The 128,047-nt window shown below is 38.9% G+C and overlaps 12 protein-coding genes across 21 annotated transcripts in view; 9 read left to right on the top strand and 3 right to left on the bottom strand.

Annotated features, from left to right (window-relative positions):
• The first annotated feature begins 9,469 nt into the window (after positions 1–9,469).
• cnn1b (calponin 1, basic, smooth muscle, b) lies at positions 9,470–19,797 on the top strand. The gene is made up of 7 exons (XM_020937708.2): positions 9,470–9,705; positions 15,882–16,003; positions 16,113–16,179; positions 16,841–16,978; positions 17,173–17,289; positions 17,544–17,690; positions 18,392–19,797. The coding sequence occupies exons 1-7, from the start codon at positions 9,646–9,648 to the stop codon at positions 18,635–18,637; spliced, it is 897 nt and encodes a 298-aa protein (XP_020793367.1). The 5' UTR covers positions 9,470–9,645; the 3' UTR covers positions 18,638–19,797.
• Positions 19,798–19,806: 9 nt separating this feature from the next.
• elof1 (elongation factor 1) lies at positions 19,807–23,459 on the bottom strand. The gene is made up of 4 exons (XM_020938734.2): positions 23,357–23,459; positions 22,526–22,642; positions 22,391–22,461; positions 19,807–21,795 (listed from the first exon to the last, which is right to left on the bottom strand). Exons 2-4 carry the CDS (start codon positions 22,639–22,641, stop codon positions 21,731–21,733), a joined length of 252 nt encoding a protein of 83 aa, XP_020794393.1. The 5' UTR covers position 22,642; positions 23,357–23,459; the 3' UTR covers positions 19,807–21,730.
• A 1,141-nt stretch (positions 23,460–24,600) lies between these two features.
• tmem205 (transmembrane protein 205) lies at positions 24,601–28,412 on the top strand. 4 transcript variants are annotated; one of them, XM_020938047.2, is made up of 5 exons: positions 24,615–24,718; positions 25,159–25,266; positions 25,556–25,660; positions 25,737–25,900; positions 27,545–28,412. In XM_020938047.2, exons 2-5 carry the CDS (start codon positions 25,233–25,235, stop codon positions 27,845–27,847), a joined length of 606 nt encoding a protein of 201 aa, XP_020793706.2. In that variant the 5' UTR covers positions 24,615–24,718; positions 25,159–25,232; the 3' UTR covers positions 27,848–28,412. The 4 variants fall into 4 exon arrangements, with proteins under 4 accessions (XP_020793714.2, XP_055008937.1, XP_020793706.2 ...); XM_055152961.1 differs by having other exon boundaries at positions 25,544–25,660; XM_020938055.2 differs by lacking the exon at positions 25,159–25,266 and having other exon boundaries at positions 24,601–24,718.
• Positions 28,413–35,060: 6,648 nt separating this feature from the next.
• Positions 35,061–51,681, top strand: rab3db (RAB3D, member RAS oncogene family, b). Its single transcript, XM_020936638.2, has 5 exons — positions 35,061–35,293; positions 41,438–41,674; positions 47,858–47,976; positions 48,490–48,614; positions 49,678–51,681. Exons 2-5 carry the CDS (start codon positions 41,438–41,440, stop codon positions 49,863–49,865), a joined length of 669 nt encoding a protein of 222 aa, XP_020792297.1. The 5' UTR covers positions 35,061–35,293; the 3' UTR covers positions 49,866–51,681.
• Positions 51,682–53,676: 1,995 nt separating this feature from the next.
• Positions 53,677–57,675, top strand: epor (erythropoietin receptor). 3 transcript variants are annotated; one of them, XM_020937983.2, is made up of 9 exons: positions 53,677–53,959; positions 54,044–54,164; positions 54,493–54,625; positions 54,764–54,930; positions 55,008–55,159; positions 55,234–55,390; positions 55,470–55,557; positions 55,638–55,725; positions 55,881–57,675. In XM_020937983.2, the coding sequence occupies exons 2-9, from the start codon at positions 54,140–54,142 to the stop codon at positions 56,559–56,561; spliced, it is 1,491 nt and encodes a 496-aa protein (XP_020793642.1). In that variant the 5' UTR covers positions 53,677–53,959; positions 54,044–54,139; the 3' UTR covers positions 56,562–57,675. The 3 variants fall into 3 exon arrangements, with proteins under 3 accessions (XP_020793642.1, XP_020793634.1, XP_055008681.1); XM_020937975.2 differs by lacking the exon at positions 54,044–54,164 and having other exon boundaries at positions 53,678–53,959; XM_055152706.1 differs by lacking the exon at positions 53,677–53,959 and having other exon boundaries at positions 53,966–54,164.
• Positions 57,676–57,843: 168 nt separating this feature from the next.
• Positions 57,844–59,722, bottom strand: swsap1 (SWIM-type zinc finger 7 associated protein 1). Its single transcript, XM_020937030.2, has 2 exons — positions 59,426–59,722; positions 57,844–58,575 (listed from the first exon to the last, which is right to left on the bottom strand). The coding sequence occupies exons 1-2, from the start codon at positions 59,720–59,722 to the stop codon at positions 57,994–57,996; spliced, it is 879 nt and encodes a 292-aa protein (XP_020792689.2). The 3' UTR covers positions 57,844–57,993.
• A 132-nt stretch (positions 59,723–59,854) lies between these two features.
• Positions 59,855–65,590, top strand: znf653 (zinc finger protein 653). 3 transcript variants are annotated; one of them, XR_008632048.1, is made up of 11 exons: positions 59,855–60,376; positions 60,462–60,505; positions 60,727–61,047; positions 61,906–62,312; positions 62,552–62,729; positions 62,938–63,016; positions 63,165–63,273; positions 63,360–63,474; positions 63,648–63,753; positions 63,841–63,940; positions 64,698–64,713. XR_008632048.1 is itself a non-coding variant. In XM_055152704.1 (10 exons), the coding sequence occupies exons 1-10, from the start codon at positions 60,081–60,083 to the stop codon at positions 64,873–64,875; spliced, it is 1,827 nt and encodes a 608-aa protein (XP_055008679.1). In that variant the 5' UTR covers positions 59,855–60,080; the 3' UTR covers positions 64,876–65,590. The 3 variants fall into 3 exon arrangements, 2 of the variants coding, with proteins under 2 accessions (XP_055008679.1, XP_055008680.1); XM_055152704.1 differs by lacking the exon at positions 63,648–63,753 and having other exon boundaries at positions 64,698–65,590; XM_055152705.1 differs by lacking the exons at positions 63,841–63,940; positions 64,698–64,713 and having other exon boundaries at positions 63,592–63,700.
• A 587-nt stretch (positions 65,591–66,177) lies between these two features.
• Positions 66,178–71,263, top strand: tspan34b (tetraspanin 34b). Of its 2 annotated transcripts, XM_020938248.2 has the most exons (9): positions 66,178–66,290; positions 66,397–66,441; positions 68,513–68,590; positions 69,615–69,830; positions 69,920–69,994; positions 70,082–70,189; positions 70,264–70,389; positions 70,705–70,797; positions 70,919–71,263. In XM_020938248.2, exons 3-9 carry the CDS (start codon positions 68,534–68,536, stop codon positions 70,970–70,972), a joined length of 729 nt encoding a protein of 242 aa, XP_020793907.1. In that variant the 5' UTR covers positions 66,178–66,290; positions 66,397–66,441; positions 68,513–68,533; the 3' UTR covers positions 70,973–71,263. The 2 variants fall into 2 exon arrangements, with proteins under 2 accessions (XP_020793907.1, XP_020793900.1); XM_020938241.2 differs by having other exon boundaries at positions 66,283–66,441.
• A 543-nt stretch (positions 71,264–71,806) lies between these two features.
• On the top strand, positions 71,807–80,141 carry zgc:158403 (tetratricopeptide repeat protein 39A). Of its 2 annotated transcripts, none has more exons than XM_055152886.1 (18): positions 71,807–72,042; positions 72,778–72,882; positions 73,706–73,837; positions 74,738–74,793; positions 75,119–75,186; positions 75,310–75,374; positions 75,838–75,937; positions 76,019–76,084; positions 76,156–76,264; positions 76,338–76,405; positions 77,310–77,369; positions 77,454–77,615; positions 77,791–77,882; positions 78,146–78,266; positions 78,360–78,471; positions 78,557–78,671; positions 78,842–78,958; positions 79,289–80,141. In XM_055152886.1, the coding sequence occupies exons 1-18, from the start codon at positions 72,008–72,010 to the stop codon at positions 79,395–79,397; spliced, it is 1,692 nt and encodes a 563-aa protein (XP_055008861.1). In that variant the 5' UTR covers positions 71,807–72,007; the 3' UTR covers positions 79,398–80,141. The 2 variants fall into 2 exon arrangements, with proteins under 2 accessions (XP_055008861.1, XP_020793378.1); XM_020937719.2 differs by having other exon boundaries at positions 72,775–72,882.
• Positions 80,142–80,255: 114 nt separating this feature from the next.
• gadd45gip1 (growth arrest and DNA-damage-inducible, gamma interacting protein 1) lies at positions 80,256–81,996 on the bottom strand. Its single transcript, XM_020938540.2, has 2 exons — positions 81,591–81,996; positions 80,256–80,717 (listed from the first exon to the last, which is right to left on the bottom strand). The coding sequence occupies exons 1-2, from the start codon at positions 81,968–81,970 to the stop codon at positions 80,426–80,428; spliced, it is 672 nt and encodes a 223-aa protein (XP_020794199.1). The 5' UTR covers positions 81,971–81,996; the 3' UTR covers positions 80,256–80,425.
• Positions 81,997–83,912: 1,916 nt separating this feature from the next.
• On the top strand, positions 83,913–110,631 carry LOC129408717 (uncharacterized). Its single transcript, XM_055153077.1, has 4 exons — positions 83,913–83,968; positions 87,262–87,304; positions 89,967–90,060; positions 110,090–110,631. Exons 1-4 carry the CDS (start codon positions 83,913–83,915, stop codon positions 110,629–110,631), a joined length of 735 nt encoding a protein of 244 aa, XP_055009052.1.
• A 16,153-nt stretch (positions 110,632–126,784) lies between these two features.
• Positions 126,785–128,047, top strand: part of nfixb (nuclear factor I/Xb) — a 126,609-nt gene continuing 125,346 nt past the window's right edge. The window contains exon 1 of the mRNA XM_055152583.1: positions 126,785–127,117. Within this exon, the coding sequence (XP_055008558.1) occupies positions 127,115–127,117 (3 nt within the window). The 5' untranslated portion in view covers positions 126,785–127,114. The remainder of the gene's footprint in view (positions 127,118–128,047) is intronic.

Raw genomic sequence — 128,047 nt, 5'->3', positions numbered from 1 at the left:
CTGGAGATGTTGTTTTGTCTGGATTGTTTCACAGTGTGGCATTAAACATAATCCTTCTCACGTTTACTCAATAACATGGGTTTTTATTGACCTTAAAACTTGTATTATTACTGTGAATGGGCTTGCCTCTCCACAGATCTGACATGCAACTCGACCTTATGGCGTCACCTGCTGTCTCCGTAGAGATAAAAAAAAAAAAAAAAAAGGATAATGCCATACTGTGATCTTGAGAAGCTGGTGACGGAACATCTACAAGAAAAGTTACACAGTGCACCTTTAACTATTATAATTTACTCGCTTTACCTTCAAATCACTGGCCTGTTTACGATCATTTTTCTTTTCATTCTTGTATGACATTTCAATTTGATGACGCCATGTCTGTTTCCCCCTCTTCTAGTTTACTATAAAAACATTAAATATAAAGGAATTTCTATATCAGAGCTTTCCAAGACCCAAGGGAATCAAAACATGCAAATCAACATTCCAGACACCGGGGTTATGGGTTACGGCAATAGCCTATACACATTTTACAAGAGCTGATCAGAATCACTTGTTACACATTTAGCTAATAAACAGAACTGTCAGCACCGGGCTTAAACTCATGAGTCTGTGATGGTGAGTAAGAGACAGTCCACATATGCAGCAGTATTATAATGACAGATAATGACATGGTTACAATGCGAACGTGAGCCAAAAGAGACTGTTGTTAAATTGTGTCAACAAGCTGGTAATAGCTGGTGAAATGTGATTTGTTCTCTTCTTACACACATGCACATACACAGGCTTTATATTTAGAGCAGTAGGCTACTTTTGAGGATCAATGGGACCAAGCAGGTTAATAAACAACTAAAACTACTGGGACAAAATGTCCCTTCAACATGAATAATATAGAATGATTAATTTCTCCGAGCCAGAGGTGGGACCAAGTCGTTGTTTTACAAGTCTCACGTAAGTCTCAAGTCTCTGACCTCAAGTCCAAATCAAGGCCCAAGTCAAAGACAGGCAAGTCCAAGTCGAGCCTCGAGTCACTGGCCCATAACTTCAAATCAAGTCCAAGTCCTCTGCTTTGAGCTTCAAGTCATTTCATGTCTTCAAACCAAAGCTTAGATTTTTGCAATTTATCTGCTTTTTAAACTAAGTTGTACTTAAAAAATCATGGTATATTTATATATGAGTATTTATATAAGAGTTGTAGAAATGCTACTTTTTCCTTTTTTTAAATGTCTTAACAAGATCTTAGTGTGAATCCTTAGGGTCAGAATAGAAATAATTCAGATTTAAAACACTTATTTTGTCATGAAGGATCATGTTCTCTGCAGTTCCCTCTGTTTTACTGTACTGCACAGTATATTACTGTTTTGTACTGTATATTACTGTGTATTACTGTATAGTACTGTGTATTACTGTAGTACATTTGAGGATACCACATCACAGTACTTCAGCTACATCCAAAGTGACAAAAAGAGAAGCTGGAGGGACATGTTCCAGTTTGTTCCTGTAGTATTAGTGTCCTGTAGTATCCTGTAGTAAAGTATTTTCTAAAAACATATATTTTTTTAGGAGAAGCATCAAGTCTTCTCAAGTCACAGGTCTTACTCCATTTTATCAAGTAAAATTTCAAGTCCTAAAATAGTGACTCAAGTTGGACTCGAGTGAGTCCAAGTCACGACCCACAAGTTCCCACCTCTGCTCCAAGGTGTTGAACTAGAATGTTCCACAGTATGTTCGATCATATTCAATTAGTACATGTGTTATTATTGCTAAAAAAAAAAAAAAAAAAAGTCCTTGCACAAAACATGCATTCCAAAGAGAGGACCACATTTGGATTGGGACAGCACAAACATCATTTGGACAGAAGCAAACAAACATTGTTTCTGGATTAAGGAGGCAGTGGAAATGTGTAAACACGGGACTATAAACTTGGACTGTTTTACTCTCACACACCTGGGAATCCCCGGCTGGGATAGTGTCCTGAAGATGACACGTCACAGCAACATGATGTGACCGCCCTGAGGAAGAACACTAGTGAGCAGTCGAAACTCAATCAGCTATGAAAACAAACTAAACTGACCTGACTTGACCTGGTGGTGAACCTGCATGTCCGCTGCTCTACGTTTATGGTACTGTGGAACATTCCAGACAAAGCAATGATTTTGTGTAGTTGAGTCTTCAGAATGTCATCATCAAACCAATTAGCCTTGTCAGAACATCAGCTAGTATCTTAAAACCACAGTAAAAATGTCAGCTCTCTGAGTCTTTAAGTTTTATGGAGTCACTCTTGTACAATATATAGCCACAGAACACAAACCATTAGACATTTATACAGCGTCAGACGGTGTCAGAGTGTTTAAGTGCCTTGTGATGTGCACACCAAACATACGTGAATATATTGTATTGCATTGTCATAATTTCTGTTCCTGTTCCATAGGTGCTCGGGGAGCTTCGCTGGATGACATCAGAACTCCAACCTGAGATCCCAGTTCTTCTCTCTACCATAAATAGGCAGATACCACAGGACAAGGAGCTAGGATCAAGAGCAAAAGATCTATGTGTTCCTTTATAAAGCTTCTAATCTCTCCAAATGTCTCTTATCTGCGGCTATCTCGACCACCCCCATCTGCGCCTCTCTCATCAAGTTCTTAATGTAGTGTTCAAAGTCATTATTAGTGATGGATCTTCTATCATTTTGTGATAAAAGATTGTTTGTTGTAGCTATTTCCTCCCACTAGAAAGTGGTGAGTTTCACCGGTGAGATATAACTTTGAAATTTTAATATTATATTTTAATATTAATACAGTTTTTAATATCAGGTGTTTGATTGAACAATGAATCTTCAAACAACTTCAAATTCAACTGTAATAACAGTATTATGTTTTTCCACATCCTACGTGTCTGAGAGAGCTGGAGTAGAAGACTGAAGACCATTTTTTTCTTTTCATTTAGGCACTCACATACTGGCAGTTCACTGTGTAAAGTTTTTATTTGCTAAGCACATATTGGTGTTTGTGTTGTGCATCTGAAAATGACCAAAATGGTTGTATGGATGTGCTTTTAGAGGACAAATAAGGCATGATGAATGAATGAATCAGGCCAAAGCCATGGTATGTGAATAATGGAAACTAATAAAACTGAAATTATAGTTAAAGGGACAGTCTGTAAATGTGTATTTATACATCTCATAAACTGTGTCCCCAGAGATGGATCCATGGCTCTTATTGGCAACAATCATCCATCAATCATCCACTTATCTGTGGTCAGGTCATAGGGGCACCAGTCTAAGCAGAGACTTCCAGACTTCCCTCACCCCAGACACTTCCTCCAGCTCCATCAGGAGACCCCAAGGCATTCCCAGGCCAGCCGAGAGACACAGTCCCTCCTGTGTCCTGGGTCTTACCCAGAGCCTTCCAGTGGGACGTGCCCCCATGCCCCGTCTCCCCAGGGAGACGTTCAGGAGAGACGCCCAAGAGATCTGCACTGCAGTCGAAGGGGGGGGCCTTGACGACCGGATCTCCAGACACAGGAAGTGTCTCTGGGTAACAATTGTAATGCTGATTTATTCTTGATTACAAAATCATTGGACATGATGGGCAAGTTGTTTATGTTATAATTTGGTGCTGTGGTTCTCAAGACAATTATCCAATCAAGAAGCAGAATGAGGCGCACATAAGTTTCTCATTTGGGTTGCCAGTGTCAGTGCTGAAATTGAGTTGGTTGAAACCTAGAATGACTCTCTCTGGTCTGAATCTTCACCACTTAAACCTCAGCACCTGCAGCCAGTCATGAGTCAGTGCTAGTGCAGCCTCTGCAGCCCACTGAGGGAATCTGAAGCTTCTGAGCTCTTACATGAGGTGTTTGATTGCAAAAAAAAATTGTATTCCTCAGTTATTTGATTCTGAAACTGAACAATCTAGGCATTTTTTTTCTTTGAGTCTTTGAGAGAGTTTTATTGTCCATCTTCAACTTTATAGTCCCTCATAATGAAACGTGCAGAGTAACACCGTGGCACGCAGCTCTCACCACAGCTGACATCTCCGGCAGATTTACAGTCTGTACTTCACCCCTTTTAATCAAACTCTTAACAGCCCCATTTCCATCCATTCACCGGCCAGTAGCATTAGCCACAGTAGCATTATTCGCTAACATAGCCTTTAGTCAGAGCCAATGTAAACAATGACGTGGGCGGCACTCTGCACTCCACAGTTCGCTCTCTGGTATTTTTAGCGTGAGGGATTTCTCTCTCATAGAACATCACTCCATCTGCCTCATGCCCAAATAAAGAGAGCACATTCCGACAAAGCTCCACTCAGATGTTTAGAAGACCCTGGTCCACTGACACTGAGAAGTCCATCAGTCACATTCTGGACACGTCTCATTGGCCTATCAGCTCAATCACTTTTACTCAGTGTGAAATGTTTGTTGGATTGGTATGTTGGAATAAAGGATTACATGTTTTACTATGTCTAAATAAACTGCATAGCTGACTTCACTGCAAGGTCAATACATTGTCCCCTTGGAATCTTACCCCTTGGAGTGTGTGCTGAAATTGAATTATTTTCTTGTTCTTTCAAATCTTTTAAACATTTTTGTCAAGATTTTGTATTGTTTGGCTCATTTTTGTAGGTTTATATGAGCAAAAGCCTATTTCCTCGTTCCACTGTGCTCTATGAGTGGTCAGAACTTTAAAGGCCCCGTATTATGATATTTTCTGATCTGTGTTAGAATGTTGTTTCCTCATCACAAACATAGCTGAAGTTTTGATTTGTTTCATTCACACTGACATATTAACACACAAATCCTGCACATTTTGGATTAGTTCTTCCCTCAAACAGAAAACACATTATAATAACACCGGAAGTGCTCCATTGTGTTTTTAAGCTCCATAAACCTTCATTAGAATCATTTGGATGATTTCAGTCCTGTAATTGTCAATCTCTACTGAACTAAAGGTAAAAGGTAGCTTTAGCTGTTGAAAATTTGAAAACTACTACTACATGACATCACAAGGTGGAACAGAGCATTTTGAGCTTTGGAGATTAATAATAAAGGATTATTCAAACATCCATCCATTTTCTTCCGCTTACCCAGGGCCAGGTCGCGGGGACAGCAGTCTAAGCAATGTCTCCTAGACTTCTTTCACCACGGACACTTCCTCGAGCTCCTCGGCGGGGGACCACAAGGCATTCCTAGGCCAGCTGAGAGACATAGTTCCTCCAGCGTGTCCTGGGTCTTCCCTGAGGCCTCTTCCCGGTGGGACATGCCCGGAACACCTCCTGAGGGAGGCATCCACGAGGCATCCAGGAAAGATGCCCCAGCCACTTGAGCTGGCTCCTCTCGACGTGGAGGAGTAGCAGCTCTACTCTAAGCCCTGTCCGTGTGGCTGAGCTCCTCACCCTATCTCTAAGGGAGTGCCCAGCCACCCTGCAAAAGAAACTCATTCCGGTCACTAGTATCCATGATCTTGTTCATAGGTGTTCATGACCATAGGTGATGGTAGAAACTTCGACTAAATTGAGAGCTTTGCCTTTTGGCTCAGCTCCCTCTTCACCACAACAGTTGGATACAGCGACCGCATCACTGCTGACGCTGCACCAATCCACCTGTCAATCTCACGCTCCATCCTCCCCTCACCATGAACAAGATCTGAGCTTGTGCACAGACTTCCCACCCACCTGGAGAGGGCAAGCCACCTTTTTCTGGTCGAAAACCATGGCCTCGGATTTGTATGGAGGAGCTGATTTCCATCCCAGCCACTTCACACTCGGCTGCAAACCACCCCAGTGCATGCTGCAGGTCCTGGTTTGATGAAGCTAACAGGACAACATCATCTGCAGACAACAGAGACGAGATCTGGTGGTCCCCAAACTGGACCCCCTCCGGCCCCTGACTGCACCTAGAAATTCTGTCCATAAATACAATGAACAGACCCGGTGACAAAGGGCAGCCCTGACAGAGTCCAACATTGTTTACTCAAACATTGAAGATGTAACAACATTTTAGCATGACTTAAAGCTCACAAGAGTCAATTTTGTGTAATATAGGACCTTTAAGTAAAACTCTTTGTCATTTTGCAGAGACAAATATAATGCAGAATTCCTTGAGAGCTAACAGAGACGCTGGACCAGTTCCACTATTGCTCTAGACCCACTGTTGTTTACACTTTACGTTCAATAGATTTACAGTTACAAATGTTACATAAGGACTTTTCAAACTTGTAGCATATTTTGTCTCCATCAGCTCATTTTAAGCTTTGTTTGACATAGAAGTATCATTCTATATTTATGTTCCCTCCAAAAGCTCCCAGTCTCCCTGACAACGCAAGTTATAGGTGTCATGTGTCATATGTGCACAGTGGATAATATCTGCACATTCCATTTCACTTATTGCATGTCTCCTTTGTGTTACTGTCAGAATGTTAACATATAGGGTTTAAAGTACTACAGAGAAGGGCTGGATATTCTATTATTATTATTATTATTATTTACAATTCTAATAGTGTAGTGACATTACTGACATATTTGTGGCCACACTGTCTTGTCAAAGCCCAATCTGATCTGATATATAAAAGCTTGGGCCTGGTTAGTACTTGGATGGGAGACTATTGGGGATCCTAGGGGACACAGTGGGTCAGCAGTGTTGTCATTGTGTCCTTAGGCAAAACACTTCCCTCACATTTTATTTGGAGTGCGTGTGTGTGTGTGTGTATATGTGAGTGATTGATGGTGAGGCTGATCGTGTATTTACAAATTTTGCTTCTGTCAGTCTGACCCAGGGCATCTGTGCCTATAATAGTATCTTACCACTGCTGAGTTTGGAGTGAATAATGCACTAAATCGTTAAGTGACTTTGAGTGTCTGGAAAAGCGCTATAACAAGACTAATGCATTTTTATTTGGAAGTCTGACATTCCGCCTAACCTTTAAAGTGGGACTAAACATCTAATCTCCCCTCACAATCACAGAGCAAATAGAGCCGCTGAACTTGGGATGAGGGGAGAGGACGGGGCAGTGTCTGAAGATATAAGGAACACTGTGATTGGTCGAACAGGTATCCACACTTCAAACTCCGCCCCTGCAGCCAGTTTTTGTCATCAGAAACACGAGACTGTAATCAGGGCAGTCCGGCGTGATGTCACATAGTACTTGAAATTGCAGAGGCCACAGGAGGCAGCACACACTCAGGGCTGCAAATTTACCAAGTTTACACTAAAATCAAACCAAAAAAAAAAAAAAAAAAAAAGGACAGTAGACATCAAAAGAAGATATCAAAACCGTTTTAGTACACAGTTGAGTAGCAAAAAACATTTGATTTAATTGTTAGTTCCACCTAAAACAAAATAACTATGAACTACAACGAATGTTTTGTAATTTGTGGAAATAGGTTAAAGGTGCACTGTGTAACTTTTCAGCTGGAGGGCCTGCTACATTCTTGTATTGATGGATTGATGGAGATGTCATTGCTGTTCCTGGAATATTCTACCGTATAGAATTAAACTTGTATATCTCCATGGAGACAAAGAGATTACACAATCAAGTTACACTTCCTCACCATGTTACAGGTCAAACAGAGTGGGAGGGGACCCCATTCCTCTAATTTTATCTGTAATTAATTAGTACACCTATTTGAATAAATGAAAGAGATACGTTTAATGCAGGGGTGTCCAAACTTTTTTCATCAAGGGCCACGTATCTAAACACAGACTAAGCAGGGGGCCGATTGAGGGCCGTAGACTGGTGCTCAATACAGTGAATAATTGAAATATGTGCATGTTTAACATGTTAGAATGAGCCATTAGTCCTTTATTCATGCTAAGATCCTTAAAACCACACACTAAACCACACACTAAATATTAAATTATATAGATTTTCAAAAAACTTCCAGTAAAAAGTTCATTTTTAATTGATGCAAGGTAATTTGGGCCAATTCACCTGGAAGCCTGAGGGCCAAGAAAAATTTGTTTGAGGGCCACATTTGGCCCAGGGGCCATAGTTTGGACATGCCTGGTTTAATGCATACTGTGGAGCATTTCAGGCAAAGCAATTACATCTCTAGGAAGACAAGCAGGCGATGGATCCCGCTTTGGAAAAGTTGCAAAATGCATCTTTAAAATGACATTGTTTACAAGATCACAGGAAGCACTCTAATGTCAAATGTATGTGATTTAATTTAATCTTTTAATGAACCCGCTCATTATGATATTTGACTGAGCATGGTTTAGCCTTTCCAATTCCTGTTCTCTGTTGCCGTGGTGATCAGAGCCATGTTTACTCTCTCCGTTTGACTCCTAATGTAGCATCACGTTAATAGCGTCGGGTCGTGGCTCTGCTCACTGAAGGTCTCCGCTGCAGAACATTGCGCCACACTAATTATTCTCATCTGTGATTGGACCACGGCCTTGTGCTTTGTTGCCAGGAAACAGCCTGTGTCCAGTCATGTGACATTTGTGCCCTTTTATTGTCCACCGTATTCACCAGCTCCATCTATCTCCAACTAATCCATGGACTTTTCCAGATTGTTCCGACACATGGCCTGCTGGATCAAACCCTCCAGTGTGCAGTGTGACTCATGCTAATGCAGTGTCCCCAGTGACTCGGGTGCATTCTTGTACATGTCACAGACAGAGCAGAGACCGAGGCACAACGAGTAAAAGTGGAAAACGACCTCATCTGGCCCACTGTGACGTCAGCGTGTGTCGTTTACTGATACCGCAAGTGCTGTTGTTACTAGGGCCCAACAGATTTTAGTAACCAAACACTCATGTTATGTATTTTTGAGAAAAGATGAGAAACTGTGATTAACTAAAACAACTGTATTAACAAAATAACATTATAATGAAATGACATGATCCTAAACACTGTTAGCACTACAGTACATAAATCATGGCCTGCCTTATTCAGTATTGCCTCAAAGACCAGTATGACTTAGAATGTATGCTAGTATTTATTCTGGATCCCTATTAGTTATTACCACAAAAATTACTATTCTTCCTGGGGTCTATGAGTCTAACATCTGTAGGCCATGATGACCCACTTTTACTGTTATATGATTTTTCTTTTTCTTTTTTTAGCCTACAAAAGATAAAACTATAGTACAGAGATTTAAAAACATCTATAGATAAAAATTAACACAGGCATTCTTCTATTATTATTATTTTTATTTTATTTTTTTAGGTTAATCTAGGCTTGGTGTCTGGATGATAAATCAGCCTGTGAGGATTGTTGGACTTTTGCCCGCACTTAGTAGACCTGCTCTTAATAAGGAATTGATGTGAACTTGATTATGACATAACTCCAGTCCCTCGCATCCTGGCTCCCCTCAGAGCATCCTTTTCTCTCGCCTGAAGCTGGAAAAACTGACACCCATTAAAGCCCTGATGCCGCAGCGGTGACATCACTCCCAGATGAGGGCGCTGCGTCCTGATTGGAGCGCGTCCTCAGCCAACCAGAGCGCGCACGCGTAGGAAGACTTTAAAACATTTCGGAAAAGTGTCGTAAAGTGATCAGAACGAGTGATACGCACGCCACGGTGGACTGTTCAGGACTTTGGAGCGCGTTAGCCCGGTTTGGACTGATAGCTGCCGTAATCTGCCGTTTCCAAGGCCTCCTCCGTCAGCTCAGCTCCTCACTGCACAGACAGAGACCGCAGCAGCATGTCTACACACTTCAGGAGCGGCCCATCCTTCGGCCTGTCCGCGGAGGTCAAGAGCAAGGTACGAGGGGACACTGTGACTGTCAGGAGGAGCACATGTTCACTCTGATGCTCTGTGTGTGTTCTTGGGGACCGAGGACAGTTCATTTGGCTGGTACAGTGTGTGCACCAAAACAAAACAAATGTTTAGATATTTAATTATATCATTTAAATATATTGAAACTTGCACAGAAATGATGATGTAACTAAGCCTGTGGTATTAGACTTGAGAGAGACCGTAAATCCTGAATGAATCCTTTTCCTTTTGGCCCAGATAAAAATATAGACCTTAAATAAATAGCCTAATTGTATTACATAATGGTCTAAGAAAAGAATTTTGGTCTGACAGAATACAGTAGGTATGAAATTTAAAGGGGCATTATGTAACTTTTTGTTCCACAATATTATCTCCATCTCCATGGAGACAAGCAGGTGATGCTACCAGGCCAAGTCAGATCTGTGGAGAGGCAACCCCACTCACAGCACATATGCAAATAGTTTTTGAGCAATAAGGTTTAATTAGCAATTAAATGAAGTAAAGGCTGTAAATTAAGAAAACAGTGAAAGTATCAATATCCAGATACTGAGAATAAAACTAGTACCAACACTTGATACTTATTTTAACAAATATTGATACTGAATTAAATTCTTAAATATTAAATTGGGTATCAGAACTTGCGTAAGACCACCTGGTAATTAAAAAAAATATATATATAATTATTCTAAATTAGTTAAAAGTCATGTTCTATTGTATCACTGTCTTATTGTGGGATAAAAATTTCATTTTGTGTATTGTGTCTTTTCTTGGGTATCAAAATAGAGTTTTATTTTTCAGTATAGTGACAGCTCTAGTGGGTATCGTAACTAATGTTTGAAGTAAAGCTGCAGAACATTCCAGGCAAAGCAATAACTTCCACTGAGACAAATGAACTGATAAACCACGCAGTGCACTTAACATGTGTGTGAAAAGTCCAACTCCAGTTCATTTGCTTAGTCATTAGTTATGTCACTGTATATTCCACTTGTATTTCAGAGATCAGACAGGACTGTTCCAGCAGCTCTTTGATTCCGCTTGTGTTTTGGTGTCTTCTCTGAATAGCAGTATCCATCAGCGCTGCTTTAATCACACTGTATAGATGCACTTTTCTGTCATTGGCCCCATTTAGCTCTCAGTGGGCTCTTAATCACCCGTGCCCTGGCCCAGGTCTGGGGCTTATTGTGTGCCGCTTGATTACGTAAACAAGAGAAAATACGCCATGGTACCAGAATAATGACTGATTTCCAGGTAGAGAGGACTGAATCTGAACTAAAGCTTAGTGAATAATAGGGCCATAGCCTACATATAATGGCCTACTGTACTAGTGGAGGTGGTGGAAGTCTGTAGAATCAATGAAGAGTGGTAGAATGGGTGAAAAATCTGGATGTTAGTGATGGCACTGGAACACTTTCATTGTTCCTCTAATTGTAAGTAAGCAAAGTAACATTACAACAATTATTTAGTGTCAAATATTTGAACATCATTGGATTTACTTTTTTTAGTAGTTGGCTTTTGTGTTCTTCAAGTGCTTTTGAATCTTACTCACAGTTCTGGTATTTCTAAACCATTTAGGGTATTTGTGGTAAAAGCCTAAAGATGTGAAGAACTTACTAGAATACTCAAGCCAGACTTGGGGAAAGGAAGCCAAATATCTCAGTAGAAAAGCTACACCTTGGAACACTTCATTGAAAATATAACTGAATTCAATTTCCCACCATAGATCTGGAGTAAATGATTTTCTGTGCCAGCTCCAATGGACACACAGCTGGTCTTCGGAAAAGGACTAGACTGGTCTAAATCCAAGTGTTGTTCATTTGTAGTGTGAAACAGACTGAAAATAAACAACTGCAAATTGTTTCAAAATGATCTCTCAAAATGTAACTGTAAACATTCCAGTTACACTTACAGTGAGGGCCTTTATAATGATTTTTATAGCCTACTCAATCTGGCGGAATAGGAAATTAACACATGACTGACTGGCTCTCTTCTTTTGCCACACTGACACATGTAAGGACTTGCATTGCCGGCATGTTCACACATTATTTAATATCCTAATAGTAAGTAGAGGTTTGCCGTGCATTCCAGGAGGGTGACTTAAAGCAGCAGGGATGCACCAGGCCACTGTCAGGTACGTGAGCCCAGTCCCCTGCCTTTTAAGGACGCAGCAGACTCCCGTCAGCGCGCCGCTCTCTAAACAGTTTACATGGACGTCAGGGAGGACAAAACACTGTCCTGACACAAAGCAGACACACGGGACACTGATGCTCCAGCTGTGCCAACGCAGCAATCCAAATAATATCCACACCAGCATTGTGCCATCTCAGTAATCTGCCTTTTATGGTTAGCTTTAGTATGCAGATGGTTACCGTTAAACAGCAGTGTGCAGATGGTTAGTTTTAAACAGCAGTATGCAGATGGTTAGCTTTAAACTATGCAGGTCGACCTATTGTGCTCATGTGTGAAATGTGACAAACGTTCTTTACATTTTACATATGGTTATGAACAAGGCAATATTATTTACAGCTTCATGTTTTTCCAAGTTACTTAAAGGTGAACTCCATAAATCTCTGGTGAAGGATCTGCCACCTGCTTGTCTCCGTGGATATGTGATAGATTTGTCTGAATTGTTTCACAGTATGGCATTAAACATGTCTCTGTCTCCATGTCATTGCGTCTTGATCCTATCAGACATAAGCATGTTTCTCAAGGTAAATGCAGAAGTGATAGAAGCACCTGCAAGGAAGATTCCAGGCAGTGCATTAACATCTCTATTAGGGCTGGGTATCATTAAGAAGTTGCCGATACGATACATACCTTGATACACAGGCCACGATACGATACATATCTCGATACAGTGCACTTTCGATTTGATATGATATATTTCAAATCGATTCGATACGGTTCAATAAAAAATAAAGTCTAAATCATGGCTGTGATACTAAAGTCTTTGTTAAACCACTTCTTGTGCAAAGTTCATAAGAAACACAAACATTTTAATCATCAATACAGTGAAAATGTCAAATGTGTTGCATAAATGAGTTTCCTTTCACTCCACAAGCCACAAAACTGTAGCACTGTAACAAAATAATTTAGTAAAACACACGTAAAAATACTCTTGCTGAAATATCAATACAGTAGCCCACGATATCGATACTGTATCATCACATTAAACGATACGATATATCGATATTCCAATATTTTTGCACAGCCCTAATCTCTATGGAGTCAAGCAGGTAGTAAACCCACTACTAGTAAAGTTACACAGAACAGCTTTAAGTTAGTTTGGTATAATTTTATTTTAAGACACGCATAACACAAAATCTGATTTTAGACCACTTGTGTCCAGAGATCGACCAATATGCATTGTGCCGATATATTTTTGGGCCGATATATCAGTTGATCTCTTGTCCAGACAGAATCATGGCTCTATCTTCAGCTACTTAACTTCTTTTAAAAATATTCTTTCAAATGATATTAATTAAAACATGCAGCTGTGTTTTAGTATTTCTGTATTCTACTTCAACCAGGCAGCCATGCGAAACCAAACTGAACTGCAATTTGAGTTGGTGCACTGATCTCCTCACTAGGGGTGTGCAAAAATATGGAAATATCGATATATTGTATCGTTTAATGTGATGATACAGTATCAATATCGTGGGCTGCTGTATCGATATATTTCCAAGAGTATTTTTTGGCATGTTTTACCAAATTATTTTGTTACAGCGCTACAGTTTTGTTGCTTCTTCAGAGGAAGAAAACTTGTTTATGCGACACATTTGATATTTTCACAGTTTTCATGATTTAAATGGGCATGTTTCATATTCACTTTGCACAAGAAATGGTTTAACAAAGATTTTTAGCATCACAGCCATGATTTAGCCATTATTTTTTAACCGTAACAAATTGAAATATATCGAATTGAAAGCTCACTGTATCGAGATATGCACTGTATTGTGGCCTTTGTATTGAAGTATGTATCGTATCGGCAACTTATTGATGATACCCAGCTGCACTCCTCACCTGTTTATTTATGGCATAGTTTATTGTTGCCAAAAATAATTTAAAACGTCAAAAGTATTATGGTACCTTTCTACCTGCTGGACACTCGTAACACTTTACATCAAGGAGTCACTCAAACATTCACACACACACATCCATACATTGATACACAGACACACTGCAGGAAGCAAGGTGATTTAGTGTCTTGCCCAAGGACATAACAATGCTCTGATAACAGCAGGAATCAAACAAAATCTTTGCATCAGTGAATGAATGCTTGCTCAACTGCCGCCCATGTGACTAGATTCTTGCTCCCACCAAAATATTTGAAAGGTTAGTAAGTAAGAATTTCTGTGTTTGCTGTGCCAATTGACTTGCCATCACGAAATGAGTATCTGTTCATGTGGGGTAGAAATGTAAATTTTAAAAAATGAATGCCTGGAATTAAAACTGTCGCTATTAGCCCCCCTTTTATCAGCCCTGTTCTGCCTGAATAGTCACTGTATAAGGCCAGGTTTTGAGTAAAGCCAGGAGTGAGAGAGGGAGAGAGGGGGAAACCTGAGCGCGTCCAATGAAGTGAGCGAGCCAGGCGGGACAAGACGATCAGAGAGAGAAGGAGAGAAGGAGAAAGAGAGAGAGAGAGAGAGGGAAGAGGAGGGAGAGGGAGTGATGTTTGGGAAAGCTGTTTCTCCCTAGTTTGGTGTGATGGAGTGGAGGCTATGCAAACCCTTTTGAAATACATGCTTTTGTTGGCCACTGATCCCAGACTGAGAAGACTTATCTGCAGAACATTTACAAGTATTCAGTGTGTGTGTGTGCGTGTGCGTGTGTGTGCGGATAGGGGCAATAAGAGTGAGAGAGTAGGGCTGATTGATTTGGAAAAATATCTGTTATTGTGATTTTTTTTTTTTTTTTTTTTGACAAGCATTGCAGTTGTGTTTAGACTTTGATGTTTTGTTTCTTATTCATATTTGAAGCACATCCAGGAACATTAACATTTGACAGAAGACTGAAATATGAACTGCTGAATGAGAATGTTTTAGTCTGACTTTCTGGCTAGCTCCAAGAAGGGTGTCAGGATTAATTAGTTTTACAATTACATGGTAGCTCTTAATTGAATCCCCTCTCCTGAAGTACTTGACATCATGGTACTATTGTAATTTACAGTACAAAAGTAAACACACAGTAGGACTACAACAGTGAGGCTGCCGTGTGTCTGCGCAGGAATGCCCATGGGCCTTTTTCATTTCTCCTGTTATTTTTATACCCCACATCTCTGGTGTTTTATTAGCCAATATGGTCCACTGCTCCATACACAAAGATTGTCTTACCTTATGAGAAAAGAGTTATTTTAGTAACAAAATCCCACATATGAAACCAGACATTTCCTCAGGCGAGTCGTGTGTCAATGCGGACATGCAGTACTGTACTAGCCCCACTGTTGTAAATGTTTTTAAGCATGTGCATGTTTTATTTGTTATTTGTTTGTATTTTATTTGTTAATTCTCCCTTGGACACTTTAGGGTGTGATGTATGACAAGTAATTCATTTCTTTATAGGCTTATAGTAAAACACATTCATCCAGGCTTCCCAACAAAAAATACAGGAATGTTGCTCATTTATTTCTTCTATAAAAATACAGAACAAAATATAGTGACAGGAAAATGTGTGTAAGTTTTAATATTTGGCTTCATACTTCTTTAACCAATATGTTACCCTTTATTACCAAATTACTAAAATGTAAAAATTAAAATGTGAAAAAGTGGAGGGAGGTTTATTATCTGACAATATCTCTGTATATCTGAACCAAACTTCATTTGTTTTGTTGAACTCTTTGATCCCTTGAGAAGATCTTAAAAGGTCATTTAGTATAGCAATTTATGAGGCTATTGTGCATATGTATAGAAAGAAATATCTAGAATTAACAGGATAGAATAAATGATATCAGTATAACAAGTGGCAGAAGTGTAAATTCAACCATTTCTATCCCGTTACCTGTCAACTAATCAGAGCCTGCGACCAAACACATATTTAGTTATTCACATAAGAAAACTCCATCTGAACCACAGTCCTCCTTACCGTCTCCACTACTACAGCAGAATTACCAGTGATTTGTGTGTGTCTAAGTGTCCTCATTGAACTGTAATGATTTTGTTTTACAGTTGGCTGGAAAGTACGACCACCAAAAGGAGGAAGAGCTTCGATTATGGATTGAGGAAGTGAGCGGTCAGAGGATCGGGGACAACTTCATGGAGAGTCTCAAAGACGGCGTGATACTGTGCGAGTAAGTGCGTCATTGGTATCCTAGTATTTTATGTCACCATAAAATAAAATAACTGCCTCTTATAAGATAATCAGCTTGACTAGACTTTCTATCTGCCCCCCTTTTGTAGGCTCATAAATGCTCTCCAGCCTGGCTCCGTGCGAAAGATCAACCACTCCAGTCAAAACTGGCACCAGGTACAGCACTAGCACTACAGGGCAGGAGACGGGACTATTCTTACTTTTCTCCGACTTCTTTACTGACACTGATAAACGTATTATCAGCTTTTAGTGCCCATCATTTCAAAGGATGTCCATTTTACCACTCAGTTTATGGGCACTTTACGAGGCTCAAAACATAAACAAGGATTTTAATAGTTAGACTTGAAAGCCTATTGAGAATTCTCACCGGGATAGTTCTTGGAGAGCTCATGTAAAAGCCTATTTTTGGTCATCTCACAAGACGCCATACAGCAAATAATAAGATATTCATCAACAACACAAAACATAACTATTTTTCATTATTCAACTGTTTTGGACACTTTTGTTCTTTTTACAATGTGGAAGTGTGGGACAGTTGAATGTATGAGATAAATGTATGTAAATGCACTGAATTGTTGCAATGGACTGTTACTTTTACGCTTTAGTTAAATCATTTTCCAAAACTACAGTATTTTAAAAGTTGTTAAAATATGCTTCCTGAAGTCCTAATTTGGAAGATAGAAATAGTGAGCTGCAATTTTGAATGGACTTCATAGAGAATGACAATCATTCCAGACTGTACTGTACTCATACCACAATAACCAAATATTCCATTTTCCTCATCTAATAAGATTTTCCTCTTTCCTTTCATGATCAGCTGGAGAACATCGGGAATTTTGTGCGCGCTATCACAGAGTATGGCTTGAAGCCTCATGACATCTTCGAGGCCAACGACTTGTTTGAGAACGTCAACCACACTCAGGTCCAGTCCACACTCATCGCCCTGGCTGGAATGGTGAGTACTGACTCTCATGCACCAACATCTGCTCTGAGAGACGCTGTCCAATCAACAAACGACTACATGCTCTAGTCTATTGTGACATTTTTTTATCTCGGCTCCTATAATCAAATTTTATAAAAGCCTAATAGAAACAATGTAGTTATTAAAATGAATTTTTTTCTTTAAAACGTGATACTTTTTGGATTTAGGCCAAGTCCAAAGGTGTCCATTCCAAGTATGACATCGGAGTGAAGTATGCAGAGAAACAACAGCGACGATTTGCTCCGGAAAAGCTCAGAGAGGGACGCAACATCATCGGTCTGCAGGTCAGACAATAATCACATACATGTCTAGGAATCTATGTGTTTACTTTTAGTATTAGTTTCAACTCTAAAATACCTTTCAGTGAGTCCTGTTAAGTGATAATGTTTTTTGTCATTGACATGTAAAAAAAGAGTTTTTTGGTGTCACATCATCTTGAAGTGTGGCAGTGGATTTCTGCTGAAGTCCTTTCGTCACTCTACTGTGATCTTTGTTCTGTGCTTTGTTCATGCATGAATTCTTTTTCATTTCTCTACAGATGGGCACCAACAAGCTGGCAAGTCAAAAGGGCATGACTTCCTATGGCACGCGGCGCCACCTCTATGACGCAAAGATTGCCATGGATAATCCTCTGGACCAGTCCACCATCAGTTTACAGATGGGCACCAACAAGGGAGCCAGCCAAGTACGCACTAGATTTCTTTTTCATTGTCTGAATTTTAGCAACGATGGTGGATTGAAATATAATCTTCACAAACATGAAATTATGGTATATAAATGCAAAAAGTGAAGCATTTTTACTTGTTACAATCCAAAAATGGTGGAAGTGGAAATAATGTAACAAGATTAATAACTATTAGCTATTGCCCACTGTCCAATGAGAAAAAAATCTTGTTTTGAAATAGATTGTGTGCAGGTTTTTAATCAATAATGTGTCTAGTCCATAGAATGTGTAAATGAGCATAACTAACATGCTGGCCACCACATTCTAAATAGGAAGCGAGCACAGGCTTCAGGTCACTCTGTTTTGAAAAATGATCGACCTTCTCAGGCTCTTTTTTTATTTCACTATTTTGTCCATAAATCAGTTCCTTTTCTTAATACGGAACTCTGCTCTGGATTTGCCCCATAACTGCTAGCCTTGGGAGCTTCATTTGACTGGAGCTGAACACTATGGATGATGTCAAACTCCCTACACTTCTTTATCCACTCTGGGGTCTTGGCTCATGGAATCTAATCATAATAATCACGCAAAACTCTCGTCTGAGCGTTGTAGGGACAAAGTGGCATACAATATATTGTAACTGTACCGTGCATTGAATAGTAATTTACTTCGGCACCATGAGACAATTGAACCTTGCATTGTTGATTCCTTTTCCTTTTTAGGCTGGAATGACAGCCCCAGGAACCCGGCGGCACATCTTTGACAAGAAGCTGGAGCTGGAGAACTGTGACACCTCCACCATCTCCCTTCAGATGGGCACCAACAAAGTGGCTTCACAGCAGGGCATGACCACCTACGGCCTGCCCCGCCAAGTTTATGACAACAAATACTGCGCCAATCCCACCGAATACTTCTATGACAACGGTGACACGGTGGAGTTCGATGGCTACAACCAGTACTCTGACTGAAGACCCCAAAATTCAACCCCCCTCCCGCAATCTTGCTTCAAACAACCCAACACCACTGTCACTGAGACTATTACGTGTCCAACATTGACATCATTGTTGATTCATTCCCCACCGTTTTTTTTTTAAACAAGTGTGTTGTTTGTCTTTCCATGAGTAAAAGAAAACGATGGTTTACATTTATAAGAAAATTGGCCAACTCTTCTATTTTTAGAAAATACCATGACAATTTGTATTTTGGTCAATATTATCCAAAGAGATGTTTTATAATTTTTGCTATTTATACATTTTTCTAGTGCTTTTATACTTTCCTTCTAGGGAGTTGTTTTCTTGCCACATTCAAGTGAGATGAATCCTAAATGGATACATTTCTTGGCCATCTTGGTGCTAATGAATGTTGAATTTGCAGATTTATGATAATTTCTGTATTTTAAGAACCTTCGCTGGCTTCCTCTTTGCTCTCCTGCCCACTATGAGCTGATTCTGCTTTGCAGGGCAAGTTTTATGATGGTTTTGTTTAGCTTATTAAAGGCTGTTTGTTGAAGATGGGGGGGAAATCAAATGCTTTTGACAGCGATTGTAAGTAATACGTTATGGTATTCTATGTTTAGTTTTACATTTATGCTCTTCTTGCAGTTGCTGCCTATCTTTTTCACTTGTGTGTAATTAACAGCAAAGACAGAGAACTGAGGTGTGACCAGAACATGGCAAAGGCACATCAGTGTTTCTTGCTACTGTTCTACTGTTGTTAACCCACCGAACGACCTGAATGTATTGTGTCATGTATTTTAGGGCTGAAGCTCCCCCTGGTGTTAATTTCTACAATGACAATACCGTGTTCTTTAAGGCAAAGAGATCGTCTGATGTGTGAAACTAACACTTAAACATTGTTATTGTGCGCCATCTAGTGTTGTAAGATAATTCTTGCCCTTCTTTGATTTCACTAAATTAAATAACATTGAAATTTTAAATAAAATGTCATAAAACTTGGATTTTTTTTAAAATAAATTATATATAGAGATATTTTATATTGCTTGTTTTTATTCCCATAATTGTGAGAGAAACTTTATATAAAATGTATTTCAACTGTATTGCAAATGACTAATCTTTTGTATGTCTGTCACTACCTGGCATTTGTGCAATAAAACACTTCAAACATAAAAGTAGTGGATTTTAATACTGTATTTTCATTACTACAAAATTCACTCAATTGTTGAAAAAGAAGCATTTCAATGAAAAGAGAAGAAAACTGGACAAGACAAAGTTCTAAAAAAAAAATGCATTGGCAAAAGGAATGCAAGTACGTTTGATTATCAAATACAAACTGTAACTTTGAAGAAGATAAAGACAAACTAATCATTTCTTTTGTGTGTTTATACCTACAACAAATACCTGTGGACATAGTATGAAGTTAACTGACGTATAATGTGAAATGCAAATGGTCACGGTCTTACTTTCTAATGAGGTAAATCGTCATGGAAACTTCCTACTTCCTATTTAGGTGTGCATGTGCCCAATCACTGACAAAGAAGGAAATACTGCTGATTTCCTGGACCTGAGTTTAGTTTGCTCTGCCCAGGTCCCAGATACAAGGTTTAGTCCAGGGGTCGGCAACCCGCGGCTCCAGAGCCACATGCGGCTCTTTAGCACTCCCCTAGTGGCTCCCTGAAGCTTTTTCAAAAATGGAAAAGGAATGATTTTTTTGGTTGTTGTTTTAATATGGTTTCTTTAGGGGTAAAACCCTCATTCATCTCTGGTCATGGATTGATCCATCAGCTGTGTGCAAATGAAACACATGAAAAGTGTTTCAGCAGAACAAATAGATGAGCTGAAGCGGGGGGTGGTGTCCGGTGCCTCCACCTGAGAAGCGCTTTACCCGAAAAACAAAAACAAAAAAACATGTGCACAGACGGACCACTCAGAACAACATATAACGAACCAAACTGGATTCACGCTTCTATCCGGATGCTTTGCACCAACTCGGAACCAGCCGTGGTCGAGCACGGAGGACCAGAGCAGACTGCCCGGACCTGTGGTCCACAGCGCATTCTCGCTTTTCCCGCACGGAACCAGCGCACAGATGACAGCACTGAAGCACTCAGACCCAGTCCTTTGCGCCCTGGTCTTGCTCGCCCCTGTCTGGAACCAGGACATGGAGGACGAAGCCTCCGGACAATCTGACCAACACTGGACCCCCAGCCCCGTCTTGAGGGGCTGCGCGCTGACTGCCCCGTGTGTTTGGCGCTGTTGCCCGAGCTCAGAGCTTCTGCTCCGAGCGGTGTGGTGCGGTGAGTTGCGTACAAAGTTGTACATGCTGCTGTTTTATGAGTGCTCCTATGCACGATCAGAAGAAATGCGACTGCTGCTCTGAATGCTTCCGTCATCGTCGTCAAAGCAACAGGTAAACGTCGGTCGCACTTTCAGCGCGTCAGCTCCTAAAACTCCGTTTATCTCAGTTTACACGCAAACGTGAAACCGGAGTTTTCCAAAATCTCCACTCTAGCCAGAGTTTTTAGAAAGATTTGTTTTCAGAGGTGAACTCGCCGTTTTCGTGTAAACAATGTGAACAAACGAAGGGAAATGTCTCCGTTTTTTAAAAATACCTGTACGTGTAAACAGGGCCTAAATGACAAAGGAATAAACACTAACCACCTGATTTCAGTGGCTACAGACGGCGCACCGAGTATGAGAGGGTCGCAAAAGGGGTTTGGGTAATCATGAAAGCTCATTTTGTATTTGTAGCCTACTTAGTCATTTTAATAGTAGGCTTATACAGCTAATATACTGACAGCCTATGTTGCCTTCATATTAGGTTTATATAAGGCTTTTCATTTTTTGCGGCTCCAGGCAGGTATGTTTTTTGTATTTTTGGGCCAATATGGCTCTTTCAGCATTTTGGGTTGCCGACCCCTGGTTTAGTCTTATGATGTGAAATACACAGAAGTGGATTGAGGCAGTGCTCTCATCCGTGAGAGAAAACCAATATAGTTACAGGTCTGTTGGTTAGTTACACTGTGACCAATATATGTTGTAGATTCACTAGACTGGATCAGCAACTGGAGAAAAGTCCAACATTGAGGTTGAAGGAAAACTTCACTATTGATTGGCTGCTTCACAGGCATCGATCCAGTCGCTGTAAACATCCACTGGTTCTGACAGATCTGCACATAACATGGTCAAGGTATTAATTTAAAAAAACACAGAGGAAATATATTAAACTCAGTCCACAGAACATCTTCTCAGTTAAGTCATTAACTTGACTAATACTTAATACTTTTACTTGCAATAGTTTAAAAAACAGATTTTTGTATTTGGATGACTGTTTGTATTATATTTGTTTTATTTTGGCTTGACTTTGGCTATTTTCATGAGATATGCACAATGCAAATGCTTACTATATTTGAGATTGGGCTAAAATTAAGCTATACTGTCACTTGACTTGATACATTACATGGAGTTAATTTGTGAGGTTATTTTGAGGAAATAATTACTTAAGATAAAACAATGCAGTAATTAATGTGTAATACATTACAAAAAAATATCTTAAGGTAGACTTTATTATACCCAGACCTGTATTTGTGTGTTTTATATCATATGAATTTACATTTTTTGTTTCACCTGTTAACTCCATCAGCTTAATTACTAAATAATTACACAACATAGATCTGAAACTATGACCAGCACTAATGCAATTAATAAAAATGAATAAGAGTAATAAATAGCAGATTCAGAAGTGTGAAAGTGTGAAAAGGATACATGTTATAGGGGTCTGAAACTCCTCCAAACAAACGCTGCAGGATATAATTCCTGTGTTTCGAGTTCTCTCCCTGAAAAAGAAACACAAACGTTAGATCACACATTATTAACTAATTTTCACTCAGTTTAACTCACATTTTCACATCACAAGACTTCTCGTGGTTACAGAAGGGACAGGTAAACTGGGTGTCCAAATTTCCAGTCATCTTCTTCTTGGGAGGTGGCTTTCTCTTTGACTTTCTGCGACCCATTCTAGGATGATCAACACAGAGACATTCAAATGCAGTCTGGAAAAATAGGTTGTGGAAAAACTGCCATGATAATCGCTGCTTGAGATGCCATGCATAAAATGACTGAATGTCCCTTTTTACCCGGGCCAGTCCCAAATTTAAGCCCTGTGTCCTCTGTCCCAGCAGATTTACATAAAACCAGTGATTTGTCCCAGTTTTTTTTACAAGAAATGTCCCAGGTGTCCCTATTTTTTACCAATCTGATACCTTCCAACAGTAAAGAGAGGCATACATTGTCATTTCTTTAGGCAAAATACAGAACAGCTGCTTAAAATAACAAAAACAGAAATAAAATGTGACTATATTGACTCATAATAGTGCCGAGTGCGAAACAACTGTCCTTAGTTATGCAATCATTACAGTTTTGTTACTATCAACCAACCCAAACCAGGGATGTCCTAGATTTTTATTTGGAAAATCACAATGCACCAAGATAGAAGCTTGTTTTACTGAACACTTCTTCTATAATTGCATTTGAAAAGAAGATAATTATACGTAAAAACAAAAAAAAAAACAATTATATCAATGAAACAAAACAGCTACACGAGAAACAAGAACGCTAACGGCGAGCTAGCTATAACATCGTGTTGTAATGAGTAGACCGTATGCATTATGTTTGGAAACAGAGAGAAAAAATGTTTCGTGCGTTATACAAACAAATGCATTCAACAAATACCTGGCGTTTCCTCTCCGATCGTAGAAATCACTTTTAATCGCAAGAAAAGGATGCTCGGTCCTCGGTGTTCCGTTCCGCCGGATGATGCTGCGGCGTCACTAACGTCACAGCTGATTGGTTCGTGGGGAATCAGGTCGGATTGTGATTGGCTCGCCACACGAAGACAAACCAACGGTAGGTGTACTGTACAACAATAACAACAACAACAACAAGAGTATTTTGTCTTATAATAAAATGTAAAAGTGTAAATGGTAAATAGTCATAAGATGCACAGCTCATAAACATACACCTTTTTGTTCTGTATCCATTATATTTAAGTTATGCTATTTTCTGATCTAGAAATTGAAATGTGTTTTGTTTCATTCACACATGTTTAATACAAAAATCCTGCATATTTACGCTGAGTTCTTCTCCCAAATAGAAAACACTCTGTTCCACCTTGTCATGTTAGCACAGGAAGTGCTCCATTGCGATTTTGAACTCCATACAACTTGACTAGAATCATTTGGATCATTTCAGCCCTGGAATTGCCCATGTCTGCTAAACAAACGGTAAAAGGTAGCTATTAACTTGAAAACTACAGCTTCATGACATCACAAGAGCATTTTGAGCTCTGTAGATGTAGAAGGACAAATAAAGGATTACTCATAAACGTGTTAATGAAAAAAAAAAAAAAGAGGGAAAAAAAGGAAAAAATTTGTCATATTTTTTTGTGTGTTTTTGTCATTTTTAAGCAGCTTTTCTGTATTTTACCTAAACAGATTACACTTCAGGCCTTTCTTTACTGTTGGCAGGGATCAAATTTGTCAAAAATAGGGTGGTGTGGGATATGTGTTGTGTAAAACTGGGACAAATCAATGGTTTTGAATAAATCTGCTAGAACAGGGGACACAGGGCTCAAAACTGGGACTGTCCAGGGGAAACAGGGACGTCTGGTCACCCTAAACAAAACACAATTCTGTGTATGTTTGTGATAAGGTAACATTGTAACATGTGAGTAAATTTAGCTAAATGTAGGACCTTAAATTTTCAGTTTCTCCATTAAAATTTCGGGTTTTGTAAGAAGTGTTACAGGCAAAAATCTGTTGTAGTAGTTTGGGAATGAGAACAACATTCTCTATTCCTGAATAATATGTTTCTGGATCCTTCATGTAGTTTATGCACTTTATATAACTTTACGTAACTCTTATTTTAATAGACCCATGTCTTTACAGCGCCACGATTGGCTGAGCTCTCGTGTGGGCGGGGCTTTGTTTCAAAACAATTGACGCAGGAAGTAGCGTTGTCTTGAACCTTGCTCCATTTTATTTATTTATATACGTGTATTTCGGTCTTGGACGTAGAAGAGAGCGGATCCCTGTGGTAAGTGTGTTCAGAGACTGTCTCTGTGGCATTGAGCACGTTTAAAAATGCTATATTTGTTGTAGAAAAGTCTTGTATAGTCTTTGCAGTCAGTGGGTGAAGCTAGTAGTTAACATACATTCAGTACTCCAAGTAGTAGCTCTGCAGATGACTTGTGTGCGATCCCATAGCACACCTACTTGTATTTTTGTTATATGTTGTAATTGTAAATACTAAAAAACATGCACCAGGGACTACAGGTGGAAATTAGCTCTAGTAGTGCTACAACCTGACACAATGCATCTCTCCTGTTAAGGTTAATGTATATTGTGCACTGCCCCTGTCTCATAAATAAACTAAATACATAAATAAATAATGTCAGTGTTATTGCCCTTGTCCGTGCAACTGTATACGTCATCTTTCAAACAGTCTCTTATCTCACTGCACCACCCCTCCTCTAGTCTGAACCACCCACTCCAGCTCTCTGTGCCTCTGGGTGTCATAGTTTGCTTGTTTTTGTCATGTGGACTCAAAAATGGAGGCTAGTCAAAACATTTGCTCCACTATTGGTGAGTCATTTTTAATTTGTTGAAACTATTATTGTTTTTATTTTTTACCCATAGGAAACATCAGTAAATTGTTGAGGCAATATTCTTTTTTGGAAGCTTTTTATTACCACTCAACAAAACGAAACAATGTTAAATGATAAAATACATGTTAGTTTTATGATATATCACTCAATAATATGCACTAAGAGGGGGTAACAGCTGGTAGTAGGGCATAAAAAAAAATCTAAAAGTCTAAGTATAAATTCATGTTGTTGAAGGTGATTATTTTCTTCTGTATACATTATATTAGACAACATGGCGACTGAGGGTGAACCCACAGATCTGGTGAAAGTCCTACACCTGCTCGTGCTGTCATTCACCTGGGGCATGCAGCTTTGGGTCACATTCATTGCAGGTGATTATAATATTCTCATGAGCAGTAGTTAATTATTACACTGATTTTGACTAACTTCACTTTTATATGTGGTTAGGTTTTGCTCTGGTGCGGCAGGTGAGTCGGCACACCTTTGGCCTGGTGCAGAGTAAACTTTTCCCTCCATACTTCTACTGCCTGCTGGGGAGTAACTTCATCAGCCTGACCCTGTATGCCTTGTACCACCCCAGAGAGCTGCTGGAGACTCAAGAAGCCATACAGGTGAATGGGCAACTGGGCATCGTTTAAGAACATCTTTAAAGTAGGTCTGTCTCAGTCACAAATCTGGAAGTGTGATATATTGCTACAAAGATATATGACATATGACAATAGTGAAACTACTCTATGCCACTGACAAAATAAATCTATTCTCAGTTGTTACGGCCTGGGCTCGAAACACAAAAGTAAGGGGAGATGACAACAGTGACGGTTTTTAGCCCTGGTGTGGACGTTTATTGTAAAAGCATGAAAGCATGATAGTAGTAATGGTAGTGATGGTATCAGCGTGGTGGCATGGCAGGCCCGCAGGTCAGAGTGGAGCAGGAGAGACAAAGGGGCAGATGTATGCATGCATACAGGCTTTATACTCCCACGGCCCGGCCTTGTGGGAGGAGCAGGCAGGCAGGGCAGGACCTGGAGGCGAGGACACACACACCTGGAGGAGAGAAAGAGAGAGAAAGAGAGCGGCAGAGAGGGTGCAGGGCGAGCCACGGCCTGGGCCGTGACACCGTAAACCCTTTTCTAAATGTAAAAAATGCAGAATGAAGCCCCTTAGTACTTAGTTAGTATTTATAATTAGAAAAGTTACTTTTTAAACTCTCAACAGCTAAACTGTTATCAAACTAAAAATAATATAAAAAAATGTATAAATAAAATCTAGACATGATTAAATATTTCTTCTTAGGGTAAATAAGTGTTGTCCAAATGAGTCCCGAATGAGTTGTACAGAGAGGCAGAGACTCGGTAAATAAACTTGTGCCTCAGACATCTCCATCAGTCCAGGACCCAGTGACTTGAGTACTCAACACTGAGTGTTAGAATTGGCTATTCCAGCTTGACTCTGCTTCCACAGAAGGAGGTTTAAATAGGAGCTAAGAAGGACAGCCTGGAGACATATTAGTCGAGATAAAATGAGAAGTGCATAGCAGACCACTTCTCTATAAGACGAGTTGACAAGAGAAACTGATGATGTTAAAGAAGGAATTCTGGAATAGTTGGATGATGCCAGAGAAAATGTAAACAATGAACTGGTGCCCTAAGTCTGTGAAAGGGATGCAAAATTCCACAATATTGAGCCCCCTAAAATATTATTCCAAATATTTTTTATTGAACATTCAGTCAATATAATAATTTTTGTGACAGGTTTCTCTGAAAGCACAATATACAATGTTAAAATCAAATCAAATAATGAATGTAATTCTAAAAACATAACACCCCTCAGTAATATAGTAGGCTATAATATAATGCACCTATGGGACTGTTTAGGGCAGGAGTTTCCAACCTGTACCTTGGGCGCTACCAGTAGCTCTTCACCCGCCTTCCTAATAGCTTGACAAGGGATGTCTTTATTATAGGTTTTGTACTGAATAACTAAAGTTTGGTTAATTAAATGCCTATTGCCATTACAATCTGTACCTCATCTAAGGCTCTCTGTGGCTCAATTTCTCATGACCGCTAAAATTTGTATCACTGGCATTTTTGTTTTGTAAATGTAGCTCACTGGAGGGAAAAGGTTTAGGGACTAGGGTTTAGGGACTAGGGTTTAGGGACTACGGTTTAGTTCCATTCATTTCTGGGTGCTGAGCTTAGTCAGTTTCTTTAAATGTTGCAGTTCTTGATCACTGACTAATTTATTTTTGTTTGTAGATGCTGCTGTACTTTGTAGCCCTGGTCACGGCTACTTTAAATGCCCAGTGGTTCGGTCCTTCCGGTACCGAGGTCATGTTCCAGATGTGGGAGGTGGAGAAGGAGCACGGGTTAGGACAACAGATCGGACTTGGCAGCCAAAAGGAGGAATATGCCAAGCTCAAAGAGAAAGACCCTAAGTACAGAGAGTACAGGAAAGTGTTTGGGCGCTACCATGGGCTCTCCTCTCTCTGCAACCTGATTGGCTTCATTTGTGCCACTGTTAATTTAGTTTACACTGCTCTAAATCTCTCCACCATATAAAAACTAAATTTACTTGATTCAGACAATAGACCAAACTGTGAAATGGTACATGTACTTTTTAGTTTGCTTTTCATAATGATGTTTAAAAAAATATTGAATTACTATTTTTGGGCAGCCTTATATTGTCAGCAGAGGGCAGTATTTTTACAAAATAGAGTTCAGTGAACTGTATTACAGTTTTGTTTTGTTTTTTTAGCTCCAGTACTCTTCATGTTATGAATTATATTTTTGTAAGTTTATGCATCTTTTTCAATGTTAGTAGCAAAGAATGAAAATATTGCCAGAATTAAAATTGGCCACTTGCAATATCAGTTAATTTTTACGTGAAGAGCGGCAGAAATATATTTATAATCATAATGACAATATATTTTCTTTACAGGCTAGGCAAAAACTGTATAAACTGTCATCTAAATTTACCTGACATTTTTTTATCAAAAGAGACTTAGGATTTCTTATTTTCTCAAAATCCGTGTTTCATTTATCCATATCAGTATATTAAATATTGCAGTGATTGTATTTGTTTTGATTATATGGCATATTCTTATAATAAACTTTGAGAGGTTGATTCTCTTGCCTTTTGCATCAGGGCCATGTTTCCATGATGAATTTATCATAAAAGATCTTCCTTGTTGCCAGCAGGCAGCTCCTGGTTGAGATCTGTCAGGATTCAATTCAATTACACTGAGTGGTGGCACACATCAGACTCACAGTGGGCCAAAGAGACAACACAACTTGGCTGGCTGATAGGTGAGGACTGCACCGGCTTTTAACAAACTGTGTATTATAGAATAATGCTAAAAACTGCTTTTCTAACTTGGAAGAAACACATTTAGCTTACCTCTCATTTTATTTGAGGTTAAATGAATGATGTTTTTATCTATTTTGATATGGGGTTTGGGCTCCTGACCCTCAGGGGGCACCAGAGAAGCAACAGAGGGGGGTCGAGGGCTCCTAGGTGCCTGATGGACATAAAGAAAGAATACATTTATGTAGACTAAATTCAAGTATGTAATCTTAGATTTGAACAAACAAATACAAAAGGCAAAGAAGAGACTGACCTGAAAGCTCTGCACAGGTGAGGCAGAGGAGGAGGGTCCAGGGCTGTGGCTCTCAGCAGGCTGACAGAACAGCATCACAGCATTACAATCCTTTAGTCTTTTTACACACAGCGCTGCAGCTAAAACAGTGAAACCAGTACACATTTAGCAAAGGAAAGACGTGCACAAGAGCAGAGGCGCCGGTCTGCAGAGGCAGAGGGCTTCTGCTGCAGGCAACCTACAAAAGGTCATGTCAGGTTAAACCATGCAGACATATTATGTAACTTAAATATATCTTTAGTGTAATCATATGCAAGATATACAGAGATAATAATGTGATATATGTCCATTCAACACACGTGTAAATGAGTCTTACCTGCTGAGGAGCCAGCGCTGACCCACAGGTGGAGGGCCCAGGGCTGTCCTCTCACTGAAGCTGGAACATCTCATACACAAAGGTTACAACAACATAACAACCACACTACTGTCTTTACACAGACACCACTGTCTTTACACAGCCACTGTCTTTACAACACTGTCCCTAGAGAACAGCGCTGTGTGAATAGTGCAAGAGGAGGAGGACGAGAGGTCCCAGGTGTCAGAGACCTGTACCTCTTCCTGCCGCCCTCCTGTCAGACAAAAAACACACAAATCAACACTTTGTTTCAATGACAAAGCAAACTAGATAAAACGGCAGCAAAATTAATCACAGATTTAAATCTAAATTTGATCAAAGAAAAAAAGACTGAAGTTATTTAAGATTAAATACGGTCTTAAAGTATTTATTTATCCATCTATCTGAGATAGAGAAGGATTTATATTCAAATGTGGGTGGTACTTTTTAAAGACACTGTATTTTTCAGAGTAGTTTTCAGACACCATATCTTTACTCCTACTTAAGTAATAATTGGTTTGAAGTAACAATACTCTCCCCACCGCAAGTCTATAAAAGATTTATGCTGACATGTTAACATTGTGTTTCTTGCACCACTCCTTTAGATATGATTTAGTCTCATGTCTCTGTCCTATCCTTTGAAAATACCAGATATGAGCACTATTTCATGTTTTGTCTTTGCAATTGCATTAACTTTAAATTACAATTCAGATGTTTCATCCAGACAGTTACTTTTAAGTTACTTGAATATCATAACACGCACAACAAATGACATGACAGAAAAACCTGAAAACAATACAGGCTACCGGTTACCATAGCAACGGGGTCTGGGTCAGCTGACCGGGGTAGGACAGGTTTATGACTTTTCAGAAAAAAAATTAAATAGCCTATCCCGTAAACAATCAAGTGGGACTCAGTAAAGAAAACCTTCATTCTGTCCTTTTCAACTTATTTAAAAATAAGGGACTGAGACTCAAAAGTGAAATCAAAGGCAAAATAAATGTATTTGAAATTTCAATAAATCACAAATCTGGTCACAATCATCAAAAAAGGACACCTGGTTTAATGGCAAAAAAAAAAAAAAAGTATTTTGTAACCAGGGATTTCCAAATTCTACACACATTACACATTTTATTCAACATTACAATATTTATAGATTTACTGAATAGTTTACAGATGTACTTTTTATTCTAGCAGCAGGAGGCATTTAGGTAATGACTGACTAAATCAAATCTATAAATACAACTTATTAAAGCTGCAAGATAAGACAGATTTAAGCAGGTACAGTCAATATTACAGTGCATATGGCATGTTGGCAATTATATTTGTGAAGATTTCTAATTTTATTTCCTGGTTGAACACGGCACGACACGGCACGACAGCAGATACAGAGCCAATTTCATAACTTTTACCTAGCAAACATACTGTGAAAAAGGGGCGTGTCTAAAATTACACAATAGTAAAATTTTCCCTGCATTTGAAAGTTTTGATAACAGACGTATTCCTTTTTAAGAACCTCTACGTCCTTGATTTTTATCCTTTTCTTTTCTTTTGTCCATAAACTAACACAAAACTGATGTAAAGCTATGATAAATATTCACTACAAGTAAATATCACCAAACCAAGTAAAAATTATTAGATAAACCTCTCATACACACTTTAAGAACAGGCTAAAAGAGGCAGGTTTTACACCGAAGCAACCCTCTCCATTTATCCAGGCTGGGGACTGGCACAGAGGGACACACACAGCGCCCTCTGTGGCAGGATTAGACCCAACGCCCGTGTTCGTACAGAGTTAGCGTGTTAGTAAGTGCGTGCAGACATACTCACAGTAAACAGCAGCCTTTGGACCTGTAAAGACTAGTTTAAAAGTAAAAAAATACGGCTTAGATCTGCAATGAGAAGAGTCAGAAGAGTTAGAGTTAGAACTGTCATTTCACAAGACAAGACCGAAACAATTTTACAACATACACAATGGCAAAATGAATATGAGATTTAACCTTTAACCCTGTAAAGTTAATACAATGTTTAAACAGAAATGTCAACGTATTTCAAAGTGGTTAAAATCAACAGACTCTGTGCAAACCTGTGGAAGAGTCTGATTAGGACAACTAGCATTTCAGTTTAGTGGCAGGTTTAGGACCAGAGCCATCAGACTCTATAAACCAGTCCAAATCTGGCCCACGTTTAGACCAGTTCAGACCAAACCAAATACAAAACACATCTTTAATCAATCCAAGACTCAGATCAGTTTTCAGACCTTTTCAACTTCAAATGAAACTGTTGAAGGGTTAGTTTGCAATAAGTAATTTCAGTTTCACCCAACAGTAACATGTTTTACCAGCCTGTTTAAATCTGGCCCATATTTAGACCAGTCGAGACACACACCAAAAACACACAAGTGCCTAAACCAAAATGCAACCTGTGGAAATTACGGTGTGAACATTTAATCTGGCCCACTCTACATTTAGACCCGATAAGACCAAGAGAGACCAGCAGTCTCCATAAAGGTGAGTCAACATTTAGAATATGGCCCACTTTAGGACCAGTTTAGCCCTAAAGCTAAAACCTTAGTCTGTAAAATCGTCAGCATAATCAGGACTTGTTTTGAGATGATGATTCACACAGAAATGTCACCTACTTGAGTTAACGTCTGCATGAACAGACCAATAAAACCAGTGAAACCTGCAGCAGGGAAAGATCCGTGTTTTTCTAAACACACATCTCTGTTCTTTCCTGTTCAGTCCGGGGCTGTTGGTGCAGTTTGTGTTCAGGATTCTTTATTTCTGTTCAGTCCTGTTTTAATATTTTAGTGCTTTGACTTAATAGCGTATTTTGTGCTGAAATTGTTGCACTTCAGTGTTCAATTCAATTCTCATTCATTCCATATTTGATTATGGCCTTAGAAAATGGTCCTTTCTTGATTAGTTCAGAAATTTGTCTCCTGAGGTTTTTCTTGGGTCCATTTGTGGCTTTGTTTGTTGCTGGTGTTGTTTGTTACTCTTAATTTAGTACAATTTGTGGCTATTTTACCCAATTCTCATGGACATCAGTGACGGTAACATTGACTGTCACAGCTAAGTTAGTTAGCTTACTACTACTAGCATTAAACCAAATATATTTAGTATTTTTATGAATTAAATTAACTGCAAAGTGTCCTAAAAAGGTAAAGTGATCTGACCCGGGGCATGTGAGAGCTCAGATGGTTGGACTTGAGGCTTGTTGAGTTCAGGTTCTGCTGAAAAACAAACGCTATTAGCTCATAGCTGTTAGCTTAGCTTCGGACGGTGAAATGTGGCCTCTCTCTCGGAGCGCAGACGGAGAATGGCAGAAAATTCTAATCTTGGGGTTTATATATGCAACTATTGGCAACCGTGGAATGTCTGTGTGTTGCCATAAGAGATATAAACTTGTTTTAACTTTACATTTCATTTGAGGAGAGAGGATCTGTATAACCATGTAAAACCCGGACAACAGGTGACAACAATGAAATAAACGTAGGAAACATTATTTTATCACCAACATTTCTGTATTTACCACTTGAAATAGCTCATAAATAGCTTATAACTGTTCTAAATCACCGTGTTACATACACTGAGTGTAGGGCAGGCCTGTCATAAGCATTACAATGACCTAATGTATTATGACCTAATACATTTACTTGAGTCACTATTTACAGATATTGTACTTTCTTCCCACTGTGAAAATACCAGACATGAGTACTATTTCATGTCTTATCCTCACTACTGCATTAACTTTAAATGACAAATCAGGTGTTTCGTCCAGTTACTTTTAATTTAAGTTACTTGAGGAGTAGTTTCCCCAAACACTTTTAGCAACTTAACACATTTTTTGACTTGCACATTTTACTTAGACTTGAGAAATATTTTATTTGAAGTAACGTTACTCTTAATTTTGTACAATTTGTGGCTATTTTACCCAATTTTGACGGACATCAGTGACAGCAACACTGACTCTCACGGGTTAGTTAGCTTACTACTACTAGCATTAGGCCAAACATACTTAGTATTTTTTATGAACTAAATTAACTGGAGAGTGTCCTAAAAAGGTAAAGTAATCTGACCCGTGGCATGTGAGAGCTCAGGTGGTTGGACTTGAGGCTTGTTGAGTTCAAGTTCTGCTGAAAAACAAACACTATTAGCTGTTAGCTTTGCGCTAACACTGATGTAGTGTAATATTCAAAATAGACACTTTCTAAGTGTTAAACGTTAACACTGTGACTCAACAACTACTTACTTTACTCTTACAGCACTGTCATAGTTGAAATAACTCTTTATTATGTTGAAACATATCTGGATTTTCTTCATTTTACTCACAACACCAACACCGTGAATTTAACACTTTTGAATTTGCTGTGTACTTTCTTCCACTGTGAGCAAAACTACAAATGACAAAAGATTTATGTTGACAATCTTAAATGATTTGAATATTTGTGTTTCTTGCAGCACTCCTTCAGATATGATTTAGTTTGTCTCATTTTGGTTTCTCCATCTTTGAAAATACCAGCTCTTGATCTAGTACTTGACTAGTTTTCTCAAATACTTTTTACTCTTGAGTAATGTATTGGACTACTACTTTAATATTGCAAAGAAACATAACTGAAAGTGCATGTATTCTTACTGTGAGTGAAGACGTGAAAGAGTTTAACACCAGCCCTCTCTCGTCGTTAGTGTTAATGCACCCAGTGTTTAATGCCAGCAGGGGGCGCTACAGGTCCTCACGTATGCATAGAATGGGTATACTTTCCTAGAAATACAAAACAACAACAAAAAATGTAAATTGGTCAGTAATTATATGATAATGCCACATTAGTCAGGGAACCATATCATTCAGTAATTAACTTTGTAGAACTACTGCTTTGTTAAAACTGATAGTACTTTCTGTTGAGCTGTATTTAACTCATGGATACCGTTGGTTAAGGTGTGGTGAGGTGGTTCCTCTGCGGTGGTCTGATCCCTGCTGCTTCTTATTTCCCTACACTGTTCAGTTGAATAACACAGAGGGCAATGGGTTCCTAAGTTTGATTGTGTTCTAATGTGAATGAATGACTTGGATGGCCTCGGACGGCTTTATCCTCCCTCTTTATGTGGAAATGTAGATCCCATTTGATTTGGGAGATGGTTATGATGGAGCGCAGAGTGGATAGAGCTGCTCATTATTCAGAGTGCAAGAACACACACACACTCCTGTATTATAGGATCCAAATTGACGCCACTTCATTATTCAGAGCACCTAGGCTTGATTAGCAAATGCAAACAGCGCCTGGATGTCCTGCTAATTTGTATTGGCTGTTTTGGGATTCTACACTGTGCTGATACTGCTTTCTCAGATAAAATGCAGATACAGCTATAGCTTTATTGGTTATGTAAAGCATCAAACTAGTCTGTATATACTGTCTATTTTAGCTAAATACAGTAATCATTGAAATATCAAGCATCAAACAGTGCAGAATAACAGGCTGCAACTCACTGCACCTAGCCTATTTACACTAAACAAAATTATGAAAGAAAGGTTAGTTGTTTAGTTATAGTTACTAGTAGCCTAATATAACCACATATCTATACTCTAGTTGTTGTTAGGCCTATTCTACACTAAAGCTAATCTACGTTCAGTGTAACTCTAATTATAGGTTAATTGAAAATGTCACCAATGCCTGAAGTCATGAATTAAAACAAACTGTGGGCGTGTGGAAGTCGTGCGCTCGTTTACGCATGCGCCAAACCTAACCCGGAGTTTGGTGTGTACATTGTGCAGAGTCCACGTTCTGCACACCCCTCCCTCTCTCTCTTCTGCTCCTGTGCGCAAAAGACATCCCCAAAACAAGTGAACCAAGCTGGAAAGAAAGACTGACCAACTGTGGTTTTAGGACATAAACTATATTATTTCGCTAGCGCATTTGTCAAGATAACTTTGCCTGGAATCTTCCAAATAAAGAAGTAGACCAGCGTAAAGGGCGAGAGGCGGAAACAGTTCGGATCACTTTAGCGCACTAGGGTAAGTACGCATCCTGCATCACACAGCAGCATATGCTAGTGAAAAACTTAATTTAAAAAGTGCAGTGTCTCAAAAAACATAATTTATTGTAGTCTGCAGCTGATATAGAGCTAATGAAACAACGTAACGTGTTACAAAAGAAAATATAATTCTGTTAGTTAGCGATACAATCACCTATGAGAAATCTATGCAAGTGTCTTATGGCACTATTGTTGTAGAAGCCAACATTGAGAAATGCACTGGTTACATACATTACACTTATTTAACAACAATCAGGAAATAGCCTTTTCAGACAGGTGATTTTAGTGGTTAAACAAACATTATTTAGATTTCAATACATGTACAAAACACAACATGTATGTTCTATTATATTAAAGGTCTTGTATTACACAAATTTGAGTCTTCTGAGTTTTACGCCATTTATAATGTTGTTACCTCCTCAAAAACATACTCGTAGTTTTTTTTTTTTTTTTTGTTGTTGTTTTTTTTTGTTTCATTCATCTCCAAAGCTTAAAAGGCTGTGTGCCATGAAGATAATGTCATGAAGTGGTAGTTTTCAAGCTTACAGCTCCGTTTACCTTTAGTTCAGTAGAGATTGGTAATTCCAGGGCTGGTATCATCCAAATGACTTTAGTGAAAGTGTATGGAGTTTAAAAACACTGAGGAGCACTTCTGTATTACCACATGACATCACAAGGTGAAACAGAAGGTTTTCTGTCTGAGAGACAAACTCAGCCTAAATATGCAGGGTTCATGTGTACATGTGTCAATGAAACATAACAACTCCAGGTATGTTTTTGATGAGGAAACTACATTATAACATAGATCAGAAAATAGCACAATATAGGTCCTTTTAAATGAAGTTCCCTGCAACACTGCTCCTGTCTGTTTGCCATAGGTTAATTATGAATTAGCTAAAATTGTAAACATAGTGACTTAGCATTCACCATTTAAAACAGTATTTTTGTATTATTATAATTTTTTACTCTAAATTAAATGAAATTTAGTTCTTCAACAACTAAGATTACTTACTTACAGCTCATGTAATTTCATTAACACTCAACCCCCAGGGCTTCAGTATTCCTTGCTCATTATGCATGTGTTGTTCCTGTGTGGGGTCTAATAGGCGAGCAGATGTGACAGCTGCCTGCTTAATCAATAGTGGTGGTCGTTTGCCAGTCGCACTGTCTCAGAGTAACAGAGCTCATTGTCCCAGCTCACCAGCCTGGCTCCTCCATTCACTGTATTTGTTTGACTGCAGATAATGCCATACGTCATAAAGGAGCTGACCTGAGGCTTATCTGGGCTCCTCTTGTCACCGATGATGCTGTGATGTGACGTGATATTGTACATGGAGCAGGTGGAGGTGGTATCAGGGCCATCTCATGTAGCTGCGCACAGTGACAGAGCAGATAAAGGCGCTGACAATAGGACAAGCAGCAAGTAATTACTCTCTACATGCATCCAGATGTACAAGATAGTGCATCCTGGTTTGTCTCACACAGGATGTGAGTTAATTAAAAAGGCCTGGAGGAGAAGTCTGCAGTGGTGTAAATGTAGCCTATACATTCACACATGTGAAAATACAGCAGGAGCCATGAGAATGACAGCTTGACCAAATTTGGCATTTTGTAATAATTGTATCAATTTAAGTCAGTAATATGTAAAACATCAAATGAAATATACAAATAGGAATTTTTCAGCAATAGTTTAAATTAGTGATGCACTGATCCATTCCACTAGGCTTTAAGAGTCTGTTGATATCAGTGCAGGGACTAAAAACTGACTTTATTAACAAATTATATTGTATGAAAAATATGTTATTTACAAAATTATAACTACACACTAATTAATTACACAACAACTTTGTATTAAAACCTCTTTCTGGACCAACTATGACCAGTAAATACTGTTGATACTGTTGAACCAGGATATTGGCAGAAGCTATATTCTGGAGCTGATAGGTGATTTTCATGGATCGGACCGCTGTTTGATTTCTGTATTGGTATTGATGCATCCCTAGTTGAAATTAGGGATTTAACAATAACTAAAATATTTTGATATCATATCGTCAAAGGTCTTAGAATAATATTGTATGCCGCAAAAACATATCAAATTACAAACCTCTTTGCTTAAATGTACTGTTTTGTTGCAGCATCGGCTAAAAACTGTGAGAACTACATAGACCATGACCCTTTTCTCCTTTGAGGCAGACAATGTGGATAAATACCTGTTATTAAGCACTTTAATGTCTTAATTCTTTGGAATAAGACAGTAATGGTATCCCCAAAGGCTTACCAGGGTATTTTAAAAGGAAAAAGAAACAGTTCCACAATTCTGTTAGCCTCTCTAACTTACCAAATTAAATATCATACCATGAGACCCATTTTGTGATAATATCATATTGTGGCATTTTAGGGGTGTTAAAACAGTTAACAAAGGTCTTTTCCTTCACAGCTGAAACCTATTGTCTATACCTCTTTCCTCACATATATTCAATGTCTCCCACAGAGATACCTACATGTTTCCCTACAAAGCTCTAAGAATAGTTTTGTCTGCTTTTCTGAACACTCCTCTATTGTAGTTTGAAATACTACCAGCGTTTGTTTGCACGTTTCTCACATTTTCGCCTGTAACATGTTTAGGAGGAAGCGCAACATATAGCTGCAACAACAGAATTTTGCAACTTGACTGAGCGAAATACTTTGAACAAAAACAGAATTTGAATCTTCATCTTAATGAGTTTCTTATTTGGCCATGAGCTGCTCTGTAAACATAGCGAGCATGTGACAAGTTTTACCCAAGGCTTAAGTAAATCTGAGGGAAAGTCAGAGGGAATGGAGTTTTGAGAGAGAAGATCATTGCTATGACACCCAGTATTTGCTCAGAACTTGCAAGACATGTGACTCAGGATTGTTCAGCTAATGTTGAGACAGATTAGGACCTGCTTTTACTTAATCGTTGGACTTGCAATTCCTCAAAGACACAGTGAGCATAGTTGTGAAAGTGCTCTCTTTATTGCCTCTTGTTGCAACATTAACCATCATGCAAGTCTCTGCAAAAGAAGATGCTACAATGAAATAGTTGAAATTTGTCAAGCTCAAGGCGTTGAGGCAGAAATATAATGTCATACCCAGTGGTGGCACATAATGAAGTAAAAGCAGTAAAGTACTGGACTGTGAAGTAGACCTGCTGAAAATGCTGGGAGATTATTTTGAACACATTTGTATTTTGAGCAAACAAATACACAAATAAAAACAACATTCAGTTGTTTCTGTTGAAAAGAAATCTGCAGAAATCTTTATCAAAATCACTAAATTTGAAACTTTATAAGACCTAAAAATCTGCACAAAATACTTACTTTTTACTCTTTAAGTACATTTTTATACAGGTGCTTTAATACTTTTACTTACTTACTTGCTCCTTTATCTGTACTTCTACGTAAGTAACAAAATTTCGTACTTCTTCCACCACTGGTCATAACCTTTTGAGGCTTAGGAGACAACAAGAAACACTAGGCAAGATAGCTATAGCTACATGAGATCAGTTTTACTTACACAAATGCAGTGTTTACAATTAACAAAATTGGGACGATTCAATAGTTGATTTTATTGGCATTAATCTTTCAGCCCTAATATTATTTCCTTGGGCGATAATCCAGAAACATTTAAATCTGTATACTTTCACTTTACTTAGCACTTAAATTGCCTATCTCAACTCTGAAGCCAGCAGTTTTGTTTTTGGCATCATTTTAATGCCCTTCACTAGTTCACCACAACCCATTGGTCTGCTCACTTTCTTTATACGTATGCCCAATATAGACTGTAACATGTTAAAGGGACAGTCTGGAATTTTCTACATTGGACCTCGTTTTCTAGTGAGCCAGAGTGTTGGAGACGTGTAGAGACACTTTTTTAAATATTCCATCCAGTCCTTGTATTTGCAGACGTTGCTGGCCCACTCCACAAAACACCTGAGGCAAAACAAATATAACAGTGTCAATGTAAATGTCTGTGTTGATAGAATAATTTTAGAATTTTAGGATTTATGTCTGAGCAGCAGCACCGAGTTCTGCTTCCTGATAGAAAGCTCAGCAGCGGCAAACTGATATCACCACAGTAAAAACCCACTGCTGCTGAGAAAACAGTCCCTCAACTTGCGAAGATTCATGCAATGTAAGGTTCTTTCAAACATTATTCAATCAAAACAGACATTTACATCGATAGTCTGGTGTAATAATAGATTTGCTTTGGGTGTTTTGTGGAGCGGGTAAGACTGTTTTTAGTGGCAGGGTAACTATGGACATTGACATGCACTAGCCTAGCACCAGCGACCTCTGCAAATACAAAAATACAAGAACTGGATGGAATATTTTAAAAAGTGTCTCCACATGTCTCCAACATTGGCTAACTAGGAAATGAGGTCCTATGTCAAAAATTCTGTACTTTCCCTGTCTCAAAATGTCTCAAAAAAAAAAAAAAAAAAAAAGTTGGAAAGTACCAGATATTACTTGGCCTTTTATTTTTTCAGCCTGTGTGACAATGAATGCATTAATGCAATATTTGTTTTGGATCGCATTGAATCATTACAAAGACCTCAATTGGTTTTGTGGTCTGGCCCTGCTGTGCCCGCTGTAACACTATCTCCTAAATGTCAGTCCCAGCTAACACTTCACGTCTCTGCGTCTCCAGCCCCTGGCTGTGGCCTGATAGATAGATATCTCACTCTCAACTGCTTCATCTGGACAGTTAAAAGCCCGGCGTACTGACTGGCCTGCCCGCTAATGGCCTTGTGTGGCAGCTGGGGCCCGGTTGCCGAGGAGACAGCTCAGGGGCGGGGCTTTTGTGTGTCTGAGAGGATAGAGCAGGCTTTTAGGTGCACTCTCGCCTTCACACCCACAGACTGCAGCCTGAATGAGAGATGCTGCCAGGTCTAATGAGGTTTATAGTGATACTTGCCCCAGGAGAAGTTGGGCTCATGTGAATGGTGATCGGACAGACAGATGGTGCAGCTTTGTTTGTCTGTGTCTGTTTAGTGGCACAGTCTGTATGGATTTTGAATTGTATTGAACTGAACTGATAAATAATTAATCTTAAAAAAAAAAGTGCTCATTCTGGAGGTGTCTAAGGGACCTCTCCACAGAGCTGAACTGTAACTTGGTCTAGTGCTGTCACCTTCTTGTCTGTAATGGAGATAGATCAGTAGTAGAATTATGTGATAGATTTAATGCTATACTGTGGATCATTCCAGGCAAAGCAAAAACACCTCCATGAAGACAAGCAGATTTAAGCCCTCCATCAGAAAGGTTACTAACATACTTTAAAAAAAAAAAAAAAAAAAAGAATGAAAAATCACAACATTAGCTGTTCTGTCTTATTTAGCTTTCTTATATTTTGCATTTGTCCCCAGTCTACCTCCAATCAGAAAATAGATCTACAACCTTTTTTTTTTTTTTCTCTCATTTCTGAATTATACTTACTGATGAATTAATTGTTTACTACTATTGTAAATGAATAATTTTGATGCCTAACTTTGCGCACTAATAATTGGATGAAGGTTTATGATTTATAGGCATCTCACTGTACCTCTAAACCTTGTGGTGGCTCTTAGACACACTCAATTTTTAGTGACTGCTAACATTAGTAGCTCTATGACATTTTCATTTTGTAAAGGTAGCTCACCAGAGGAAAAAGGTTGGAGACCTCTGTAATATAACATGGTCTTGATTGAGTCTAGTCAATAATTGAAAGGATCAGGTTCCATATTTGGGAATTTACCTTTCATTTTCATTTCATTTTCAAACTTGCCTCCATCTGGAAATATGACATAATCACTTTCTGCAATCTGACAACTACCAATTAAAAGCCACTGTATCACTTTTCAGTTACATATATGCATTTAGTGTAAAATAGACTAAAATAAAAGCCTTTTTTATGCATCCTTACTCTGAGTGGGCTTGCATCTCCACAAGCCTGACTCTTTTTTGACCTGCCATCTTTCTCCACGGAGAATGTTCCCGTCATGTAGGTGGCTTGCCATCTCCAGAAAGTTGCATACAGTGCCTTTAAAAAAAAAAAAAAAAAAAAACTTCATATATAACTTCAACATCAACCTTTTTAATCACTTTTTTTTTTTTTTTTCTAGATGGCGTCCAGTGACTCGAGGCTCCAGCAGCAGCCCTCACAGAAAGATGCAGCCGATCAGAACTTTGACTACATGTTCAAACTGCTCATCATCGGGAACAGCAGCGTGGGCAAGACCTCTTTCCTGTTCCGATACGCAGACGACTCCTTCACCTCAGCCTTCGTCAGCACCGTGGGCATCGACTTCAAGGTCAAGACCGTGTTCCGCCAGGACAAGAGAATCAAACTACAGATCTGGGTGAGTGGATTTTAGCAGGTTTGTACAGTGGAAATTGGTAACGGAAGCTTGGAACGCTCGTAGCTTCATTGGCACTCCCAGTCAGTCAACATTTGGACAGATCAGAGGAAGGCAGTGAGCATAGCTATTGTGAAACATTCAGACTGTAGAGTTGTAAAAGTAGGAGTTCCTCATAGTTTGTTCGCATTTGTACTATCTGAGATCTAAAAGGTACATGTGCGTAATTATTAAAGTTCCTATATTATACAAATTTGATTCTTGTGAGCCATGCTAGAATGCTGTTACATCCTCAAAAACATACCTGAAGTTGCGTTTTGTTTCATTCGTATGTTTGAGTAATTCTTTTATTATTAGTCTGTCTACATCTTCAAAGGTCAAAATGCGCTGTCCCAATTTGTGATGTCATGCAGTGGTAGTTATCGAATTAACCATCACCTTTTATTTTTAGTTCAGTAGACATTGTCATTTCCAGGGCTGAAATTATCAAAATGATTCTACTGCATGGAGTTTAAAATTGCTGTGGAGCACTTCCTGTATTGCTACATGACATCACAAGGTGGAACAGAGTGTTTTCAGTTTGAGAGAAGAATTCAGCCTCAGAATTATAACATAGACAAGAAAATAGCATAAATGGGCCCTTTAAGTTGTCATCAGCTGTTGGGACATTGTTGAATTTGAGTCATACCTTTTCCAGTTCTCCTCTATGCATGTTTGATGAGGAGGTTAGGTTTGTTGTCAATAAGGGTGGATGATGTTGACAAAAAATTGTATTTCTTGGTCTTGGGCTTTCAGTGATTATAGCCTATAGACTTGTTTAATTTTGAATTTTAATTTTAATAAGATCTTTTTCTTTTTATAAAAAAAGCATACATTTGTGACATGATAGGGGTTAAATCTAGCTTGATTCATCAGCCGGTTTCACTTCGTGGAAACCATCTGACCTCAGCAGCATTAGGATTTTTTTGCCCACTGCTATTTGGTTGTGACGTATGTAATGCGCCGCAAACGGGGTAACTGGTATATTAAGCTTTTCCCAAATCCCATAGGAAGAAGAGCAATAATGTCTTTTCCCTTAATAAATTCACCAAACATTCTCTTTTTTCCTCTTTCACGGGTTTTAGCGAACCGTCTAGTGTATTCCAATTCCTGACCTAGTTGCTGGAGAGAAATGAAATTGAGCGGAGGCACTAGGTGGTGCCAACCAGGCTACCACTTTGGCACCTAAACGGCTGATGTCAAACTTGTCCTGAAATGGCTCAAAGGCATTATGTCTCAGAACAGTAAAAAAAATTCAATGACTCAAAATGCTCAGGTCCGACATTTTATCTCATTAGGTGGTCTACTCACTCTGCTCTATGTCCACACAATTTCACTATTTTTGTTCAGATAATTTAATTACTTAAATTGCCTGTACATTTTTTTTACACGTTTAAACATCATAGTATGTTGAAACTTTAGGAGATGTTTGTCTACTCCTCCATTTCAGTATGTGCATTTGCCCTCGGAGCAGATCTTATCACTCTGGTGGTGGAGTGGACATGGCAGCTGGTGCAGTGTTTGCTAACACAAACACAGACCCAGCTCTGCACACTATTCTCAAACATTAGCTTCAGGTGCTCAGAGGGGGTCATGTTAGGCCACAGCATCAGCAGCTCTGTACTTATCATTACTAGTTTAATGAGATCACGTTAATGACTCTCTCTTTCCAGACCTATGGAATTGAGTTATGTGACAAGCTAATTATTATGGGTACGCTCTGTGCTACCACTTTACGTAGTCTAATATCTTCAAGCAAATTCTTTATGTTGGAATATACAATCATTTCAAAACATTTCTGGATCACTAATGATAATACCATATCTGTCATTTTACTTGTATCAAACATTGTAAACCATTGGAGTAGTGAATGGTCATACTCTTCACCATAACACAGCCTGTACATGGTCATAATTCATCACTATAAACATTTGAAGCTGACATTGTCTAAATAGTTTTGCTTACAACTTCCAAAAATATAGTAGAGTTGTTAAAGTAGACCTGTTATGCAAAATTGACTTCTTAGAGCCTGTTATTGTTGTCACCTCTCACCATTTACTCACCTGAAGCTGTATTTGGAGTGATTCGAGCATGTTTGCGCATCTTAAATCGCTTATTTTCAGAACTGCATATTGCCGATCAATCCCCGTTTTCACCGCCACTGCTCTCTACGTCGCTCTCCAATTTTATGTTTTTTAATTCATGATACGCATAGGATTTGACAGCTCTGTGTAATAATTTTAGAACAAATAAAAAAAAAAAATCCACTGCTTGCTATTGTGATCTGCATCTAGACACCAGCTCTGTTGTGATGACGTTTCCAGCGAAAGTTGTTTTACATGATTGTAGTGATTTAAAATGTGCAAAATATAAGATAATGATAAAAATTAAAGATTCAAATAAAGATTAAAAATATCAAAACCCAGATTGTGCTGTCCTCACGACACGCTACTATATGACGCTAGACAGACAGTTGTTTTTTATGATCACCGTGGTATTGAAATCAAGATTTTTCCTTAGTATTGAAACTGAGTTTGACATTTCAGTATCAAGACAACACTACAACATATCCCATACTGTAACTTAAGTCGTATACAAACCAGTGCTGTCCGCAACACAAGCTCTGCTCAAAATCTGACCAAACTAATCCCTCTAATATCATATTCCAGGAGATGTCTGTTTAACTTTCCACAGCACATTTCCTATAGCTCACAGACAGTATCTCTCCACTTATGCTTGGTTGTTCAAACAGGTGATTCACTTGAGCCAACACTGCACAAGCCAATGAGTGATGTACAAATGTGTGAATCATAGGTCCACACCTAAACAAACCTCCTGTATACACCACCTGATCAGACCTGTCACTGCAGTACACACACACTATCAGGACAGCTGATATATGACCCACCGTGAGATTAGGGAAATACTGAACAGTAGCATTTGCATTGGTGAGGCATTAATCAAATCAAAATGATCAATTAACAAAACAACTGGCATATAATGTAAATCTAAATTACAGAGTTAGCAGTTTTTATGCAGAATAAGGAAATCATCATCATACTTAAGAAAATTGCAGCCTTTGCGATTTGCTAATTGCATCCATTCAAATTTCAATTGTAATTAATCTTGCAGCCCTATAAAGTATGTTTTAAAACAGCCGAAAGCTTACTGAAGTGCAGAAGAGAGCATAATACAGAAGAGCTAGTTAAAGGTCCTATATTAGGCAAAATGTACTTTTGTGAGCGACATGTTAAAATGTTGTTACCTCATCAAAAACATACCAGAAGTTGTGTTTTGAAGGTGCGATGTTTAAAAACACAGTGGAGCACTGTATTACCACATGACATCACAAGGTGGAACAGAGAATAACATGTGTGAATGAAACAAAATAAAACACCAGGTATGTTTTGACGAGGAGATAATATTATAACACAGAAAACACAGAAAATAGCGTAATATAGGCCCTTTAAACTATATGTGGGGCAAGTTTATTTGTATATCACATTTTGTACCCAGGTGCTCAAGTACAGCGCAGGTAAAGAAGAATACTTAAACTGTGACTTTTAGGATTTGTCCAGACACCTCAGACTTCCCACAAAAGTTCAAATCTAATGCAATCGGCTTCTGTAACAACATGTTCAAATGTGATTTGAACATTGTACATTGCATCCCTTCTTGTAATAAAGGCTAGCTAGGGCCTGATAGAGCAGCTAATGCTGATTGATGACTAAGAAAGTTGGCATTTCCTCGAATCTAAAAGCAGAGGAAATCCCTATCAACAGCTGGCCCCCACAATGCAGTTCCACAGTATTCAAAGGCTGTGTGCGCCTTCTAGACACCATGTTAATAATCTACTCTGCTCTATATAGTGTCCAAACACATCCCAGGATATGAGAGGGGCATAACTAATGAGTTTGGGAATGAGACAGAGGGCGAGGGGGAGGAGAAGACCGGCCCTAGAGGCACCCTTACCATTCAGAATAGAATTAAATGAATTGTTTTGTCATTCATTTGCGCATTAACGGTAATGACGACTCAAATTGCTCTGCTCTAGGTGGTACCCGTGCTTGTTTAGTCTTGGTCTTTAAAGGTCCTATATTACACAAACCTGACTCACATGAGCTTTAAGCCATGTTATAATGCTGTTACCACATCAGAAACATTTGTGTTTTGTTTCATTCTCACATATTTGAGTAATCCTTTATTATTAATCTGTCTACATCTCCAACGCTCAAAATACACTGTTCCTCCTTGTGATGTCACGAAGTTCTAGTTTTCAAGTTAAGAGCTACAGTACTTTTTACCTTTAGTTCAGTAGAGATTGGTAATTCCAGAGCTGAAATGATCCAGGTGATTCTACTGTATGGAGTTTAAAAATACAGAGGAGCACTTCCTGTATTACCACATGACATCACAAGATAGAACAGAGTGTTTTCTGTTTGAGAGAAGAACTCAGCCTAAATATGCAGATTTATGTGTTAAACATTTGTGAAAGTAAACAAAACTCCAGGTATGTTTTTGATGAGGAAACAACATTATAACAGAAATCAGAAAGCTGCGTAATATTTGCCCTTTAAACTTGTTTTAGTCTGACTGTCTGGTCAGCATCCTGGTTCGCCACTGGTCTGTTGTCTCATTTTAGTACACTATCAACGCTGCTTATGTGTCAAGAAATGATCTATTGTGTTTGAAGAGGCTGAACACTGTCCTCCTACAGACATAAATGTAATGTATTGTCAGGGGATAAACGGTCCGTGTTTTAAAATAGACCCAGGTGAGTGACGCATGTTTAAAGACCAAGCCTGGGCTGCTGACATCAGAGCCACTGACCACTGGGGACAGAGACGCACTACTATGAATAATACTCTTCCACTTCATTAGAGAGTTCTTGTCCTGTGCCTCTTCTGCAAATAGCCATACCAAAATATGTCATAAATGAGTAAGGCTTTATTTTCAGCAAATGCTATTAAAAAGTATTAGTGGTTTTGGGTGGATTGTTGCCAGAATGGTAGTTCAGAGAAGTTCCTGATTTGGGCCTCACAGCAGCTGGGACCGTAATGGAACATTCATGAGCACGGATAGAACCGTTACCTAGACACCCCTACACCCCTCCCATCCTTCATCCCTCTCTCCCTCTCGCTTTCTAAGAAAATGGGGGGTACATTTACATGGCCATAAAAATCAGTGCATTTACATACCCAGGAGAAATCTGATCATCCAAAACACCAGGGAACATGTTACACTTTTTAGAATACAAAACTTTCTCTTTTATTTTTTATCTTTGACATATTAGTCGCCATTTTCTGCATAATTTTACTTGTCAGAATCTGCTAAATTGTGAATAAGAGAGAAATCAGATTACTCATATCAGATATAACTGTGTAGATGCTATTTCAATAATCTGACAACAACAAGTAAACAAGAGGAGATCACACTTTGTAAGCAACTATCTGGACGTTCTCCCTAATCTTCCCTATATCCTGGTTTTAAATTACAGGAGGCACTGGCTTCATGACAACACAATAAACAAGAATACTTTAGAAAATGTATTTAGTTACAGAATACTGAATACATGCAATAAAATGTATTCTGCAATGTATTCTGATAATGGTCCAATCAGGGTATTATTGTAGTAGTATAGTATTATGCATTTACATCAAGGTGCATTTTAATTATAGTGTAAAACTGGAATATAGTTCATCAAAATGTGTATTCTGAACATGTATTTTCGGTGCATGTGTTCACTTACTTCCTAACCCTGACAATAAACCAGTTACATGTGAAGTCAGACATCTCAGTGCGTATCCAAAGGCCATCTGGAGGCAGATAGGTGGAGGCGCAGGTGGCATTTTCATATCTCTTTGAAAGGTGGTGAAAAGAAGATAAGGTATATTATCAGAACATATTAATTAGCGTGACAGCCAGAAATGGTTTGATTCTATAATTCAGTTTGTTGGTTTGTTTGTTTTTTTAATAAGAACCACTGACATTTCATTCCTAGACCTGACAAGATTTATCCTACCGTGCCAAATACAGTATATCCTTATCATTGAGGGATGTCTGTGGAAAGAGAGAATAGACTGTCTTTGTTGTTGCTGCCTCCTGGTGGTGAACTGGCTTTTTACAAAACATAAATTGTGTTTTCAGGATACAGCGGGACAGGAGCGTTACCGCACCATCACCACAGCGTACTACAGAGGGGCTATGGGCTTCCTCCTCATGTACGACATCACCAACCAGGACTCCTTCAACGCTGTGCAGGACTGGTAAGAAAACAAAACTCAAATCTTTTTATAAATATCTGCTGGCTGTGTTTCTTTTACTCATTTACTCAACATGCATTTTAAGGTGCATTATGTAACTTTTCTCCCCTGGAAAGTTCCATGGTGACGAGCAGATGATGCACCAGGCCAAGTTACAGGTCAAATCTGTGGAGAGATGACCCCTGTTCACAATGCCATGGGACATTCTAGGCAAAGCAATCACATCTCCATGGAAACAAGAACAAGAACAAAAACTGCAGACCATCCACCAGAAAAGTTACATAGTGCACCTTTAAACACATGTCATAAACATCAAAGAATGTGATATAAAAAATGTGTTTCAAATGCAGATAGTACAAGTATTGATATTAATTTCAATTTCAAATCAATTTATAAAGGTGTATTATGTCAAGCAGGTGTCAGACACTCCATCAGAGAAGTTATATACTGCACCTAAAAATACAGAAGAAACGGAACAAATGCATTATGAGCTACTTGTTTGTGTGTTTGTTTCAGGGCAACTCAGATTAAGACGTACTCGTGGGACAATGCGCAGGTGATCCTTGTGGGGAATAAGTGTGATTTAGAAGACGACAGGCTCATCCCAACAGAGGACGGGCAGCGGTTAGCAGAGGACTTAGGTAAATACTCAACACCATTTCAACCACAAGTGGTTTAAAATACACAGAATATTCAGAAGCTCAATAGTCCAACAGTGAGGAGACATGCAAAGCAACTAATTATAAATACTCTGTAACTGAGTAGATTTTTTTTGTTTGTACTTTTAATTGAGCATGCCTAGTAATTGTAATTACCTACATTTAAAATTGTAATTAGGTAATAAGTAAGTAATAATAATAAGTAATAGTAGGTTTTTCCCCAGTGCATGGTACCATTCACAGAGGTGGGACCAAGTCATTGTTTTGCGAGTCTCAAGTAAGTCTCAAGTCTTTGACCTCAAGTCCGAGTTAAGTCCCAAGTCAAATACAGGCAAGTCCAATTCGAGTCTCGAGTCACTGGCCCATAAGTCCAAGTCAAGTTCAAGTCATCTGCTTTGAGCTTAAACCAAGTACCAAATATTGCTTTGGTTTCAAGTCCAAGTTGAGTTCCAGGTCTTAGTCTATTCTAGTCTAGTCTATAGTTGAGTTCAAGTCATGACTTGCAAGTCCCCACCTCTGCCTTTCTATAAAGACAAATACACAAAATGGTATTGTGTCCAGAACTGTAAGACAATGCCAAATGAGATGGAAATCAAGTTATTCTGCAATTACACTGTTTCATTAATAGTGTTTTGTGCAAAGATTGATTTAAAATGATTAAAAAAAAAAACGTTTTTGTGTAGTATGTCTACTCGATTCTTTAAGGTCTGTGTGTTTTGTTTGTTCTGTTTTGTAATAATTTGGTATAAAAAATGCATCTTAAAATATTACTTGTGTACAAAAGAAATAATCATTTGACTTGTTGACAAATAAAAAAAAAAAAAATCACCTACTAATGGACTATTTAACTAAAATAATTTGTAGCTGCAGCCCTATGCATGAATCTGAAATTACATTGCAACACTTATGAGTGTGTTTTCAACTGGATATTTTCCCCAAATTGTTCAAGAGATTACTTTTATATAAAATAGTCAAATAAAGACCTGATAGGTATGATATATTAAATCTTCTCTATTAAACTTATTTGAATATAAATGCTTTACAGGTTTTCAGTTCTTCGAGGCCAGTGCCAAAGACAACATCAACGTAAAGCAGGTGTTTGAGCGGCTAGTGGACGTCATCTGTGACAAGATGAACGAGAGCATGGACGGAGACATGAATCTTATGTCCAACCACAGAACCCAAAACCTGAAGGACATGTCCTCGGAGAACCAGGGCGGCTGCTCCTGTTAGGGTCCCTGGGTACTCTGGGATACCATGTGGAGCCCAAACCGTCCTGTGTGCCTCTGATGCCAACCACTCCCCCTGGACCAGACCAGACTGTAGTGCTCTTCACCAATCATGGCATCCTTATTATAATCTTTTGTAATATAGGTAACTATTGGTAACCATATAGTTGCAGTTCTCCAGTAGTGATCTTGCCTTGGAGTTTTTTCAGAATGGAGCTTGTGCTGGGTTGCCTGGCAAATCTAGAATAATGTCTCTCTGTATTTTTTATATAGATTGATATCAGTCTGGTCCCCCCCAAACGTGATCGTACAATCAGTTTATTTTTTTTCAGTGATGCATGTGAAACAAAGAAGCTCACTGGTCACCTTTGATTTACAAATAAATCTAATTTATCTCACCTCAGATTAACAGAGTTTAGTGCTTCGCTCATTCATTCTACAGAAATCTGTGATGTTTTTCACCCCTCTGTGATATTTTTGTCCTTTATTTTTCCTAATACGGATGGACCACGCGTGTCCCCGATTGGCTAATCCACCTGTCAGTCACACCCATTTTAAAACGGGGAGATTCATCGGTGACCAGACTCACATCTTCGTAAGGTATTGAAGAAGTGTGTATTCTGGTTCCAGGCAATGTGCACAAAATTGAAAACTCTTTAAACACACTAAAACCAACAATAAATCTTTTAGGGTTAACGACAAATGGAGAAAATCTTTTTTTTTTTTAACAAAAAAAATTTCTATATTCTCATCCAAGTTACTGTGTGTTTTTATTGCCTGACCTGGGTTATAATTATGATTTATGATAGACAATATTTATTTGAACAACCTAAGCCTCAATCCTTTTTCATATAATTTTATACTGGGAATTCATTCAGCTTCAACAACTATGACTACTTAAAGGGCCCATATTATGCTATTTTGTGATCTGTTATAATGCTGTTGTTTGCTCATAAAAAATATACCTAATATAGGACCTTTAATCATTCTCAACAGTTGGCCCATTAGTCACTTTGTTCTTTGATAGGTTTTTATGCCGAATTACTGTCCACTCCTTTTCCAATTTGTGTAGCATGTGTATAACCTTAGTTCGAATATCCTCAAATATCAAAATGCAGCTCATGTTTGTCTCCCAGTAGTACTAATGAGAAAATGGATTGCATGACAAATCTGTACTTGCTATGAGATAAATGACATTCTGGTCTTTGAATAGTCACTTTTTAAAACTATAACTAAACTATATTGTGCTCATTATTTATGAAACTTTGTGAATATTTTTGGAATGTAATTTTAAGTATTAAAGTCCATCTGCAACGGTGCATGGCAAATCAAGAAGCCAAGTGATTCTTTGTATACTCTCCAGTGCCTTTTTCACTCGCATGCTGGTAACAGATTGTCAGTTAGTGTGAACCACAACAGCGATCCCACTTAACTTCTCATGGTCATTCACCACTCCCTGATTTTGCTGTTCACTTATCTCACTGGTCACTACTGCTGCTAAACAGTGATAGTTCTAAGAATGTATTGCACATAGCATCTCACTTGGACCGGATGAACTCTGGTATAGTATCAGTCATTACACTAAATCATATCTAAAACACTGTGCATTTAGCCTGTGGAGTCAGCTGTGTTAAAAGATTTCTGTGAACCACTTGTACTTTTGTGTTATTGTGATTTATAAACTGTATTTTGGTTTGGGACTGTCGTAAGCGATAAAACTTTATGTTTTTAACGTAGGTTTTGAATGTGATTATTGTTTGAGGAAAATATCTATTGGATGGTAAATAAAATAAAAAATAAATATGAAATGCAGCTCTTTAGATTGCTGTATTTTTGTTTCAATTGTTAATGCTTTAAACGGTAATAGTACTTAATTCACATCATACATAATTTGTAAGTGCAGCGTTGTTTTTTCAAGTGTCTTCTTTCACAGGGACGGCATGGACATGATCAGATAACTTTGTAAGCTTGTGTGTCAAAAATACATTGTTCTATTTAAAGGGCCCTACGCTACTTTCAGATCTCGGCTATGATGTTGTTTCCTCATCACAAACAAACCTGGAGTTGGGTTTTGTTTTATTCACACATGTTTAACACACAAACCCTGCATATTTAGGCTGATTCTTCTCTCAAACAGAAAACACTCTGTTCCACCTTGTTCCACCTCCACTATGTTTTAAACTTCATACACTTTCACTAGAATCATTTGGATCATTTTAGCCCTGGAACTGCCCGTCTCTACTGAACTAAAGGTAAAAGGTATCTTAATAACCACAGCTGCGTGACATCTCAAAGTGGAACAAAACAGCTTTGGAGATCTAGATAGATTAAAAATAAAGGATTACTGTGAATGTAACAAAACGCAACTCCAGGAATGTTAGTGAAGAGGTAACAGTATTATAACATGGCTTAAAGTCAATTTTGCATAATATAGGACCTTTAAATCTGGCAACCTATCTGCCACCATGAATGCATTTGCTGGCTTTATGATATAAGATTTAAGTGAAACTGAAACCCACAGTAAGAAGATGTTGTCTAGTGGCACAGACCAACTGTCACACCATTCGCTTGTGGTGAACTTCACAAAAAAAGTAATTTATGGTTTTCCTGCTTCCTTTTGACACCACACCATTACGCCACATATTTATCTCCATCTCCAGAGAAACCACTACACCATTATCCTCCATCAATAAGGATTTCCCCATCTTCCCCTTCCTGTGAATGGCACTGCACATTCCTGACTATTCTAACCTGCAGAGCCGATATTACACTATTTTTTGTTTTATGTTATTATATTGTGTTTTGTTTAATAGATACATGTTTAACACACAAACCCTGCATATTTAGACTGAGCTCTTCTCTCAATCAGAAAACACTGTTCCACCATGTGACATCATGTGGTTAATACAAGAAGTGTTCCATTGTGTTTTTAAACTCCACACACTTTCACTAGAATCATTTGGATAATTTCAGCTGTGGAGTCTCTATTGAACACAAGGTAAAAGGTTGTTAACTTAACAAACTACTGCTTCATGACATCACAAGGTGGAAAAGAGCATTTTGAGCTTTGGAGATGTAGACAGACTAACAATAAATAGGTACTCAAACATGCGCGCATGAAACAAAACACAACTGCAGGTATGTTTTTGATAAATTTAGCGTAATATAGGGCCTTTAACAACACTTACACCGCTAATTATAAGAGCGTAGTAGTACTGCATGCTCCCTATAGTTTGTGCAGACAGTTTATAAAGTTCTAACTCCACACACAACCAATACGTTGATTTGGAACGGCTCTGTGCCATTCGCTGTGTAATGAAGAACTGCTATTGCATTTGAGGGGATGGGCTTCTACATCTCCTGTGTAGCTTATCATTCATGAAGAAACTTCACGCCTGCTGCTCTGATATGGTCAACCAAACGAAGAGTACATGCATGTGAGCGATAGAGATAAGAAACCGTTCTACTTCAGCCAGAGGTGCGCATACTATTTGTGGTTATTTATTTATAAACTTTGAATATTCGATCTGTGCATTTTGGTTTATTTGACTATTGCACACAACACGAAGTGCTAATTGATTTTGTCTCTATTTATTGATTTCTTTATCGACCTAACAACCCAAATAAACATTAAATCACAGATTAATAATGTCGTATATTGAACTGTGTGCCCTTGTTACGCGCGCCTTTACGCACAGAGCATCTTTGCGTGCGCCTTTACGTAGCAGCTACTTGACAACATCAATGAGCGAATGATTCCCGCCCATTTGCAGCGTACGTCCCAGTTAAACTTGTAAGTTGTAAACACCCCCGTAAGATCACCTTATCACCCCTCAACAGGCGCGAAAAAGAGTTATGCTATCCACAATATCTAAGCAAAAACAAACCTCCCCATACAGAAGCGGAGACACGCGCATCAACAGCAGCTCGGTGTCCAGTTATGCGGGAGAACAACGGACAAACTACACGTTTTTGTTCTCGAAAAGGAATAAACGATGACCCATGATTACTTAAGACGGCTGTTGGCAGTTCACGTTATACTGTGCACCATGGCCGGTGCGCACGTAGCCCAGGGAGCACGCGATTTCGAAAAGAAAGGTATGTTTTGAAAGTGCAACACATCTTGGGCTTATGGTGTCCAAAGTAAACTGTTGCATACTGCTGATTTATGTATTCAATTAGGCCTACAAAATGCTAGGTTGATTGAACTATTGGGCATCCAAACCATGCCTCTCACAATGCTTTGCGACAAGGTGGACACAAGATATTTCCTGATAGATGGATATCCAAGCTATTTTATCAGGTAGGCCTATTGTAATTTTAATTTAAATTAATAGATTTTAAATGGCAGAAAGTTACAGACTACATGAAATTGAGAAAAAAAGAGACATATAGTTAAAAAAAAAAAAAAGGTTACTAGTGCTATAAAGATGTGCCAAATATTGACACATTGTAGAACCATGTTTTATCACACCTCATTTTAGGAGGATTTGAAAAGTGTCAAAAATCAAATGTTTTTTGACTTATGCATGCTGTAAAAGCATGTTAAAAATCATTTAAGATCCTGGCAATGTGATTTTATAAAGACTCGTCATGCAAGACAGACGACATGGTGTTCTCTCTGTCTCTAGTGTCCATGCTGCTTCATGAGGAGCCAGAAAACCCCAAATGTTTTGCAGAAAGCAGGAAGGATTTTACTTGCTTCTGGGAGGAGGATGAGAGGGCCGGCTCTATCGACCAGTACTCCTTCATATACAGATACCAGTAAGCTCATGCTCTTAATGGCACTAGAAAATATGTTGTATCATATTAGCTCAAATTGACATAATTTTCTAATCAAACCCAGACTCATAACTTTAGGTCAAAGTTTACATATCACTATGTAACCTTTTTCTGTTGTAGAAATGAGCACAACAGTACCTGCCCGCTGAAGGTATTCCATCTCACAAATGGAAGAAAACTGTACGTTTGTCACCTGAACCAAACCCAGCTGTTTGTGCAAATGGACATTGAAGTGAACCGTAATGGAAAGCTCATCCACAATCGCACTCTCCTGATTGAGACAACCTGTAAGTTACAACAATACACCATCTGTCCTTTTTATAACATTACCTTTGGAAGTTTTATGGTGTCTATCTCTTTGTAGTTTTATTGGACCCACCTGCAAATGTGACCGTATGCAACGGCGCAAAGCCAGGACAGGTCAACGTCAGTTGGATTCCTCCTCACCTAAAGTACATGGACGATAGCATGATGTACGAGATCTTCTACACTCCTATGGACAGCCACATCAAGAAGGTATGCCATTGCCACCAGCCTTATCAAACAAATCCATAATGTATGCTTTTATGAGATGATTGTGTTTTTTGAAGGTGGAGGTGGCCTATGCTTCTTCACAGCTGGTTCTTAGAGGTCTTCAGCCAGCGACCAAGTACAAGGTCCAAGTGCGTGTGAACCTGGACGGTATCAGCTACAGCGGCTACTGGAGCTCATGGAGTGACCCGGTCTTCATTGATACGCCCCCTGCAGGTGGACAGAAGATACATAAGGAAGACGAGATCAATTAAATAGATATTGCTGCTTTAACCACTTTTTAATTTTTTTCTAGATCTTGACCCCCTCATCATATCTCTAAGTGTGATCATCTCATTCATTTTCCTGGTGCTGTCTCTCACAATGCTAGTCTCCCATCGCAGGTCTGTAATATTAACGACTATTTCTGAAACAACGTTCAGGCAAATCTCAGTATATTGAATTATTTTCTAACTGTTTACAGATATTTGATCAAAAAAGTTTGGCCTATTATTCCAGCTCCAGAAAACAAGTTCCAGGGCTTATTTACCATTTATGGTGGGGACTTCCAGGTAAAATGCCAATGTCTTATTACTTCATTCAAATATTGTCATTTTGGAATTGCTAGTCTTGCTGCCCCCATTAGAGACATTTGTTTTCTTACCCGCTCTAGCCATTGCAGCTTTCCATGCTCATGTTACACATACATTCTTCTGTTTTGTGATAGGAGTGGTTAGGACACACCAATGGAGATGTGTGGCAAAGCCCAAACGTGTTCTACCCAGAGGAGTGCCCCTCACCTCTCGAGGTGCTGTCCGAGCTGCCTGTGAACCCCCTGGTGCAGTGCCCTCCTCTGCCCCCTAAAGCCCGCAGGGTGCCTCAGGAGGTGAAGTCAGAAGTGGACATAAGGCCACCTCTGCAAAGAGAAGATTCTACTCAGAGTGAGGACTGGACGGGCAAGTCACATGACCACTGGCTCATGGAGCGTCTACAAGCGCTCCAGCAGCACCCTGTCCCATACTCACAGGAGTCCCAGGACACTTACGTCACCCTGAGCCACAACAACAACAGTGAGGACGGGCAAGATGTTGTCCCAGTGGAAAATGTACCTCTGGAGGTTCTGTTCACTTCCAGGAAAAAGACAGAATCTCATTCGGACTTAGGCTCTGGGTCTGGCCAGCTGTCGTCCCAGTCCAGTTTTGAGTACTCCAACCAGGACTGGGCCCACAAACCCCCTGGATACACATATATGGCTGTGGCAGACTCCGGGGTATCCATGGACTACAGTCCCATGAACAGACTGGAGGATATTGGGAAAGTACCTGTATTCACTCATGAGTACAAAAATGACATTGCTTTGAGGAGAGCATTTCTGACCAGGCAACACCACATTCACGACAACTACTGAGCATCTATACTGGCCTTGTTTAGATCAACTGATACGGTGCTTGTCAATTAGGATATTTTACTATACAACATAGTGACTACACTTGCAACATACACTATTATTATTTGACATGCATCATCACTATATCACTGATGAAACTGCTTTTTTGTACAGATTTCGGTAGTGAAGGTTCATGCTAGTTTCATCATGGGACATTTAAGAGTTTTTATTAGATCCAGATCCATAAATCAAACATTGCTGGCAATTTTACTGAATTACTAGTGTGATAAATAGTTTGTCACATATCAAGAATATGAAATTGCATTAAACCAAAGTTGGCATAATTGTAATGAGTACTCATCTTATTGGCCTCGAGCAAGCAATGAACTACATGATACATTCTGGAGCATTTTCTAGGGGTCTTTCTGATATACACTGTAAAAAGTAATATCTAGGTAAGTGAAAAACCTAAATTAAGGGCATTTTACTTTATTTGACTAGATTCAACTTTACAAGTACAATTATTTACTAATGGAACATGTGTTTTTCTTAATTCAAGCAACACAAGATTTTGTTTCTCACTGTAAATGCAAAGATTTGTTGCTTTTATTATCTTCAATGTAAAATATATATTTTCTGATTTTAAGTACAAAAAGTCTTGTTCCATTGGTAGATCATTTTACTAGTCAAGTGAAATTTATTCATATCAAGATAAAACATTCTTAATTCAAGCAATGTTAACTTAGCTAGACTGTACTTTTTGAAGTGTACCTTTTGGAACTGCAAAAGTTGCAATATCAGCTTTTGTTTCACACTGTATCAAGTGCACTATGCTTTTGGTAGAAACAAGGCTTTAGCTGCTCAGTGTTCAGCTTCTATAAACTAAAACTGTAAAATAAGAGGTTCAAAGAGAATAAGCTAGGACTCACACACAGAGTCCACAGGCTGCACAAACAGCATATCCTTGTTCAGTACAGAAGGAAACGAGGTTCCTCAAATGTGGATTACATGTATTGATTATATTTACTTGTGTTAAGATTTCACATACATTGAATGGACATTTAAAAAATTAAATTAATTACATGATGTGAACCTAAATCTAACTGTGAATAAAAACTATGTGATTTTTTTTTAAGTGATGTGAATTTTATATTAAAAACTATGAAAATGGCCAGAAATGTTCATGAATCAGTGTTTGAGAACTGTAGAAGTTCGATGGTCTCCGAGTTTCTAAACCAATTACAACCCATCATTTTCCTCATTATTACATTTTTAAGAGTGTGTGAACAAATGCTCAAATACACCAGTTAAATATAAATTTAATCAATCACCTAAACATCTAAACCTCTTAAAATATTTTCTAAAGTAAAAATGTCTTTTTTGTCATATGTTTTTCATCAAAAACTTTCAAAAGCAAAATTCATAACATTTAAACTAACAGTCACTTATAAATTCAGTGTTTTTGAGCCTGTTTAAACTCCATCAGTCCATCAGGTGACAGCAGAAGTCTCCACTCCTGAACAGGCTGTTCTTCTTTGCCCTCCACACCTTCCTTCTTACAAAAAGTCTTTGTCATTCCTAAATGAGACAGGTAAATGTTCCAAACTTGCTGAAGCCCACCTGATGTCGACTCATAACTCCTGTCCTTTTCCAGTGTACACCTCAACTGGAAATACCGATCGAGAACATCCAAAACTGGGTCAGCTGAGACCTCCCCACCCTTCTGCTCAGAGTTCCCTTGCAGATGATAAGAAGCGATAAGGCGACAGGGCGCATTGTCAGACCCTTGCTTCTCCAACATCTGTGTGAAAAAGGAGGCAGTGTCACAGAGAAGAGCAGACAGGTGGGCTGCAGAGGACTGTTCACTGGTGTGTAATCCACTGGAGGTGCAGGGGGCTGGGGCACACAGGTAACCCTCCAACCCGTCCACTATGATCAGAGCAGGGAGCGAAGAGGGGGAATGAGGAGACTCGTGAAGACCTGCCACCTGAACAAGCAGCTCCTCCAGTGTGCGGGGGTAGCAAAACTTGATTTTCTAGGCAGGAAATAAGCACAAAATAATAATTTAAAAATATTGTATTAGAAAATTCAAACCTAAATGTTGAGTTAAACCTGTGTAGCAGAGGTGGGGACCTGCAAGTCGTGACTTGGACTCAAGTCAGACTTGAGTCACTATTTTTAGAACTTGAGAATTGACTTGATAAAATGGAGTAAGACTTGGGACTCGACTTAGACATGAGGCCAGTGACTTGAGAAGACTTGAGAAACCCTTTCTATTCTGACTATAATGAGGATCTTGTCAGTGTCATGTCGATTTAAAAAGTTAATTTAAAAAAATTACCAAATACATTTCTACAACTCTTTTTTTAAGTGCAATTTACCTTAAAATATATATAAATAGCAAAAATCTAAGCTTCAATTTAAAGACTTGAAATGACTCAAAACTCAAAGCAGACAACTTGGACTTGATTTGAACTTGAGGTCAAAGAACTGAGACTCAAACAATGACTTGGTCCCAACTCTGCTGTGTAACCTTACTATATGAATTTTCTAGTGGATCAGGGTGTGCCAACTGCTTGTCTCCATGGAGATGCCATTTGGTCTGACTGAATGTTTCACAGTATGACATTAACAGTATCTATTTTGCAGATAATCAATTTCAGCTTTGTGTTTCTGTTGCTAAAATGCCTTGAAAAGCATGTATTCCTATTGTGAACAGGGTTGCCTCTCTACTTATCTCACTTATAACTTGGCTTTGGGTGTTATCTGCTTGTTTCCATAGAAATTCTAAGCAACGCAGTAACTTCGCAGAGGCAAGCAGGTGGCGGACACTCTACCACAGAATTTCATAGAGCAGATTGAGTAACTTATGTCTGTGCCTCAACCTTGAGCGCGGCAGGGGTCAGACTGGGGACCCGCCTCTGCAGTGCCACTGGAAGGCTCTGGATCTGAGTCTGGGTGAGGAAGATGACCCTGAGGTTTATCTCGGAGGCAGCGGTGACCGCGGCCAGCAGCAGCACGGAGCGGATCAGGCCGTGCTCCCCCGGGTGCTCCCCCGGGTGCTCCACCACCACCAGCGCACTGCGGGCTGGAGCTACAGAACAGAGCGACTTTTCCTCCACCGCTGCTAATTCACTCCGCGACGGAAAAGTTTTAAAAATGAGGGCTAAAATATCTGCCATAACGTCAAGTTTATAATAACGTACATAATCAAGTATTACTACTATTTTTTGCTAATTAATTAATCAAATTATCACGTCCGGAGCAATTTTGCCGCGGTTGTTTACGTACAGCACGCTGGTGTGTCCCTTTCTGCATCCCCTGCAAACCAACAAGTACTGTTAGTTCCTATTCAGGTTAATTTACGCAAACATTAAGCATCAATGGATATTATTACAAAATTTTTAATTCACCACAACTTGGCTTTATTATTTAGTTAAATGTAATATTTTCTGATATTGATAATCATAACTTAGTGCGGGTCATTTTAGCTCGCGACTTCCGCTACGTCACGCAATCACAACATCAGCTGTAGCCAAAATGGCGCATGCAGGGGCAGATTTAGCGGGTCCTCTGGGCTCTGATCCAGAAGTGGAGAATGAAACAGGGGTGTACAGGCGCTGCAGAGGGCGTCCGAGACTCACAGAGTCTGACCGAGCCAGGAGACGGCATGAATCCCGCAAGAAGTATGACATTAGGAGAGTGTACCTCGGGGAAGCGCATAAAGTGTGGAGTGAGCTGCGCCGGAGGACCAGTCTGAGTGATGCTGGGCTGGCAGAGTACCTGATCCTGCTTCACTCTACCCATGGAGAGAGCGACCAGGACAAGCACTCTGGGTACGTGCGTCTTCACAAGAAGGTGGCTTTTAACATGTCTGTTTGGTCGTTTCCTGTATCTGCTATAATCTATTTCTGTTTTTAGGGAGAAGACTGGAGTAACAGACATTTCCTCAAATCAAAAAAGTGGTAGGCCATGTCATGTAATTGCTATGTACAATTACTTCAGTTCATGAATGGTGGTGACAGCTGATAAGTCACATTGCTCTTTAGTAACACACACCAACATAAAGCAATTCACATATATTCTCCAGGGCCACAATAGATTCTTATTTTACCTGCTATTAAGACAGAGCATGATCTATACTGTTTCCAAGGTTCTACATCAGTGATGCCTTTTTTTTTTTCAGACAATAGGGGGTGTGTGTCCAGCCTGCAGAGCCTTGTCCACTGGTACCAGGAGCACTGTGAGACCTGTCCCCTGGAGCCAGAGCTCAGATCTCTGGAGTGTCAGCCCGCCTCACCCACTGTTGCTCTGTGGCAGTGTGACTCAGGTCACTCCTTCACTCAGTATCTGTACCCCCCACAGTCTGCTGAGGCCAGTGACTGTGAGCAGGACGAGGGAGGGCATACAGAGGGGGAGCCGCAGAGCACAGCGGTAACAGCAGTCACTAAAGTTAAAAGGTCTGTGGGCAGGAGGAGACGAAGACGGACGCGTAGAAAAGCAAAAGGTATAGTGTATTATTAAATTGCTCTGAAATAAAGTATCACATTGCAAATCTAAAAAACTATAATTCACTGTCCTGACTACAAGATTACTCTGTGTGTATTTAAAAGCAAAACATGGGTGGACAAACAAAAAAAATTTACATTCTTATACATTTCATATCTTGTTTACCAACCTCAGGAATAAAGTTTAAAATGTAACCTACAGAGTTCAGTAAATGTGTGCATTTCCAGGAGTTTTAAATGACACATTATAATATACAATTTTGGTTGACGCTATCATATAGTTGAGTTAACTGTAGACCATCTAGATCAGGGGTGTCAAACTCATTTTGGTCCGGGGGCCGTATCCAGTTTATCAAAGGGGCCGGATCAGAAAACTCATGGCATATAAACCCCAAAAATAGCAATAAGTTCAGATATTTGTGCAGAGAAACACAAATCTATTACAGAAATCTTTTTTAATTGATGAACTCTTTCTTTTACAAAATATTATAATATTATGAACAACCTGAAACTTTAAGAAAAATGCAATTTCAGCACAACATTTCAAAAATAACTTGTATGTAAATAGGAATAAGTCAATTTTTGTCACGGTCAACAGTCAAAATGATCGTCCTTTAAGAGCGTTTGGAAAGAGACAAGTCTTCATTTGTGCTGCTCTGGTGGGAGGGGCCACGTACAGAGACGCTGGAGACGCTGCTGTGATAAACACCACAGAAAATTAACTAAATTTGAATAGAAAATATAATTGAAATATTTTAGTATAAAATCAGCTGAGGGCCAGATTAAAGGTCTTGGAGGGCCTTATGTTTGACACCTGTGATCTCAATAAACAACATAATGATGTTTGCTCTTTTCAGGTGTGGAAGAAAATGAGCCTGTTGCAGCTGTTCAACACGACTCTTACCCCAGAGAACAGATTCCATCTGCCTCTCCGGATCCACCCAGGGCCGTAACAGAGACCGAGCCGACCCCAGTTTGGGACATGGAGGGGTCCCCTGATGCCTTTCATTCTGAGGACGACTGTGAAGATCTGAGAGCAGCTGAGGACAGAGAAATGCAAATACACAGGGACACACCAGAGGGATTCCAGTGTGTGTCTTTGGGGCATAAAGTGGACAGCATAAATGAGGAGTCAGTACTGAGTGGATCTGTGCCTCCACCAATGCATGTACAGGATCAGAGCACCCTGTATGACCCTCAGAGTCTACACAGCATAGTCGGCTGTGAGATTCCTGACCAGAGGAGTGCTTTTGAAGCGTCGCAGGTAAAATTAATAATGTACTGTCAAAAAGAAAGCAATACCTATGTAGGATAATGGATGAAAAGAATTGTAGAACACTTTGTAATTTGATTTAGGCCAGGACAGCAACACTGATGAAAACATAGAGCTGTAGATAGGAGAGCTGAAGATTCTATGATGATGCTTTAAACAGATAAGACAAGAAGGACAGCTCAAATGTTTTAATATTTTATTTATTATTTGTTGATTTGTTATGCTTGAAGTTGATCATCATCACTGGCCCCAGCTATGAGGCATTAGCATCAGAGGGTATTCAACTTAACATGACCAACGGAACCAACATGGAGGAGGTCACATGCACTGTCATTGGAAATGTTTCCTACAACCAAATCTGTCCCCTGGACACTAAAACCAGGATGCTCCAGGACCATTCTGCAACTGGTGAGAAAGCAAAAAAGAACAAAGCAATTTATTGTCAAGTTGCTGAAGCTGTAACATTTACACGTAATCCTTTTCATGAGCTTTACCCATATTATTATTGGACTATCTGCAACATTGAACTAAATCTGACCTCTCTGTGAAATAAACACTGTTTTTACAGTTGCTTTTGTTGACAATTCACATTTATAAACCCACTGATATTATGTAGATTTGAGTGACCAACAGCTTCATCTGAAGGCTGAAGACCCTCAGGAGATGAGCCCTGACAGAGAACTACACCGGAGCAGGTCTGTATCAATCATTGTTTAAATTAATTGCTCAATAATGACCACTTAATGAAAAAGTTAGCACAAGAAACTAGACATTTTTTAACTTACTATTTTATATAGATACATGATAACAAATGTTAAATTATTATTTCAAAATGATAATCAGAAGAAGAAGTAGACGTGGTCCAGTGATCGAGGCAGATGGGATGCTGAAGATGTTCCACTGTCCGTACGAGGGCTGCAGTCAGGTGTATGTGGCCATCAGCAGCTTTCAGGTAAAACATACCGGTAATTTACATTCACTTATGCTTGATGGTTTGTTCTTTTTGTTCTATTCTATAAAGTATTTTCCTCTTTGTAGAATCACGTCAACTTAGTTCACAGAAAAGGGCGAACCAAAGTGTGTCCACATCCAGGCTGTGGGAAGAAGTTCTATCTGTCCAATCATCTGCATCGGCACATGATCATCCATTCAGGTGAGCTCATAGTCATTTAAAGTAACATTATCATTATTATTATACTTAGAACAGGAACTAAAGATGATATGGGAACTTCTATTAATGGAAATGTATCTTGTTTCAAATTCAATGAAGAGCATGTTTCAGAATGAACTTCTCTGATGCCCTGTCCACTTAATTCCCTCTCTCAGTCTGCTGTGTAACCATGACAGAGAATTAACTGGTAGGGATAGTCTCATAATTGTTTCCCTATGGTTCTTATCTAAGAACATCTCTGATTTGGCAAAAATGTATCAGGTAATACACAGCAATCTCATTTTATTTCACAAATGACTGCTTTTACAGTAAAGTGAATAATCTAAAAACTATAACTGTGAATCCTAGGAGTTCGAGACTTCACCTGTGAGACGTGTGGGAAGTCATTCAAACGCAAGAATCATCTAGAGGTCCACAGGCGCACCCACACAGGAGAGACCCCACTGCAGTAAGTATATAGGTTTAACTTTACCTGACCCTTCTTCATCACTCCTGTATGCAAGTCCATTGAATAAACATAAAAGTATCACTGTCAAAACTGGAATGAAAAAAGTTATTATATTGCAAGGTGGAGAGACTCAAAAAGACACAGAAAAGCCACATGAAAAGAGAAAGTAAGAGAAAGTAGTAGTAGTTTTATTGAATGAGATGTCTTCCCCCCAAGGGTTGGTCACTGGAGGTGGTAAAGGTGAGACCAAGAGGATGAAAGTCCGAGTGCATGCTAGGGAGGATGTGGGGCATGGTTTAGTTTATTTGTTTATTTATCAGGGACAATGCACATAAAAACATTGAGCTACACAAAGGTCATATGTTTGTGCCAGGCTATAGCAAAATTGCTCTTTTCCACCTTCAGTCCCTGGACAGGTTGACATCATCAATGGCGTACAGGCCAATAAAAAAATTACAATGTATATTTATGCAACCATTTATCCAGTCAATCAATAATCAAACCGAAGCAGCCCTGCACCTGCAATGGGAGTTTAAATTTAGCAGTCTGGGCGCTGAGTTGATGAGGAGGACGTGCTGTGAGCAGTGAGGAGGAGTATTTAGAGTGAGGGATGAAGACTGAGGAGCAGGTAAACTCTGGAGAAGCAGTGAGGTAGATGATGGTGTAGTTATGACTTACAGACTGAATTTACACTTGCTCCATATGTATTTTCTTCTGCACTATTTTGTCCAACAGATTTTGTTTGTGTTTTTCTTAGGTGTGAGATCTGTGGATACCAGTGTCGGCAGAGGGCCTCCCTGAACTGGCACATGAAGAAACACACCTCAGAGGCTCAGTACAACTTCACATGTGACTTCTGCCACAAGAGGTTTGAGAGACTGGAAAGTGTCAAGTTCCACAAGCTGAAAAGTCACCCGGACAAACTGTTGACTTGAAATGCACTACACACACAGCTGCTGCTGCTACTGCTGTTTACACACAGGTACAGGTCAAAAGTATGGCATCACGGAGGGGACAAAAAGAACAGCTGTGCAGGACATTTGCTGTCTTTTAGAGCCAGAGCATGTTGCGGCATGAACAAAAAAAATAGCACATTTTTAATTAGGTTGTATGTGGTGCTTGTATAATAATCATTTTGTTTCAGTTTTGCACAACTGAAGTTCTATTGTATTTTGTTCAGTGACTTAAACTAATCTAATCTAGGCCTATTACTTTTTTAAAGGTGCAAATTGTCCCCTACTGGTCTGTTAGACACCCTATAGTTGTAGATGTAGTATTAGCAAGTGAATGCACAGCTATCTATAAACAGGAATAATTTACAAGCACTCCATGCAAACTTACTAAAATGGGTAATGAATCAAAAGTGTGGAGCATTATTTTACTTCAATTTCTACCTCTAATGGCTTTAGACTGAACTGTACTCTGCTGTTGACTTTAACAAGGACATTTTTGATATTTGCGCACCCATGTTTATCCAAAAGGACCTTTTGTAGGCCATTTCTGTTTCATTTCTTTGCAAAATGCTTATTATACATATCATTTGTATTTACTTATACAGTATTTGTTGTTTTCAGTATTTAAACATTTTTTCAAAAGATAAATTATTTTGTAATACAATTATTTGTTGTTAATAAAAAGTATGTGATTTTACATGTTGTGTTTTTGTGATCAGTTTATTTCAGGTGAACGAGTGGGCAGTGTAGCTATGACAACAGACTTCCTCTTCAAAACCTGTTTATGTTATGCTGCAGTATTTCCGCTATGATTAAGCACCAATATCAGCACCTATGTTAATGCAAATTTTAGCTGTCGCTTGAGTATTTTTTCTATAGTTTTATATTATTAAAAAAAAAAAGAAACAGGATATCTTCTTTTCTAATAAATTTATTTTGAATAGAATCAGTTCTGAAGAACAGTACTTATTCAGGTCTCAAGCTGAGAATAACTTAAAACTTTATCAACACAGATGTTTTAAGTGGTTCCAGTATTAGTCTGATGGACAACACTTTAGCTGCTATGTTTAATTTGCGTATATTTTTAGTATTTCCATACGTCTTTGAAACGTGTATGAAATTAAAAACCAGCCCCAACACAACCCAAAGGTCTTTTTTTGTGTTTTACTGGTGTGCCCATATACGGTTACATATTTGTGCATTCAAACAGGTACAAAGGGCTAGCCGACAGGTGAACATCTTTTCTCTCTCCCTCCCCCAGGGGAGACCAGCCCAGAGCATCTCCATAGTGATAAGAGCTGCTCTGCTTTCGTGGACACTCCCCATGCACCCTCCCCTCAGCACCTATAAACAACCACAGGGCTAAAATCAACGCACAAGAACAAGAAATCAACACCGTAACTATCAACTCAATTCAAAATAAGCAGTTTATTCAAAGTTTATTGTATGTAGGATTGGATACATGTTTCTCTTATACTTGCTGTTGTTCTTTTATCTCTACAGTCAAGCCACAAGAGACCGGGCCTCTAAAGTGCAACTCTGGTAAAGGTAAGCTTTGATTTAAGATTATTTCTAATATTTGTGAACTATTAATTTGACCATAACAAAGACGCAACGGTCCATCCAACAATGATCCTTTGTATCCCGAAACCTGACTGCAATTACGGCTCTCAATGAAATCCTTTGAAAATGTTGGTCTATGTTTTCCCTGAGGTTGGATAGATAATGGATATGTTTATTTTGGATACAATGGGCAAAATCAAAAGTATTATGAGGAAACATTGAAACGTACAGGTGTTTTAGTTCGAATAGGTAGGATTATTAATGTAGGCTGCCATTTGTAAATTTGCATACATCATACATAACACGAGATTATTCTAAGCACAGTGAGCAGGTGTTTAATTTAATCCATTACCACTGTTAAAAAGTAACAGTGGTAACTGTAGTTGTTGTAGTTAACACTTTCACACTGGGATGAACATTACATTGTCTAGGGATTACATTAGTTCGGCTCACTGTTTTCAAATGCTTACATAAAGCTATCCCAACTGAGCTCCCAGTCAACACTCTTGGTTCAGACCAACTTTAATTAAGTGACTGTTGTGTTCAGTACATAACCTGTCTATAGTTAGGAAAAAATATAGAAGTCCAGTGATGGAACTTTGCCAAACTATACTTTACAAGTAAAACTGACAATTGTTAGTACTCCTTAGACTTTCACAATTCTTTGTACTCCAAAGTTTGATGTATGTATGCAGTGGTATATGAGTTGCTGTGTCATCTTGTTAATAGCTCACTTGTTTGTGACAGATTGCAGATTGACATGGATGGCTAAGCAAAGGCAATAAGTACAGTGTGGGGATCTAGTCTCTGTGGTTCTTGGGTCAATGATCTGTTAACACATTATTAACTTGATGGAAACCAGCTTACTGCAACAGTTGGGGCATGTCACTTCCTGTTGTCTAAATGTAACACTTAATAGAAAGAATGTATGATCTTCACAGTGTATATGTTTATAGCCTGGGCTGAAACACAACTAGAATTTCAGCTCAGTCATTGTTTTGGTGCTGCTGTTGGCACCTCACACAAAGACTACTGTTCTCTCCATTTTAACATGCACAAACATATGAGAGTGACTGTAGCTGTTTGTCACCTTGATGTCATTTTATAGGGTTACAAAAAATCCTGCTTCATATACATATTATTTCTTTGTATCCAGCTTGTGGTTTAGGAAGACTTCAATTATGATTTGATAGGTATACAGTTTTACATTAGGTCATTATATGAAGTATTATGCACCAACAAACTAGTGTCTATACCAAAAACAGCCATTGCTGTGTTAAAAGTAACCTATTTGCAGATAAACTTTAAAAAAATTACCATAAACTTGAATTTTGCGTCCCTAAACCACCTTAAATCCACAGTATGTAACTTTGTTTGCATGTGTATTTAAATTTTTTTCATTTTGGTTGTGTTTATTTCACTGACCTAGTCTGAGCGAACTACCATCTCCACAAACTTGACCCCTATTTGACCAGGAAGAGGGCCTGCTTCCATGGACATATTGTTCCATTGGCTATAATCTTTCACAGTATAGCATGGAGAATGTTCTGATGTATGTTTTTTTGCAGGTGACGTACCACCACCAGAAAGCTACATACTGTACCTTTAAACCTGACTCAACATATTAGTTATGGATTATTTCCCTGTAATGGCGCAAACAAATGACAGCAAAATAAATTGTACAATTATACCCAGAGTAACCAAATGTTTTCCATGCAAATATCGTCACATTTGACTCTTTTCCAGATCTGTCATAAGCACGTTTCTAGCTTTTGCTGATTTACATGCTATTTGGTTATGTGTTTCATTAGGCTAGTTTCCATATTTTTTTTAGCACTGTAGTGTATTGTGTACCCTGTCAGTCAGTGAACAGAACAGTCTTATTTGGGTTAATACAGAACCCAAACATTTCATTTTAACCACTGATCAATAATAGTGATACAGTTTTGAAAATGTTCTGACCCTGCCCCATATCTTGTTTATAAAATGTCTAGATTATCTTTTTATTACTGTTTTAAAGCTGTATATTAACAGAATTTTATTTTTTTCTTCATAGCTTCAACGATTGACAGCAAAGATGTCTTGTGTCAGTTGCCTCAAGTTCCTTCTGTTTTTCTTCAATGGCATAATTTTTGTAAGTCTTCTTGTACATGTATGTAGTTGGATTAAGTTAACTCTTAATTTTGTATTATTATTTTAAAGATTTATAATGTACTCAATATATAATTTTTCCAGTACATGTCGTGCCTCTGTCACAATAACTTCATTATGAGGGAGCGTTTCCATTTCCATTTGTTATGACATGTTATAACCAGCATATGGCAGTGTTGAACTGTAAATGGGTTTTGCACACAGCGCTGTGGATCTACAAAAAACTCGGTGAGGTCAGTGGCTGCCAAAAGGGTATCCTTAGGGGTACGCAGAATAACCTAGGGGGTATGTAAAGTGGGAAGATCATAAAACTGCCATGTTACCTTTCTTTTTTTTTTACAATTTTGATCATTTGCATCTCCAAAGGTAGTGTAAATGTTTAAATGTAATGCAAATGTTTCAATATAATAACACATTTAGTAACTTTCAGATATTCTATAATGTGTGCAGTGTCCACTACACAAGTGACAAGTGTGTCAAACTATGGGGAACATGAGTGATTATCAAGTCTTAGGGGGCACACAGTAAAAAATGTTTTAAAAAAGCTTTGGGAACCACTGAGTTAAGTGTAGTAATAAATATTTGACTGGAATTCAGATATAATCTTTTAATTTAAATTAATTTATTTTACAATATGCTTTTTCTGTTCTAACCATTTATTTTATTTATTTATTGTTTGTTACTGCATAGCCAAAACATGGATACATATGGACTTAGTGGCTTATTGTTAATGATGGAGTCATGTAAAGCTTATGTTTATGCTGCACTGCCACAGACCGTTCTATGGAAAAAGGCTTCAAAATGACAGCAGATGGCAGTCTAGATTTTCTAATTTTACAAAAGCATTGAAACGATTCCAGTCCAACAAGTATAATGCACTTTTGCTATGTTCACACTTCCATTGCATTTGATTTTTGATTATAATGACTTGTGCAGCCCTTAAGGGGAGATACAACAGATGTGTTACGCAGCTGATGGCACGTGCCCACCTTTGCCTGTCTCTTCAGTTGGCCGGAGCAGGGATCCTGGCAGTGGGCATCTGGGTGAAGGTGGATAGTGGTTCGATCTTCAGTTTTCTGGAGAATATCCCAAATGCCCCGTCCGAGTTGGGCCAGGTGATGAATGTGGGCTACCTGCTCATAGCACTAGGGGGCCTGCTGCTTATCATTGGCTTCCTAGGCTGTTGTGGAGCCATGCGAGAGAGCAAGTGCATGCTGCTGCTGGTACGGACATGCTACTCTTACTACTGCACTGAATAGAGAATGCATAAATTTGTGTAGAATTCAATCTTCTCTTCACATCTTTTCCACAGTTCTTCATTATAGTGATGCTGATCTTCTTGGCTGAAGTTGCAGGAGCCATAGTGCTGTTGGTGTTCAGACCACTGGTCAGACATAATTTTTTTTAATACTTGATGAATTTAACATTATGATCAGTTTTATTGTTAATATCCACAATCTTTGTATAATTCCAGGTGGACAGTTTGCTTGTAAAGTTTGGACATGTAGCAGTTGAGAGTATAAAGACAGACTATGGGAAGAACCCTGACATCACAGGACTATGGAACACCACTATGACCACAGTTAGGCCTGCTCTCAAAGTCATTTCAAAATCACATTTTCAGACCATAATCTAACATGTGTTTTACTTCTTCAGTTAAAATGTTGTGGATTCAACAACTACACAGACTTCACCAACTCATCCTACCACCTGGAGAATGGATATCCTCCAATGTGCTGCCAGGGTGATGGACCTCCTTGTGGCAACAACACGGCAGTAGCAGTATGTACCCACAAACCACTGACTGTCTTAAGTGTGTACATCAATATATACATGGATATTCTTCTGACCTGTACTTCAACATATTGTTGACATGGTCCATGATTAGAATCTGTTTCCAACCAAAATAATTAAAAATCTGTCATTTTCTTCATTTCTTGTGTTGTTAGCAAAGTTACTTGTGTGAGAACAAACTGTGTTCTAATAATATTACATCTCTTGACTTTAAAGTGGTTGTTAAAAAAAAAAGTAGATAAATTTGCTGATTAATTGAGTTTTGTGAGTAAAAATGCTTTTTATTGTTTTTTTGTCTCTTAGCCAGTGTCTGGCTGCTTTTTAAGGATTAAAGAGCTGATAGATGACAACAGTGCGGTTATCATTGGAGTGGCTCTGGGAATAGCAGCTTTAGAGGTACGACCTTAACTTTATTAAAGGAAGTTAGGGATCTTAGTTGTTCTTTTCACATTATGCAAGTATTTTATTACACATATTCACACTCATGTCATGTTAATTTGTTGTATGTTTTCTACAGCTGGCAGCTATGGTTGCCTCCATGAGCCTTTTCTGTAGAATCAAGTCAGCCTGAAGCAAATCCACCTCCTCACCGAAACTGATCCAGATACTACCTTATGGACTGTTTTTAAAGAGTACTACCCACAATGTGACTGTTTCTGTTTTTTAAGATGTAAATACAGAGTCCCTGAATGACAACTCCAAACAACAGTTTGTAAAAACAAATAGTAAAATCCAAAAGCAAACAGACATGTGCTGCTCTCCATCAGCAATTCTCTCTAATCTTTAGGCTTACTTCAAGATCATGTCCACTCAGTTATACTGTACATACTGACATGTTTTCAAAGTGAAAGGCAATGCATTACACCTGATAAATATGTACATATTTATATAATCTATTTGAATTCTTCCAAATAAATCTTTTTATTTGTTGACTGTGGGTGACATCTTTTTGAGGTCTGCAGCAGAGGTGCCAGACTATGAGCAGTGCACAAGTCAGAAACCTTCCATCAGCAGTATTAGTATTATCAAAAGTACGCCCTTAGGCTATAGTTATTGTTTTCACATTATAAGACAGGTAGACAACTTTGGTTTTGTATTTAATGTTTTTATAATTATTAGAGGTGAGTCCAATCAAAAAATACCATCATACCATGAGGCTTAGTAATGAAATAGATCAAATGCACCAACACAAAACGTTAAAACATTTAAATTTCACAAATAGACAAATAAAAATGAATCAAGTTTACAGACAGTTTTAATGTGACGTGCTCTGATGTCAGTCATAGACTGATGTTAATTTAAGGCTCGTGCGTGCGTGGCAGGGTGCTCAGAGGTGTCCCAGTGCGCATGCTCCAGCTGACAGTAAACATACCTTCACCTCCCTCCGCTTCCCGTGTACGCCCCTCACAAGATCAGCACGCCCACCCTCACAAGTCTAATGGTGAACCTGCCGCAATTTTATGTACTTCCATCCCCTCGTTTCTTTATGTTTTTGGAGTAAGCGATAAACTTTGTGAATGAGTGTGGATTTTGTGGAGAGTTTCTACTGCGTCTTCCACCGCCGCTGCTGCTGCTACAGGCGTCTCTGCGCGCCCGAGGGGAGAACATGTCCAATGGGAAAGAAGCAAATGTTCCAGTGAAGTGAGTGCAACACGACTGAAAAGAGAATGAAGCTCAAGATAACCTATGCCTGTAGATTTACACGAATACTAGCCTACGTCATACGGTGTTTTTGATTACTTTTGTAGTCAGTAGCTTTTGGATCTGAAGATATTACTCAACTTTAGCCAGCACCCAACTGGAGGCAACATTATTGTAGTATATAATACATGCAATTAAAGTTAATTTTTCAAGGGCAATCATATTTGGATTTTGTTGTCCTATCTTTTTTGTTATGTGTACATTATTTACATTATATTATACATTATTTAGAAAGTACACTGTGATTTTTCTGAATTATCATTATGCATCTGTTTAGTTGCCAAAGAGGTAGAGTTGTTCATTCATTTGCTTCTGAGAAAAGTTATTAGTAAAGTTCTTCCCAAAACAAGTGTTATAGCCAGCCATTAAACACATGTGAAAGGTTGGTTTTCCCTTGTTGATTTGACTAAATATGGATTTTTGATATTTGGAAATTTGAAAGAATGGGAATTACACATGGAATCTTCATTTATTAGTAACTCAGCATATGTCACTGTAATATGTAGTTCTTAAAATGAGGGTTGCTTCACTATTTGTAAAGGGTTTCTGGACTCTCTCTTAAGCCTGCGTCCCCCTCTATATGTTGAGCCTTTAAGTGCACATTCCTAGTTGTTCAACCCTCTCTTAGCAACATCCTGGCTCTTAAGCTAACTGGTTTTTGTGTCTCTGCAGCAGCCCCTCGCAAATGACCCTCCAAGAGTGCCTGGATGAGTGCATGGAAGCGCTGGACCTCTTCCTTAACAACCACTTCAATGAGAGCTTAGACAGGCTTAGGCCAAGGTAAGCCTTTTTTGCAACACACTAGAGCATAGACTGTAAACTTGGTTTTGGCCTCCTGTTATGATGTCAGCACAAATGGTGAAAGATAACAGCGTTTTGTGGTGAGGAATAGACTGTGCAAAACTAGTTCCTCAAAGCCGTCTGCTGGTCAGCCTCGGGTTGAACCAGTGACTCCAGGATATGAAGTGTTTACCGAAGATGACGCCCAACAAGTATTGGTGAATCAACAGCCCAGAGAGTAGGAGTGCTGAGTGCAGAATAAACAGTACAGGAAAAAGGAGGAAAGAGAAAGAGAGAGAGAGCGAGAGGGAGAGAGCGAGAGGGAGAGGGAGAGAGAGAGAGAGAGAGAGAGAGAGAGAGAGCTAGAGCTAGAGGGAGAGATAGATAGGAGTGGGGCTCTGAATAATGAAGCTTATCTCTCCTACAGGGAAATGTCACACACAGGCAAACTGTGCTCACTGTGGCTGAGAGTTAGTTCACTGTAATGACAGATGTGACAGTCATGGTCATATCATATATATTTCAATATTTACTTCAGGCTAACATTGTCATTTGTATAGTTAAATATTTACTCTACATTTAACAGTTTGCTAAAACATATGTAATAATAATAATTTGCATTGTAAAATTTTATTAATTAACATTAACCGTTATTTTATTTATTTTATTTTTTTTTTTGTAAATGTACAACATATATTTTAAAATTAAAAACTAAAAGCTCATTTTAAATCAAAGTTTGCACTTTTTGTGATAAAAAGGAAAAGGATGAATCTGGACTGTAGATGTTGTTAATTTCTTAGAGGCTGTCTGTGTTTTGGTGCAGGGTGAATGAGAGCATGTACCATGCTCTGATCTACGCCACAGTGCTGGAAATGCAGGCCATGATGACGTTTGAGCATGACGACATCACTAACGCCGGAAACACCATGAAGAGTGCCCAGGAGGTGTGCCAGAGGTGAGCCCGGGGAAATGCTCACACAACTGAGGCTTAATACTGCATTATGCAGCCAGTAAGTGTACAGCAGTGACAGTAACTGTGGTAGAAATCAACTAATTTTATTTAAAGAAGCACAAAACTGTCGAGCCAGTAGTGCTCAGGCTTGTGTTGTAACAAGAAATTTGTTGTTCCCAATAGCAATGAAGCAATGGAGATTTACAGATATCAAGACATTCATTATGTGAATTAGCATTCCATTCAAGTGTTTTCACGTTTACTTTTTTCTATTGTTGTGGCTAAAGCACCTCTATGGACATTTTGTCTGCTGACAACAGTGACTGGCAGATTCATATGTTCGATCTTTTACATATGATCCCATTGTCTGGGATCTCTGGATTCTCTAGTGTCAGCAAAGTCATTTGACTGTATTTAGTCAGAAAGAAAAAGTATTTACTTATGCTTTCTTTGACAATATGTCACTAATTCTAAAGGTAAACTTTGGAAGTTTAAAATGACACCGCTAAATACAAGAGAAACTATTTAAACTTCTCTTTGAGACAAATGATGATTTTTCAATACAGATTACAAAGAAATGTTTTATTTAATTGGCTTAAACTGCTAGATCTTCTGTTTTGGACTCATCACAAGCAAAAAGAACCTCTGGTACTGTTTTGAATGTGGTTTTGACAACCTGCAGTTGCTTGTATTACTTATAACAGTGCTTTATAACCCTGCTTCCTCTGAAATGGCAAGGATCACATTTTCATATGTATATTTAGATTTGCATTCACATTTCATACTTTGCTTGCATAACCCTTTCATCAACAATTTGACTGTCACATATGCAAAGAAGCAATTAAGATGTCATTATTGATCAGAGAAATTTTACAGATAATAATTTATAATTATTTATTTCAGGTTTCGAAGAAAATCTCCAGGTCTGAGCAGTAAGACTGGGGATTCTCTGTCTGAAGGTAAACTCACAAACAACAGCTGTGAAAATGTGTCAGTAGATTCAATTTATTCTCAAACAAGTAAATACATGGGACCAGTCTTTTTGCCACTGGACTGTTCATCCCCTTTTATTGAGCTTCATTTAACACTGACTATATCTTTTTGTGTTGTGTTTGTGGCATCTTTTCTCACCACATTTGAACATCTTGGGTCTTCCTCTTGTGCTTCCTGCTTCTCCACTCTCAGCATGCTGTTCACTATCCCTTGACTTTATGTGCCTGAACCATCTTAATCTTGTCCTATTGTCTCTGTGTTTACACAGTCTTGGTGTGTGTTTTTTCGCAGTGCAGCTCCATGCTGAAGTGTGTTTTGCTGAATGTCAGCTGCAAAGAGCAGCTCTCACCTTCCTACAGGTCTGATGTTGTAAATGTAATTCATCGACTAAAATTATTTTTGTGCATGTGTATGTAAGCTTGAGGTGTAACATTATAAACCATGCATATGTCCTGCCATAACATCAGATTTCATTTTTATAGGATGAAAATATGGTCAGCTTTATCAAAGGGGGCATCAAAGTACGGAACAGCTACTTGATATACAAGTAAGTCATGCACTGGACTGAGCCTGATGTAGGATGTGGAGTGGTATAAGCCACTGTAGATTTTAATAGAGTGCATTTAAAAGCACCATAAATGTAAAATTCTATCAATGGAAAAAAAAAAAAAATTCTGTGTGGCCATCTTAAACTGTTCAGATCATGTTCAGATTTGATCATGTCAGAACATCTCTTTATCAGGGGCCGTGATAGGGCTTTTATTGAGACTGACATGCAGTCATTTCTCATTGTGATCAATTATTTTGTTATACATTTTTAAATCTGGCCAAAGTGCATTAGAATATGTAGTGTATGGTAGTATATAGAATATAGTATATAGTATATATAGTAAAACAGTAGTATATACTGTAAAAATCTGGTATACATATTTTTTTAACCTCAATTTCAATTTAAACCCAGCTTGAATTATGAACATATAGTTCCTTTTGTATGTTTCCTTGCTCCTTAGAGAACTACATTCCTTCATCAAATCCCATAATTGTCAGAAAGGAGCCAGCCACCTGCATTTAGAGGGAGGTGTCTCATTTGGAATAGGTGCCTTTAATCTGGTACGAGTAGGTTCTTTATCAATTAGCCAACATTTTATACTAAATGTTAATGTTGTTTATCCATCACCAATTTATTCACAGACCCTCTCTTTGTTTCCTCCTCGGATACTCAAACTGTTGGAGTTTGCTGGTTTCTCTGGAGACAAGGTATTGAAATACAATTATGAAATAGTAATTTAATTTTTGAAGTTTGTAATGTGTTGCATTTTCTCCTTCAGGAGTTTGGTTTGTCACTGCTCAAGGCTGGTGCCACAGGGATGAACCTGCGCTCGATGCTGTGTGCTCTCCTATTGCTCTGCTACTACACATTTCTAACTATTATTCTTGGTACTTCTCAGTCCTCATTAAATTACAGGTTTATTCACACTGCAAACTGGTGTAAAAATCCTTTTGTTTTTAGGCACTGGTGAAGGAGAGGTGACTGAGGCTGTGGAGCTGCTCAAACCTTTCCGCCTTCGCTATCCACAGGTACATTCACAAATATTTGGCTCAAGGTTCCATGTGTGCATTTAGAAATTGTCTTCTAAATCAAAAACAATATGACAGACAATAATTCAGTTGGTGATCCCTGTGTTGTTAAGTGCTGATCATATCATGTATGGAAATTAGTAGCTTCAGTTGTGCTCAGGTGTTCCTATTGTAAATATCTAAAATTCATGTTCCGATTGCAGTTATGAAGCCCCATCAATTTTTAACCATTTTATTTTGGATGCTTTAAGTGTCTTTACTGTGAGCGGGCTTGCTTCTGCTTAAAACTGACTTTTATTTAACCTGGATAAGGACCTCCTTCTTTGTCTGTCTTCATGGAAATCTTGTTCGTTTAGCTACAATTTTCTTCAGTATGGCAGAAAACATATCCTTCTCCATGAAGAATATTTAGCATGGTTTTAACTTTCTATTTCTATGGAATCATCAGGTGATATGGCATCTCCAGATAGTTACATGGTGTTACTTTTAACATATTTTCTGTAAAATTCTGTAAATGATATTGTTTTGGAGCAGATTTGGTTACTTTTTTTTACTAATTCATCACTTTGTCATCCAATCCTATTCACTCCTTTCCAGCCACACTCTCCACTCCTTGATAAGGTTCCCCACGCACAGACAAACATACCATAGTGCTATCACTAACCACTACCCCTGTGCCACTCCACCTTCTGCCTACAGCTGCCCTTCCCTCTCTGCAAACTATATATGTATTCAGATTGTACATTTAAGGTTTTAAAACTTAACAAGATGAGTTTACCTAACCCATAGGACTGACCTTTCACATACATTTTTTTAGACCTTGTTCAGGATTTTATTATGTCACAAAATATTTTTTTTAAATGATAATTATCCACCAAAACTCACGAATGTATTGTCTTACCAGGGAGCAATCTTTCTCTTTTTTGCGGGCAGAACTGAGGAGATTAAAGGCAACATTGATGAGGTATGTTCAATCTCATTTCCGATCATTATTTTCACAGGCAGTGTTAATATTTGATCTTGGCTGTAAGCGGTCTGCTGTTTGCAGGCCGTGGCTCTGTTTGAGGATGGCTGTAAGGCGCAGCAGGCCTGGAAGCAGTTTCACCACATGTGCTATTGGGAGCTCATGTGGTGTTTCACCTTTAAACGAGACTGGAAGATGGCTTACTTCTATGCAGACCTCCTGAGCCGAGAGAGCCGCTGGTCCAAGGTACAGCCTCCTTCTGATCTTTGTGTTGGTAAAGATGAGTCATGTTTTGCACCATTTTCATAAGATAGTGTGGTTGACTATCCTCTTTTTGTTGGTTGCATCAGCAATTTTTAATGCGTGAAATCCGAAAACAAATCTGTCAGTTATGAAGTAAAGTGTGTTTGCTGTTTCTCAGGCTATGTATGTGTACATGAAAGCAGCATATCTGAGCATGCTTCCAGAGCAACAGGCCAGACCTTTTGAGGAGGATGAGGTACTGCTCTTCAGGTAAGCAGTTTTCCTAATACACACACACACAGTTGACAGTTGTTGTCTATGTATATATATGTGTATATATGATATATATGTGTGTGTGTGTGTGTGTATATGTATATATATATATATATATATATATATATATATATATATATATATATATATATATATATATATATATATATATATATATATATATATATATATATATATATATATGCATAAAGCCTAAAAATATGAAATTATTGTTTTGATTGATTATTTTTTATTGTAAGACAAGTGCCCACCTTCAAGCAGAAGATTGCAGGGAAGTCTCCACCCACAGAGAAATTTGCAATCCGTAAAGCTAGACGCTACAAGGCTCCCAGCCCTGTCAGACTGCCAGTGCCGGCACTGGTAAGACTTAGTTTGTTCATTACTGTATGTTATGTTGGTTTTTTCCAATAAAAATGTTGAATGCTCTTTGCTCTTCACTTTGGTGTCCTACAGGAGATGATGTACATGTGGAATGGCTTCAGTATGATCCGGATGAGACCTGAGCTGATCAATGGCATGTTGGAAACTGTGCAGGAGGCAGAGCGTACTCTACAGGACAATCCTGGTAATTGCACAAATCAATCTTCAGTGGTATTGTAAAGCATAAATGTGGTGTTACAAAAGTTACCACCTTTGTCACCCCTCTGCAGAGAATGAGTTTCTGGTGGATGACCTGTGTTTGGTTCTGCTGCTCAAGGGAGTGTGTTTGAGGAACCAGGGCTGTCTGCAGTCTGCTCTGGATTGTTTCAAACAGCTGTGTGACAGGTGAGCACTTTCTACCTGCTAACATTGTGATTTGGTTCCAAGTTGTAACATTCATCATTTTTATTTAGTAAAACATATATATATATATACACCACAGATTACATCCATATTTTATCAGTTCAAGTAAAAGACTGAATGATTACACTGAGCCTGTCCCTGTGTATTTGCAGTGAGAGGAGGATCCGCTTTGACCACTACCTGGTGCCCAATGCTCTGGTGGAGATGGGTCTAATTTACATTGACAAAGGTGAAAGGGACAACGCTATCAAAGTACTGCGCAAGGCCAAGTATGTTTTTATTTTCTAATGACCACCTCTGTACTACATATTTTACAGCAGTTGCACCTTAGTTTTGTTATTCTGAACTTACATGATATTAGATAAAGGATAAGACAGATAAGGATAGATAAACTTTATAGGAAAATGCAGTAAAATGCTCCTCTAATAATACCCAGCTAATCTGCTATTATTCAATACACAGCCAGCCCAAAAAGGATCCTAAGGCTAATGGACTCTTAATTACAAAACAGGGAACTTATCGTAGGAATCATAGAGTTGACTATTATTATATTATACATACAATACAACAATGGTAAAGATTCTTCTTATGTGTTTCAGAAATAACTACAAAGATTACTCCATGGAGTCCCGGACACAGTTCAGGATACATGCTGCTCTAGCCAAAGTTAAGGCAGAAATAGTGGAAGATGAGGACACACAGCTATGAGATGCTTCTCTACTGTGAACTCAGTTTCAACTTATCAACTTTTGAGTTTTTAGCCCCAAGCTGGCAGAGGGCAGAAGACTTTGAATTAATGATATTCAAAAGCCTTAGAAGAACACATGAAGTCAAGAGTGACATTTTAACAAAGGGACTTTCACCACTTGGATATACTTCAAGGTGCACCATGCAACTTTCTGGTTGGGTTTCATTACCTGCTTGTGTCTGTCAATGTGTCATTATTCTGCCTGGAATGTTTAATGACATTAAAGAGATCTACCTTAGATTTATTCAATTACAGGTGATTTTTAAAAAAATGCCTAAAAAAGACAGGAATTCTGACTATGATAACGGTTACCTCTCCACAGATCCGACCTGTAACTTGATCTGGTTTCGTCTCCAGACAAAGCAAAAACATCTCCATGTAGAAAAGCATTTGATGGAACCCCAACAAATAAAGTTACACAATGCACCTTTATAAATGCACCCTGATCAAATTCACACTAACACTTTCAAGTACCTCCTTATAAGCCCAAGTGAAAATTGTCCTAAATCCAAATTATTAGTACAAAGTCTGACTAGAATTGGCGTCTGTTTACATCATTGTAATGGTTATTTTATTGATTGTAATAGGCACAATAATCATTTAAAGCTTCATCTAACAAATTTAGAGCTTTTATGGTAGGTTCAATTAATTATTGTATTTTTAATATTTCATGTTTTGTCTTGAAATAAACTTACTGAAATATCTACTTTTGTTAAATAAAAATAAAAAGGCAAACTTGAAATTGCACGACAAATGTTTATCTACACCAAATAAAGCAAGAGGATCTAAAATATCAATTCATTCAATCATTGCAATAATTTCCAACACATTTGGTTCATTTATTGATAATTTGTAAGCACTGGCAGTATACATAAACATGGAAAACAAAAGTGAAGGTTTAAGAAGGTTCAAATCAATGTCCTTTTATGTACAAATATATTCACAGTGTCCACCATGACAGTCCAAAGCATTACCACACACATTCGGACTATGAGGAGGCAGCAGGAGGTGTGACAAGCCCAGCTGCCTGCTCCTCTCTCTGTCTACGCTTCAGCAGTTTCTTTTTCTTCTTCTCCTCCTTCTCAATCTCGGCTACCATTTCTAAGAATTTAGGGCTGCGGGGGTCCACATTGTAACCAAAGCGCTCTCTGGCCTCAGCCAAGAGCTTTGCGCGCCGGGCCTTCTCCTCTTTGAGTTTAACTTTAGCCTCCCGCTTCTCTCGTCTCCAGTCTGCAACCATCTTGGGCATTTTGGCCATGTTTGCTGCAATAAGTTTTTCCCTGCAGGCAGAAATAAAACAGTGTACAAAATGCATTAAAAGTAGAATAAATTTTTATTAATTTACACTGTTCTGCATATTTGGGGGGGGGGAAATCAACTTTCAACTTTGTTATTAGCATCGGTAATCATTAAAAAATTGCTGATACGATACGTCCCTCAATACATAGGCCACAGTACGATACATATCTCGATACAGTGCACTTTCGGTTTGATACAATATATTTCAAACTGATTCGATACAGGTCAATAAAAAATAACCCTAATCCTAACCCTAACCCTAATAAAAAATAAAGACTAAATCAAGTCTGTGATACTAAAAGTCTTTGTTAAACCACTTCTTGTGCAAAGTTAATGTGAAACACACATTTTAATTCTCAAAGCAGTGAAAATGTCAAATGTGTCGCATAAACAAGTTTCCTTCCTCTAAACAAGCAACAAAATAGTAGCGCTGTAACAAAATGTCGTAAAATAAACCAAAAAATACTCTTGGCAATACATCGATACAGCAGTCCCCGATATCGATACTGTATCATCACATTAAACGATACGATATATTGATATTTCAATATTTTCGCACCGCCATATTTGTTATGTCATTGTAGGTATTATGCATTTAGTTTTAGGTAAGTTTATATCTTGATGTATTATTCTGAAACATTTCTATAATTCTAGATCAATTCTCAAGCAAGTATTTCAGTTTTTTATTCGACTTTGAGTAAAAACAGACCAAATATATCTTCTATAACTGAAGAATAAAGATGCCTGGGAGTCAGGGAGCACAACTCAACAGTGAAAAGTCCTCAAAATGTCCCTTATAACACAAAAGGATGAGAGAGTCCAACACATGAGAATAGTTTGACCTCAGTACTCACTTGGCCAGGCGCTTTTCCGTCTCTTCCTTTTCTCTAGCGACTATGTTCTGTCGCATCACTTCTAGAGGAGGGTGCCACTCGTTTTCCTCGGCTATAATCTTGTCCAGCTCTTCGTGAGTGGGCCACAGTGAAGCCGGGTCGATCCCTGAAGCTGAACCATAGCGGCCGTAAAGCTTCCTGTCGTAGCGCGCGGTTTTCTGCCACTCTGGGGTTTTCTCACTGTCTTTGTCCGGTATGTACGGCTCCCGCAGGTTCAGTCTTAAAGGTTTGGGGTTGTACGAGGCTGTTTGGATGAGAGATGACACGGGTTTAGGCGCTGAAATCCAGTTTAAAGCCCTGCACATGACGGCTGCCCTCCCGAACCACACGGAGGACGCCATGTTTGTCCTGTCAATGAAGGACCCGCGCTGAGGTGACCGCGGCGCTGCCTGTACAAAACAAACTCACAAACTCAGAGCAGAAAAGGGACCCACGGTCATTTTGTGGTGACACGGCGTCTTCTTCTTCTTCTTCTTTTTTTCTTTTTTTATTTTTTTATTCATGATGTTCAGATACAGGGACATCAAAGAACAACATACGGGGGTGAAATGCAGTCAATTATACAAGGGAGTAAAAAAACAAACAAACAAATAAACAAACAAACAAAAAACAAAACAAAACAAAACCACAAAACCACGTATATTTAACCAAATAAGAGGAACTATAACATAAGACGTAGGGGACAGTGATATGGTTTTAAGTATTTCCAATAGATATTGTACATTTTAATAGCTTTTTAGTTTTATTATTTGGAAATATTGTTGTATTTTGTTATTATAATGGTGCCCATTTGGTTTATTTTGAGTCAGTTTTGTTTTGTGTTTATAATATTTGGCCAGCAAGGCTAGGGTGATTAAATGTCCCTATTTACCCGGGACAGTCCCAGTTTTGAGTCCTGTTCTGTGTCCCCTGTCCCATCAGATTTATCCAAAACGACTGATTTGTCCCAGTTTTATACAAGAAATGCCCCTTGAGTCCCTTTTTTTGACCAATTTGATCCCTGCAACAATAAAAAGAGGCATAAATTGACATATTTTCGGTAAAACATAGAAAAAGTTGCTTAAAAACAACCAAAACACAAAGAAAATGACTCACATGTTTGTTGTGAATGGTCTCTGCATAACAATTTTCCTTAATTAAGTGCTTGTTTCAGTTTTATTCTCACCAACCACCAAAAAACCGGGGCTGTCCCAGTTTTTTATTTTGAAATTCTGGTCACCCTTGACACGGCATTTCTTAGATCAGTTTGATTCAGTTTTAACTTCAGTGGATGTGTGTAATATTTGTTGGCTTACATAAACATCTGATTATAATACGATTTGGGAAAGGTTTAAATTCTGGCACATAAGCAATAGCTTTTATTAAAATTGCAATGTCGTATAAGCACGTCCAAGCACCACAGATTATTGTAGCCTAAATTAGGGTGACAAGAGTTTCAAAATAAAAAACTTCAACATGCCTGTTTTATTGGTGGTTGGTAATAATAAAATTGTGAAATGAGAGCATAATTAAGGAAAATTGTTCTGCATAAAACATTCATGACTAACATGTGAGTCAGTATAGTCACATTTTCTTTGTTTTGGTCATTTTTAAGCAGATTGTTTTGTATTTTACCTAAACAAATTACAATGTATGCCTATCTTCACTGCTGGCAGGTATCAGATTGGTCAAAAACAGAGACACCAGGGACATTTCTTGTATAAAACTGGGACAAATCACTGGTTTTGGATAAATCCGCTGGGAATGTCCCGGGTAAATAAGGATGTCTGGTCACCCTACCCTAAATCTTATTTTATGTCAGATGGAAAATACAAGTTAAAGGAATAGGAGCATATAACAGGTAAGACAATTCACACGTAGGCGATTTCGTTGGGGAACATAGGGTCATTATTGTGTCACATCCCATTAGTTTCTTCTAAACGCTGTCACTGACTTTACTGTCTATTGATCAGTTTCCAATGTCCACAGTAACTTGGCTGTATTGGCGAGCAGGTGTGTAGCCACAGCGCCAGAGCAAAGAGGGGAACTAACAATCTTTTAACACCGTCTTTGAACATTTAAGGACCACTGAGCTTGGGAATCAACCTTGGAGAGAAAAGAGCTTTGTTTTAACCTCTTTAGCCCCGCCCTTTTTCTTTTTTAAGGCCTCCACCCTCCCACAACTTCTAGATTTAATTTCCTTTCAACATGCACATAGAACAAATGGGCCCTGCTCTGGAGTGCCGCACTTCCAGAGACAGATGTCATTGCTTTTGTGTGCTGCATTAAAGATTTAGGGTTCCCATGGCAGGGGTGGCACGGGCTGGAGGCGAGGGTGGTACAGGGGTGGTGGTGGGGGGGTTATGGTGGAGGCTTAGTTTGGCTTAGGAGAGATCTGGTGCCAGGCCAAGGCATCAGGGACCACATGACTGTCAGACTTGTTAGCGGTGCAGATAAGGGAGCAGGCAGTATGACAGGTCTATTTGTGAGGCAGGGAGGCAGCAATGAGATAATGTGGCCTGTGGAGTGCACTTTTTACACATACGACCACCTCTAAACATTCAGGTGTGTGTTGGACATTGCAAAATTTGTGAAGGTGTACACATAGCCATTGTAAATTAGCGGTTCACAGCTTTTGTTTATCATGTATTTTTTTGTAACCGTATGTGATGGAGTGGAGTTTTTTTTTTCTCTCTCTCTCTCTCTCTAATGGAAAATGAATTTAAACACCTTTGTGAAACCTTACTAAACACCCAAATAAACTATATTTCATTGTTATGAGGTAGATACATTGTCTTCTGGTTCATCACCGAAACAAAAGCAGATTCCGGCCCTGTTTGCACTCTTTTTCTTCTTGTTTCTTCATTTGTTTGCTGTTTGCTGAGCTCCCGTAGGTCTCATGATGACTGCCCCTGCCTGGTATTTCAGCATAGAAGCGGACTTGGTTTGGTGTCTTCAGGCTCAGTTGTGGGAGATTTTGGTGGTTCCTCTTTGATCATATTGGGGCAGGTGTTGTGGGACTCAACCTGGGATTGTAACCTCAAAGTTTGTTTACTACCCTGCTGCAATTTCTCTTTTCAGGACTCCGTGTCTCTGCAATGACATTTGTGCAACCTTCATTTTTGATAGAGCTGTCAACACCCTGTTCATTCTCAGTAAGGCAGACGGAAGGAATCTCAGGCACTTTCTTTAGTGTTGGAATCTGGGTTGCGTGAGTTGGTAGGCTCCGTTTTTTTGATGGGTCAGAAATATACACCTCAATGACCTCAGGCTTTGGTACGATGGCCTGAACATCTCAGACTGACAAGTTTGTTTACTTTCAGAAGCTGGTTTCTCTTCCCTGTTTTCAATTGGAGTATTGATGGTTTTATTCTTTCGGTGGGCTCTAAGGATACACCTCAATTGACTGAGGGGGGTTTCACTTCATCATTTATAACTTCCTCAGCTGCCTGCCTGGGTGAATTGGCCTCCAGTGTTTTTTTTTTTGTTTGTTTTGTTTTGTTTTGTTTTTTTCAGTTCTCCTAATCCAGGCAGGGTAGAGGGGCCAGTGCAGACTTAGGCTTTTCTTTCTCCAGTGAAGATTGTGTTGCTTCAGTCTGTGCCTTGTTGAGTTGAGCTTCTTCCCTATCTGATTGGGGTCAATTGTAATTCCTTCTATAATTTTTTTCTCTAGTTTTTAGGAACTTGGGATGTCTCTGTGTTGATTTTCTTCTGAGAGCTTGGTTTGTCATCATCGGTTCCTCTCTCTGTTGCCTGTCCAGAATTAAAAGGTCTTGGCATATCTTCGGTCAGCATTGGGGTTGTTGGCAGCCACCTCCCCTCTCCATTTATTTCGTGAATGCCACAGTCTCCTCTCAGTGTTCCTGGTTCTGGTTTTCAGGATTGGGTCTAGACCTGCCCTGTTTCTTAGGTAAAGAACCATATACATTCCTGGACCTGTGGTTAGATGAAGGTCCCCTGGGAGCTGATGATGCCTGGGCTGGTTCTGCGTTCTCCAGCCTTTTCTTATTTTGTCTCCTTTTTTGAGTTAATTTCCCCATCCCTCATCTTTGGCTCCATTGTCCACATTTAGACCCATGGCAACAGCCTGTGGAGAATGGGCCACGCTCTCCTGCTCTCTCTCCTCGACTGTGACAGGACAAATATGGGTTTCAGGTTGAGAAACCTGCACAGAATCTAGACTTATTTGATGGCCTTCCTCTATTGATTCAGGACAATGGCCTAAAGCAGCCTCAACGAGCTGTATGGATGTAGGCCTATGGATCTCATTGATCACCATAACCCTAGATCTTCTCTTGCTCTTTCTTCTTCCCATTGTCTTAAGTTTAATCTTAATAATAAGTCGGAAGTGTTTGTAGTGTTTTGGGTTTTTTGTTTTGTTTTGTTTTTTAATAATTCAGTAAGTAGTGTTAACCTTTCACAGAAAGATGGCTTCCTGCCATTTTTGTGAGTGCACAAACTCCATGACAAACTCAAGAGAATCCATCTTGGCCTGTGGGCGCTGGTGCAATGGTCCTGACAGGTGGTGGGCACCAATCACACTGAGGTTCGTGCGGAACTCAAAGGCCAAGCGCCCAAACGAACCAAAACAAACATGGCGACGCCGACAGACGTGCTTCAGTCTATTTTAGCGTCAATACGGACTATTTTGTTTATGAAAAACGTGCAGAAGGTAAGCGCTCTGTGCATTTGTGGACAAGGAAGATGTCTTTGCTTTTCTCTCAACTGGATGCATTTATAATATGAATAATATGAACAAATCTATAATATGATTTTATTTTATTCTAGTTCTAAGAATGGATGTTACAAAAGACAAATGACTTTTCGGCTGTTGTGATGCTTTGATCAGTCAGATTCACATCGTCATGACCCTCCGTGTTTAAAACTTTCAGGGAAAGTCGCTCCAGATCAATAATGTGGGGCTCTCAAGTCAGAGTGCTACAGTAGAAGTTTTATATGGTGAATAAGAAAAAAGAAACAAAACCATCACAATGATTTTTCCTGAGATCAAGATTTTTCACTGTAGTAATTTTCCTGAAAATAAACAGTCTTCCAGTCACCAGTCTTAATCCTCGCTGTGCTTTTATGTTCAATCATTTTTGGTTCAAAACTGAAACACACTTTAACCACTTGAGGGAGACAGAAACCAGTTGCAACTCACCCACAACAGGGTTTTTGCTCATTTCATTTTAAGTGCTTCCATTAGTTTCTGCAGGCGCTCTTTCTCTGCCATCTTTAACCCTGTGTCAGATTCACTGTGCATTAAGATACTTGGAATTTTCTAGTTTAGCAACTAAATAAAATGGTTATCAGAATAATAATGGTCAAAACCATGTCAGAACATACTGACCACTGACATTGACATAATCTTGACATTAGTCCCAGGGGCAGCTCCAGAATCTTTTCCTAGTCTTTGCTAAGGGGGTGCTAAGATCCCTGGTTGGCTCTTTATTGAAACTAGATTAAATGTAGTAAAAATCATTGTTAGATGAACTTGAATGTACTATGAAAAAGGTCTGAGTCTGGGATTCAACATAACTTGTTTGATTTATAACTTCTCTATCACTTCATATTTAGTACTTTCCTTTGTCACCTTGATTACATAAAGTTCACACTTTTCTTGTTTCTAGGGGGCGTATCTTCCTCTCTGAAGACCCTTGGATCATCAGCGATACAAAGAAGAAAATGTAAATCATGTAAGTATATTGTTGTTGCCATATTGACACATTTGTCTTTTTCTGTGTGAATTGTCTGACCGATAAAAGGAATGAACTATTTCCATCTGTCTAACTAGTTTGTAGCTCGTTGGCACATCACATACATGAACTTTGAGGCGCGTGCACAGCTGTAGAAGATCTTTTTTCATATGTTGAAGTGAAGTAGGTTTGGACCATCACCAAAGTCAATTCTCTCTCAGCATTTGTATAATTTTTGCATTTTTATTGTTTGATAACATATTTTATTATTACATGCAGAAGGCATACAGCTGTCTGCTTGTCTCACAAAGGGCTGCTTACTCTACTCCAATGTTTTACTGATTTACTAGACGTCATACCCCACAGTTAAAGGTGCACTATGCAACTTCTTGGTTGAGGGTCCGTCACCTGCTTGTTTCTATGGATATGTCATTGCTCTGCCTGGAATGTTTCACAGTATGACATTAAACAGCAGTAGCTTTACATTTATTAAATTGCAGGTGGTTTTATAACTCAAAAATCCCTCGAAAAACAGGCGTTCTGACTGCGTGGGTTTGCCTCTACGCAGATCTGACCTGTAACTGTCTGGTTTGGTCTCTGTTTAATACCAACCTGTGAAATATTTCAGACAAAGCAACATTTACATGGAGAAAAGCATCTGACAGAGCCTCCAGCAGAAAGGCTGCACAGTGCTTCTTTAATGTGAAGCTTTTGGAGGGACTCATGTTCACGAAATAAAATAACCCAAACAACAGTCTTGCTAAGGACATTGATAAACTCCATCTGATATAATTAACATAATTTCAGGCAAGAATCAACTACGCACAAATAAAGTTAAAACACCGTGTCCATTTGATCACTAAGAATTCTGAGCTCATATGGCGTCATTACCATCTCATTGTCCACGCCCGCCGTCACAAAGCAGAAATCATAATAAATCCACTGCAAATGAAGCTTTTGTTGGCTTCAGACAATGACGGCTTTGCTCTGAAATTTGGCAACAAGAAACCAGATTTGTCAGCATTTTCCCCCAGAACAAGGGATAAGGACCCAATCCAAAAATATATAAAAAGCACACCCAAAATATCTCCATTTCCTGGTAATGACAGTAGACCACAGCGGTTAGAAAAAATAAGGCATATTAAAAGTGTGTTTGGTAAGACGATTCCCCACAGTGTCGGTGATGAATTGCAGCCCTCCTCAAGAACATAAGAATTAATAATCGCGAGGTAGAAGGTGTTGTCCTTGCCAACGCGGATATTACAAAGTGCCTTCAGACAACTTAAGCTTGCTCTAAAGTCTCTGCGTTTTTATAGTGGCTGATTTTGCCATTTGGGCTTGTTTGAGAAATGAACAACAACAAAACCCCCCACTCCTCACTAATGTTAAACTTGGACCCGTGCCCGATTCTGAACTGCTATGGTAAGCATTCCTGCCTGCTGTGAAGGGAGGGGGTACTAAAAAGAAGACCCAGGGACGGTAAGCCTTCAGTGGGGAGCCGTGGAGTGTTTTACGGTAATGAGTATACCACATGGAGATTGGGTTAGCGGTGTGCGACAGACAGGGGGAGCCTTCTCCAGTGGAAAAAACAGCAAAGGCCAAAGTGTCTTCCGGAGCGATTCATCCCCAGGTCACATGGGACATTTGATTTGTACTTACTTTGCTACAGGCTGTGACTCCCAACGTGTTCACTGACACATGATGGTAGTAACTTTTGAATTATCTTGTGTCTTTCTCCATTTTCCTATCTCTTGTTAATTTATTATTACCTATATTTCCTGAACGAGTTTGCCGTTCACTGTACATTATGTTATGGTGCCAAAGTTGAAGCTTGGAGTTTAGATCCAATTTCATTTTAGACCTTTAAAGCAATTATAGTGTAAAATAGCAGTTGTTTTCAGTATGCTATTAATTCATTGTTTTTGATTATGAATTCATGCTACCAAGAAAGGGCAAGCAAATATCGGTTGGTCAAATCAACAAAAATGTGCCTCTAAAACAACCACAAAAATCCCTTTAAACCCGTTTGTGAAATATTACACTGGAAGTTTTATTTTTATTCAGCTCTTTTGCAACCTTTTAAAGATGTTTTTATTATAGATGGCACTAGCTCTCAACATTTCAATTTTTCATTACTTTTTAAATTCAGATTCAGGGTGGTCGATTTTGTTTTCCCAGGCATCTGTCATCAGTTGAAATTGTGATCTGCGCTGCTCATCAAGATGAAATTAAGGAAGAGGAATTGCTGGGCCTTTCTGATTTTTTTCCCACTACAGGGATCTTAAAGTTATTATACATTTCTTAAAAAATAATAATAATATTTTATCCCAAAAAAAAGCATATTATTGCTGATGTCAGTAATATAATTGTCACTCACATAAATACATAAATATACATTATTCTCCAGTAGTCTTATATTTAAGCCACATCATGTCATTATGTCTGTCACAAACACATTTCAAAGTAAAAATGTTTTTAAGTACTTTATTGTATCGGTAGTATAAGAATAATGCAAGATAATTCCAGTAAGCCATTTTTTTTTAAAGAGATATCATTATTAGGTGTCATAAAAAGGCAGGAGCTGAAACATAATGTACTATTAAGCCAAAGATGTTATTTTTCTTATGTACTTTAACTTCTTGGGTACTTTTTACGCCTACAGGAAGTAACAACAGCTGATTTACAACACGTCACCACCAACACCACTGACAGTTCTGAAGATGGTTTGCAGCTAGCAGCCGAAAGATGTCAACAAGGTAAATACATTTTACTGTATTGTCTTCAAAAGAACCCAAGAAGCCATAGAAGTCTTATTCAACTCAACTTTTGCAGCACAAATGTAATTGTAGTGCACCAAAAATACCCCAAATCTTCCCACTTTTACAAAGAAAATGTACACCCGATAAATATTAAGCCCCAGAATATATATATAATATAATATATACAACGATATAGTAATGATCATGACAGACCTGCATGTCATGTAGATCTTTAGGAAGAAACAAGGCAAATTGGCAAGAGCATACTGTAAGATAAATCCATGCATAGACTACGCACAATCCCTTCCCTCCTCACTGCACTAAATACACATGACACAAAATGGCTCTAACCCTAAAACAATCATCCCTCCATCTCCTGTAAACACTGCTCCATACACTCCCATGCACACAGCAGGTTTACATAAGTATTTGGCATTTGTTCCAGGCTCATAATGCACTGCGCTCCCATAGCGGTAAACAAACGTGCCACTGTCTGCCCCTGATACATTAAGATTTTCTCTACAAATCACCACATCGCCATGGGAACGGAACAGCTTGCCTCTTCGAAAAATACCTATACTGTGAATGCCCCTTTCTGACAGATTTGTAAACAACGTCGGCGGAAGAGTATCCCCAAAATGTGCGTCTGTGATTGGGCTCTGGGCGGCCCGGGGTGCTAACGTGTTGATGAATGGGCGCGTCAGGAGTGATGGAGGCGCCCTATTCACAAGTGACTGCTAATTTAAGTGGAGATTCATCAAACACGGCTCTCCTCTCATACGCACCTTCACAGAGCAGAGCCGGGGTCCACTCAAGATGAATGGAGGTAATTACGGGCGCTACCTGTTCCTCTCGCTCCTGCTGCGTCAGCCTGGATACCTGTTCACGGGAGGACTGAGGGCTACTTGTGGTTTTTGTGCGTTATTATACAGGAATGAAATAGACCTGTGCGATTCACAAGAAATCCATTGTTGAAATTAGGGCTGGCCGATTTGGCAATAAAAATCGAGAAAAAATCTGATCCCTGTGACGACATGATTCAGTGTTTGACTGTTTAATGTAACTTGAAAGCTCAAGCTCGTGCACTTTTCCCACTCTCTCCTTTTATTGGTCAGCCAGAGGGAGAGACTTTTGGATTTAACCACAGTTAAGTGTGAACTTTCAGACAATCATGAATGATCAGGCTCCAAGACAATTGTGATATGGTGTTTTGGCACATCACCCTCCCCTAGTCAAAGTCATAAACAGAACATACTGTTTAGTTGAATTATAATTTTAAAACAGCTGCCACAAGTAGACTTGCTGTGGTAACATTTTTTCTTTCACATTCTCAGATGGAAACTACTTCCATTTTGATTTCAAAAAGTAGTCATTGGCGATAATGTTTTTAAAATATCTGTATTAGTCATAAATTGCCCCAGATTAAAGTGTGTGAATAAATTGTGTTATTTTTCAATACTGTATATGTCATTATTTACAATATATTTGTTGTGTCACATTACCTTCCCTTGTTGTTGTTGTCATCTTTTGTTGCAATTAGTTGAAATGAACTAATACTGTGTATTCTTACTCCACTGATGCCTATTGAGCTCATCAGTCCCGCCCAGTTCGTAATCCACTCCTCTTCCAGAAGTACATTTTCCATTAATTTTTCTCATAAGTGAAAAATTCAAATATCAAGAGTTCAAAGACATTGCAGAGGCTATCCATCTATGTAGTGTCTAATATCCATAATAATATCTATAAAACATTTTTAGCTAGATTTAGTGAAATGCTTTAATAACTTTGCTTTTTATAAAGTTTGAAATAAAATGATAGGTATTGTGCTTATTAGTCACCGCCTAGCTGATTATGCCTGAGCAAGCTTTCACATTTTAGATTTGTTTTATGTCTATGGGAAAAAGGAGTAAGAAATAAAATGGCAGTCATTGTATTTTATTTACTGATTTCTGAACCTTTATGATTAAAGGTTGATGTGAGTGATCAGAGAGACCATAATCAGAAAGAAAATATATGAATTTGCTATAATTTTAATAGTTTTATAGTACCAATAATACTCTTTTTTTTTTTTTTTCTTGATAATGAGCCACCCTTTACCCTGTTGGTGTATTTAGTGCGGCAGTGGCACCACTCATCTACCATGTCCCTTTCCGATTGCCCCAGGACAACTGTGACTATTCGCACTGTGGGGGGCCTGTAAAAATATTAAATAAAGCACTAGTACAAATGAACGTCTGCAGTGACCCCGTGGAGAATAGGACTTGAATGTTTGCTAATGATCCAATCAGACAGCCTCTCCTCTTCCTGCCGTAGGGTTCACAGTGGCGGGGCTAACACAGGCTCACCGGGCGAGCGGGTGGGCACGGCTGTTTGTTTGTCCAGTTGGCGTGGTTGGTGGTAAATGTCATTGGTTTGTGTGAGACAGAAGCGCTGCCAGTGCCTCTGAGTACGGCCGCCCTCTGCCAAATCACCAGAGTAGTGTGGAGTAGTGACCACTGATGGAGCAGTTAGGACTAATGTGACTCAAACATCCCATTCAATGAAGGACACAGGCTTTCACAAGTAATATGTGCGGTTATTTCAATAAAGTGAACAAAAAGTAAGTTCAGAATAACTTGATGTGATTTGTTTACTCATTCGGTATCAACCATAGACAAAAATCTCTACTAAACTGTCAGCTCTGAGGTTTGGAACAGTGGCTCCATTCTGAGCTCTTGACAAGATAGTTGTTCCAGTGGTTTTCTGTACTTTCCCAGAGCCATACAGTCAAACAGCAGAATAACACAATAAGTTAAAAAATATGGTTAGGAAGCACTGACCAATTATAAAAACTAGAGATGGAACCAGATCTGATCTCGTGAGATAAAATTCCCAAGATTGTGTGCACATGAGGAAAATGATCTCATGAAATATGTTTACATTTGGCTTGGACAAAAAAAGATAAAGCTGGTGAGTTACACCTCTTGAGTACAGCTTTGACAATACAAATAAATCAAAAACCGTGAGGCCATTGTGAACTCAACTGAACCTCACAGTTTATTTATAATAAATAATGTCAAAATCTCGGCTCGTTCATGAGGACCTCATCTTGTGTTTCATCTTGTGTAAATTGTGTCTTGTCTCACCCCTAACAAAAATATAAATTAACAGAATGACTGTTTTCTCAATTTTTCTTTATAGCAGCAAGTATTTTAATTAAAGAAAATATTCAAACCAAAATATTCAAATTCAATATTTCAAAGAAAGGTAAATAAGCAACAGTGTTCTGTAGTTATCAAGAAAGGTTAAGAAAAAAGAACACTTTAAAACAACACTTAAAGAACACATAAAATATCATAAAACACTGAATGCTTAAACTGTGTGCCAAAGTTCAGAGTGTGTTTTAAATTCCCCAGACAATAATAGGCTAAAGATGTGTGTGGTGAGATTTGTCTTGCTTTCCAACATGGCCGCCACAGTCTTCATAGCGCTCCCTGACTGGCCAAATCCATTTGTAAATGTCACATGCTCCTAATCAATCCTGACACATGGGCTTCGTCTACAAAGGCACGACACTTTTCCACTTCTCGCTGTCTCTTTCCAAACATGAAGTCATCTCTATGGGAACGCTCCCAAAGCCTTCCAAGTTGTACTCCAGGTCCAGTCCTGACCTCCCCATGTTCAAAAGGAGTGTTGTGAGGGGCCAAAATTAAATATGCAGCCAGTTTACTTTTACTTTTACAAGACCACATTTGTGATGTTTAGGTCCAAAATAATACATAATATATGGACATTTATGGATACAGAAGTCTGTAACCTCCACATGGAGATTCGGATTTTGTAAGTCAGATCCAATAATTTTGTCTCTTAAAACCTTCATAAATACACAGGTGAGAGAGTCAACTTCTAACTGGAAGAATGACTGTTCAAATTCAGCTCTATTGATGTGGTGGTTGTGTTTTTGGGCAAGACAAGATGAGTGACAGTGAGTTATAAGTTCTGATCAGGAAGATGTTTGCATAGACAGTCCAGGCAGCTGTTGCGGTTGACTCCTTTTTTTTATTAAAGCATTTTCAGATTGTGGTGGTAGGCGTCTATACAATATATATTAACATTATATTTACAATACAATATCAATTTTAACCCTTCTAGTTCTATGATAAAGACAAGACAGATAATACTAAAACTATTCAGGAAATTTTTGATAGTTTCCTATTTATGCATTTATTTTTTCACTATCAATACCATTATTATTTTTAAATGAGGTTATTTGATCATTAATGGTGTTCTGGTTTCTCCCCCAGTCACATTACAATTGAAAGTGTATTAAAAAAAAAAAGTCAGATGGCATAATGCTGAGTCACAGAACATGGTACTGACTATGTACACTATCTTTACATAGTGACATGCTCACAGCTGTTCTGTGGTTGTGGAGGTGCTCTCCTCTGTACTGGGGGTTTGGTGGGGTTTGGTGGGGTTTGATGGGGTGTGGAGGGGGTGTGGTGGGGTGCAGACATGGCTCCCGCCGTTCCCTTTGCCGCGCCGCACCATCTGTCATCTGTTCCAACATCTGCAGACCCAAGGTGCCCCTGTCACCCAGCGTTACAGCACTGTGTTTGGCTCTCCCATTAAAGACGCCTGGAGTGATTCACAGAACAAAATCTATTAGAGTGAATCAGTTGGGCTCCCACATTAAGACTTGGACCGGTCTTTGCATAGCGCCACCCGCCTGTCAATGCGTGTCTCTACATGTCTGACTGTGTGACATCTCATCTCCTCTGACTGGCAGTTTGGCCACAGATATGGGCTATATGAGCTCCGGCTCCTCTGGATTTCTTCTGTCTCCGATTGTGCCTCAAAACAGATGGCTTTTCCCTTCCATATTTTAATGGAGCTCCTCTCTGTGCTCTTGAGCTAAATAATGAGCTAAATAATCAGTCTGATTCTGTACAATATGTTCTGTGAATGTTTTCAAAAGTGAATGTTCAGATCAGTACAATTGTTTAGAAGTACTTTATGGAAATGATCAAAATTTGGCCAGTTGTAAATGATAGTATAGTTTACATTTGGGATGCACCAATAACAATACTGTGATTGTAATTTGTTGGCTCAGGTTTTGGTTCAAGGATATCAGTTTAGCCTATTTAAATTATAATATTATTTACTGGCCAAAAACAAAAACTTGTCTTAAACCTAAAGGGACTCTCTCGGAATCGTACCTAAATCCCAGCCCCTGCTGCTGATCTTTACTCCGAGCTAGTGCAGCCTCTGCAGCTCAGTGAGGGAATTCTGGAGCTTTCACATAAGGCACAACCTCCCCTCTGTACACAGGTTAGGGCTCTGGCAACCACTCACAGTCACAGGTTCAGTTGAAATTGTTCCTTTCCTTTTAAACAAATGAGAGCGCAGGCTACATATTCTTACCTTTTAAGGAAAAAGGGTGTTTTCTACGCATTGGTGTTGGTTGATAAAAGTGAAATCAATATTGTAACTGGCTATGCTTGTAGGAATGTAGATTGGGCACTTTTACCTTTCAAAAGAAGTAAGATGAGATAAGAGTCAAACTAATACATACAATTGTATCAGCCACACTGATGAAGACAAAAGACCACGGCACCAGGCATCTCCCATCTGGTGTCCATCTACTTTTGCAGTCGACTTTGAGAAAACCACAAACTCGCTATAATCCCTCCTAATGCCACAATTGTCCACTTCACTTTAGTACAAATACAGTTCTGTGCACATTGTAGTGGGTCTGATGGCGCAGAGATATTTTGAGGTACAAAGAAATGCGTTGGCAGATGGATTGGTGCATTAAGACCCGGACGCGGCATTAGTCGTATCTCTCGAGAGCGCCGCTGTCTATGGCATATGCCTCTGATCTGGATTACGTCAACAAGATCACAACAATATGCTCATTGTCCAGCAGCGCGCCGGGCTATAATCTACGGGATTATACTCTCCAGCAAACTGGCAGCAGCCTTTGAGGATGAGAGGGACTGATAGAGGAGCATCCTTTATAAAGATGGGCCGATTAGCCAGAGTCTGATTTCAATTGTCTTTGTCTATAATAGATGTACTGTTAGCAGAAAACGCAAACGCACACACAAACACACAGTCCCTCTTTAAAAAGGGCTTTTAAGAACTAGTCTCTCACGATAACTACTATATCGATTTATCGTTCAATATGTGACAGCAAGAACACTATTTTTCACTGTCAGTATTTATTGTGTGCACATTTTCTTCACACTACTGGGAACATTTTGGTTATTTTTATTGGTTATGTGATAAATTTAAGACGCAAAAGGCTGACTTCTATGACTCATTACAGATGAAACTAAGTACTAAAGTGTTTCATTCTGCTGTTAATTTATTGCAGCTCAACTTTTTTTTTTTTTTTTACAATATTGTACATTTAGAATAGTTTTTGTGATTTAAATCTGCTCTTGGGTTATTGTGATATTGTTTAAATATTATTGTTTATCATATATATTTACTTCAGCAATATATCACATTTCAAAATTTATCGTGACAGGCTTATCGAGAACCACAGACTCTTGAATGCACAGGTGTACTTTTTGGGAATCACATGAGCTACGTTTTATTTTATTTTTTGTTGTATGAGAGGTAAAAAAGTTGTGTTTTGTTTTGTTTCAACGGTGCATGCATCTGTAGTACTGCATATATTTAGTCTCCATTAGAGCTTAAATTGCTTGTTCAAAAAGCTGCCATTGATTTGAGTCACAAACTACTTCATCCTAAATTCTCTAATCCAGGTCTTGTTGTGCCACTTTCTGACATTTTGTAAGTGTCCTGGCAACCAAGACCCACTATGCTAATGCTGCATTGTTTTAAGTACTCTGGCCTGAATAATACATTTGGTTTGGATAGGCTTGTCACGATAACACAGCTTGAAGCACGATATATTGAACAATAATACTGAAACTACTTTATACCACTGATACAATAACAATAAAGTAGGAGACTCCAAATAAACTGTTTTTTTTTTTATAAAGAGTATCATTAAAAGGCCTGAGCTGCAACAGATAAATAACAGATTGAAACAATAGTCAGCCATAGACGTTATTTATTCTACCCTCTACAGTTTAAAAAAAATGCTAAGAAAAAACACTATTGCAAAGGAATTGTACACATGATAAATACTGAGCACCAAAATATACTGTTTCAGCTTTCATATGTTGAACGATAAGTCAGTATAGTAATCATCCTAACAGGCCTGGGTTTGAAGTCTCCCTTGGTAATACAATTTCAGTATCATGCAACCTTTTTTCCTTTCTTGAACTGGCCAGTTGGCTCTGTGCTGCGAGCTAGCTCACTGTGCCTCAAAGCTAAAAGCCACTTTTATTAAAATCGTAAAATATAAAATGAAAAACCTGTTAACTTTCAAATTGTTTATAGTCAAAACTGCCCAATTTGTGGCGTTCTTTTAATATATGTATTATTCCTCACACTGAGACACGAATCTCTTTCTTTCTATAAGCGGAAGTGTCCTCTGGTGACATATTCATTTGATTTGTTTAGGTTTGTTGTTAGTCACATCCACCCACAACTCGCTGTCCAATGCTTTATTTTTTAATATCTGATCATTTTAGAAAAAACATACAAAAACATAGATAGACAATTGGACAGGAAGCAGTGACGCTAACAGAGCACAGAGCCTATTGAAAGTACGACACTGAGGAACTGCATTTGTCTAATTCACCAGCAATCAGACTGACAAAAACAACACGCACCTTTCTCTTCACAGCTCCAGTGAAAGTTTGAAAGTCCAAACACACAGTCTCTCACCAGGAATAGTCGTGAACATCGTAGTGTGACATATGGTGAGTCTGGAGAAACCTCTGTCCAGTTGGTGGTGAATGAGAAGGGAGAGAACACGGTGTGCCCTGACCACACAGAGCTGCTGCCCGCTGCCCTGGCACTGGACTACGAGCCACACACAAACACTTCTGCTCACTCACATACATTAGACATTGTAGGAAGTGGTCAAATTGGTGGTGGAAGTAGTATCGGTAAGAGAACAGAACTACCAGATGAGAGAGAGAACTGGCATATAGCAATGTTGTTGTTTTTTTTTTTGTTTGTTTTTTTTTAAATAGGTGTTTTATATTTGGCTGGAATATACCTCAGCACACACTGTAACAAATGCCAAGATAATGTACGTTATGAAAATCACAGGAGAGTAAGTGTAATTGGAATCACTTAAGAAGGTCAATCGAATTACTCTGAGCACTACATTAGCAGATGACTCAGCCTGAGAAAAGTAGGGACACTGGCACCTGTGAAAAATAAATGTTAAAGTTCTTATATTGCACTAAATTGACTCTTGTGAGCTATACACCATGATGTAATGTTGTTACCTCATCAAAAACATACCTGGAGTTGTGTTCTGTTTCATTCTACCATGTGAGTAATGCTGAATTATTCGTCTGTCTACATCTCCAAAGCTCAAAATGCTCTGTTCCATCTTGTGATGTCATTTAGTGTTAGCTTTAAGTTAACAGCTACATTTGAACTTCATTTCAGTAGAGATTGGCTGTTCCAGGGCTGAAATTATCCAAATGATTCTGGTGAAGGTGTATGGAGTTTAAAAACACAGTGGAGGGTTTTTCGTTTGAGAAAAGAATTCAGCCTAAACAGAATTTGTGTCGTGGCCATACCAGTTTGTCAAAGCCTGATCCCGTCAGACCTCTGAAGTTAAGCAGGGCTGGGCCTGGTCAGAACTTGGATGGCAGAACGCTGGGAAAATCAGGTGCCACAGAGGGGCACTAGAGTGGAGTGAATGAACAGTGATCTGTAAAGCGTCTCAGAGTGTCCAGAAAAGTGCTTTACAAAACCAATGCATTATTATTATCATTATTATTATTATTATTGTGTGTTATACGAATGAAACAAAACAAACCTCTCCACAGTTTAGCTCTTATTGGTGGTGGCCTAGGACTCCAACGAGACCCTGGCAAATCCTCCATGTGAACAAACTATTTCAGTTGTTTGTGACCCTTTATAACTCGATCATACAATTGAACCAAAAACGGACCCAAACAAACTTTTTGGAGAGTAACATTCAGCAGAGGCCAAGAGAGTGTGAAAAGAGCACCTGCGTGGTCCTTCGCAGTGTAGAGACAAACGCTCACAAGCTCTTAGCAACAACATGCTCTTTAGTCTGGAACAACTCAGAACTCAGAACTCAGCGTCTAAACCCGGTCTGACAGCACAGAATTTGTCCTCTCCATTAAGATTAAGTCAAAACAGTTTACTGGTTTAATTTAGGCGTTTTTTCATTCCGGGCCCAAAGGTAGCAACCTGATTTCCACCATTATTTAGTCAAGCTCGTGACATGGATCTTGCAAGAGTAAAATTTATTCTTATTTAACCTGTAATCAATTTAACTTGTCTGGACTGACGTAGTGAAGGTCAAGAGCTAGTTTTAGCATTGCAGTTTTTTATTTTTGGTGACCAGTAATACTTAAAGGTGCACTGTGTAACATAGTGGAGGGTCCCCCGCTTGTCTCCGTGGAAATGTTATTGCTTTGTCTAGAACAGACATGTCAAACTCAGGCCCAGGGGCCAAATTTGGCCCGCGATACAGTTGTATTCAGCCTGCGAGATCATATCAAACATGTATTAGAGCTGCCCTTCGGCTACATTACATACATATTATTTACTTAAAATTTTGTTACTATTTTAAAATACACTTGTTCTGGATTCAATGTTTAAGCAAAGCTATTATTAAACATTTATTTTAATTAGAAAAGGTTTAACATTACATATCTCGAAAGAAGAGAAAATGTGGAGATGTTGTTGAAATTTTTCAAAAAATATTTAGTTTGACTCATGACTTAGTCACAGTTTTTAATTCTGGCCCTCTGAGAATTTAAGATTGACAGGCCTGGTCTAGAATGTTCCACAGTATAGATTAAACCTAGTCTATCTCAAACAACTATAGGCTACATTACAATTCAGATCTGTGGAGAGTCGCCCCTATTTACAGGAATTCTTTTGTTTTTGAGTAATAAAAACACCAGTAATGAATAAATGTTAGATGTTTATGTTTAATGCCATACCATGGAACATTTCAGGTAAAGCAATAACATCTCCATGGAGACAAGACGGTAGCGGACCATTTACTAGAAACATTGCGCAGTGTAAAATAACAGGTAGTCTACTTTTATCATTATCTAAATAGCTTTCTTGTGTTTTTTCATGACCAAAAACTACAACTTTTCATGTTTAATGTGCGATGATAGCCACTTACCATTGCTCTTTTACCATTTGTCACTTCCTGGTTTTCTTTGCGGTCTTACTTTTGTCTTACTAGGCCCATTAGCAGCCGCCTGATTTGCAGCAGCACCATTTTGTGAAGCTAGCGACACGGATCCGGCGCCGCGCTTCAAATGAGCCTTAACCTCTCTGCTCCCTCGAAAGAGCCCCACACGCCGACCGGCAGCCAACAATATGTTTTCACTCTTTATGGATTTTCATAACTCATCTAGCGGGCCATTAAATAAAAATCATACTCAGAAGAAGTGGTGGAGGCTAAAATTAGATCACCCTCCTCCAGTTGTGGCAGGACGCGTGGTGCCAGCAGATTTGCAACATGACTGGAAGTTTTAAAACATTGAACCAAAATGTCAAAATTTTCGAGAAATGGATAATGTTTTGAGTACTGCATTCATTATATTGCTGTACAACTTAGAATCAAATTTCCACTACACAGAAGCGCCATGACTGTTGTGTTTTCCATCTTAACATTTCAAAAAGCATATTTGACAGTCCCTTCAAGAAGTACTTTTCAATACAGGTCAAAACAAGATTAATAAAATGTGAAAAAGTCTATGAACTGAAAGAAGGCCTGTCACGATTACAAATTTTGCTGAAGAAAATATAAATTATAAAAAATAAACTTGAAAGCAAACCATCAAGTAGAATTATCCAAAAAAACAATTGTAAATGTACAATATTGTTAAAAAATATGAGCTGTGACAGATAAATAAATAGTAATAAATTCAACTTTCCACAGTTGAACAATAATTACAGTTACAGCGCAGCGTATGTAGGCTATAACTTTATATGTACATGTGATGGCGTTATTTCTCATAAACACTGATCTCCTTTGAGCGTATTTTCACTAATGCATTTACCAAACTTGTTTTGTATCACAGTGCGTGCAATGAAAACGTCAGATTAAATTTTATGCACATGCTGTTTTCACATCAACATTCAAAATCTAAATATTCAGCTGAAGGCGCATACTCAGTGGGGTAAAACAAGTATACAGATTTGCATAAATGTAGTCGCTGCAAGGTGATTTAAAGTGCCTATGACAAGTTGGACTACTCATTTTACTAAACCACAGTTAAGATCATTATATTTAAGACTTTTTCCAAAAACATTCACTCTCATTTTCCCAGTTTAGACATTTTTTAGGTATAAAATGTCACTTCCTGGTTGGAAATCATGACATTACACTATTGAATTATTAGCTGACAAATACATATTTAAGAACACATCTTTAATTTTGTCAAAATCGTATTTAAAGTATCATGATGATAGTATCAGTATCAACAGATATTATCACACAGAATTAAGTAAAAATTACAGTATCATAAAAATCTGTCATGTACACTTGTAGTCAGTATCCAAAAAGACCGAAGTTGGAAAATAAGGATGTAGCAATAACTGAAATATTGTGATATTGTATCGTCAAAAGTCTCACAGTAATATCGTGGGCTGTCACAATATATCGAATTACAAGTTCTTTTGCTTAGATGCATGGTTTTACTTATGAACAGCTTATGAACACTGGAAACTACATATCCCTGATTCATTTCAGCGCGAACAACATGAAGAGATATGTTTTTTTACTTGAATTTTTGGGATTAGGACGGAAATAATTCACATCAAAATCTTGTCAAGGTATTTTAAAAGCAAAAAAGTGTCCCATCTACAATTATATCAGCCTCTTCTAAATATCGCAATAAATATCGTACCGTGAGATGCATATCGTGATAATATCGTAACATGAGATTTGGTTATCGTTGCATACTTATTGGAAAAGCGAACACAAAACGATCTTATTGCAATAGGCCTTTGTGATAGATTACATTCAGTTTAACCATATACAATATTTGTATTTCACTGACCACACCATTAGCCTTGTCGCTTCACTGCCAAAAGTTCGGTCGCGACCAAGAAGCACCATTTTTCATTTCATGTCCAATGATGAGTTCTATTTTACCAAAACCTCATCTACCAAACATGACATTATTAAACCTCCTTTTGATTAGACCCCCTCCTGCCTCCACATACTTCAGGTAGCTACAGGGCGGGTGCCAGTGCAGGAGGGGGAGGGCCCGGGACACGTGATTGGCCGGCGGGATTGGGCGAGCGAGAGGAGAGGGGAGAGAGAGGGAGGTAGAAGTGAAAGCAGATGGCAAAGCTGGCACCTGTCTCCCACTAAAATCTGTTCTGAGCCCCGTAATTTTCTGCCAAAACAAGACTGGTAGTTTTAACCCTTCACGGCCAGTATTCCCTCAACATCTCGGTTAGGACAGAAAGTCTCCGCCTATACACAGACTTTAAATCTGCCTTCAGGAAGTAGTTGGTACCTCTTATATGTATAGCTTTTCTTTTCTTTTTTTTTCTTTCTTTTGGCCCAGTCAGTTGTAAATTGCCTTTACAAGATGGTATAATTTGCATGATGTTGCTAACAGCAGTTAAAATCTGTACGCTTGGTTCACCTCCCACCATTTTCAGTAGTCGTGACACCTTATCCAAGTGTTAAATGTACAAAGTGAAAACCAGCTGATCTCCAAAACAAAAAGTCTATGCGTTAGTAAAATATTTCCAGCTCAAAAATGTGAAATGTTTGTGCAAATAAATCCCCGTAGCCTGACTTAGGTATTCTACAGTCCATACGCGACACAATAGAATTCACCGTACTCTGGTAGACGCCCTCAGACAGGAACTGGCGCCGGGAGTGCGTGGGGCAGACGTGGCACACATTTGGCACGCATTTGGCACACATTTGGCACAGGAGGTTGTCTGTTCCGGGTGGCTGCTTCTATAAGGTGCATCCCTCACTACGCTCCTTCACATGACACTGCAAGATTCGTGCAGAAGAAAGACCGGCCTTTTGGTTGTGTTTGCAGGATGATTGCTAAACTGTAGGACTAAACTTGAAACTGAGTGGACTAGACCAGGACTAACGGGATCAAACCAATCATTAATGCAATCTTTGTTCATGATTTATTATGGCTAATTAAAGGGCCCATATTACACTATTTTCTGATTTATGTTATAACGTTGTTTCCTTATCAATAAACATCTCTGGAGTTGTGTTTTGGTTCATTCGCACATGCTTAACACACAAATCCTGCATATTTTGGCTTCCTGTTCTTGTTCTTCTCAAGATAAAAACGCTGCTCCACCTTGTGATGTCATGTGGTGATACAGCAAGTGCTCCATTCTGTTTTTAAACTCCATACACCTTCAATAAAATCATTTGGATGCATTTCAGCCCTGGAATTGCCGAATTCAAATGAACTAAACGTAAAAGGTAGCTGTTAACTTGAAAACTACCACTTCATGACATCATAAGGTGGAACAGGGCATTTTGAGCTTTGGAAATGTAGACAGACTAATAATAAAGTTATGCAAACATGTGTGAATGAAACAAAACACAACTCTGGGTATGTTTTTGAGGAGGAAACAATGTCATAACACATCTTAAAGTCCATTCAGTATAATACAGGACCTTATTCATTTGTCAAAACCAGACCAAAACCACTTTTATTTCTTAAAAATATGTCAAGGTAAACTAAAGATCTTATTTATTGTTATTTCTGAAATGTATTGTCTTATGTAAAATCATTTACTGAACCTATCTTACTATTTTTGCCAGATTCCTGTAGCTGTGTTCTTATACCGACCTGGCTGTAATTCCAAAACCGACCAGCAGAGCGCACCACAGGACCCACTTCTTATCTCTCCCTCTTCACCCTTAAGTCAAGTTCAGCTCATTCTCTCAGGTCTGTTACCTTCACCTCCATATTAGAAGCGAACCCGAATGCTACACCTGTTATCACCGACTTGCATCAACTCCTTTAAAACTTAACTAACTCCTCCTAAGTCGCTCCTTCTCTACTTTCCACCCCTCTTCTGTTTCACTCTCACTTTCCTTTTTTTTTTCTTTTTTTGGAGGGAACCACAAATTGTATCCAGACTTTCGCACATAGTAACTCACTGTTTTGGGTTATTTAGAAGCGTAACAATTATAAACAACCCTGCAATGCGTTTCTGAGCTAATGGCGTTGACTGGGGTATAGGCGAGGGGATAAAAACCTTCCCCTGGGTTATTTTCAAATTGCGGGCTTATTTTTGTAATTGCGGTGGCTATATTTTAAGCACCACATGTTTCGGGGCTTTTAATGAAAATGGGCTTTCAGGAACAAGCAGTTTTGACATTCATTTCTTCAGTGCTGTAAATGTAATCGTATTAATAACTTACATATTGCGAGCGGGGAGTTTCTTTGTGGTGTGCTGACAGAATTACACAGCCAATGGAAAAGAGTGTGTTGGAAGAGATAAGTGATAAAGCAGGCGTACAGGTATAGGGAATAGGGAAGAAACGCATGTGAACAAGTTTAAAATGGAAAACAGATATGGATTTGACTTTTATGATATTTTCCAGATTCATAATTAATTGTTGTAAATCTTTTTTTTTTCCCCCAACCGTCAATGTCGAAGTTATGACAGATGTTCCGGCGCAGTGTACTTTGGCTGTTTCCTTCCAAGCTATTTGAGACATGTTGTAAAATAATAATTCTGTATCATGAAATCTAAATAAATAAGTAACAGTTAATTTGTATCACCATCTGGTAGTACATTTAGAGGCAGTGGTTTCTTTATTATCATGTTCAAATGTTTGACACAAGTTATGATTGACCTAGATTGTTGAAGAAGAAGTAGCTCAACAATATCACTGTAAGAGAGATAATAGAAATACATATTTATTTTGTCAGTTGGCAAAAAAATATTAATACAAATTTTAATTAAAGAGGCAATTTTTGGTGGGGGGGGTTCCTCATCTGCTTGACCCCATTGAGATCTTATTGCTTTGTTTGGAAGGTTCCGCGGTTTGGCCTTTTTTACATTTCAAGTGCTTTTATTAGAGCTGGGTATCATTAAGAAGTTGCCGATACGATACATATCTCTGTACATAGGCCACGATACAATACATATCTCGATATAGTGCACTTTCGATTCAATGCGATTCAATACGATATATTTCAAATCAATGTGATATGGTTCAATAAAAATAATGTCTAAAGTGTGACTGTGATTAGGGGTGTGCATTGCCTTGAGTCTGACGATGCGATACATATCATATGTCATGATTCAACATGTCACGATATATCCTGATACTAAAACAGTGGTTGATATATTGCGATATAATGATTGATATAGTCAACTACACCTTCAACAGAATTGTATGAAATATAATTATAAAAAAATGTTTAAATCATGAGAACAGTGAACGTAACTAATTAATTTTTGTGAAAAATAATATTTTAGAAAATCGATTCAGATCCGTTTTGAATCGATGTTGTGCAAAGAAGTATCACGATATATTACTGAATCTATTTTTTCTTACACCTGTAGCTGTGATACTTTGTTAAACCATGTCTTGTGCAAAGTGAATATGAAATACACCCATTTTTATCCTCAAAATAGTGAAAATGTCAAATGTGTCACACAAACGAGTTTCCTTCCACTAAACAAGCAACAAAACTGTAGCACTGTATCAAAATAATTTATTAAAATATACCAAAATGTACTATTGGTGATATACATCGATACAGCAGCCCTCAATATTGATACTGTTTTATCACATTAAACAATACAATATATTGATATTTTGATATTTTTGCACATCGCTAGTTTTTATTCCTCAAATACACATTGAATACATTGAATACATACATATATACATACATGCATACATATATACATACATGCATACATATATACATACATACATACATACATACATACATACAGTGTTTTGGTGAGCATGGTCGCCTCTCCACAGATCTGATTTGTAGCTTGGCCGAGTGGTGTCACATTTTTACATGGAGATACATTTAATGCCACTCTGTAGAATAGCGACAAGCAGGTGGTCAACCTCTGCCAGAAAAGTTCCATAGTGCCCCTTTAATTAAAATCCTTCAGCGGCCTCTATGTATTTTATGGCTTGAATAAAACACACCTGGTTTATGGTCTGTAAGTAATTAAGTAAGTAAAATGTATAATCCAGTGTAATTTTTAAATTTTCACACATGGTAGTAACTTTTCCAGATTGGGGCTTGTGTTAGCCTGGTGCAGTTGGCAGTGCCCAGGGGTTGTTGCCATGCAGTTGAATGTGGCTGTCCCATAGACACTCTCACACTCAAACTCACACACTCAAACACACACTGCCCGCTAACAATGGTACGCTTTATGAGGTGCCCACTGGTGCCATGGTAACCCCACCGTTCTGGGCAAAGACGGGCCGAGCGCTGTGCCAAAGAAATGCCAGGCTCCCCTTCTCTCCCCTTTCCTCTCTCGAACCGCGCTGCCCAAAAAACCTTTAGGAACTTAATGAGTGAGACCAGTGGGCAGACAAATTACAATGCTGGAGGTGCTGAGGTTTTACAGTGTGCAGGGCTGGGCGGACAACAAGGAATTTTTTACTAGATGATTCAAATTGTAATTGTTTTTTTGTTTTTTGTTTTTTTTTGTCTTGTAAACACATTCAAAGTTGTTGAATTTAGGAATAAAAAAATTGCTCATAGCCAGTGCAGAGAAAACCGCTTAATAGCTGCAATCTGATTATTCACTGAAGTAATCCACAGCAATTTGTCAATTACTAGTCGTGATTAGGATTATATAAACTATACACATATTGGTAAAGTTACACCGCTGGTCTGTCTGTATGTAAATATGCTCTCTATGGTACTATAGCTTTAGATTATGGGGTTTAAATCTAGAAATGTTATATTCAAGGGCCTTCGGGATACTGGATTAATCAAAATGCCCTAATGGACAGAGTAATTGTTGATTAAGTAATTTGGGTCCTTCCAAACTAAGTTTTATCATTATTATTATTATTTTTATTTTTTTCAAGTAATTACATTTTTGAGGGGTTTTTTTCCAACCCATGGTCAATGACAAGAGCCAGTCATATTCCTGCAAATACAGTTAGAGGTTAAGTTTAACCCTTAAGATTGCAAAACTAATTTTTTTTTGGAATAGAATAGATTTTCATCATTGCAATTTGTAAAATAAAATGGTTTTAAACAAAACACAGTTTGATTTTGTTGGCTGTTAGCAACACTGGAGATGGAACATTTTTTTCCAATAATAATTATGTTAATTATGTTATGTTTAAAATTTAATGTGGACCTTGAGTATCTTATTTAACCCCAGACATCATTAATGGACTGTAAACTATGCAAAACAATTCAATGCAAACCTCATTATACTTTAAAATCATATACCATTTCCAAAGGTGCAGCCAAATCAAGTAATATTCATGAATCAAACTTTTGGAGTATCTCTTTACTGTGTGAGCTCTTAACCCACGCAGTCACCCAATCTGGCAACATAACATACACAGCACAAAGGCCTCACACTGATCCTCGCCCCTCCAGGTGAGATGGAAACTTCTGTATGTTTATAAATGCAGAGGATGCATTTGGAAATCACCCCGGGTCGTCCAGGCACGCAGCCCAGTCTCTGGCACTGCTCAGTCCACACCATAAAGACTGTGGAGGAGGTGGGGGTCACAAAATGGAGTCGCATCTAGGGCTTTTAACATCTCTGAAAATCCATGCCAAATGTAGCCCGTCCAGCAGACTATCATGTGAGAATTGGTGTAGTAATTGCTACTTGTCCCTCTCCGCCATCACACACCCTTACCCTGCAACACGATGAGCCGCTAACATGTAAAACAGCTGGGGATATAGGCTGTTTGAAGGCTGGTTGAAGACATAAGTGGCCACTGCATTTGTGGCGAAACAGAAGGACGGACAGCAAGGTGCAATTATGTGGCTTGCGATCAAAACCTGTGCATTTTCTTTTACAATAAATAACTATATAATGGATTACACGATGTTATTTAACCACATGCTTAAGCAGACAAATTAGTGAGATAAGAACGGTTACACACATTACCAGTGCAACATTGTGAGTATGATGGATTTGTCATAGATATTCTGAAGATGAATAGGGCAGAGGCAGATATGTGGAGATATGGTGGAGGAGGAAACAAATGAATAATGAAGTGGAGACAGAGAGTGCATTTAAGTCAAGTGTAAGATGGCAATATTGAGTGTGTGACTGTTGTTTTGAAGAGGAGATGATTAAAAATAAGGATTATACCTATGCTGCGATCTTTCAAACAAGGATTATTTTGCAGTCCATATATATTTGTCTGATATTTAAACCTCAACTTCTACACGTAAAGGTCCTATATTACACAAAATTGACTCTTGTGAACTTTAAGCCATGTTAGAATGTTGTTACCTCCCCATAAACATACCCAGAGTTGTGTTTTGTTTCATTCACACGTTTGAGTAATCCTGCATTGTTCGTCTGTTTACATCTCCAAACCTCAAAATGCTCAAAAAGTAAAGATAGGCAATTCCAGGGCTGAAATTATCCAAATGATTCTAGTGACAATTTCTGGAGTTTAAAAACACGGTGGAGTACTTCCTGACATCACAAGGTTGAACTCAGCATTTTCTGTTGGAGAGAAGAACAGCGACTAAATATGCAGAGTTTGTTTGTTAAACGTGTGTGAATAAACAAAACACAACCCCAGGTATGTTTTTGATGAGGAAACATTAGAACAAAGATCAGAAAATAGAGTAGTATGGGCCCTTTAAAGAAATGTTGAGCACATTTCTGTTGGATTGGCAAAATATCATACAATTATCATTCTTTGTTGTCAAGGTAATTACTTTTGTACAATAAGATTACATGCATTAAGATAAAATCCATTTTACTTAAGATTTGATTTATTCTTTGTCCTCTTTACCAAAGTACATAAGCAAATCTTGGCTTATTTTATAACTTTTTCACCAATAACGTAACTTCATTTGGGCTCATTTGCAGAACTCATCACATATACACTCTGTACAATGAAAACACTGCAGTTTCAAGTTCCACACTGTACCCAAGTGAACTATATACCCTGATAGGAAACATTCCTAAACAGCAAATCCCCCATTGTACAGGGACAGAAAAGCAAACAAACCCATAATGCATTTTGTCTTGTAAATAAATCCAGCGTTTTGTTCCAAACACCAGGCTAGCCCCACTCTCACTGTCTGCCTGCTCTTATGTTTCCTCTCACAAGCATGTCTAAATCAGATCTCTATAACGCCGTCCTCATGGATTCTGACTTACTGTTTACACCGCACAGGCAAATGGCTTGGCTTTGTTTTTATTGTGCTCATGAGCTGCACATTTCCTTCTGTTTTCAATATATTCCATACAAACAGCCACTTCAGCCATAAAGATTGAGTATATGTGTTGTCATGATGGAGATGGGTTAATAGAACCATCTCACCATACGACTCTTATCCACCCCAGTGAAGAAGGACCTCTCACTGTCCACCTTATCCTCTGTAGGGATGGTTTGCATGCATTGAAGATAGATTTTCTTCTTTTTTCTGTTTGCTTGTGTGCACATCATATCAAAATTGAGGCTAACAAGGACTATACTTGGAGTTAAACCAGGGCTAAACCAGGTTTACATCAGATCTAAAATCAAATCAGGACTGAGCCAGAACAAGTGTGAATGCAACCTTACTTTGAGTGATTTTTTTTTCTTTCCCCTGATGTAATTTTTAACAATGAGTTTATATTTTTTATGTCTGCCCCATGCACTATGTTCAAAAGTTCTGTTACATGCTTTTTGTCATTGAAATTGTATTTGATCATTAATACTGTACATTTCACTCTCTTTCTACCGTCTCAGAAGAACCACTGTCCCTCATCACCACCTCAGCAGAAGAACTGTCCTATCACCACCTCAGCAGAAGAACTGTCCTATCACCATCTCAGCAGAAGAACTGTCCTATCACCATCTCAGCAGAAGAACTGTCCTATCACCATCTCAGCAGAAGAACTGTCCTATCACCATCTCAGCAGAAGAACCACTGTCCCATAACCACCTCAGCAAAAGAACGAACTGTCTCCTCCACCACCACCTCAGAAGAACCACTGTCCCCCATCACCGCCTTAGCAGAAGAAATGTCCCACCATCACTTCAGCAGAAGAACAAACTGTTTCCCATCACCACCTCAGCAGAAGAACCACAGTCCAAACACCACCTTAGCAGAACTGTCCTATCTTCAGCAGAAGAACCACAGAATGGACGGTCTCCAATCACCACCTCAGAAGAGGGACTGTCTCAATACCAACTTAGTAGAAGAACTGTCACATCACCATCTCAGCAGAAGAACCAGTGTCTCCACCACCACCTCAGCAGAAGAAACACTGTTTCCACCACTGCCTTAGAAGAAACACTGTCCCCCATCACCACCTCAGCAGAAGAACCAGTGTCTCCACCACCATCTCATCAGAAGAACTGTCCCATAACCACTTCAGCTGGGGAACTGTCCCACCACCACCTCAGCTGAAGAACTTTCCCCTTCATCATCTCAGTAGCAGAAGCATTTCTTGTGGGCAGAATTCCGTTCAGTGTTTATGGGCATGCAGCTGTGCTTGTCTGCAGAGGAAAGCCACACTCAGGGTAACTGGCTGTTTGCGTGTTTCCTAAATGGACCAAGCAAAGAGCAAACAATACAAGTTTGTATCATATTAAAATGTTGTTTGACAAAGAGAATACAATTTTGGTGTATGTCAATTCCAATATAGCTCTTGTTTGTTTGCACAAGTCATAACATGTCAAAATTAGACTTCCCAGTCTGGTTTTCAAGTGCTTTTTGTGAACACAAGAGGGTTCTGTGGAATGATCAAGTAACAACATGACCTTTGACCTCACAATATTACCACAATGATACCCACACACAATAGATTTTCACCTTGGTTTACTTGAGCTTAAAGAGAAGATTTTAAACCAGTCCTGTTGCTCAGCGCTACCCATGTATGTGAGATGAGCAGCAGAGAAATCAATAGTAGAAAATTGATTATGAAGCTCAAGCAAGTACGCTGCATTCATGTGACTGCATTTTCAAATTTCTCGTCTTATCCCAACTTTCCTGGCAGCGGCGTTTGGCTCGTAGGTGGGATACAGTGTGTTTAGCCTCATTTGCATATTTGTGATCACACTGCTCTTACATGGGCCCGGCACTGGCCCCTCTTTTGGACATGTCCCTGTGTTGGAGTGATGGGCGTGGGTCTGGGTGAGGCCTGGGTGCCACTTCTCTGGCTTTCCCTCCGCTTGCACCGGCTGGCTGTAAATGAGCAGCAGAGCGCTTTGGCGCAGGAGAGCTTGTCTTTACTGGCATGTGCTTATATGGGAGACTTCTGACTGCTGTGGTGGGCGCGAGCTGGACCGGGACTCAAATGTTCTTTAGAGATGTAGTACAAGTTTTAAAAGCACAGACGATGTTCAATGTTCAAATCGACTTCAGTGGACATGTTTAAAAACAGGGGGTATACTATGTCTCGATTTTACCACATGAGATACAATAGCCTCTTTTTCCTACTAATAGCATTTTATTTTGATAGGCTATGAAAAACTGATAAATTCCCAAATCTTCCAAATCTTTTTTGTGACTAGTCCCCAGAACTTGATATGTAGCAACAACAAAAATGGATTTTACTCCAATTAACTCTAACTAGCCCCATCTGTATTTAATGTTATTGTACAATTTCTTTTTCATATGTAAAACTAGTACTAAAACAAAATACTTTATTCAGATGTTGTTTTATGTTTTGACATAAACATTTGCCAAAGGGGCCTATAGTTGTAGAGCCTAGGAGTTTGGCAAGTGCGGTCCAGTCAAAGTACACTGCAACCATGTTTGTTGGTGTTGATAAAAGGGAGTTTATTACATGCATTGTATTGTGCTTTGATTCTCCCTCCAATACAGTGTCCAACGGGCCCCAGTCTAACCTGGCTCCTACATCTGAGCCTGGCCTGGGGCCTCCTGGAACCTGCCTATCACACACACACCACCTCCCTATACGCGCATACATGTTTCTATACTTATCAAACTACAACTATCCTACAGTGCCTCCTGTACAATACTATTTGACCCAAAGGAATAATGTTATCAGTCTACAGATTAAGATAAGTCTTGTATGGCAGGAGAAAACAGTTGGAACGGGTGACCAGTGAGGCACAGCTGCTTGGAGGAGACTCATCTCGGACTCCCCTCTCCATCCAAACACACTCACAGACACACACACATCACAGATCATGGGCGACATACAGTATATACCAGCACATGCACAGCCCTAGTCCCAGTAACACAGCTCACCCTGTTACAGATAGGCTGACTGGAGGCAGGCACGACAAAATGGCGTGGGAGAGGCACAGTGACCCGGGGCTCAGGTGGCAGCTCTGTTATGACGTCTCTGCCCGCTCGTGGTGGATGGTAGGACACACACTTCCTGTATTTCAATGTGTCTATTTTTGTGACTGGATTGTCCTTTTCTTTTGTGTTTAAATGTGATGCTGTGTTTGCTTATGGATCTGTCAATTTCTAGTGGATTGGAAAGGCCAGAGCTGGGCCTATTTCTGTAGGCAAGAGAAAGACAAATGTAAGTACATCTGCAGTATTATCAATAGCACATGTAACATGTGACATGAATGCATTTAGCTTTTTAATTGAGCTTTTCTTGTGCTAACATGATATTAATAGTGGTCATGCTACTTTCTACCACTAGATGTAGTCTTGAGCTCTATGCATGTAATGAAAGTTGGTTTATTTCTTTAAAAAAAAGAAGAAAAAAAAAAAGTAAAGTAGCTTAATTGAAAATTTAATTTAAAAATAAGTTTGGTTTTTTTGGGCAAACATATAGTTATGGTAAGTCTGCTGATAACTTAATGAAATAATTGTAGATTGGTGATGTGTCCACATGTAAAGAACATTTTTAATACTTGAGAAGCTGAGATAGAAGTCTTCTTCCTGAATACTAATCATAGAATCATCTAGTGACTGCATTAGTGATTGACTCTATCGCACAGATCTGGGGCTTATCCCAGAGGAGAGCAGTTTTTAATTAAATCCTTCTTTACACCAGAGAAACGGATGGAGCTTTTTATTAAGGCCATGACAGAGTGGGCAGTTTGTCTGCTGAAAGCTACTTCCGGTCAGTGCAAATGAATGCAGTCATGGAAAAGCCAGTGAGACAATCTTAGGGCAATAGAAATGTTGGACTCTATAATGAATATTTATTTTTTCACATTTGGTAATTTTGCCATGCATGTGGCATGGGGCTGGTAGCAGTAACATTCCGATATTGAATATGAAGATTGTCTTCGCGGCATGTTTTGTATCTCATAATGAAACTAGCTGTATTTTGTCATTCTGCTCTTCCTGACACAAACAGCCACAGTTGTGAGATCAGAGAGCTGGACCCCCCCGTCTCACTGCAGTGACAACATCAATCAGGCAGTCCCCTGGTGCCCCCGCCCCCCTCACACCCTGCCCCCCACCACGCCTCATGAGTGGCATCTCGAGGCCTGACACACATAGGACAGTCCCAGTACAGGACTGTTTATGTAGGCCAGGAAGACACCCTCACTCACCCCGGGATAGGCAGGGATAGAACTGGGCAAAGCTCAGTTCTCTTTTATCTTTTACTTCCTTAAAGTTGAGCAAAAAATATTTTACCCAGTGCAGATATTTTGCAGATATATTCTTTACATGCATTACATACTGCATTTCAACAATATACATTTTAACTGCCCCCATCTATGTTAGAAATTAGTAATAAAGTAATAGATTAACTTTTTTTCCCCTGTTATTATGATAAGAGGGCAAGGATGGCCAGCGGCTTTGATGCCCCACGCTGAGGTGTAAGGCCAGAGGGTGACAGTGGCGGGTGCAGGAAGGGAGGGCCAGGCCTTTGGGGGTGACAGGGTTCTTGAGCAGGCAGCGCGAGGGTGACGGGGGGCACAGAGCGGGCACAGAGCGGGCACAGGCTGGCAAACGAGCAGTACGTCTGTGAAGGGGGGCTGCACAAAGGAGCCTGTTGTTGGGCAGACTCAGACTCCATTCTCATGATTTGGACTTCACGAGTGGCTGTGCTGTTTGGCTTGGGCGGAGAGCACAGAGAGCGGGCGGACAAAGGCGGCAGGACGGTGAGACATTCTGTGAGTCTGTGCACGGAGGAGACGTCGTGTACACGGCCATAAATCTCCTGTCACTTATAAACGTATGTGCACATGCTGATACAGAGCGCAGAGCTACTGTCTCCGTGCGAAATGTTCAACGCTATTTCAACACACTATTTCATGATTCTTTTCACTGGCTCCAAGTTATAATGGATGGCAATCGTTCATGTGCTCTCATTTGTAAAAGCTCAATGTTCATTGTTTGGCCTCAGTTAGGAAGGGTTTGAAGATGTCTGCTTGAATAGTTCTCTCCATCGGGATTGCAAGGGTAGATTACCTACAAGCAAGCATCTGTTTTTTAAGATTTAGTCTTGATTTCATAAACTCATAGATTTTTTGTAACAGAACATGAAATATCTATTGTCAATTGTAGCCATTTTAAAATATATTATGTAATTTGTATGAGTGTTTCCTCATTACTGGTCCAAATAATTTCCCTTGTGGATCAATAAAGTTTGTCTAAGTTTAATTAGGTTACTAAGAGTTGTAATTCAGTTAGTTAATTTAAGTTTGAGTAGTCCTGTGTGGTCCTGCATTTGGCTTGAGTGCTTTGAAAATGTCTGCTTTTCCCTACTCCTATCTCAACCTTCTTTTATCTGTATGCACAGTTCATACAAACATATGGTGTTTGAAAATAACGTAACCATTCTTCAGTTTCAGTTTCATTTATCAGTTCTACAATTTTGCGCTGGAAGTCAATGGACCTGTTTCTATTACCATCTACTACTGACTGACTTACAGTGAACGAGAATATGTCCTCTTTAACTTGTGACATGTTCATAAATGATCTAACTGTTATAAGTCTATAATCTGCTCCATTTGAGTTTGCTCTGTCCCAAGTGCTGTTTGGGCCTTCACAAACCAGAGGCCGCCCTGGCAAGCACGAAGCAAACTCTAAAACTCTGCCTTTTAAACCACAGCTGGTGGAAATGTCAATGATACAATGAAGAAAAAGACATATGTTATCAAAAATATTTCTTCCTGACTCTAAAGGTAGTGAAGAAGAGCAGATGAAGAGGCTATGGGTAAATGAGTAGAGAGAAGTTCATTTAATGTACGGCTTAAGACATGATTGGTTGAAAGTAAAATACAGAGACCTCTGATTGGATGGCAGTGACAGTTCACAGAGGTAATCTGGTAGAAACTAGTGATGTGACGTTCATGAATGAATTGGCTCTTCTGAGCGGTTCATTAACGTGAATGGTTGGAGCCGGATCTGTCTTTTTTTCTGTCTAGATTTTAGGCATTTTTATACCAACACAAGAATCATTACAGAAGCAGAGCAGGCAACACAAGTGAGAGCTTTGTGCACAAAAACGTATTTGACATCATCATAATAACAGTTAGTCTTTTATTTTTTATTATTGTAGTGCAACTTTGTATTTAGATTATGCATCATTTCAAAAGGTAAACACAATCTCACTAACAGTTTGAACTATTACAAAAAAAGTCTTTCTTTCTGTAATTGGTTAGTGAGTGAGATAAAATGAGTCATATAAATAAATAGTAAAAGAGCCAGTCTTTCGAACAGAGTCAAAAGATTTGTGTCCCATGAAAGAGCCAAAAGCCCTGTCAGTACTAGAAACCTATTTGAAAATGTACTTATTTTCCAACTCAAGCACTGATAGTTAAAAACCCAGTATACGACCTACCTTCATCCTGCCCTTGCTCTTCTTTACCCTCACTGCCCCCTGTGCCCACCACAATTACCCCCCACCCCCCTACCCCCAGACAGTCCCTCCCCCCGATGCCCACGTCCCCTCCGTCTGGCCCGCCCCGTTGCTTTTCACCCTCCTGACCCCTGTGCCACCCTGCCCTTCTGTCTGTCTGTCTCACTCCCCCCTCTCCCTCAGACCCAGATGCCCCGCCGCACACACCCACCCTCCGCCCAGTACATATAGCGCCCTTCACACTCTCCATATCATCTCTCCGTTCTTACCATTTTTATATGTATCTCGCAGCTCCTTTCTTCGTGGTGCCATCTTTCTCTCTCCCACTGCACAGATGCCTGGCTCGGATCGCAACAGCTGTCTCGCCATGTGCCACCGACAAGTGTTGCCTTCCACTGTAGACTGGTGTGTGTGTGTGTGTGTGTGTGTGTGTGTGTGTGTGTGTGTTGCAGGGGGGTATGGGTAGGGGTGCTGGTGGTAGTGGTTGGGAATGGATAGCAGAGTAGATTAGTTATGAATATTCATGTTCTTTTGGATGTGGCAACAACCTGAAAATGGCACCGCAGCAGAGGCTCCTCCCAACCCAAATATGAACGAGGCCTAGATACGGCCAGTTGGTCGAGTGGAGGTCCATTCTAGGCTATTGTTAGTGTTGTATATACACAGATGTTATGTTGGTAGATGAAAATTTGTTTTTGTTTGGAAGTGTCTGTGTTCATGAAAAATGAAATCCACTTTGGTGTAAGAGGAAGTAAAACATATGAACCAAAATTAACTCACATCACCAAAATAATAGGATAAAGTCAGTGCAGTATAAGTGTATAATTGTTACATTAGTGCATGTTCTAATTGCTAAGTGTAATATTTAACTAATAGAGTATGTTTTGGGGTTTTCTTAAAGGGACAGTCCAGAATTTTGGACATAGAACCTCCTTTACTAGTTACTAGTGTTGGAGATGTGTGGAGACACTTTAAATATTCCATCCAGTCCTTGTTTTTGCAGAGGTCGCTGGTGCTAGACTAGCACATGTCAGCGGCCATAGTTAGCCTGCCACTAAAAACAGTCTTACCCACTCCACAAAACACCCCAGGCAAATCTATTATTATGCCAGACTATCTATGTGCATGTCTGTGTTGATAGAATCATTTTAGAAGTAAAACCAAACCTTGCATTTGAAGTATTTATGTCTGAGCAGCAGCAGCAAGTTGTACTTCCTGACAGAAAACTTGGCAGTGGTGGACTGATATCACCTAGCACCTACCTTACCTGCAAAGTAAAATTCCGCTGCCGCTGAGAAAATAGTCCCTCAACATGCAACAATTCATGCGATGCAAGGTTAGTTTTATTTCAAACATTATTCTATCAACACAGACATTTACACTGACAGTCTGGCTTAAAAATTTACATCTACAGTCTGGCGTAATAATAGCTTGATGTTTTTAGTGGCAGGATAACTATGGCCATTGACATGCACTAGCCTAGCACCAGTGACCTCTGCAAATACAAGGACTGGATGAAATATGTTAAAAAGTGTCTCCACACATCTCCAACACTCTGGCTAACAAGGAAATCAGGTCCTATGTCCAAAATTCCGGACTGTCCCTTTAACTTAGACAACATAGCTTTGAGGTAAATATAAAATGGAAAGCATGGATTAGCAGTTTGACTCTCATGCCACTAGATGGAGTAATGAGCCATTAAAATGCTCAATTAATGAATGTGCTTGATTTGAAATGTCACACACCAACTAGACTTAACATGGTAGAAAAAACAAAAATGGTCCAAATGCAGTTCCTCTTAATCTACCCCTCTTTTCAAAGTTGTTTGCTGAGACATAAAAATGATTAAGATGATCGAGAAAATTCATTCACAAATACAGTCTTCATTTTTGTATTACTTCACAGTATAGTTGATCCTTTTAGTATTATTATCGAGTTCAGTTGGTCAAGACAATACATGTTAATCAACATACATGATAATATTGTACATGATGTTTACACGCCAGGTTAATATGGGCCAATTTCCATCCATTGTCCTAGATTAATTCTCACAGATGGTGTATATATGGTGATGTATGGACACTAGATGGGGTGGGTGAAGTGTTTTGCCTAAGGGCGCAACAGTATGTACTCATCTGAGCCTAACTAAATCCATCAACTTTTGTTGTGGTGGACAGGCGCACTAAACTGAGTCATTGTTGCCCGACGGTATTCCCAAATTAAGTGATAAAAGTAAGAAATGAAGGCAAGATGATGACAAAGTTTTTTTTCAAAAGGCTACTCCCATAATGAGGAAGTGGCTGAAGGATGAAGAGGGCTGGGTGAGACTGAGCAGTTGGGGTGAGGGGCAGTAGATCTGAGAGGAGCAGGACTCTGGTGGTTCACACTTTCATTCAGAGCCAGGAAAGCAGATTATAGAGAAAGGGAGGGAGGGGGCTATACCATACAGCAGCACTTGAACACACACTGCATCTCCCTCTGGAGAACCACGGCCATGTCATCCACTCCAAAACACAAGCAAAGAGGAAGAAGAAGGGAGAAACATACACATTAAGAACTCAATGATTCTTGTAACCCTGTAACTAATGACAGACACCGCGCCAACATGCACAGACTCATGGATTTGTCAATGTTTTGGTTATTTCATTGGGTTTGATGATGATGATGAGTTTCAATATATATATTTTTTAAATAAGGTTAGCAAAACCAAGAAATTATCAGGGCAAAATAGTGGGTTTGGTGGAGACAACTATTAGCCAGACTGGCGTCACCTAGTGCCTCCACCCAATTTCATTTCTCTCCAGTGACTAGGTCAGGAACCAGAATACACTAGATGGTTTGCAGGAACCCCAGAAGTGCAAGTCCGGGCAGCAGCCAATCAGCGATGAGCCATACATTCTGTGTTGGCAACGATTCCTGAGATCGAGGATTTAAGGCCAGAATAAAGAAAATGTTCTGTGAATTTTATCAAGGGGAAAGACGTTATTGCCCTTCGTTCTATGGAATTTGGGAAAAGCTTAATATACCAGTTAGCCCCATTAGTGGCACATTACATACGTCACAACCAAATAGCAGTGATTGGTTAAATAAAAAAGTGAATTCTATCGCTGTGAGGTCAGACGGTTTCGACAAAGTGAAATTGGCTGATGAATCAGGCTAGTCAATTACTTGTCTCCATTGAGAATTTATGCCATTTTGTGGAACATTACAGGCACCTAAAACATGAAAATATTCTGAGTTTAGAATGCACAACAACGTATGACATTTAGACAGATCGCGATTTAATTGTATTGTCCCATTGTGTCTTTGGGCAAGATATCAACTACACCTGTTTCTCCAAGTAAAATATGTTTCACAAACCAAACGGTTGTTGGTTTGTGAAACATAACCCACAGTGCCCTTGGGTTACACACCTTGCCTTACAATGAAGCACAGTGATTCTGACAGTAAATGTAAATGATGTTGTGTCCTTGTGTCCTTGACCAAGACAGCAACGGCCATCATGACTTGATTCTCTCAATTTACACATTTCAGCTTCCTGTTATTGGTCACATTTCCCCATTAAAAAGATATATATATTTTTTACTTGCTTGTTGTTTTTCACTATTCTGAAACTCATGAATACACCAGTCTTACAGTGTGAATGTGTTGGTACGCTGAGAGGCCATTGGCACGCTGTAACTCAATCTGTAATTCATTCTTATTCCATTGAATCTTAATAGACCTCTACACTCCAGCACTTGCAATGATGTATCTATTTTACTGCTATTAAACACACACCTTCCTGTACTACATATACCACTGGCGTATGCACAATCACCCCCCATTCACTGTGCCCTCTCACTGCCAGACTTAATCACACGTATAAATCCGTCTTGCTGCTGGGAGATAAGCCCCCAAACCTCCTGAGATACCCACTTGGAGCTCTGCAGTGGAGGGGCCCTGATAAGCACAGGAACACACACACAACACCGCAGCCAATCAGAGACGCTCCGGGCTCCAAAATCCACCAATCACAGCCCGCCAACCAGAGCTAATCCCTGCACCTCAAGCCCGCAAGGTAGCATGGGAGAAAATTGCAATCAGATAAGCCAAATAATCAGAGGGCATGTTCTAAAGCAGCACTGTGTCACCTGTAATTGCTTAATTGTTTATTATGTTATGAATCTTGGGTTCTAATGAAAAAGTAATCTGTTGTTTTAGAGCTCAGAGTTGACAGGGAGGGCTGGAAATCTCCCAAAAAGTGTTGGTCTTTGCGTCTTAACTCACCTTTTTGTTCAAAGCCATTCTCTCAGGGGGTTTAGACTCGTTTAAAATGCACTCACAAGCCTAACCTGCATTTCAAAGACACAAGTCATTCTATAGGCTGTGGAAATTGGGTGATATATAGGATATGGACATAGGGGAGTTTATGAAAGGGTTTGTAAAGATATTTTAAGCTCAAAGGTACCGCTTTAGGGTTTTTTAACATGTTTGTTTACTGGTAATATAGGTACCTCTGTGCTGTTACCGTATGCAAATCAAAAAATATCACACAGAAGAAAGTCTGTTATGTTTTGCAGGCCTTAAAAATCTGGAAAATGTCACGTTCTGCAAGGGAAAGAATCATTCTTAATAAGAACTTTTAACCAACCATCTTGTACTAAAGCACTAAGCTGTGTCTGCTCTCCAGCCCCAACCAATCCTGTCCTCCAACTTGTGTACTGGCAGTGCTGGGAAGTAACTGGATACAGGTATACTGCAGATATGTGATCCTGAATACTATTGTACTTGTACTTGTATTCTAGTACAGGTACTTTGCCATTTGGTGATTTCAGAATACGGTTACTTTGCTAAATTAAAAGGAATACATGGTGGAACTTTATTACATAATTTTGGCTTTGTACTGCAAGTTATTAATGAGAAAAAAGAAAAACCCCGCTCTTGTGTGCATGCATTTTTTTCCTTCTCTAATTAGTCATAAGTTCATGCATGACAAACAGGGCAACAGAAATAAAGCCGTTTGTAATACTATGTCGTATTTTGTTGCTAAAATATAATACAACTATGTGTAAAAGTATTCCAAGTATTCAGAATCAGGTTGATTGGCCAATGTTACAAAATACATTTGAATGCAGATATTCAGTGTTCTGTACGTAAATACATTTGCAGAGTATTCTTCCCATCACTGTGTACAGACAAGTCTTATGCAAATAAATGATAATGCACATTTATTATTTTATATTTTCTTGGTCTAAGGATATTGACGCTCAGTACAAAAACAGGAATATAAGTATTACAAATTCACCTCTGAAATCATTCAAAGTACCCTCGAGAAACACTGCCGTACATGTACCAAATACTTCTCTCTGGACACTTTGAGGCCCAATAAGGCTCGATCCAATACCATCTTTCACTGTATGGATTTTAGTCTCTGGCTCTGGGAAAAGTAAAGAGGCTGTGTTTTATTTTTGTGTTGACCAGGCCCTGCCGTGGATGTTTGGTGGACAAAGCTGGCTGAGGCGTGAGTGGTCATCTCCACTGCCTGGTAACAGAGGTGGAGCTAACACTGGACCAGAGTTTGGCTAAGGTTCTGACCAATGCACAACTCTGGTGCTGTTTCGGTCAGACTATTAAGACCAGTGCCATATTATATCAGGGAGGTGCTGTGCTCATCATTTGTCATGTGAAGCTATGCCAGTTCATGATTGTTTTTTATTTTAATTTTTCTTTTATATACTTATAGTAAGTCCTGGGTGAAACTGTAAGCGCAAACTTGTGGTTCATACGTTGCTTTCTTACTTGGAATTCAACTTTGTTTTACAGGCATTAGGCAGTCAGTGGTACTTAGGCATTATAAGTACTTTTTACTTCAGCCCAAACCCTCTCGGCGATGTCATGATCCAAATGAGGTTGTCGTGTGCTTGTAGTGCTGCAAATGACAGAATAAACTAAACTAAACTAAACTACTACTGCAAAATACCCATGTGTTAATGAGTCTAATTATTCATATGTTGCACTAACCAAACAAAAAGGCAGGGATTCTGAATAAACTTTTTAAAGATTTTTAAAACTCCTGAATTCTATTGAGCAAATCTGCATTGATGTTCAATGCATGACAAAAATAAAACCTTATAACATTATTTAGTGAAATCATTACATTATATCAACATTAAAACATATCTTAGACAAACTTTATTGATCCACAAGGGAAATAATTTGGACACAGTAGCTCACACATAACAAAGAGCAAGAATATAATAATATAATACATTCAAAATAAGTAGCAAAAATAACAAGAGACAGGTGTTAAATAAGGCATAATTATATAAATGTGTATATACAAGTAAAAGTATATATATATAGAAATATAGTCATACAAATATATCTCTCAGCTATGTATCCTACAAGAGGTCATAAGGAGAAAAAGATGAAATGCTGTATGGAGTATAGTAAGAATATAGTCATGTATTTCTCACAGTTTGAGAATGAGCTCCACATCTGCACTTTTACTAATTCCTTTTTTCACTAATCTTTATTATCAATTAAACACCATTACCTGAATAAAAGAGTAAAAATAACCAGAATGAAAAACAATGTCTTATTATTTTGCTTCTGTTAAATAGTTACATATTGTAAATAGATCTTTAGTGGACAGGTGTATTCTGTCAAAAACTACCTTTAATGTCTGCATGTTTTTTCCACTTTGAGATTAATAATACAATAGATTTCAGAACCATGTAGCTAATTATGGACATATGTGTTTTAGATATTATGTCAATACTCTGCAGTGCCTCCTTCTTGGGCAGGTCGCTATTGCAAATTGGTTTCTTAATTACTGAACTAAAAATCGTGTGATATTTGGATGGATGGAAAATGGATGAGGACTATTTTACCATAAAAAACTGTCTGCTTTCCCCTTCAGCCGTCCTGATGTATGTCTTTCTCATTGGCTCCAATCCTTCAGTTCACTGAGTTCACTCCTCATTCATCCTATAGCTCTATAACTGTCCCGCCTGTGTCTGGGCGCATTCAGCTCCTCGGATTCGGCCCGGTCCCACTGGCCACTGCCCAGGTCAGCATTCCCCGCCGGGACGTTGCTTGGTGGGACTTTTGTCTTGATTTTGGGCAGTCTGTTCTTATAGAGTCCATTTGCGATCCAGGAGTGAGTCACAGGGTGTATACATCTCACTTAGACACTACATTTCAAATAACTATATGGGACGCAAAACAGATTTGTTTATTACACACGTTACTTTGTTTTGTTCTGCTTGGTTTGTTCGCCGGCATTTTGAGATGGGCAAAAAACAAAACAAAACAAAGCAAAACAAAAAACGCGCAAAATCAGAATCAAACTATGGTTTCTGCCTCATTCGTATAAAAAAAAAAGTGTTTTAAATCGTACCGAGTTTTGCGTAAAATACTTCGCTCCAAAGAAAATCTATATCAACTTTAAAACTCGCTCAAAGTTTAGACCTAATTGACTCGGTGTGCTGATCAAGTAACTTGTTTCTTTTTTTTCATCCGAAACTCTTCGGCCTGTAATTGGAACGGCGCCCTATAAAGCTGCAAGCTTCGGGCCTGTTTCAATACAGTATTGAGGGGTCAACTCGGGGTCAAGATAAAAAAAATAAAACGTTCACGTTTGTTAACAATGGCGTTTTGAAATCTTTTTACGCAGACTCACTCACACATTAAACTGTCGCGTGCACGCAGGCCTCCGACGCAGGCCGTGCGCAAAAGGCCACACGAACTCTCTCCCCACACACACGCGCACACAAACACCAGCAACCTCAAGCCCTTATTATTTTAATAATAACGTATTATATTGATATTATTTAAGCAACTAATCATCACTGGAACTTCTTTTATGCGAGTGGAAAGCACTTGGCCTTTTTCCAACGTTAACCTGTTTTTCATTGATTATGAAATAATCAAAAGAAAAAATCCAAATGTACCTCATGATAATATCGTTCAAATTGATGGCAGAATAAGGAATATAATGTAGAATAAAAATATATTATTATTGTTTGAACATAGAGTCTCGTGGCTACAAGTGAACTTAATAGGCCTATAGCCTGGGCCTATAAAAAATATTAGACCTGGTGTTTCAGTTAGTTGGCCTACATCTTATTGTAATCTTAAAAACACAGCGCCATGTTCTGCACATACACCAGGCTATACTGTCTGTTAGTGTGTTATAATAATTAATAATCATAATAATAATGCATCAGTTTTATAAAGCGCTTTTCTGGACTCTCAAAGACGCTTTTACAGAGCATTATTCATTCACTCCACACTCGGTGGTGGTAAACTATTATGGTAGCCATAGCTGCCCTGGGGCAGATTGACGTTCAGGTATACACTGGACCAAATGGAAAATGTTGCTACATTGTGCTCCTTTGGCTACAGTGATGAGAGCACATTGTAGTTACGTTTGTAAAATCTACGATCTAAATCGTTGGAGACTGTATTTATGAAGAAACAGAACACAAAAGCAGAACGAGGGTTTTTAGCAAACGCGCCAAAAGCTTGAAACGCCTGATGGAAACTTGGGCCTACAGCTCTCACACTTGTGCAAAGCCCAATAACTTTATGGAAAATTCAATGATCGGCTTATTATAAAACGTATCATAAGACTTGTAATGTTTTAATTAAATACACGGGGATATTTTAAAAGAATGATAAAAAGAGATACATCTTCCCTAAACTCAAGTTTGGTCTTGACCCTTTTGGCACACATTCCTTTATGCACATCAAGGTTTTTTTGTCCCCTTCCTCATTCGTTCACGTTTTATCATCTACACAGGCGTCTGCAGTGTTCTCTACAAGTTTTTCATTGAGATGAGTTCAGGTGTCTGTGTGGCCAAGAGAGTCATGTCATTTGGGAAGTGGAAATTACGCACGAAGGACGCATGGGACATGTTTGACGCATGTGCGTATGTGGTCTGCTGAAGACATGATGAATGGCTTTTAAAATGAGACATAACACAGTATTATTGGCATATGATTTATGCTTCAAACTCCGAGGCTCACAAAATATGATATGATTTTTTTATGAGGTGTGGAAACGACGTCATGTAATGTGAGGGCTTTTAGGATTTGTGCATTATACTTGTGTACTATTTAGCGTCTTATGCTGACAACTTTGTTCAAAGCTGTCCAAACGGTTTATTTTAAACATTTTATTTAGTGCAGCTTCGCTTTCTTAGTGATAACATTTCAAAATAAAGTCACAAAGGTGTTCCCCAAAATATGATCACATTTACATGTGGTCCTGCTGGTGAAATATCCACACAAACGGATTTGCTGTGGGCTGCTGCAAAGTAATGAGTGTTGATAAATGTTTAAAAGCATGACTTGTTTGAACTATCTGCTTTGGGGGAAAGGAAACTAGAACCAATTAGTTTGAACAACCGAAATGCATTGAGTCCTACACATTATACATTATAATGATGACTTGTTAAAGATACAATCTGCACCCAATATTGTGCTCAAATGTGTACAATGTTTATTTTTCATAAGGCATAAACAGGAGAAAAGTACGCAAAATGTCCCATACAATCTGAATGGTCAGTCAGTTCTATGAAAAGGGGCAAAAGAGACAACACATGTCACATCCAAATGTCTGCAACTACAACAAGCAGCAGGTCAACGCAAAAAAGCTATAGGGTGAAATAAAGACTTAAAGGCAAGAAAACAGCAAAAAGTCTGAGCATCTATTGTGCAGATGTTCTGCATGTATATCTAAAAGCAAAAAGTTTAATTAAAAAAATATTAACATTATTACACGTTATTATTAATTAATTTGAATATTTTTACATATGTTTATGTCTGTCAATTCATATATCTCAATATTTATTTTTACTTATAATATTTTTTTACACTCAATAATACATTATTTTAGCCAGCATTTTGCATTATATATGTGCTACACAGATTTAACTATGAATATAAGGTCAAGTAAATAATCAGTAAAGCAAGACGGAGCAAACCCATTTGCCAATGCACATGAAACCTTCAGAAACAAATTGACAATACATTTGTAGAAACAAATTTACGTCATGGTTTGAAGAGAGGGGATATCACATTTAACCCTTCAATATAAACAAAAGCAAAAAGAAACTAAATAATTACAAATCAGAAAAAAACAACACAAAATCCGAATAATAACAATTATTTAGGAGACTTTAACCCAAACTATTTCTATTGGGACTCATTTGAAGGGCTATGACCTTTGAACTCATGTCACGTAGTCTCTAAGCCTAATAATATTGTTAATATTTATAATCTGTAATATTTACATCATACTGGATTTGGAGCTGCCATAGGTGTATTACCCGTATGCTGCGCACCGCTTTGGGGTACGCCGCTCAGAGCTCGCTTCCTCCCGCCTCCCTCTCTCCTCTCCGGCCCCGGGCTGCCCCGTTCGGTCTCCGGTGAGAGCTACTAATCCCCTGCGTCCACGGTTTACTGTGAGCCCGTATTTAATTCCCCCGCAAAGCCCCAGCTGCCGCCCTGGTTCGTGGCTCAGCGCGCCAGACTTTGGTTATTAATAATTCACCAGCGGCAGGCACAGCGAAGGGAGGACATGCAGCTCGGTCCGCGCGCTGTCCGGAACGTATCAGCTCGCCTTTTTACCCCGCGTTGTCCCATACCAGCGCAAAGAGGCGCGACATCTACGTTTTAAGAGCAGTCTGGACGCGTATTCAGTGCCAGTAACGAGGATTCCGCGGAGCAACAGCTGATCGTTTGAGCAGACAACGCGGGCACTCGAGTGGACATTACGTACCGGAGGAGCGAGAGCACGCTTTCTGGGACTGAACTGGGATACATTGAGGAGAAGCCGGACCTCTTTGGATTAGCTACTGGTGGTGGAGAATGTCCAGCTCGGAGCAGGCCGGGTTTTAGGGCGCTTTTTGCTTCCTGTAACCACGAGACGCAGAGCACTTCTCTCTCCCCCACGCGCCACACTTTTGGAAACTTTTTGGATAGTGGAAAATGGGTGTTTGAGAGAGTTGGCACTTTTCCCTGCACCACAATGGTACGTGCTGTGAACCAACTAACTTTCTTTCTCCACATAGCTGTAATTGTGGTTATTATAGCTAAACATTATCTTTTGACATTTTCAAATTTTACACGTTTTACACGTGTTTTTTATTATAAAAAGTCGTGCCAAGTCCCACCACCTACCTGCCCACTGTCACACGTATTCGGTTCATTTTACACTTAAGTTGTTAAAAGTGCAAAAGTATATTTTTTTAAATGCGTTATTTGCAGCTTGACGCACAGACACTTCTGCCAAGGAGTCCTGTGATGTGGGTCACTCTCTACACTATTAATAGCCACATATATGATACGCGCTATCGTGTATCAGCAAATAAATAGGGGCCACAGACCTGAATAAAAAGGTCACTGACATGTGGAAAGAACCAAAATTCTGTCTGTTCCTTCTTCTGTGTTCTGGTGGAGTGTGACAAAGTGCGTAAGGCGTAAAAACTTGAGAAGAAGTTGGAACTTTGGTGCGTAATTGTCCTGACGCGTCTTTAATGTTTGTGCGCAACGTTTGTTTTCTTTGAGGAGAGTAAGAGATGGCTTTAACACACCCTAACCATAACACTGCTTTAACTTTATAAAAGTTTACAAGTTTATATGGTCAGCTACGCTATGGGCAGTGTGGCATTATGCAAAAATGCATATTTTAAAATAAAAATACTTAAGTCTACTGAAAAGTACAAACCCCTAAACAATGACAAAAGGGCACAATGCACAGAAATGCAAGCACATTTACTCCAGGATTGACTCAAAAATGCAAATGCTGTTTTAATGTTAAAAGAGTTGCAGAGTTGGGGTGGTGTAGGTCTATAGTTTTTGCATATCAATTTGGAAATTACTTAACCCTTAAAATTACTTCAGGAATCAGGGTTTTTGGATTATTAACTCTTTATACAGTATGACCACTTTAATGACTTAT

This window comes from Boleophthalmus pectinirostris, unplaced genomic scaffold (assembly GCF_026225935.1).
Source record: "Boleophthalmus pectinirostris isolate CB_2022bp ecotype Guang Dong unplaced genomic scaffold, ASM2622593v1 HiC_scaffold_17, whole genome shotgun sequence".
Lineage (NCBI taxonomy): Eukaryota > Metazoa > Chordata > Actinopteri > Gobiiformes > Gobiidae > Boleophthalmus > Boleophthalmus pectinirostris.
Note: the sequence above shows the minus strand (reverse complement) of the source record. Positions and strands in the feature narration are given on the sequence as shown.

Excerpts from the sequence above, each read along its gene's own strand:
- cnn1b (XM_020937708.2), top strand. The coding sequence starts at position 9,646 with ATGTCTACACACTTCAGGAGCGGCCCATCCTTCGGCCTGTCCGCGGAG. Across the intron at positions 16,004-16,112 it reads GACGGCGTGATACTGTGCGA|GCTCATAAATGCTCTCCAGC; the intron begins GTAAGTGCGTCA and ends CCCCTTTTGTAG. Across the intron at positions 17,691-18,391 it reads CCAACAAGGGAGCCAGCCAA|GCTGGAATGACAGCCCCAGG; the intron begins GTACGCACTAGA and ends TTTCCTTTTTAG.
- elof1 (XM_020938734.2), bottom strand. The coding sequence starts at position 22,641 with ATGGGTCGCAGAAAGTCAAAGAGAAAGCCACCTCCCAAGAAGAAGATG. Across the intron at positions 22,462-22,525 it reads AAGTCTTGTGATGTGAAAAT|GGAGAGAACTCGAAACACAG; the intron begins GTGAGTTAAACT and ends TTTCTTTTTCAG. Across the intron at positions 21,796-22,390 it reads GTTTCAGACCCCTATAACAT|ATCTGTCAGAACCAGTGGAT; the intron begins GTATCCTTTTCA and ends TGTTATGTGCAG.
- tmem205 (XM_055152961.1), top strand. The coding sequence starts at position 25,233 with ATGGAGGCTAGTCAAAACATTTGCTCCACTATTG. Across the intron at positions 25,267-25,543 it reads AAACATTTGCTCCACTATTG|ACATTATATTAGACAACATG; the intron begins GTGAGTCATTTT and ends TTTCTTCTGTAT. Across the intron at positions 25,901-27,544 it reads AGACTCAAGAAGCCATACAG|ATGCTGCTGTACTTTGTAGC; the intron begins GTGAATGGGCAA and ends TTTTGTTTGTAG.
- rab3db (XM_020936638.2), top strand. The coding sequence starts at position 41,438 with ATGGCGTCCAGTGACTCGAGGCTCCAGCAGCAGCCCTCACAGAAAGAT. Across the intron at positions 41,675-47,857 it reads GAATCAAACTACAGATCTGG|GATACAGCGGGACAGGAGCG; the intron begins GTGAGTGGATTT and ends TTGTGTTTTCAG. Across the intron at positions 48,615-49,677 it reads GCGGTTAGCAGAGGACTTAG|GTTTTCAGTTCTTCGAGGCC; the intron begins GTAAATACTCAA and ends AATGCTTTACAG.
- epor (XM_020937975.2), top strand. The coding sequence starts at position 53,857 with ATGACCCATGATTACTTAAGACGGCTGTTGGCAGTTCACGTTATACTG. Across the intron at positions 53,960-54,492 it reads ACGCGATTTCGAAAAGAAAG|TGTCCATGCTGCTTCATGAG; the intron begins GTATGTTTTGAA and ends CTCTGTCTCTAG. Across the intron at positions 55,726-55,880 it reads TTTATGGTGGGGACTTCCAG|GAGTGGTTAGGACACACCAA; the intron begins GTAAAATGCCAA and ends GTTTTGTGATAG.
- swsap1 (XM_020937030.2), bottom strand. The coding sequence starts at position 59,722 with ATGGCAGATATTTTAGCCCTCATTTTTAAAACTTTTCCGTCGCGGAGT. Across the intron at positions 58,576-59,425 it reads TGACCCCTGCCGCGCTCAAG|AAAATCAAGTTTTGCTACCC; the intron begins GTTGAGGCACAG and ends TTTCCTGCCTAG.
- znf653 (XM_055152704.1), top strand. The coding sequence starts at position 60,081 with ATGGCGCATGCAGGGGCAGATTTAGCGGGTCCTCTGGGCTCTGATCCA. Across the intron at positions 60,506-60,726 it reads TTCCTCAAATCAAAAAAGTG|ACAATAGGGGGTGTGTGTCC; the intron begins GTAGGCCATGTC and ends TTTTTTTTTCAG. Across the intron at positions 62,730-62,937 it reads CCAGGACCATTCTGCAACTG|ATTTGAGTGACCAACAGCTT; the intron begins GTGAGAAAGCAA and ends GATATTATGTAG.
- tspan34b (XM_020938248.2), top strand. The coding sequence starts at position 68,534 with ATGTCTTGTGTCAGTTGCCTCAAGTTCCTTCTGTTTTTCTTCAATGGC. Across the intron at positions 68,591-69,614 it reads TCTTCAATGGCATAATTTTT|TTGGCCGGAGCAGGGATCCT; the intron begins GTAAGTCTTCTT and ends CTGTCTCTTCAG. Across the intron at positions 70,190-70,263 it reads GGAACACCACTATGACCACA|TTAAAATGTTGTGGATTCAA; the intron begins GTTAGGCCTGCT and ends TTACTTCTTCAG.
- zgc:158403 (XM_020937719.2), top strand. The coding sequence starts at position 72,008 with ATGTCCAATGGGAAAGAAGCAAATGTTCCAGTGAA. Across the intron at positions 73,838-74,737 it reads GCCCAGGAGGTGTGCCAGAG|GTTTCGAAGAAAATCTCCAG; the intron begins GTGAGCCCGGGG and ends TATTTATTTCAG. Across the intron at positions 76,085-76,155 it reads CTGGTTTCTCTGGAGACAAG|GAGTTTGGTTTGTCACTGCT; the intron begins GTATTGAAATAC and ends TTTCTCCTTCAG.
- gadd45gip1 (XM_020938540.2), bottom strand. The coding sequence starts at position 81,970 with ATGGCGTCCTCCGTGTGGTTCGGGAGGGCAGCCGTCATGTGCAGGGCT. Across the intron at positions 80,718-81,590 it reads ACGGAAAAGCGCCTGGCCAA|GGAAAAACTTATTGCAGCAA; the intron begins GTGAGTACTGAG and ends TTCTGCCTGCAG.
- LOC129408717 (XM_055153077.1), top strand. The coding sequence starts at position 83,913 with ATGGCAGGGGTGGCACGGGCTGGAGGCGAGGGTGGTACAGGGGTGGTG. Across the intron at positions 83,969-87,261 it reads ACAGGGGTGGTGGTGGGGGG|ACCCTTGGATCATCAGCGAT; the intron begins GTTATGGTGGAG and ends TCCTCTCTGAAG. Across the intron at positions 90,061-110,089 it reads AGCCGAAAGATGTCAACAAG|AAGAACCACTGTCCCTCATC; the intron begins GTAAATACATTT and ends CTACCGTCTCAG.